The sequence below is a fragment of the Lissotriton vulgaris genome, chromosome 3_1, assembly GCF_964263255.1.
Source record: "Lissotriton vulgaris chromosome 3_1, aLisVul1.2, whole genome shotgun sequence".
NCBI lineage: Eukaryota > Metazoa > Chordata > Amphibia > Caudata > Salamandridae > Lissotriton > Lissotriton vulgaris.
The window spans coordinates 1,257,126,600-1,257,270,778 of record NC_141689.1 but is presented as its reverse complement, the minus strand read 5'-3'; the positions used below and the strand labels follow the sequence as shown (position 1 = coordinate 1,257,270,778).

General features: G+C 46.5%; 1 long non-coding RNA gene across 1 annotated transcript; it reads left to right on the top strand.

Annotated features, from left to right (window-relative positions):
* Positions 1-44,407: 44,407 nt before the first annotated feature.
* LOC147727770 (uncharacterized) lies at positions 44,408-140,014 on the top strand. Its single transcript, XR_015309507.1, has 3 exons — positions 44,408-44,940; positions 119,256-119,352; positions 139,801-140,014. It is a non-coding gene; the product is annotated as an uncharacterized LOC147727770 (long non-coding RNA).
* Positions 140,015-144,179: the final 4,165 nt, after the last annotated feature.

The following is a 144,179-nucleotide window of genomic DNA, read 5'->3' as shown; positions in this document are numbered from 1 at the left end:
TTCACCTCAATGGTTACAGTGTTAAACCTATGTTCCAACAACTCCATCTTTTGTCCAAGGGAGGCTTTAACCCCCTCTATGGCGGCCATCACGTCAATCAATGTAGTTTCCAATACAGGGCCTGAGACCTCCCCGCCTCCGCCCTGCGGCTTTCCAAACGGGGTAGGGGAACCCCTAGGTTGTGTATATCGATCCAGTTTATTCGATTGGACAAGTCAGGATCCCCTTATGGTCTTGGATTGCTGCTACTTAGCCTCCGGCTTAGTCGCCATTTCGCTTTCAGGCTCTGGACGGGCCACTCAACCACGGGAACACGACGCTACCTCGCCCTTCAGGCAGGCTACAACACTTGGGGGGTCATTCTCTGCCTTCTTCATTGGCCGTGTTGTGAAGCGGAAGCACACAGGCCTCCAGGACCCTCATCTGCCCCGGGTCCCGACGCATCTATCGGCCGCTCTTCGATCATCCACCGTGTCTTACTGCGCAGCACTTTTATGTCCTGTCTTTATAGTGACAGTGCGGGCACGGGTCTCTCCCAACCCCCGCAGATGGTACAGACAGTTCTGGTATAGGCACAGGACCGGACCGGTGACTTCCGGTAGCCGACCCCGTTGTTGTCGCACTCACGCCGGGGCCGGAAACCCATTCGAGGCCCTGGCTCTTGAGTCAGCAGGCCGCAAACTTGCACACGGTGTTTCTCCGGTCTTCGGGGGCCAAAACGCACGCAGAAAACAGTCCCCAACGCTACTATTCATCCGCTACAAGCTCCCACCGCTTGGCAACAGGATCGAGTACAGGATATCTCCGGAGGCGGTGGGGGTCACGGGAGACCTAAGCACATATTGGACTCGCGCGAAACTCCTCCCTTTGCCCTACCTCTTTGGTGTGTTAAAGTATGGGATGCCCAATGCCTGTTTTTAGGACTTGCCTGATCCAGCACATGTGCTGATCTGGCCGAGACATTTAGTAGCTGCTAAGTGCTACCGAAGCGGCCACCAGCTTACTGTCACACGCACAAGCGCACGCGCTACTGCACGCGCATCCCTAGCGTGCTTTAGCGCGTCATCGGGATCGCGATCACTTTCACTTTCAGAGTGATCTCGATGACTTTCGCTTTCACAGCCGCGCAGCATTACTTTTACTGCCACGCGGCCAATGCTTGTTTTATTTACCTGGGTGACTTGTCCTCTTTCTTCCCAGTAATGCTTTATAGGGGCCGTAGCACCCTAATTTATACGTAACCACATATTGCAGTCTTTTTTCGCCCAGTCGGCTCATGTGTTAACAATTGCGTACGAGTGGTGGTTGTACGCCAAGTTTAAAGAAGACCGCAACTGTATTAAAGATGCTGTTTTGTGGCACCGTTATGCCCAGTGTGTAATTGCGCTCAGTTTAGGGATATTTTCCACAGTGCCTTGTAAGTATGCAAGTGCGCATGGGTCTGTTTACTTTTTTGTTTTCAGTACACAGAAGCAGGAAGAGGGGCCTCCCCTCTTGCTTTCGCGCCCTTCAGAGCCATCATGCTGCTGTGCACTCGGCTGCTTTAAGTGTCCCAACTTCTTAAGCTGCATATTATGCAACAAGCGCCAAGACCGCAACCTCAGCCATGTTGAAACTATAGTGGCTTCCACTGCCATTCTCTGGTTGCATCCTCAAAGCATGAACGGGAGTTTGGAGGAAAAAGTGCGATATTAAAGCCTAATTTAAAAAAAACACAATTTTAACACACTTTTTCTTTACCTTCTGCTGCAGAAGTCTGCATTTTTGGGCACTATTCACTATTTTTTCTCCTCTGGTGTGAACATCATTTAAATATATGAATAAAGAATTTATAATGAACACACTTTTTCTTCACACAGTATAAATGAGAGTGTAGAAATTAAACAATAAAATATATATATTTGACTGGCTCTAAGTCGTTTACAGTTGGAAACAATAGACTTTCTAGAATGTATGTATATATGTTTGTTTGTTTGATGTCAGGATGGTGGGGTTGAGAGCTGTTGTGATATAAGCCAGGCTCCGTCGGTAACATAAATCAACAGTTCTGTTCCCCTAATGCACAGCGATGGAGTTAATTACTAAAGGCTCATATTTACTGCTGTCCGAGATATGCATACTTTTCACTTCCAGCTGAAATACTAAAGATGTTCTTTATTGCTCAGCTGATGGCTACCTTTTCTTTCTTAAGCGTGCTCACATCCAAGCTTCAAAGTCAGCCGCTTTCATGCTCTATTGCTTTCCACCTTCGGCGTCAATGAACATACGTCTCAGGTAGGGAGCAATCTTATTGGGTCGAAGCTTGTAAAGCTCAATTGGGATCCCGTTAGGCCCCAATGCCTTACCCGAATTCAAAGAGCGCACTGCCTGGGCTACTTCGTCTGTGGTGAGGGCACTATCCATAAAAACACGGTCCTCCCTGGTCAAACACAGAAGCTACAAGTCTCGCAGCATCAAGGAAGATCCGAGACCAAGGTGTTTACCGTGTGAAAATAATCTGGAAAACTATCTACTATATTCTGGGGGTCTGTGAGTTGTGTTCCGCTCTGTGTCACAATCGTGGGACAACACGATCCGCCCTATTCTTCTTGTCCAACCAAGCGATAAGTTTCCCTGCTTTATCTCCGATGTCATACAGCCGACCCTGCTGCTCTCTACTCAGGGCCTTGGCACTATCAGTGACCAGAGATCTATACTCGAGCTGCTTAACTTTCAGGATATGCAGTTTAGCACGAGTCACCTCCTGCTCCAGCTCCAAACGACCTATCTCCGCTTCTACTTCAACAATTTCTTTGTTTTGGTCTCTCCTTGCTCCCACTATCAACGATAGGGCTTGACCCCTAAGGACTGTCTTAAAGGCTTCCCAGAGTGTGATCGAAGAGGACACCGACGCCTCATTTTCTAGGAAATAATGATCTAAAGCCTTAATCAGGTCCCTCCTGATTTTAGGATTACGCAGATGCCAGGGATTAATGGGGGCCACCATACCCTCAGACCTCAAGGCAACACCGAAACGGAACCAGAGCGGTGAATGATCAGATATGCCCCTAACAAGGTGTGTCGCCTCCACAATGTAAGATGCGTGAGCTGCGGGCACAAAACAGTGGTCTAATCGGGAAAGGCTACCATGGGCCCCAGAATGAAAGATGTATTGCTTTTGGTTCAGATGGAGCAGTCTCCAGCCATAAACCAGACCCATGGCCTCGAGGAAATCAGGCAGCCATCTCTGACCCCACCCTATATCCGCGGGGGATGTCTGTCCATAACTCCAGAGGCTACCGCGTTAAAGTCACCCCCCAAAATCAATAGTCCTCGCGGGGGATCTAGAAGAACTTTACCTAAGTCGGCAAAAGTGGTAGCTTGCATGCCTGGGGGTACATAAACCGATAACAAGGAGAGGGTGTGTCCCTCCCAGCGACCTGTCACTCCGACATATCAGCCCCTGTCATCTTCAGAGATAGAGTCAACCACCAATGGAAGCGCCTTTTGGGTCAGGATTCCCACCCCCCTGGAGCCCGAAGTGAAGCCTGCATGGGCCACCAACCTGTATCCCATTCTATGCATCGCATTACATGAATTCCCAACCAAATGCGTTTCCTGTAGAAGAACCACATCAGGAACGTATCTTTTAAGATACTGGAGAGCCACACTACGTTTGATTTTGTCCCCCAACCCATTCACCTTCCAACTCAAAACCTTTAGCTCCCTACCCCCCATCGTCAAAGCTGTAAAGGAAGCGATCACCCTCCGACCTCTGCAAAATAATCATGCTACGTTCCAATTCGATGCCTTGGTAAACAACAACAAACAATACAAAAAAACAACAAAAACCCCAACTCACAAACAATCCCCACTTGCCACCCCAACCCTGCACCCCTGCTCACACTGTTTATCCGCCCCAACTCGCATGTGCCTGTCGCCCCATGATCTAACTACTTCCGACTATCTAAAAATAGACCTGAGGAGGAGTTGGGCACTCCACAGCCTCGCACGCCCCTAGGATGTTAACGCCAGTTTTGACCACTCATTTAACAGCATTTTTGCGGGAACTTCTCATAACTGACCCCCCACCCTGCATTCCCTTGCTGTACAAAAACAATGGTGCTCATCGTTATTGTTCCTGCAAGCCCTCTTCTTCTTCGCCGCTCTGCCTCTGAGGGCCACCCCGGGAGAGAAGGCTTTCCACCCAGTCTGAGGCAATTTCAGGATTGTCAAAAAACCAAACTTTCCCCTCCGTCTCAACACGCAACTTGGCAGGGTACATCATAGCATGTTTGAAACCCTTATGATGGAGCCGCTTCTTGACCCCAAGAAAACTCTGCCGCTGCCGCTGAACTGCCTGCGTAAAGTCCGGGAAAAAATTAAGGGTGGAGTTCTCGTACTTCAGGGGGCCCCGGTTCTGGAGGCTTGCAGGATAGCATCTCTGTCTCTAAAATTGAGCACTCTCGCAATCAGTGGCCGAGGTGGGACCCAGGTCGCGGCCTTCCTCCCGGGATTCTGTGCCCCCACTCTACAGTAAAAAAAGTTCCCAAGCCCCTTCGGTTTCAAGTGGTTGAGTATGATGTCCTCAGCAAAGAGATCAAGAGCCTGACGCTCGGCCCTCTCCGGAACACCAATGATGCGCATGTTGTTGCGCCGGGCCCGTCCTTCATATTCGTCCAGCTTGTGGCTCACCAGTTCACTGGAGGCTTTAAGGTTCCGTACATCCTGCTGCAGTTCTGCCATGTCGTCAGTCAAACTAGCTGTTTTGATGTCCAGAGACTTTACCTTCTCACTAGTTTTAGTGAGATCAGCCCGGATTAAGTTCACCTCAATGGTTACAGTGTTCAACTTATGTTCCAACGATTCCATCTTTTGTCCAAGGGAGGCTTTAACCCCCTCTATGGCGGCCATCACGTCAATCAATGTAGTTTCCAATACAGGGCCTGAGACCTCCACGCCTCCGCCCTGCGGCTTTCCAAACGCGGTAGGGGAACCCCTAGGTTGTGTATATCGATCCAGTTTATTCGATTGGACAAGTCAGGATCCCCTTATGGTCTTGGATTGCTGCTTCTTAGCCTCCGGCTTAGTCGCCATTTCGCTTTCAGGCTCTGGACGGGCCACTCAACCACGGGAACACGACGCTACCTCGCCCTTCAGGCAGGCTACAACACTTGGGGGGTCATTCTCTGCCTTCTTCGGTGGCCGTGTTGTGAAGCGGAAGCACACAGGCCTCCAGGACCCTCATCTGCCCCGGGTCCCGACGCATCTATCGGCCGCTCTTCGATCATCCACCGTGTCTTACTGCGCAGCACTTTTATGTCCTGTCTTTATAGTGACAGTGCGGGCACAGGTCTCTCCCGACCCCCGCAGATGGTACAGACAGTTCTGGTATAGGCACAGGACCGTATCGGTGACTTCCGGTAGCCGACCCCGTTGTTGTCGCACTCACGCCGGGGCCGGAAACCCATTCGAGGCCCTGGCTCTTGAGTCAGCAGGCCGCAAACTTGCACACGGTGTTTCTCCGGTCTTCGGGGGCCAAAACGCACGCAGAAAACAGTCCCCAACGCTACTCTTCATCTGCTACAAGCTCCCACCGCTTGGCAACAGGATCGAGTACAGGATATCTCCGGAGGCGGTGGGGGTCACGGGAGACCTAAGCACATCTTGGACTCGCGCGAAACTCCTCCCTTTGCCCTACCTCTTTGGTGTGTTAAAGTATGGGATGCCCAATACCTGTTTTTAGGACTTGCCTGATCCAGCACATGTGCTGATCTGGCCGAGACATTTAGTAGCTGCTAAGTGCTACCGAAGCGGCCACCAGCTTACTGTCACACGCACAAGCGCGCGCGCTACTGCACGCGCATCCCTAGCGTGCTTTAGCGCGTCATCGGGATCGCGATCACTTTCACTTTCAGAGTGATCTCGATGACTTTCGCTTTCACAGCCGCGCAGCATTACTTTTACTGCCACGCGGCCAATGCTTGTTTTATTTACCTGGGTGACTTGTCCTCTTTCTTCCCAGTAATGCTTTATAGGGGCCGTAGCACCCTAATTTATACGTAACCACATATTGCAGTCTTTTTTCGCCCAGTCGGCTCATGTGTTAACAATTGCGTACGAGTGGTGGTTGTACGCCAAGTTTAAAGAAGACCGCAACTGTATTAAAGATGCTGTTTTGTGGCACCGTTATGCCCAGTGTGTAATTGCGCTCAGTTTAGGGATATTTTCCACAGTGCCTTGTAAGTATGCAAGTGCGCATGGGTCTGTTTACTTTTTTGTTTTCAGTACACAGAAGCAGGAAGAGGGGCCTCCCCTCTTGCTTTCGCGCCCTTCAGAGCCATCATGCTGCTGTGCACTCGGCTGGTTTAAGTGTCCTAACTTCTTAAGCTGCATATTATGCAACAAGCGCCAAGACCGCAACCTCAGCCATGTTGAAACTATAGTGGCTTCCACTGCCATTCTCTGGTTGCATCCTCAAAGCATGAACGGGAGTTTGGAGGAAAAAGTGCGATATTAAAGCCTAATTTAAAAAAAACACAATTTTAACACACTTTTTCTTTACCTTCTGCTGCAGAAGTCTGCATTTTTGGGCACTATTCACTACTCTTTCTCCTCTGGTGTGAACATCATTTAAATATATGAATAAAGAATTTATAATGAACACACTTTTTCTTCACACAGTATAAATGAGAGTGTAGAAATTAAACAATAAAATATATATATTTGGCTGGCTCTGAATCGTTTACAGTTGGAAACAATAGACTTTCTAGAATGTATGTATATATGTTTGTTTGTTTGATGTCAGGATGGTGGGGTTGAGAGCTGTTGTGATATAAGCCAGGCTCCGTCGGTAACATAACTCAACAGTTCTGTTCCCCTAATGCACAGCGATGGAGTTAATTACTAAAGGCTCATATTTACTGCTGTCCGAGATATGCATACTTTTCACTTCCAGCTGAAATACTAAAGATGTTCTTTATTGCTCAGCTGATGGCTACCTTTTGTTTCTTAAGCGTGCTCACATCCAAGCTTCAAAGTCAGCCGCTTTCATGCTCTATTGCTTTCCACCTTCTGGTTCACATTAGAAGCCCCCCTCACCCTCTGAGCACAAAAGCAGTGTTCCCCTCTGTAGAGTCGCGCTCTAGTTTATGGACGCTACGTCACTACGTAGCGCGCGGCGGCCATTTTGTGTGGCTCGCGACGCGAGCGCGAGTCGGGAATAAACCCTGGAGAGCACCGGACGCCTGGCGCTCTCCTGCTGATTGTTTATAATGCAATAAAGAAGTTCCTTACATTTATTGCCCCAAGAGTGGTATTTACAAGTGGTACAGGCCTCATTACAGTGGCGACGAGGCTGGGAAACAAAAAAAACAAGAAAAAAAAATGAACAAAGGCCACCCTGTAGAGCAGAACCCAGCAAAGGAAGGAGAGTAACACACAGATGCCAGAGACCACCACTGGAGCACAGGGGCAAGGAGGAACCCAACACGTGGAGCAGCAGGAGAGCGTGGCAGAGGCACAGGAGTACATAGAAGAGTGGCAGAAGGAACATACCAGTACATGGTACAAGGAGTAGAAGGGGGCAAGAGAGGAGAATCAGGAAGTGACCCCACCAGGAACCCTGCAGCACCAGGAAATAGTCAGAGAAAGGGACACCAAGGGGCAGACAATCCAGGAGAAGCACCCCACTAGATTGAGGCCCTGGCGGAGTCAGCGAGGAGCAGAGAGGGGGGAGCAGAAGGACCCCAGCCGAACCAAGAGCACGGAGAGGGAGCGATAGGCAGCCCGAGAGATCCGGGGTGGAACCAATAAGACGCGCCGAAATGAGTGCGCAGGCATCGTCCCTCACGATGCCGATCCCGTTCTTACCCAAACCAGGAGAGCCATTGATGAAATGGGAGGACTGGAGAGAGTACTTCATGAACTACATAGAAGCTCTGGAAGATGAGAACGGAGAAGAAGAGGATAATTCTGCACAATTTAGGCCCAGAAGGGATTAGGGTATTCCAGAATCTCGTGCCCACACGCAGGCTAGCCGCAGATGACGACGTATTCAGGCACGCAATAGAAGATCTGAACAACCACTACCGACCAGCAGTGTGCTCATCTATTGATAAGTACAATTTCCAGCAGAGGAAACAGGAAGCCGGCGAATCGATAGACGACTATGTCGCCGCGTTAAGGAAGCTGATGATAACGTTTAAATTCGGCGTCTTGCACGATGAATTCATAAAGGACCAGATAGTAATGCACATCACCAATAAGTCCGTCCAAGACAAATTATGGGTGAAAGGAGACGCCATGCTCAAAGAGGTGATAGCCATGGTGAAAAAGGCCGAACTGTCAAAAAGGTGCGCCGACGCAGCAAAGAGAGAACCCGTCCAGAGGCCCATGGTGAACAAAGTAGATGGTGCAGAACCTGCAGGAAGGAAAAAAAACATGACGGCAGAAAGCAAGGGCCCAAACAGAGGGATGGGAAAACCCATACAGCAGAGGAAGCAGAACAGGGACAGCATGAGTGCGTGCTACCGGTGCAGAAGCCTGTCCCAAGCGGCCCACGTCAAAAGATGTCCGGCGTTCCGAGCAAAATGCATGTTCTGCGGCATAATAGGACACTACGAGAAGGTATGCTGCCGTAAAGTGAGAAGACCCACGGTGAAGTACGTGGCGCAAGAACCAGAGGAGGTAGAAGATAGAGAACAAGACGAAGAAGACAACATACTGTGTGTGGACGGTCAAGCACTGGGCATTGATTGAAACGCTCACGCAAGCCACAATGTGACATGGTGATTGGAGGAGTGCAGATTAAAATCGTAGTAGACTCGGGTTCCCCGTACACTATCGTCCAAAGAGCAGTGTGGAATGAGAGTTTCAGACCCAGCCTAGGCCCACGACTAGAACCACCGGATATAAGAACAGTCACGTCTATAGGGGAACCCATCCCGATGGTTGGTTATAGAGTCCTAACCTTTGAGTTCAAAGGACGGAGTGCCAAGTGCAAATTGTATGTAGCAGAAAAGGGGCCATTGGTCCTGGGGTGGATGGACCAAGGTGACTTAGGCATACAGTTGGATTCAGGAGGAGACACGCAAGTGCTATTGACAGCCACAGAGTGTTGGCCGGACTTTGAGAAGACGAAGAGTGAATCCCCCAAGGTATTCGGTGAGAAGGTTGGAAAGTTAGAAAGATTTACGCATCGGATAGACCTCAAGGAGAACTCCAAGCCTATTTCCCACAAGGTAAGGAACGTACCCATAGCGGTAAGAGAAGAGGTGCAGCAGGAGTTGCACAGACTGGAGGAGAACGGAATCATCGAACCAATTAATTGCTGAGAGTGACTGGCATCCCTAGTGGTGGCGATGAAACCATATGGAAAGGTCCGCCTCTGTGTGGATTTAAGAGAACTGAACAAATGTATAGTGGTAGAAAAATTCCCGCTACCATGCATTGAAGAGATGTTGGCAAAGACCAAAGGAGTAAAGTGGTTCTCCACTATTGATCTCACTTCAGCCTATCACAAAATAGCCTTGCACCCCGCGAGCCGGAAACTAACATCGTTCATAACACCCTTCGGATATTACCAATTCCGCCGCATGCACTTTAGTCTCGCGACGGTAGCGGTAGTGTTCCAGAAATTAATGCACCGCCTATTCAAAGACATTGACGATGTCCAGTACTTCCAGGACGATATATTGGTGATGGGAAAAGATTTAAAGGACCATTATAGGAAGCTGGACATGGTGCTTTGAATCCTGGAAGGCAATGGCCTAACGGCGGAGTGGGGGAAATGCCGTCTCGGATTGACCTCTGTCACATACCTGGGACATGAGATTGGAGAACAAGGCATCACGCCGAAAAGGGCCAATGTGAAGGCGATATGTGACGCTTAGGCACCAAACAGCAAAGAAGAGGTGAGATCCTTCTTAGGAATGGCTGAGTACTACAGCAAATTTGTACAAGATTTTGCCACCAAGACTCATAACCTGAGGCAACTCATTAGGGACAAAACAGTATTTATCTGGACAGAGGAGACACAAAAAGAATTTAATGCCCTGAAAAACTACATCAGCCACGCCATACCTCTGCAAGGATATGATCCCCAAAGGAGGTCACTGTTGACAACGGACGCCAGCGAAAAAGGACTGGGAGCAGTCCTCATGCAGGAGAGGAAGGATGGAACAATGGAAACCCTCAGCTTCGCATCAAGGTCTCTATCCCCCACAGAACAAAGGTTTTGCGTAATAGAGAAGGAGATGCTGGCGGTAGTGTGGGCCATGGGGAAGTTCCGCCAGTTCCTATGGGGTACGAGATTCCATTTCAAAACAGACCACAAACCCCCTAGTCAAAGTCCTCACATTGAGCGGACATGCGAGCGCCACACCACGCATTGCCAAGATGACATTGAAACTTCTCGAGTACAGGTACGATGTGGAGTACATTCCGGGAACAAGGAACAAGGTAGCAGACTACCTTAGCAGAGCTTCAGCAACGGAAGAGGCCTCCAGCAGTGTGGAAGAGAGCGAGGAGATGGTGGCCATAACAGAAGACCCGGAGAAAGTGATAAGAAACCAAGAATAGACGGAAGCGTATGGAGAGGACCGGGACATCGAAGAGGTCAAATAATGCATTTTACAAGGATGGCCAGAGAAGAAACATTTATGGACAGCACTGCGGAAGTTCTATGAGGTACGAGAGGAGATGTCTATAGATGATATGGGCTTATTCTTGTACAGAGGAGACAAAGTAGTCCCGCCGACGACACTGGTACCCCACCTGTTAGCAGTACTACACGAGGGGCACCTGGGAATTGTAAAGACTAAGATGAGAACAAAGCAAATGTACTGGTGGCCAGGAATGGACATCCAAGTAGAAAGTCATGTGCGGGACTGTGATCAGTGTCAAAGGGCAGACAAGACCTTGACACTCCTAAGACCAGCTTTAGGGAAGTTTGCTAGCCCGATAAATCCATGGGAGGAGGTGTCTGTAGACATTCTGGGACCTATATTAGACACCCTAGGCATGCCAAAATTCCTATGCGTCCTCGTCAACGGGTACTCAAAGTGGCCGGACGTGCGTATTCAGGAAGAAATGGACACCGAAACAGTGCTCAAATTCCTTACATCTATCTTTCTTAGAGAAGGTATTCCCAGATCCATTCTAAGCGACAACGGACCACAGTTCACCTCGGAAAAGTGGTAAAAGTACATGGAGAGGAACAGGATCAAAACCAAACACTCCTCCATATACCACCCCGATGGGAATGGTCAGGTAGAGCGGTTTAATAGGGTCATAATGAGATCCATCCAAGCTGCCATCACGATGGGCAAAGATTGGGAAAAGGAGGTCCAAAGTATGATGTGGGCTTACCGCATCACCCCCACGAGCACGGGGTATAGCCCCTTCCAGATTTTGAGAGGAAGAGACCCGTTTACTGAGTACAACCTGGCTTGGAAGGAAAAAACAGTAACATGTAAGTGGTCTCCAGCGGTGGTGCAGCATAATCTAGAGAAAGCCCAAAAGATATACGCTGAACATTATAACAGGAGAAGGAACGTGAAAGAAACAGCCCTTGAGAGAGGGGAATGGGTGAGAGTCAAACTGGTAGTGCTGCGGAAAAAAGGGGACAGCAAATGTAGCCAACCTTTACAAGTAAAGGAGGTATAAGACAGAGCGGCGCTACTCAGCGATGGAAATGTTTGCTCCGAAGATCACATGTCCAAATGCAGAAAGATTCTACAATGGTTTCAGGAAGAAAACGGAAGGACATTACAAGACCGGATGTCACAGGAGAATGAAGAAATTACCCTGGAAAATGAAGGAAGTTCTGGAGCAGGTGGAAGCAGCAAAGAGTTGGGAGACAGGGACAGCTCCTTGTCAGGAAAACATCAAAGCGAGGAGAGTGAGACCCCGAGGAGAGAAAGACCCAGTATGCCAGGGGATAAGGTGATGAGCCCAGCAGAGAACAGTCCCAGGGAAGTTCCCAACACTCCAGTAAGACGCACACGAGCAGGTAGAGCGGTGGTGAGGCCTACCCGATTTTGAGACTTTGAACTTGGAGAAGCCAATTAACTCACCACACATTGAGACTGCTTGTTGTTATGCAAAAAGGGGGAGATATGTAGAGTCGCGCTCTAGTTTATGCGCGCTACGTCACTGGCGGCGCGAGTCGGGAATAAACCCTGGAGAGTACCGGACGCCCGGCGCTCTCCTGCTGATTGTTTATAATGCAATAAAGAAGTTCCTTACATTTATTGCCCCAAGAGTGGTATTTACAAGTGGTACTGGCCTCGGTACACCCTCCCCCCTTTCATTGTAAATCTTGTCCATGTTCCCGTTCAGCTAATGGTTACCTTTCCTTTTATTCAGTGTGCACCACTTCATTTAAAAACAAGCACTGGCATAGCCAATAGGTCTCACCTTTGGGATTTTGTAAGTAAAAAAAAAATGAAGTGTAAGACTTCACGTTCTCATTTACTGCATCCTAAATATGAAGTGAATGTAAACGTGAAGTCTTATACTTCTTTTCTTTTTTTTTACTTACAAGGTCCCAAAGGCGAGATCAATTGGCTATGCCAATGCTTGTTTATATATTGTGGTATCCATAGCATATTTTGAGAAAATTGGGTCAATTGCTAGGGAGCAACAGGGTTCAGTGGCTTGGCTCACCCAGAAAGAATGTAATGAGTGCCATTTCAGAGCCTATTTGGTTTTAGCAAAATTGTGTGAAATTTGTGCTTTAAGATGTACTATATGACTACATTCTTTTCAAAATTTCCTTCGGGGGAACCACCTAGGAGAGACCTGGCTTTTTTGCTTTGTTCACTCGCTACAATACAGAGAAAGTATTACGTCCCAGCAATTTCAAAGATCAAGTCAGCACTATAATATAGGTGGTATCTAAAAGAGATATTTGTCTGTTTTTTGTTGTTATATTAACCATGCTGTTATTACGGAATTTCAACAATATTAATTATTGTGATGTCATCACATAGCTGAATCTGGGGGCTTAGTGGACCAAAGCATCCACTATACGGGATGCATAACTGGCGCATCCCTGCTGATATGCAGGGATGCGCCAGTTATTGTAAATCTGCCCCTCTATGACTTATTTTTTAACCAACACTTTATTAGTTTTTCTCTTGCGTCCATATATTACAAAAACATTATTGTCCCGTTTGATTTAAAAATTAAAGTAGATACATAAACTCTCCCATAGCCTCAATAAATCTTACTCTAAAATTGATGCGGTGAATGGTACCATTTTAAATTAAACCCTTGCACATTGATTGCCAGGAAAATAGTCACAGCTAACAAGGACCAGTAGCGTCTTGAAAAAGGTTAAAAACTTCAGATTCTTTTTTTGATTGAGTGATTGATTAATTTTTTGAAACAAAACAATGTTTATGATTTATACGCCGGAAGAATGTGTTGCACTTCACATCTGGATAAAGCAAAAATGCTCTGCCCAGATATATGAAAGTTGGGAACTTTGCCACACTCAAAGATAGTGCCTGGAATATTCTTGCTCCACGTTTGAGATATACATATCACATTTAAAAGTGCCTATTTATGCTTTCTTTTGTTTGGATAAACTGAATGACATTGATATTAAGGATGTGTCACACAATACCTTCATTCAAATGGAAATGTATACTTGATGTTAATACGTGTGTGACCTGTGAATAAAGGTATGAATAAAACAATGTGCTGCTGTCAATTGTTATAGTAACAGTCACTACAGCTAGTTATGTTATTTAGAAGAAACTACGGGTCGTATGTGATACCTCTTTGTTGCTGCTTTCAACCATTGTGGGCTATTTTCAAACACCTATGATGTCTTTTAACTAATCAGACTACTCTTCTTTAAAAGCAAATATATCTTTGTCTTTGGCTAGTTGGGTAATCAGCTTTTTGTGTCTGCTGTAGAACAATGTTTATTATTATGTTGATTCGCTAGTTGTCAGTTAATGGGTATTTTTGGATTCATCACACCACTGCCTGTTTCTCACGTTTGTGAGATAGCATTGGTTCAGGCGAGGACATATTTTAAATCAAATGTTAAATGGACTGTTCGGCCAAACTCTGTTTGTATTTAATGGGACCGTCAAATAGCCGTTTAGAACAAAATAATAATTTTAAAATGTCACGTATTATTTACTGGAAATGTATGTTCTACTTGGCAGTGATGCTTATAAAGAAAGGAAATGTACTCTGAATTTGTGTGGTGAAATATTTTCCATAGGAAATGAGATTTGGATGTACACACCTTTCCAGTAGGGTCTTTTTCAAAGAAATAAGGAACGTAGCCCAAAAGCCTTTTCTCCTTAGGTCAGCATGGGTCAAATTATGGTTGACATAAAGAAACAGAAAAAAAACATTGGCAAAGCCAATAGGTCTCTCCTACACCACCTCTCGGTTTTGTCAATGTTTTAGGTTTGATGCACAGCAGCAGCTTGGCCGAAAGTATTTATTTTCATTTTTTAAAGCTCTATGATGTGATCGTGTCATACCATTTTTTTTATTATTTCAAAACTTTCAGTCATGCTGCACAGCGAAACCTATTGGCTTTACCAGTGTTTATTTAGCAAAAAATCGACCGTAAAGTTTGCTGAAGGTGCAATAGGAAGTGATTTCCAGCAGGTGCTCGAAACTTCCTACTCGTGGCGCAGAGGCCTACTAGCTTTCGGACCCGTGACTTACAGTGTTTTGAACCTGTGACCTGCAAGTGACATCACATACAGATGACAGCAATTGGTGCAGCAAAGCGATACAGACCAGCAGCTTTCACAGCAGCTGTGGGAACCCCAGGAGGAAACAGCACCATATATGGACATGTACGTCACGATGAGTCACCGATTCTAGATTGTACCAACAACAGTTTAGATAGAGGGGAGGTGAATGTCTCTCTCACGGGGAGTTTTCACTCAGGGTATGTTCTTTTTAAGCGATGGGCTTGGCAAGCAGAACTTAAGTTGTCATGCGACTACTTCAGTTAGTCAGGGGTTTAGCGAGGCTTACAGGAAGGATTGAATGAATTTGATCCCTCCCTTCATAAAAATTTTGAATGTTACGCTCCTTCAGCGCCCCATTTACGAAAACAAGCGCGCGCGCGTGCCTAGCGCAAATGAGGGGTGGGGGGGGGGGGAATGAGGCCAAGAGCAGGCAGCATTTCCCTTGCGGGAGTGAGCGCAATAATTGCCAACATATGGCGCTGCGCGCTCCCTCCCACAAGGGAATTGCCAAACATGCACGAGCTGCATTGAAAGCAATGCAGCGCGTGTAAGTTTTTGCCTGGAAAGCTGAATCGATCCCAAGAGGTCTCTTTCCTATGCTGCGCATGCGCACTGTGTAGGCGAGACCTAAAAATATATTACGCTACCACAGGAGCCCACCTGGGATCTTCAGAGTTAGCTGCTCATGAAATATTGCTTTCACCTTCCTGATTCGTATTGAGCCCTCCCACCATCATTCGCACAAATGCAGCGTCTCCCTCCCCCCACCCATATGTGCATCGAGTGAGGCACCATCCCTGGTAAGTCAAAAAGGGGGGAACATTTAGGCCCTTTTTGACAGGCGTATCGCCAGAGTATAACTTTAACAAACTGCATCACATGGTCCGCTCTTTTTGGCAATTTTATCTAAGCATTGGTTCAAACACGGATGGCTGTTAAAAAAAAAAGGCAACCGATGCAAACTGTAAAACAGACAATTAACCCCATCTCTGCCTAACAGCGCCCTCCCCAACTTGTAAAACACTTCACCTAGATTTTGTCAAAAGGGCGCCTCACTGGAGCTGGAAGACAACTCTTCCATACATGGCTTGGAAGTGCTTCTACAACATCACTGGGCATGTTCAAGTTTCAGGGAGAGACACACTAGAGTGGATGAACTTTAAACACCAGCCCTATGGAGATGAGGTTACTCCACAGGGCAAGCGCTAGGTAGGCAAGTCAATGCGGATCCTTCCACAAACCACACTTGCCAATGAAATTCTTTCTAAGGCAAACATGAGAGTCTGCATGAACGTTTTCTTCTTGTGGAGGAGGGAGACAGTAAACTTTTTATCTTCTCCACTTTTGTGTTTTTTAGTTTGGTGCTAGTTATCTCTGCATCCCCCGGATGTCGAGAACATGAGATAGGAAAATGGGCAGATAAACACATTTTCAAAAGCATGACGACCCCTCTTTGGACAGTTTCACATCACTCTTTCACTAAACACTTCAATTTCAAACTGCCAAATCTGCAGAGCTAGGAAGCGTCTGATGCTAATTCCTGATGATCAACAACACTTGAAGTCTGTTCTGTTTAGTTTCAGCACACATGTGATGATGCTGAAAGTGACTCTAAAAACAGAAGAAACAAGCATTGGCATAGCCAATAGGTATCGCTTTTGGGACCTTATAAGTGTTTAGCAATGCAACAGTTGATGTTGTTGCACCAAGGCTATTGTGCTGGATAACTAAACACTTATAAGGTCCCAAAGGCGAGACCCATTGGCTATGCCAATGCTTGTTTTGTAATGGAGTGATCTTTGATGGGACGGTCTGTTTTTAGATGGATAAGCACCCAAAGCCATAAATGCTAATATATTTTGAGCATGTTATTTTCGTGGATAACTGAGCAGTACAGTCTGCCATGGTTAGTACCGCTTGAAGCAATCAGAGAGGCCTGGCACCATCACTACCATCAGGTTTGGGCAGGAGGCAAAATCATGCGGAAATCAAGGCAAAAACACATGCCTCGTGTCTTGCCTTTCTATCATGCAAATAAATTCACATTTGATTATCATGCTGTATAATTTACAGAACTGGGTAAACTTAAAAATGATCAGGGAAGGCACAGATGGTAATAGGTGGCAGGCTTGCATAATGTAATAGTGGCTGGACCACAGATCATAGAATTCTACAGTGAATTGTAAGGCAGTAGAGAAGGTCCTGTTGCTGTTGTTGCATTTAGTGCCAAAGAAACCAGATAAGATTTGTATTGCTAAATATCTGGTTTCTTTTGATCACGGTCAGAGTATTTAGGAGGACACTAATCCCAGGATTTTTCCTTAGTTCATATTCAAAGTTTGACCCCCCCCCCCCCGAAGGCCAGTATCCGAAAAAGAATTGGTAGCAGGTTTTTGGGGACTGTCGAGGGCGCCTTGAAGCCCTGAACCCTTTGGTTAGCACCACTGTGAGTCATATTGAGCTAGCTAATGTCTCGAATTCGACATTTCGCTGCCGGTTCCCTAGTGCCCTGTGGGCGTTCCTGACACGTGTCCAACTTGGCACTTCGAAAAATTGTGGTGGTGGGCTTCAGCAAGGCCTACCAGTGCTAGGGGTTCTCCCTTCTCTGCACAGAGTCCTCAGACCATAGAATAGAGGCTGGCACAGAAACTGGAATAGAAAATACAAGATTTATTAAACCTCATGAGGTGGAACTACATTCACACAGCACCCTTTGGTAATGTTTTGAGTAGCACACTGAATGGAAGGAGCTTGGTCCTTTTATACCCAAACAGGGGCTCAAATGAAGGCGGTACAAGTACAAAATGCTGGTTTTAGGTACAAATAAGGTCATACAGAAAATGCACAGTCAACAAGTGGGAGGAGCCAACAGTTGCTAATTCCGGTGCACACACCCCAACAGTTACAGACTAACAACAGCTGAATGGACAGCTGCAAGCTCAACTGAGCATGTGCGAAGGTGGAAGATGCTAAATATAGTTCGTCACTAGACAGATTTCAAGAGCAGTTAACAGAAAGGTAGGACAGAGCACATGGCGAGCACATGGTAGCACATGGCAAACAAAATGGCTGACAGAAATACAAAATGGATTCCACAAAACATGCAAGCAAGATAGTCTCTAAATGCAGGATGGCTTCTGCTAATGCTAACCTAATCGCTGCCAAATTACAACAACTTGTCCTATTTGGACACCCGTAAAGATGTTCAAGCTGGTCAGGTGCCCACTCTGTCATTTTTTGACAGATTCCTGCATATCCACGCTGGCAGTACAGCTAATGCCTGTTACGGCGGTAACTGCAGTATTGCAGCTGCTATTCATGGCAGGGCCGGGAGTGGGAATAGAAAATAGAGGGTAGGCAGAGGGGTAAAGTGACGAGTGGTGTAGAAAGACCGACTGTTGGCGGCTGGAGAAGGGTCAGGTGTGCGTAAACAAGCCCGCTGTGTGCTTTCTGTGCATTGTCTCCCTTGAAGGCGGGTTGGGCCTTGAAGCAGTTCTCTCATTAATCCCCGAGGGGGGGGGGGGGGGGGGGGGGGAGGCAGTCAGTGTCCAGCTTTAAGAGGCTCTTGTCTCTGTGAATTCCCTAAGGTCTGAGCAGCGGCTCAAGTGCCGGAGGAAGCTAAGACCACCGTGAACACTGCTCAAGGAAGAGTCGGCCACCCACTGCGCTCTATTTCATTCACCTACTCATTCTCGACACCTTGGTAGTGACAGAACTCCCCTGACTTGTGCTGTCCAGCGAATGATGCCCCAGAGATGAAGTTACATTGTGTGCTCGTGAACCGCACGTGACTGCACAGTCGGGTAGGGCACAAGAGGGAAGAGGCGCCTTCAAAGCTTACATGCGGCCCCGGGCCGAAAGATCCTCCGGTGTTTATCAAGCTGGTATGTATGTATGTAGTGTTTGTTTCGTGAACAGGCAGAATTGTCATTAATTAATGCATCTTATTTAAGCAGGGAACATCATAAGCTACAAACAAGCGCACTGAAAGTAAAAAAAAAAAATTTGAGGAGGAGGCAGCAGGGGGAGAGGAGAGAGGAGGGGGCCTGCGCCTGTTTCCCTTGCGGGAGTGAGCAGGAAACAATTACAAACATGGTTTTAAAGCTCACTCCCACAAGGGAATCGCCAAACATGCACGGGTTGCCATTGAAAGCAATGCAATGGGTGCACGTTTCTGGCCGAAAAAGTGAATCAATTACTGAAGGTCTCCTCCTATACAGTGCATGCGCGAGTAGGGGAGACCTAAAAAATGGCCAAATGCTTGTGCCAGCAGGTTGTGATTGGACTGCTTGAGCCTTTCCAACGCATCTTTTTGTAAATGGAAATCCTGGCATGAAAGGATAGAGCCAGACTAAAGTGAGTTGCTCAGTGAGTCGACGGCTGCGAGCATTTCAGAAGATAGAAAGGGGCATATCAATAAAGTAGATACATTAGGGGGCGAACCCTGTTGCAAAATGGAGTATAATTCTACGATAAATACCTCCCAATCCTAGGAAAGATTTCTCTCCTTTATTTGAAGATAGGTTATCTTTAATAGCCTTTGCCTTGCTCATGTGCGGTTTTAGTTGTTGTCTTCCTTCCTTCAGTGTAACCGAGGTACTGGGATTCGTATTGACCAAAGAAGCTTTTCTATTGGTGTTAATGGCTGGTATTTGTTGGAGTGAAGTGGAATGTCTTCTTTTGGTTCCTCGAAAATGCCTACAACTAGTCTGAATCTTTCCTGACTCCGGGAAGGGACAATGAAGGAACAGACTTGAGATCGCAGGCAAGCACACTTGAAACAGTAGGAAAGATTAACAGGGAGCTGGCAAAAACATGATGTTCCAGACTGAGCAACCTTTGAAAAACATTGTGACACACTGAAACACACCCCAAAGCTGCTTAAAGAGGAATGGGTCCAAATAGTGCGGAGTTATGGCAGGGCGTAAAATGTAGCCATGTTGAATTGGAAACGCCATATCATCACAAAAACAACAAGCATTGGCAAAGCCACCCAGGTCTCACCTATTGGAGAGCTATTGGCTTTGACAAAGTCTTTTTTATCCCTGTTGTGCAGCAGTGTTGCTGCTGTTCAGCATGGGTAAAAGTTAGGACAGTGGGGCAGAGTGGCATAGAGTGGAGTGACATAGAATTTGGCCTGGGCGGTAAATTCCGTTCCGCTCACGGAATCTGGGTACTTTTGTGTTCCGCGGGGAGGCGGATTTGCTAAAAATTCCGCATTCCGCGGCTTCACGGAATTGTTTGCTTGTTCGCGCTTTCAAAATGTTTGTTCGCAAGATATTTCTCTCCGAGCATGCAAACATCGTTTGAGAACAGTAAAAAAGCATTGCAAACTGGCGGAACATGCAATTCCGAGTGTTTGCAGAACTTTTGCGTGCTCGCGGAGATTTTTTACCATTTTGCAGAGATTTGCGTAGGGCAACTACGCAAATTCCGCCCACCCCTACATAGAATGGTGTGAAGTGGAGAGGCGTAGCATAGAATTTAGTGAAATGGCATAGAGTAGCGAGGTGTAGAGTAGATTGATGTACAGTGGAGTGGCATTGGATAAAGTGGTGCAGAATAGAGTAGAGTGATGTAGAGTGGAGGGGAGTGGCATACAGTACAGTGACATAGAGCAGAGTGACACTGATTACAGTAGCATAGAGTAGAGTATTGTACCGTAAATTAACATAGCGTAGAGTGGCATTGAGTGGAGTGGTGTAAAGTGGAGTAGAGTAGAGTTTCATAGAGTGGAAAGGAATGGAGTGGAGTAATGTAGCATACAGTAGAGTGTCATGTAGTGGAGTGGCATAGGGTAGACTGGCATACATTAGAGTGGAGTGGCATAGAGTAGTGTAGTGTCGAGAAGAGTAACGTAAAGTATGGTAGGGCAGAGTTAAGTGGGGTAGAGTGCTGTATAGTAGCACTGTATGGAGTGGAGTGACATAGAGTAAAGTGTTGTAGAGTGACATGGAGTGAAGTGGAGTGGAATAGAGTAGAGTGGCCCAGAGTGAAGTGGTGTAGAGTGGCATAGATAGAGTGACATAGAATTGAGTGTCATGGAGTAGCATACAATGGGTTTGTGGAGTAGAGATACATAGAGTGGTGTAAAGTAGAATGGCATAGAGTAAAGTGGCATAGCCTAGAGTGGCAGACAATAGAGTGTTGTGGCGTTGACTGCAGTAGAGTGGAGTGGCGTAGGGTGGAGGGGTGTAGAGTGAGGTAAAGTGGAGTGGTGTGGCATACAGAGGTGTAGAGTAGAGTGCCACAGATTAGAGGGGTGTAGGGAAATGTAATGTAGGGTGGCCTAGAGTTGAGTGGCCCCAGTGTGGCATTGTATGGACTGGAGATGAGTGGAGCTGAGTGGAGGGAAGTGAAGTGGAGTGGAGTGGCATAGAGTGGTGTTGAGTAGAGTGGCATAGAGTAGAGTGGTGGGATATAAAGTAGGGTGGCATAAAGTGGCATTGTGTGAAGTGGAGTGGCCTAGAGCGGAAAGGCATAGACTGGAGTGGGGTAGAGTAGCATATTCTGGATTGGCATAGAGTGGAGTAGAGTGGAGTGGTGTAGAGTAGAGTGGTGCACAGTGATGTAAAGTAGGGTGGAGTAGAGTGAAGTGGCATAGAGTGGCATTATGTGAAGTGGAGAGGTCTAGAGTAGAGTGGCATAGACTGAAGTAGAGTGGCATATCTATCAATCAATCAGTCAGTCAGTGATTTGTTAAGCGCAGCTACTTACCCGGAACGGTCTCAAGGCATTGGGGGGAGTGGGGGTGCACAGCTCCTAAGCACTTTTGGAGCATCATCGAAGGCCAAGTGGGTTCAGAGGTCTACCATGGAACATCAGGGTATGTGTGGTGCCGGACGCTCATGGTGATTTGTCAAAGAGCCAGGTCTTGAAGTCCTTCAGGAACTTGTAGAGAGTTGGTGTCTGGTGGAGGTGGAGAGGGAGGGTTTTCCATGCCTTGGCCGTGAGAAAGGAGAACGAACGACCTCCTGTTGATGCATGGGTCCGTGGCGAGGGAAAGCTGGGCTGAGCAGAGGGATCTTTGGGGAGCCTGGAACGAGAGGCAGTGGTTCATGTAGGCGGGGCCGGTGTTGCGGAGGGCTTTGTGGGCGTTGGTGAGAAGCTTGAAGGTGATTCTCTTCTCAGCGGGGAGCCAGGATAGTGCCCGCAGGTGTTTAGTGATGTAGCTGTGGTGCTGTAGGTTATAGACTAGTCTGGCAGTGGCGTTCTGGATGTTCTGGAGTTTGCGGGTGAGGTTCTTGTTGATCCCGGCGTAGAGTATGTTGCCATAGTCCAGTCTGCAGCTGATGAGGGCGTGTGTGACGGTTTTACTATGTTTGAAGGGGATCCAGTTGAAAGTTTTACGTAGGAGACGGAGGGTGTGAAAACAGGAAGAGGTGACGGCGTTGATCTGGAGGTCCTTTTTGAGTTCAGAGTACAGGATGATTCTGAGGTTGCGTGCGTGGTCCTTGGGTAGGGGTGGGTTCTTGAGGGCGGGGGGCCACCAGGTGTCATTCAAGGCATTGTGATGTGGGCCTTCTGATGAGTCCTTCACTTTTGTCTGTGTTCAGTTGTAGGCAGCTGTTCTTCATCCACCACTCGACTGCTTCCATTCCTTCTTGAAAGTTGTGTTTTGAGATGTTGGGTTCGTTGGATAGTGTGAGGATGAGTTGCTTGTTGTCTGAGTACGATACGATGTTGAGTCTGTGTGATCTAACGATGGAAGCGAGAGGGGCATGTGGACTTTGAACAGGGTGGGTCTGATGGAGGATCCTTAGGGGACTCTGCAGGTGGTGGTGTGGGCTCCAAGATGAACGGAGGGAGTCTGACACGCTGCAGCCTGCCGGAGAGGAATGAGCAGATCCAGTTGAGGGCTTTGTTCCAGATTCCTGTATTGTGGAGTCTGTGGGTTAGGGTGCGGAGTGAGACTGTGTCGAAGGCTGTGGAGAGGTCCAGGAGGATGAGGGCCACAGTCTCTCCTCTGTCGATGAGGGAGCGGATGTCATCCGTCACAGCTATGAGGACGGTCTCTGTGCTATGGTTCTTCCGTAAGCCTGATTGGGACGAGTCAAGGATGTTATTCTCATTGATGAAGGAGGCGAGTTGGCTGTTGACAGCTTTTTCAATGACTTTCCCCAGACAGGGAAGTAGGGAGATCAGTCTGAAGTTCTTGAGGTCAGTGTGGTCCGCCGAGGGTTTCTTTAGGAGATGGTTGATCTCAGCGTGTTTCCAGTCATTTGGGAAGGAAGCAGTCTCAAAGAATCGGTTGATGATTCTTTGTAGCTCGGGGGCGATGATGTCTGTGGCTCTGTGGTAGATGTGGTGGGGGCAGGGGTCCGTGGGGGCTACTCATGTGGATGGTCCTCATGGTCTTTAGGGTGTCTTCAATGCTGAGGGTGGTTCAGCTGTCCAGTGTCGGCTGCGTGGTGCAGGGAGCGGTCAGTGTGGGTTCCTCATTGAGGTTGCTGTTGTCTAAGTTGTCATATATGGTCTTGATTTTGTGATGGAAGAAGGCGCTGAGTTTATCACAGAGGTCCTTGGAGGGTGGAATGTTGGTGGACTTGCTGTTGGGTTGGGTGAACTCTTTGATGATCCTGAAGAATTTCATGCTGTTGTGTGTGTAGGTGGAGATGCTGTCCTTAAGTGCTTTCTTCCTTAACTATCTGATGAGTTTGTGGTGGGCAGTGGTGGCTGTTTTGTAGTTGTCTAGGTTTGTTGGGGTTTTGGAGTTCCTCCATAGTTTTTTGAGACATTTGCAGTTTCATCTGGATTTCCCGAGTTTGGTGGAGAACCAGCTGGCCTTCTCGGTGTGAGGGTTGGAGGAATTCTTGAGGGGGGTGACTGTTGCCGCATTTGTGTAGGGTACGGGTGGCGGTGGTGGGTCATTGTCTGAGGCGGTGGGAGCGGAGCCGCTGAGGGTGGTGGTGAGCTGCTCGTCGGATATCTTGTTCCAGTCACTGTGTTGGAGCTGGGGCGGCTGTCTGCGGGGGATATTCTCTTTGTGGGTCAAGTGGACACAGCGGTGGTCCATCCATGGGAGATCGGAGGTGTGGCTGAAGGAGATGGAGTTTACTGCTGTGAAGATAGGTTGTGTCCTGCTGAGTTTGTTGGTCCTGGTACGATCTGATTGAGTCTGAGGACGTGAAGGTTTTCCAGAAGGGAGAAAGATTTGAGGTCTTGGCGTCTGTTGAAGTGGAGGTTGAGGTCTCCTAGCAAATGTAGTCTGTGGAGGTGATGGGATGCAGGGTGATTATGTCGGTGATGGAGTTGGAGAAAGGTGCACTGGAACGGGAGGTCGGTAGATGAGGGTGGCATGTAGGGTGGTGGTTGGGTTGACCTGTATCTTGAAGTGAAGGTGTTCCATTAGGTCTGTAGGCCCGATGGTGTAGGTGCTCAGGTAAAGGTTGGCCTTGTGGGCGATGACGATGCTGCCTCTGGGATGGTTTGGGCGGTCCTTCCAGTGACTTTGCATCCTTTGCGTTGATGGCGATCACAGTGTCAGGTCCCAAGGTGGCGCTTGTCCAGCTTTCGGTGAGAAAGGCGACATCTGGAGAGGTGCTGTTGAGGAGGTCCTAGATTTCTGTGGCGTGTTTGTGGAGAGTGCGGACGTTGTGTAGGATGCATTGCAGAGTTTGGGCTGCGGTGTGGTGTAGAGTGGCATAGAGTAGACTAGAGTGGCAATGAGTGGTGGTAAGTGGCATAGAGGGGTGTGGCATAGAGTGGAGTGAAGTAGAGTAGAGTGGCATGAAATAGAGACAAACTGAGTAGAATGGAACAGAGTGGAGTGCCAAAGAGTGGGGTGGAGTAGAGTGGCATGGGGCTGAGTGGCATAGATTGGGATAGAATGGCGTTGAATAGATTAGAGTGGTGTAAAGTAGATTGGAATAGAGTGAAAGGGCATAGAGTGTGGATAGACTAGAGTGGCATAGAGTTGGTTGGAGTGCAGTAGAGTGTTGTTGAGTAGAATGGAGTGGCATAGAGTTACATAGAGTGAGTGGCATAAAGTGGAGTGGTGTAGAGAGGTGAAAAGTAGAGAAGCATGGAGTGGCTTAGAGTAGAATGGCATAGAGTAAAGTTGCATGGAGTAATGTATAAAGGCATTATGTGGAATGGAGTAGTGTAGAGAGGCATAAACTAAAGTGGCAAATAATAGAGTTGAATGGAGTAAAGTGGCGAAGAGTGGTGTAAAGTGGAACTGAGTGGAGTGGATGGGTGTACAGTGGAGTGGCAAAGAATGGAGTAAGATAAACTGGAGTGAAGTGGAGTGGCATAGATTGGTGTACAGTAGATTGATATGAAGTGAAGTGGCATATAGTGGAATGGCATAGAGTGGCATGGAGTAGAGTGGGATAGAATAGAGTGCATAAAGTGGTGTAGAGTAAAGTGGCATGAAGTGGGCTCAAGTGGAATAGTGTGCTGTGGAGTATCATGGAATGACGTAGAGTTGGATAAGGTGGTGTACAGTGGAGTGGGGTAGATTGGATTGGTGTAGAGTAGCGAAGACTAGAGTGGCGTGGAGGTGGTATTGAGTTGAATGATCTAGAATAGAGCGGCATAGAGTGGTGTAGAGAAGTGTTGTATAGAGTAGAGTGGCATGGAGTAGCGTAGAGATGCATTGTGTACAATGAAGTGTCAGAGTGGCTCAGAGTTGAGTGACGTAAAGTGGTGTAAAGTAGAGTGTGTGGCATAGAGTGGTATGGAGTGGCGTAGAGTAGAGTGGAGGGGCATAGAGTGGCATACAGTGAAGTTGCACACAGTACCTTGGATGAGAGTGTTGTAGAGTGGAGTGGCATAGAGTTACATAGTGACGAATGGCGTAGAGTAGGCTGGAACAGATAGTAGTGGTGTAGAGTGGTATGGAGTAGAGTGCCATATTGTTGAGAAGCTTAGAGTGGAGTGGCATATGGAGATGTGGAATGGAATGGAGTATATAAGAGTGGCATAGAGCGGAAAGGCATAGTTAGGCCTTCCTGTTTTCAATTTCTATTTTTGGTAAATTCTGGTGGGGTTTTTTCTGTGTTTTCCAATGATTTCGATACCATAAAAAATAGTCAGTCTCAGTGGTTACACATTTTTGCGCCATTAAAAACAACAGAAACAGTTCTGTAAGATAGTGCATTGTATATAGACAGTGTACATACAGTGTTTATGAGGGCCAAATAAATGTTTACAAATCAAACTTATTGTACTACACCATACAATGCTTCTTCAGTGAGTCTTTGGTCATGCGCTCGCCCCTTCCTTCCCAGGTAAACTTGTATCTGTGAAAAGGCCATCTCAACATTGACCATCAAACAAGGTTAACAGTGTCCAGATCATGGCTGAGCCCAGACCAGGGCACATGGGAAGGGCAGTGGTTAACCCACAGCAGAGGCAAGGAGAGGTCCCATACTCTAGCAATGGCTGTTCTGCATAGTTTGCCAAATTTATTTGCTCCTGAATTCTCAATTCACTTCTCGATTGTAGTACTATTAATACTGCATGGGGGTCCTACCCTGTAGAGTAGGGCCTCAGTAGGGTCTGCTTGCAGCAGTGACCTCTACCAACCCTTCCCCTCCTGTAGTGATCCACAACAGAGTAGCTACTCACTCTACCACACAGAAAGCACCTTGAGGGCTCTAAAAGAGCCAGGAGAGTTCTACAGCAGTTCTACAACACAATGCAATGCAAGTGAGGGGCTGAATAAAAGGCTTGGAGGTTACTATTTCCGGCAGCCTGGGTCTCTCAAGTTCTAGGTGTGCAACACCCAGAGGAAGCACAGAGGTCCTGGGTTCTAGGGTGGATCCAGTGTCAAAGCGAGTGTCTGGGGAGAGGGGCATTGGGAAAATAGAAGGGGAATAGAGAAATTCAAAGCTTATTTCAAACAACCCCACAACAACGGCCTTATATCCACTGACACTGTGTTTTAAATATTATAAAATGCTAATACACATTCCGCAGACTTAAAACATTCCTTAATTCTATGCATAGTCAAAACAGCACGCATTTGCCCTCATCGACTCGGCACGGACATAACTTTTTGCGTGCAAGTTTAATCGTTTCCCAGCTGGACATGCAGAACGGGTCCCAAAGAACAATTATCACAAGAAAAAAAGCCACCACACCCTCCGTCTCTTATAAGAAGCTGAATGACTCTGCCTGCCTTCCTCCCGGCCCTTTGCAAAAGGATTTTCTCTTGCCAGTGTGAAATATGTCAACCACTTGATTTAGCTCATTTACTGCATCTTTGTCCTTTTGCAGTAGATACACAGAAGACATACCTTGAACCAAAGTTCTGCAGTTAGTTTGGGGCCTGGTTTCAACCAGAGTATACAAGCAAGGATGCAATGGGCAAGTGGGAGGGAGATTATAATTACGAAAATAATAGTCAACACTGTACAATTGGCTGTCTCTTATTTTAATTTCCAATATTTACAATCATGAATGTATACAACAAAAGTAATATACCCAGGATTATAAAAAAAAATGTAAAGTTCTAAATCTGGGCTCTTGACTGAAAGTATACAGTCAACGTCGTTACATTTTTTATTTTCTTCCAAAGATGTCAAATCAATCCATGTAGGATGTGGGGAGCTCATCCAATTCAGATTATTGATGCTAGAAAATTTACTTTTCTTTGGTCGATGGTTGTATGTTTATTGCTAGGGTTTACTTGTGTGTTGCTTGTGAAACCTCCTGATGTATGCCACAACTGTTTTGTGGGTGGTTTGTCACTCTGCGGACGTTGTGTAGGATGCATTGCAGAGTTTGGGCTGCGGTGTGGTGTAGAGTGGCATAGAGTAGACTAGAGTGGCAATGAGTGGTGGTAAGTGGCATAGAGGGGTGTGGCATAGAGTGGAGTGAAGTAGAGTAGAGTGGCATGAAATAGAGACAAACTGAGTAGAATGGAACAGAGTGGAGTGCCAAAGAGTGGGGTGGAGTAGAGTGGCATGGGGCTGAGTGGCATAGATTGGGATAGAATGGCGTTGAATAGATTAGAGTGGTGTAAAGTAGATTGGAATAGAGTGAAAGGGCATAGAGTGTGGATAGACTAGAGTGGCATAGAGTTGGTTGGAGTGCAGTAGAGTGTTGTTGAGTAGAATGGAGTGGCATAGAGTTACATAGAGTGAGTGGCATAAAGTGGAGTGGTGTAGAGAGGTGAAAAGTAGAGAAGCATGGAGTGGCTAAGAGTAGAATGGCATAGAGTAAAGTTGCATGGAGTAATGTATAAAGGCATTATGTGGAATGGAGTAGTGTAGAGAGGCATAAACTAAAGTGGCAAATAATAGAGTTGAATGGAGTAAAGTGGCGAAGAGTGGTGTAAAGTGGAACTGAGTGGAGTGGATGGGTGTACAGTGGAGTGGCAAAGAATGGAGTAAGATAAACTGGAGTGAAGTGGAGTGGCATAGATTGGTGTACAGTAGATTGATATGAAGTGAAGTGGCATATAGTGGAATGGCATAGAGTGGCATGGAGTAGAGTGGGATAGAATAGAGTGCATAAAGTGGTGTAGAGTAAAGTGGCATGAAGTGGGCTCAAGTGGAATAGTGTGCTGTGGAGTATCATGGAATGACGTAGAGGTGGATAAGGTGGTGTACAGTGGAGTGGGGTAGATTGGATTGGTGTAGAGTAGCGAAGACTAGAGTGGCGTGGAGGTGGTATTGAGTTGAATGATCTAGAATAGAGCGGCATAGAGTGGTGTAGAGAAGTGTTGTATAGAGTAGAGTGGCATGGAGTAGCGTAGAGGTGCATTGTGTACAATGAAGTGTCAGAGTGGCTCAGAGTTGAGTGACGTAAAGTGGTGTAAAGTAGAGTGTGTGGCATAGAGTGGTATGGAGTGGCGTAGAGTAGAGTGGAGGGGCATAGAGTGGCATACAGTGAAGTTGCACACAGTGACTTGGATGAGAGTGTTGTAGAGTGGAGTGGCATAGAGTTACATAGTGACGAGTGGCGTAGAGTAGGCTGGAACAGATAGTAGTGGTGTAGAGTGGTATGGAGTGGAGTGCCATATTGTTGAGAAGCTTAGAGTGGAGTGGCATATGGAGATGTGGAATGGAATGGAGTATATAAGAGTGGCATAGAGCGGAAAGGTATAGTTAGGCCTTCCTGTTTTCAGTTTCTATTTTTGGTAAATTCTGGTGGGGTTTTTTCTGTGTTTTCCAATCATTTCGATACCATAAAAAATAGTCAGTCTCAGTGGTAACACATTTTTGCGCCATTAAAAACAACAGAAACAGTTCTGTAAGATAGTGCATTGTATATAGACAGTGTACATACAGTGTTTATGAGGGCCAAATAAATGTTTACAAATCAAACTTATTGTACTACACCATACAATGCTTCTTCAGTGAGTCTTTGGTCATGCGCTCGCCCCTTCCTTCCCAGGTAAACTTGTATCTGTGAAAAGGCCATCTCAACATTGACCATCAAACAAGGTCAACAGTGTCCAGATCATGGCTGAGCCCAGACCAGGGCACATGGGAAGGGCAGTGGTTAACCCACAGCAGAGGCAAGGAGAGGTCCCATACTCTAGCAATGGCTGTTCTGCATAGTTTGCCAAATTTATTTGCTCCTGAATTCTCAATTCACTTCTCGATTGTAGTACTATTAATACTGCATGGGGGTCCTACCCTGTAGAGTAGGGCCTCAGTAGGGTCTGCTTGCAGCAGTGACCTCTACCAACCCTTCCCCTCCTGTAGTGATCCACAACAGAGTAGCTACTCACTCTACCACACAGAAAGCACCTTGAGGGCTCTAAAAGAGCCAGGAGAGTTCTACAGCAGTTCTACAACACAATGCAATGCAAGTGAGGGGCTGAATAAAAGGCTTGGAGGTTACTATTTCCGGCAGCCTGGGTCTCTCAAGTTCTAGGTGTGCAACACCCAGAGGAAGCACAGAGGTCCTGGGTTCTAGGGTGGATCCAGTGTCAAAGCGAGTGTCTGGGGAGAGGGGCATTGGGAAAATAGAAGGGGAATAGAGAAATTCAAAGCTTATTTCAAACAACCCCACAACAACGGCCTTATATCCACTGACACTGTGTTTTAAATATTATAAAATGCTAATACACATTCCGCAGACTTAAAACATTCCTTAATTCTATGCATAGTCAAAACAGCACGCATTTGCCCTCATCGACTCGGCACGGACATAACTTTTTGCGTGCAAGTTTAATCGTTTCCCAGCTGGACATGCAGAACGGGTCCCAAAGAACAATTATCACAAGAAAAAAAGCCACCACACCCTCCGTCTCTTATAAGAAGCTGAATGACTCTGCCTGCCTTCCTCCCGGCCCTTTGCAAAAGGATTTTCTCTTGCCAGTGTGAAATATGTCAACCACTTGATTTAGCTCATTTACTGCACCTTTGTCCTTTTGCAGTAGATACACAGAAGACATACCTTGAACCAAAGTTCTACAGTTAGTTTGGGGCCTGGTTTCAACCAGAGTATACAAGCAAGGATGTAATGGGGAAGTGGGTGGGAAGATATAATTAAGAAAATAATAGTCAACACTGTACAATTGGTTGTCATTTATTTTAATTTCCTATATGTACAATCAAGAATGTGCACAACAAAAGTGATATACCCAGGATTATAAAAAAAATGTAAAGTTCTAAATCTGGGCTCTTGACTGAAAGTCATACAGTCAACGTCGGTACATTTTTTATTTTCTTCCAAAGATGTCAAATCACTCCATGTAGGATGTGGGCAGCTCATCCAATTCAGATTATTGATGCTAGAAAATTTACTTGGTTGTATGTTTATTGCTAGGGTTTACTTGTGTGTTGCTTGTGAAACCTCCTGATGTATGCCACAACTGTTTTGTGGGTGGTTTGTCACTCTGAAGTCTTTTGTCATCCGGGGCAATTTTAGTTCTGGCTTCATAGGGAACACCATTATGGGACTTGTAGTTTTACTTTAAAGATAAATACAGACTTAGAAAATCTAAGAAACCAAAGTACTGATGATTCAGAAGTCACAGCCGGCTTATGCTTGTGGTACCATATTGTGGAGTCTGTATAGTTTGCAGTACTCCAGCGGGACACAAAGTGACGAGTGACATCTTCAGCCAGTGCTGAATTTTAAGCCAAAAGCAAATCACATTATGGAACATATAGTTTTGTTTGTAACAATATGAGTGTGGGCTTACACATTTTCAGCTTAAAAACTTGTGTTTTTATAAAGTCCTGTGTAGATTTTGACTGTATCTCAGCACTACACATAAACAATGACGCAGTCATCCAACTGAATGTATGTAATGGAATTGTGCTGCTGACCTGCTGGGGTAGGAAAAGAGACGCGCGCAGAAATAAGGGAAATACCTGGAAAGAAAAAAAGCTGCAGAAATGGTAAAGAGTTCTACTTGTGAAGTAAAAAAGAGCTTTACAGTGCAGTAAGGTTCCTGCCCAGGGCACATAACTCTGAAGTAAAAGAACAGCTTTACACAGAATAAATTGACCTGCCTATGGCAGTAAACAAGTGATGGGTGTAGAAATATGGGGACATACCCCGTTAGTAAAAATTGCAACTGTACATATGATTAAAGGGGTCTGCCTTGGAAGTAAAAGAAATGTGCCACAGAAATAAGGGGACTACCTGGGATTTAAAAGAGACTGTACACAGAAATAATGAGAACTGTCCGGGAAGTAAAAGGGGAATTTACCTACATCTGGCCCCTAGTTTGCTAAATAGCAATTAATGAAGAGAAGAATATATTTTCCCATGTCAGAAGAAATATCACTTGTGCATAGGAAATCCTGCCTCATTTACGCATGAGGATTTTCAAGATTTCCTGGAATACAAACAGATGTTTTTATGAATAATGTAAAAGTCTAATACCTCTTCAAATTAAGCTGTTTGTTGAGGATGTGGTTCGAGACTGTGAACTCAAGAACACACAATTTATCAGAAACATGAAAGATCAATACAGACTGCTAACATACTGTTGCCAAAACTTTCTAACACAGATTTCTGAGCAACACCTTCAATCTTAGAGTGGCAAAAGGTAAACCGTAGGCTTCATGCTAATCATGCTGAGCGGGGTCGGTGACTCAAAAAGACGTTGGGACTAAGGCAACGTTAATCACGAGCCAGACTGTGCATGGAGAACACTCACTGACTTGTCAAGAAGTCTCACTGTTCCTCTCTATAGTGAAGTCCTTGTGTATTTACATCAACATTGTTTTCATTGCGAGTATCAAGACACCTCAACGGACAGAGCTGTTGACTTTGAAACAGGGGAACTGGGTTCAGAGGCTCAACTAGAGTGAAATTTCGGGGGTGAGGGGGTCTAATAAATATTTCTAGGGGGGAGGCAGGGGCTAAGCCTTCCAGCAACAGGCAGAGTGGAGCTGCAGGGGCTCTGAGAAGGGGTGAAAACACAATAAAGCCTCGTTAACATGTATATGGTCTTTTGAAGACCTGTGAAGTACTTGGGTGCGGCTGCAATACGACGGTCGCCAACCTGGGAAGCTGTCTAAGCCCGGGCTGACACACACGACGGGGGTATGGCTGAGAAACGATGTGTGTGAGAGAGAGGTGTGTGAGTGAGAGAGCTGTATGTGTGTGAGAAAGAGGTGGGTGCAGAGGAAGCGCTCTGCACTGACAGGATGTCAGACCCCCAATGAGGACAGACACACAGGTTCTGTGCCCTAGCTCTAGGCCTCGTACTTCCGGTGTTGGCCTGCTCAGTTACAAACACCCTGTTTGTGGGTAGGGTAGCAGCCCTGCACTCTCTGAGCCTCAGTCACTGAGCATCAAAGCTGGAAACCCAGCAGGTTACTGAACTTCTGAGGGGGTTTTCACCTCAAGAACACACAGATGGCGCCTGAGATCACATGCATAGCTAATGTCTGAAATGAGTCCCCACACACAGTCAGATACAAGATCTTAAACTACAGCGCTACTTTTTTTTTATTATTATTTTTATTAAGCCAGTAGACAATTACAGAAAGCATCAAAATATAGCAAACATAAGACAGAAAAACACAAGAAAAATAACATTTGTACAATCTGAGATAATAAACATATATACATATATAAGACCCCACCTGGGAATTTAAGCCCCTTACAAATTAATTAAATTCTAGGTACCGATAGACAAGTATCAAAAGGATAGACTAAAGAAAGCAAAGTAAATAGTAATTTGCTACTAGCCTTTAACTGCATTTACAGAGGAAACATGAGACTTTTACAACCAGTCAAACCAGGATCCTTCCAAACCAGCGGGGTATACATATGATCTTACATTGCAGAAATCATAAATTCAGTTAAAGACCCCCAAATTTTCGTGCCCATTCTTCGCTTCTGTAGCCCTTTGATAGCATATAGGTTAGTTTCTAGTTGGCATATAGCAAATAGCCTTCCTCTCCACATCTCAAATGTAGGGGGTTCCTTCTGGCGCCAGAGTGAGGCTATACATAATCTTGCCACGGCAACAGCAATATATAATAAATATCTGAATGTATACATTCACTGTGTAGACATATCATCCTCTAACACCCCCACCAAAATAACTATTGGGGTTATCTCGTTCTGCACCCCTGTGGCTTACGTTAGAAAGAACTGCATCCTATTTATAAATAATTTTAGATCTGGGCATGTGGCAAACGTGAACTATTTCTGCCTGATCCTTCCCGCACCGGGTACATTTATCCCCCCCCCCACAGCGTGCAATTTTCGCCAGTGTATAATACAAATTAAACATAGTTTTATACTGCTGTGTTTTTAGGTTGGAAGATTTTAGAAGTTTGTCAGCTAATGTAATAGATTCTGTAAAATATTGCCCTCTACAGACAGTCTGGCATTCCATTTAGCATTGTGTGCCTCCACATCATCCTTTTGTATTTCCATAAGTGCTTGATATATATTACCACTTTTTCCCCGGCCCTTCACAACTTCTAATAGATTATTTTTCTGTCCTAGGCGTGAGGCATCCCCTCTTTTGCTCAGATAGTCCCGAATCTGTAGATATTTGAAAAAATCTGCTTTAGGAAGATCATAATTAGCCATTAATGAACTATATGTCCTAATACCGCTACTATCTACTAGGTTTCCTAAAGTCGAAATTCCTTTCCTTCTCCATCTGTTCATGATGCCATCCAAAAAATAGCTGGCAATAAAGCTGTGGCATCCGTAGGGGTATAATAATTAATCCTGCCGATCTTCAGATGCCGCCTAATCTGAAGCCAGGCCTTATGGGCGGCCTGAAGCACCTTAAAACTGTTTTTTTACAATAGCTGGCCTCGAGGATTTTAAAGAAAGTTCTCTCTGCCGTAGAGCCTAGTAACAACTGAAAATATGAGGAGTATCCTCTGTTTTCCTCATTTGCCCCAACCAATAAAATTCCCACATACTGCAGTGGGCAAGCCCAATCATAAAACTAGAAGTTAGGAACTGCCCAGCCTCCTCGTTCACGTGGAAGGGTCATACATTTCCATGCTTGATGGGGTTTTCCCTGTGCCCACAGAGAACTTCTGCAGATAGAATGCAGTGTCTGAATCGGCTTTCTTGTGATTTCAAGTGGGACTGCCCTAAAAAAATAAAGATCCTTTGGTAAGATGTTTATTTTTAGAACATTACATCTTCCCAACATTGATAAATGAATACCTTCCATCCTATCCAATTCCTTTTTAATCTTACATAGCAGAGGCTCCCAATTAGACATGACCATCGAGTCAAGGCAAGCATTCAAGCGCACTCCCAAATATGTTGCCTCCTCCATGACTCTTGTGATTGATCAGTGCATATAACCTAAGTCTTTGCTAGGTTTAGCTTGTACACAGAGCTCCTCCCATCAATTGATGCAAGTTGTTCGGTCTCTACCAATGTGGTGGCGGGATCCGGTGAGACTATCGCAATATCAGCTGCGTATGCAAATATTTTAACCCGTTCTTGCCTAGGACCTTGTAGTGGTATATTTAGCCTTTCTTCCAATAGGTTTAAGAACGGATTAAAATATAGCGCGAATAGCAGGGGAGAGCAGGGGCAGCCCTGACGGGTACCTCTTGATATGGACACAGGATTCGATTCTAGCATTAACGCACAAACTCGCGTGCTTGGTGATCTGTACATTGTCACCTGATTGGGGTTACTGCCGCATGCAGCATCACTGCCCAGGAGGTCCACAGAGTCCGCCACCAGCACTGCCTGCCCCCGCCACCGCAATACAATCGCGGCCGCCGAGAGGGGTGGACGGAGAGCGGACTGCGGACTACAGTTCCCAGAGTCCCCTGGGTGACAGGGACCCGGCCTGGCAGCACACACTTCCGCCCGGAGGCGAATAAACATCGGTACACCCTCCGGTGGAGCGGGGGTCAGAGTCACCTGATTGGGGTTACTGCCGCATGCAGCATCACTGCCCAGGAGGTCCACAGAGTCTGCGACCAGCGCTGCCTGCCCCGCCGCCGCAATACACCTGCGGCCGCAGAGAGGGGTGGACGGAGAGCGGACTGCGGACTACAGTTGCCAGCGTCCCCTGGGTGACAGGGACCCGGCCTGGCAGCACACACTTCCGCCCAGAGGCGAATAAACATCGGTACGCCCTCCAGTGGAGCGAGGGTCAGAGTCACCTGATGTGGGTTACTGCCGCATGCAGCATCACTGCCCAGGAGGTCCACAGAGTCCACGACCAGCGCTGCCTGCCCCTGCTGCCGTAATACAACCGCAGCCGCCGAGAGGGGTGGACAGAGAGCGGACTGCGGACTACAGTTCCCAGCGTCCCCTGGGTGACAGGGACCCCGCCTGGCAGCACACACTTCCGCCCGGAGGCAAATAAACATCGGTACGCCCTCATGGGACGCGCGCTGGCAGCGTCGGGCTGAGCCCGGGCAGAGGGCGGGCCATCTGTGGCCATCCGGGGCCGGAGGAGGCCGGGCAGGGCCACCCCCTTGACATCACGCTATGGGTAAGCGAAAGAAAACTTTGTTGACTGATGAGGGTGGAAAGAAGGCTAAGTTACCCAGACACTCGGAGTCTATTATTTCCTACCTGTCATCTGCTGTGGGTGTGCTATCCAAGGAAATTGCCAATGCCGAACTTGAACTGGGCTTATCGGCCACCCTATCTCCAACGCTCCCATCACCTTCTGTCACTAAACATGCCCCTGTCATCCCCCTTGAACCTAGGGTGGTCATATCCAATGAGAATGTGCCATCGATTCAAACCATTTGTTCCTTACAAGCGAACCCTGTGGCCCTGAACTCGCCTTCAACCCAACAATCCACTAACAGTGTGAATACATTGAACCTGGAGAGGAGGGAGTACATCGAGGGCACCCCATCCGTTCCCCCTGGCCCGGACATCAATCTGGGGGACCAGTTGGAGACATTGTTCCTCGCTCGGATTGAGCCTTTGCTAGTGGGGATTGCAAAGGACATAGTGGATACACTGAACACTTGTCTCTCTGGGTTATTGAAGAAATGTACCTTAATCGATAAACTGGTTAACGATCTCACCCCAGTCTTACACCCTGTTAAAGGGGTAGCTCCATTAGATTCTGGCAGAGGCTCAGTGGCCACATTCCAAAAGTCGGTCAGATGTGGCTCTGGCTGCCTGTAACCATGGAGGGTGAAGGAAACGCTCAGAGTGCTAATACAGCCTCAGGCGCAGGATCTCACAGGGCAGGACCCCAAGGGAATGTTGGCCACTCACTCAACCCACTCAATCTAGGTTCAAGCAAGAGGGCCAGGGGTAGCAAATCGATCCTCAATTTACCCCCGGCGGCTGCACCATTGGTGGCTATTTTTGTTGGGGTACCCCCTTTAGCAGAGGGAATGACAGAATCAGTGGGTGATCTAATAATCAAGGCTAAGTCTTGGTGTGCAGATGCAAGTAGCGGTGGGACTCGTGTGGAGGATAGCATTATATTTGCTAATAGGGTGGGTTGGATTGGGAAACGTCCAAAGCTAGTACAGGGGGATTGTGTCGCTATCAATTTTGACAGCCCCGACATGCCCGATAGACTTTTTTGGGACGGCTCCGATGTCAGGGTAGGTGATCAGACGAGACCCATACCCCTGGGATTTTTCTATCCACCTCCCACGTCCCATTTTAGGCCTAATCACTCAGCACAAGCAAGAAGGAGCACAAACAACGAAGGTGGCGGGATAGGGCAATTGGGCTACACACAGAACACACAATCTAATTCTGGGACCATACCCAGACAGTTCCACTCACACAATCCATGCACCAAAGTAAGGAGTCTGATGGGCCACCACTGAGAAATCGTTTTTCACCCCTGTCTGACATTGAGGAAATTGATTGACAGTTAACTATTTCACCGCCTGATAATGTTAGCACCATCACCTCTCCTGATCAAGGGCTTTGTAAACTGGATAGTTGGAACATAGCTGGCTCCAGATCAAAGAGGGATGATCCTGCCTGGACTGGGTATATCAGCAGTCACGATATTATAGCGTGCCAAGAAACCTCGGATATCTCGCCAAACTTTTGGTTGGATGGCTCTACCACATTTGCTATCCCAGCTGTACTGAGTACAGCCGGCAGACCTAAGGGAGGTTTATACCTCCTTTTCGCCCTGAATCTTAAGGGCACTTTTAAGATGATCCCAAGCGGATCACCAAATTTACTAATTGTAGAGTGGGCTGTATCCCAAAATTGCAAGATAGTAAAATTAAATTTTTATAATTCGTGGGACAGGGCGAATGGCAAAGACCACATAGGTGTACTGGACCACGTTCTTTTTCTATTCAGTCAAAATAAAAGTTACACTAACTTCGAGTTTATTTTATTAGGCGATTTTAACGTTCATCCATGTGGTGATCCGTGTCTATTGGGTGAACAGGAAGGCAAGTTAGGCATAGGGATCCCCCATTTTGAACATACTAAGTCAGGGGAGGCCCTGGAGGAGTTGCTTGCCAGTTATAATTTGTATGAAGCCTGTATCTCAGAGGGAGAGATAAGAACTGTTGCGTTCAAGGGCTCTGACCCCGGTACCATTTTGGATTATGCCTTCATGTTACATAGGGCTGTGTTTTATAACGCCATAGTTTCAATATATAGTGACCATAACCCGAGGGCATATTACCAAGCAATAGCGATAATTATCGCTATTGCTTGGATAGCGGGAAAAAAATATCGGCGAGCACCGAGGATTATTACCGCTGAGATACCTTGATATTATCAAGATTTATCTCAAAAGCGGTAAAAATCCTGCGAAATGCATGAATATCGCTGAAAAATCTGCGATATTCATGCATTATCGTGACAATGCTCTTAGCCATGTTATCCACCTTCCATTGGATAACATGGCTAAGAACTGCTTTTAGCAGGCGTTAGCTTTTGGAGATATTCGCGCTTAGCTCGCACTGGGGTGGGCCTTCAGCGCTTATTGACAGCCTTCGGGGCCTTCATGGACCATCTTGATTTAAAAATTAATGCCAAAAAGTCCCACACAATGGTGGTGGGCCATCACAGGTCAAGGGGTAAGCCTATATCCTTTTCCTGTAAGGGTGAGGCAGTGTCTAGGGTGACAGTTTTCCCTTATCTTGGGGTTAGTTTTGATGATAGGGGCTTATGGGGCCCCCAAATTAAGATCAAAAGCTTATCCCTGGCAAGAGCCTCCTCAGCCCTTCTAGGATTTGCAAATAGGTTAGGGGCCAGGCCCATGGAGGCACTTTTAAAAATCTACAATTCCAAGTGCATTTCCGTTGTTATGTATAGGTCTTCATTGTGGGGGTATGTCTCACAGGATATAATACAAATAGTGGAAAATAAATTCCTGAGACGCCTTCTTTCTGTCCCTCAGTCTACCCCTACCTTTTCCATTCATGGGGAGGTGGGCCTTGACTACGTTACCGATAAACTCAGACTGGCTCCTTTATTATTATGGTTAAAGACCTGGCTTAATGATGAATTAACCCTCAACCATGCAATTTTACGTGATGTTATGACACTGGACCACGTAAAGAGAATAGCCTGGCTGGAGTACTTGAGATACACTTTTTTACAGCTAGGGCGCCCGGAACTCTTTACTTCCCCGTCCTGTATTAAGAGGGAGGATATTAAATGGACCAAAGCAACCATTATGGACAGGCCAGATTGGCTCGGGAGGAGCAAGAATTGAATAAACCCGCCGTCAGATCACTTGTTACTGAGTTCCCCTTCCCTTGAGCCTTATCTCAACATTGTAACCAAGCCCTTCCATAGACACCTGTTAATAAAATTCAGATTTAATTTAATCCATTATTCTTTACGCAGTTACCCGTCCTGGAGTAAACCTGAAGAGGGCCCACGGTGTAAATGTAATGATTTTTCCGACCAGGACACTATGCATTTTACTATGTTTTGCAGCTTATATTTGGATGCTAGAAAAAAATACTTGGCCCCAATTTTAAGAGAAGCCGGCTTTGTTCAAGTTAGGCCGGCTCTAGTTTACTTAATGTCCCTGGGCAGCACTACCACCATATTTGGAGTAGCCAGCTTTTTGGTGGCGGCTCATAGAACGAGAACAAATTTGGCGGTATTGGGGGACCCTACCTAGCTCTTTAAACTGAATTCCAATTATTATTCCTTTGCACTGCCTTGTGTTTTAGTGTTGTACAAAATGTTTTGGCCTGCCTCTTGTAAATTTATGAATCCTGTAAATTTTGTAAATTTGTATAATAATGTTTTAAAGTCTTTTATGATTTTTAACGAATCGAATAAAGTGAACTTGACTGACTGACTGACATTGTTTTAATTGCCTGAATAAACCCAGCACCAAACCCATACCACCTCATTGTTACCCATGCAAATTCCCAGGAGACACGGTCAAATGTTTTTTCTGCATCCAATAGTATTACCCCACATGGCAATTTACGTGTGTTGGCGATATCCAGCATTGTCGTAACTCTACTTATATGGTTGACCGCGCCTCTTCCTGGTCTGAATCCATGTTGGTGAGCCAAAACTAAGGGTGTAATCACACAAGAGAGCCGTGATGCTAATATCTTTGCATAGATTTTCCCATTTTCCAAATCTGGGCTCTTGACTGAAAGTCATACAGTCAACGTCGGTACATTTTTTATTTTCTTCCAAAGATGTCAAATCACTCCATGTAGGATGTGGGCAGCTCATCCAATTCAGATTATTGATGCTAGAAAATTTACTTGGTTGTATGTTTATTGCTAGGGTTTACTTGTGTGTTGCTTGTGAAACCTCCTGATGTATGCCACAACTGTTTTGTGGGTGGTTTGTCACTCTGAAGTCTTTTGTCATCCGGGGCAATTTTAGTTCTGGCTTCATAGGGAACACCATTATGGGACTTGTAGTTTTACTTTAAAGATAAATACAGACTTAGAAAATCTAAGAAACCAAAGTACTGATGATTCAGAAGTCACAGCCGGCTTATGCTTGTGGTACCATATTGTGGAGTCTGTATAGTTTGCAGTACTCCAGCGGGACACAAAGTGACGAGTGACATCTTCAGCCAGTGCTGAATTTTAAGCCAAAAGCAAATCACATTATGGAACATATAGTTTTGTTTGTAACAATATGAGTGTGGGCTTACACATTTTCAGCTTAAAAACTTGTGTTTTTATAAAGTCCTGTGTAGATTTTGACTGTATCTCAGCACTACACATAAACAATGACGCAGTCATCCAACTGAATGTATGTAATGGAATTGTGCTGCTGACCTGCTGGGGTAGGAAAAGAGACGCGCGCAGAAATAAGGGAAATACCTGGAAAGAAAAAAAGCTGCAGAAATGGTAAAGAGTTCTACTTGTGAAGTAAAAAAGAGCTTTACAGTGCAGTAAGGTTCCTGCCCAGGGCACATAACTCTGAAGTAAAAGAACAGCTTTACACAGAATAAATTGACCTGCCTATGGCAGTAAACAAGTGATGGGTGTAGAAATATGGGGACATACCCCGTTAGTAAAATTTGCAACTGTACATATGATTAAAGGGGTCTGCCTTGGAAGTAAAAGAAATGTGCCACAGAAATAAGGGGACTACCTGGGATTTAAAAGAGACTGTACACAGAAATAATGAGAACTGTCCGGGAAGTAAAAGGGGAATTTACCTACATCTGGCCCCTAGTTTGCTAAATAGCAATTAATGAAGAGAAGAATATATTTTCCCATGTCAGAAGAAATATCACTTGTGCATAGGAAATCCTGCCTCATTTACGCATGAGGATTTTCAAGATTTCCTGGAATACAAACAGATGTTTTTATGAATAATGTAAAAGTCTAATACCTCTTCAAATTAAGCTGTTTGTTGAGGATGTGGTTCGAGACTGTGAACTCAAGAACACACAATTTATCAGAAACATGAAAGATCAATACAGACTGCTAACATACTGTTGCCAAAACTTTCTAACACAGATTTCTGAGCAACACCTTCAATCTTAGAGTGGCAAAAGGTAAACCGTAGGCTTCATGCTAATCATGCTGAGCGGGGTCGGTGACTCAAAAAGACGTTGGGACTAAGGCAACGTTAATCACGAGCCAGACTGTGCATGGAGAACACTCACTGACTTGTCAAGAAGTCTCACTGTTCCTCTCTATAGTGAAGTCCTTGTGTATTTACATCAACATTGTTTTCATTGCGAGTATCAAGACACCTCAACGGACAGAGCTGTTGACTTTGAAACAGGGGAACTGGGTTCAGAGGCTCAACTAGAGTGAAATTTCGGGGGTGAGGGGGTCTAATAAATATTTCTAGGGGGGAGGCAGGGGCTAAGCCTTCCAGCAACAGGCAGAGTGGAGCTGCAGGGGCTCTGAGAAGGGGTGAAAACACAATAAAGCCTCGTTAACATGTATATGGTCTTTTGAAGACCTGTGAAGTACTTGGGTGCGGCTGCAATACGACGGTCGCCAACCTGGGAAGCTGTCTAAGCCCGGGCTGACACACACGACGGGGGTATGGCTGAGAAACGATGTGTGTGAGAGAGAGGTGTGTGAGTGAGAGAGCTGTATGTGTGTGAGAAAGAGGTGGGTGCAGAGGAAGCGCTCTGCACTGACAGGATGTCAGACCCCCAATGAGGACAGACACACAGGTTCTGTGCCCTAGCTCTAGGCCTCGTACTTCCGGTGTTGGCCTGCTCAGTTACAAACACCCTGTTTGTGGGTAGGGTAGCAGCCCTGCACTCTCTGAGCCTCAGTCACTGAGCATCAAAGCTGGAAACCCAGCAGGTTACTGAACTTCTGAGGGGGTTTTCACCTCAAGAACACACAGATGGCGCCTGAGATCACATGCATAGCTAATGTCTGAAATGAGTCCCCACACACAGTCAGATACAAGATCTTAAACTACAGCGCTACTTTTTTTTTATTATTATTTTTATTAAGCCAGTAGACAATTACAGAAAGCATCAAAATATAGCAAACATAAGACAGAAAAACACAAGAAAAATAACATTTGTACAATCTGAGATAATAAACATATATACATATATAAGACCCCACCTGGGAATTTAAGCCCCTTACAAATTAATTAAATTCTAGGTACCGATAGACAAGTATCAAAAGGATAGACTAAAGAAAGCAAAGTAAATAGTAATTTGCTACTAGCCTTTAACTGCATTTACAGAGGAAACATGAGACTTTTACAACCAGTCAAACCAGGATCCTTCCAAACCAGCGGGGTATACATATGATCTTACATTGCAGAAATCATAAATTCAGTTAAAGACCCCCAAATTTTCGTGCCCATTCTTCGCTTCTGTAGCCCTTTGATAGCATATAGGTTAGTTTCTAGTTGGCATATAGCAAATAGCCTTCCTCTCCACATCTCAAATGTAGGGGGTTCCTTCTGGCGCCAGAGTGAGGCTATACATAATCTTGCCACGGCAACAGCAATATATAATAAATATCTGAATGTATACATTCACTGTGTAGACATATCATCCTCTAACACCCCCACCAAAATAACTATTGGGGTTATCTCGTTCTGCACCCCTGTGGCTTACGTTAGAAAGAACTGCATCCTATTTATAAATAATTTTAGATCTGGGCATGTGGCAAACGTGAACTATTTCTGCCTGATCCTTCCCGCACCGGGTACATTTATCCCCCCCCCCACAGCGTGCAATTTTCGCCAGTGTATAATACAAATTAAACATAGTTTTATACTGCTGTGTTTTTAGGTTGGAAGATTTTAGAAGTTTGTCAGCTAATGTAATAGATTCTGTAAAATATTGCCCTCTACAGACAGTCTGGCATTCCATTTAGCATTGTGTGCCTCCACATCATCCTTTTGTATTTCCATAAGTGCTTGATATATATTACCACTTTTTCCCCGGCCCTTCACAACTTCTAATAGATTATTTTTCTGTCCTAGGCGTGAGGCATCCCCTCTTTTGCTCAGATAGTCCCGAATCTGTAGATATTTGAAAAAATCTGCTTTAGGAAGATCATAATTAGCCATTAATGAACTATATGTCCTAATACCGCTACTATCTACTAGGTTTCCTAAAGTCGAAATTCCTTTCCTTCTCCATCTGTTCATGATGCCATCCAAAAAATAGCTGGCAATAAAGCTGTGGCATCCGTAGGGGTATAATAATTAATCCTGCCGATCTTCAGATGCCGCCTAATCTGAAGCCAGGCCTTATGGGCGGCCTGAAGCACCTTAAAACTGTTTTTTTACAATAGCTGGCCTCGAGGATTTTAAAGAAAGTTCTCTCTGCCGTAGAGCCTAGTAACAACTGAAAATATGAGGAGTATCCTCTGTTTTCCTCATTTGCCCCAACCAATAAAATTCCCACATACTGCAGTGGGCAAGCCCAATCATAAAACTAGAAGTTAGGAACTGCCCAGCCTCCTCGTTCACGTGGAAGGGTCATACATTTCCATGCTTGATGGGGTTTTCCCTGTGCCCACAGAGAACTTCTGCAGATAGAATGCAGTGTCTGAATCGGCTTTCTTGTGATTTCAAGTGGGACTGCCCTAAAAAAATAAAGATCCTTTGGTAAGATGTTTATTTTTAGAACATTACATCTTCCCAACATTGATAAATGAATACCTTCCATCCTATCCAATTCCTTTTTAATCTTACATAGCAGAGGCTCCCAATTAGACATGACCATCGAGTCAAGGCAAGCATTCAAGCGCACTCCCAAATATGTTGCCTCCTCCATGACTCTTGTGATTGATCAGTGCATATAACCTAAGTCTTTGCTAGGTTTAGCTTGTACACAGAGCTCCTCCCATCAATTGATGCAAGTTGTTCGGTCTCTACCAATGTGGTGGCGGGATCCGGTGAGACTATCGCAATATCAGCTGCGTATGCAAATATTTTAACCCGTTCTTGCCTAGGACCTTGTAGTGGTATATTTAGCCTTTCTTCCAATAGGTTTAAGAACGGATTAAAATATAGCGCGAATAGCAGGGGAGAGCAGGGGCAGCCCTGACGGGTACCTCTTGATATGGACACAGGATTCGATTCTAGCATTAACGCACAAACTCGCGTGCTTGGTGATCTGTACATTGTCACCTGATTGGGGTTACTGCCGCATGCAGCATCACTGCCCAGGAGGTCCACAGAGTCCGCCACCAGCACTGCCTGCCCCCGCCACCGCAATACAATCGCGGCCGCCGAGAGGGGTGGACGGAGAGCGGACTGCGGACTACAGTTCCCAGAGTCCCCTGGGTGACAGGGACCCGGCCTGGCAGCACACACTTCCGCCCGGAGGCGAATAAACATCGGTACACCCTCCGGTGGAGCGGGGGTCAGAGTCACCTGATTGGGGTTACTGCCGCATGCAGCATCACTGCCCAGGAGGTCCACAGAGTCTGCGACCAGCGCTGCCTGCCCCGCCGCCGCAATACACCTGCGGCCGCAGAGAGGGGTGGACGGAGAGCGGACTGCGGACTACAGTTGCCAGCGTCCCCTGGGTGACAGGGACCCGGCCTGGCAGCACACACTTCCGCCCAGAGGCGAATAAACATCGGTACGCCCTCCAGTGGAGCGAGGGTCAGAGTCACCTGATGTGGGTTACTGCCGCATGCAGCATCACTGCCCAGGAGGTCCACAGAGTCCACGACCAGCGCTGCCTGCCCCTGCTGCCGTAATACAACCGCAGCCGCCGAGAGGGGTGGACAGAGAGCGGACTGCGGACTACAGTTCCCAGCGTCCCCTGGGTGACAGGGACCCCGCCTGGCAGCACACACTTCCGCCCGGAGGCAAATAAACATCGGTACGCCCTCATGGGACGCGCGCTGGCAGCGTCGGGCTGAGCCCGGGCAGAGGGCGGGCCATCTGTGGCCATCCGGGGCCGGAGGAGGCCGGGCAGGGCCACCCCCTTGACATCACGCTATGGGTAAGCGAAAGAAAACTTTGTTGACTGATGAGGGTGGAAAGAAGGCTAAGTTACCCAGACACTCAGAGTCTATTATTTCCTACCTGTCATCTGCTGTGGGTGTGCTATCCAAGGAAATTGCCAATGCCGAACTTGAACTGGGCTTATCGGCCACCCTATCTCCAACGCTCCCATCACCTTCTGTCACTAAACATGCCCCTGTCATCCCCCTTGAACCTAGGGTGGTCATATCCAATGAGAATGTGCCATCGATTCAAACCATTTGTTCCTTACAAGCGAACCCTGTGGCCCTGAACTCGCCTTCAACCCAACAATCCACTAACAGTGTGAATACATTGAACCTGGAGAGGAGGGAGTACATCGAGGGCACCCCATCCGTTCCCCCTGGCCCGGACATCAATCTGGGGGACCAGTTGGAGACATTGTTCCTCGCTCGGATTGAGCCTTTGCTAGTGGGGATTGCAAAGGACATAGTGGATACACTGAACACTTGTCTCTCTGGGTTATTGAAGAAATGTACCTTAATCGATAAACTGGTTAACGATCTCACCCCAGTCTTACACCCTGTTAAAGGGGTAGCTCCATTAGATTCTGGCAGAGGCTCAGTGGCCACATTCCAAAAGTCGGTCAGATGTGGCTCTGGCTGCCTGTAACCATGGAGGGTGAAGGAAACGCTCAGAGTGCTAATACAGCCTCAGGCGCAGGATCTCACAGGGCAGGACCCCAAGGGAATGTTGGCCACTCACTCAACCCACTCAATCTAGGTTCAAGCAAGAGGGCCAGGGGTAGCAAATCGATCCTCAATTTACCCCCGGCGGCTGCACCATTGGTGGCTATTTTTGTTGGGGTACCCCCTTTAGCAGAGGGAATGACAGAATCAGTGGGTGATCTAATAATCAAGGCTAAGTCTTGGTGTGCAGATGCAAGTAGCGGTGGGACTCGTGTGGAGGATAGCATTATATTTGCTAATAGGGTGGGTTGGATTGGGAAACGTCCAAAGCTAGTACAGGGGGATTGTGTCGCTATCAATTTTGACAGCCCCGACATGCCCGATAGACTTTTTTGGGACGGCTCCGATGTCAGGGTAGGTGATCAGACGAGACCCATACCCCTGGGATTTTTCTATCCACCTCCCACGTCCCATTTTAGGCCTAATCACTCAGCACAAGCAAGAAGGAGCACAAACAACGAAGGTGGCGGGATAGGGCAATTGGGCTACACACAGAACACACAATCTAATTCTGGGACCATACCCAGACAGTTCCACTCACACAATCCATGCACCAAAGTAAGGAGTCTGATGGGCCACCACTGAGAAATCGTTTTTCACCCCTGTCTGACATTGAGGAAATTGATTGACAGTTAACTATTTCACCGCCTGATAATGTTAGCACCATCACCTCTCCTGATCAAGGGCTTTGTAAACTGGATAGTTGGAACATAGCTGGCTCCAGATCAAAGAGGGATGATCCTGCCTGGACTGGGTATATCAGCAGTCACGATATTATAGCGTGCCAAGAAACCTCGGATATCTCGCCAAACTTTTGGTTGGATGGCTCTACCACATTTGCTATCCCAGCTGTACTGAGTACAGCCGGCAGACCTAAGGGAGGTTTATACCTCCTTTTCGCCCTGAATCTTAAGGGCACTTTTAAGATGATCCCAAGCGGATCACCAAATTTACTAATTGTAGAGTGGGCTGTATCCCAAAATTGCAAGATAGTAAAATTAAATTTTTATAATTCGTGGGACAGGGCGAATGGCAAAGACCACATAGGTGTACTGGACCACGTTCTTTTTCTATTCAGTCAAAATAAAAGTTACACTAACTTCGAGTTTATTTTATTAGGCGATTTTAACGTTCATCCATGTGGTGATCCGTGTCTATTGGGTGAACAGGAAGGCAAGTTAGGCATAGGGATCCCCCATTTTGAACATACTAAGTCAGGGGAGGCCCTGGAGGAGTTGCTTGCCAGTTATAATTTGTATGAAGCCTGTATCTCAGAGGGAGAGATAAGAACTGTTGCGTTCAAGGGCTCTGACCCCGGTACCATTTTGGATTATGCCTTCATGTTACATAGGGCTGTGTTTTATAACGCCATAGTTTCAATATATAGTGACCATAACCCGAGGGCATATTACCAAGCAATAGCGATAATTATCGCTATTGCTTGGATAGCGGGAAAAAAATATCGGCGAGCACCGAGGATTATTACCGCTGAGATACCTTGATATTATCAAGATTTATCTCAAAAGCGGTAAAAATCCTGCGAAATGCATGAATATCGCTGAAAAATCTGCGATATTCATGCATTATCGTGACAATGCTCTTAGCCATGTTATCCACCTTCCATTGGATAACATGGCTAAGAACTGCTTTTAGCAGGCGTTAGCTTTTGGAGATATTCGCGCTTAGCTCGCACTGGGGTGGGCCTTCAGCGCTTATTGACAGCCTTCGGGGCCTTCATGGACCATCTTGATTTAAAAATTAATGCCAAAAAGTCCCACACAATGGTGGTGGGCCATCACAGGTCAAGGGGTAAGCCTATATCCTTTTCCTGTAAGGGTGAGGCAGTGTCTAGGGTGACAGTTTTCCCTTATCTTGGGGTTAGTTTTGATGATAGGGGCTTATGGGGCCCCCAAATTAAGATCAAAAGCTTATCCCTGGCAAGAGCCTCCTCAGCCCTTCTAGGATTTGCAAATAGGTTAGGGGCCAGGCCCATGGAGGCACTTTTAAAAATCTACAATTCCAAGTGCATTTCCGTTGTTATGTATAGGTCTTCATTGTGGGGGTATGTCTCACAGGATATAATACAAATAGTGGAAAATAAATTCCTGAGACGCCTTCTTTCTGTCCCTCAGTCTACCCCTACCTTTTCCATTCATGGGGAGGTGGGCCTTGACTACGTTACCGATAAACTCAGACTGGCTCCTTTATTATTATGGTTAAAGACCTGGCTTAATGATGAATTAACCCTCAACCATGCAATTTTACGTGATGTTATGACACTGGACCACGTAAAGAGAATAGCCTGGCTGGAGTACTTGAGATACACTTTTTTACAGCTAGGGCGCCCGGAACTCTTTACTTCCCCGTCCTGTATTAAGAGGGAGGATATTAAATGGACCAAAGCAACCATTATGGACAGGCCAGATTGGCTCGGGAGGAGCAAGAATTGAATAAACCCGCCGTCAGATCACTTGTTACTGAGTTCCCCTTCCCTTGAGCCTTATCTCAACATTGTAACCAAGCCCTTCCATAGACACCTGTTAATAAAATTCAGATTTAATTTAATCCATTATTCTTTACGCAGTTACCCGTCCTGGAGTAAACCTGAAGAGGGCCCACGGTGTAAATGTAATGATTTTTCCGACCAGGACACTATGCATTTTACTATGTTTTGCAGCTTATATTTGGATGCTAGAAAAAAATACTTGGCCCCAATTTTAAGAGAAGCCGGCTTTGTTCAAGTTAGGCCGGCTCTAGTTTACTTAATGTCCCTGGGCAGCACTACCACCATATTTGGAGTAGCCAGCTTTTTGGTGGCGGCTCATAGAACGAGAACAAATTTGGCGGTATTGGGGGACCCTACCTAGCTCTTTAAACTGAATTCCAATTATTATTCCTTTGCACTGCCTTGTGTTTTAGTGTTGTACAAAATGTTTTGGCCTGCCTCTTGTAAATTTATGAATCCTGTAAATTTTGTAAATTTGTATAATAATGTTTTAAAGTCTTTTATGATTTTTAACGAATCGAATAAAGTGAACTTGACTGACTGACTGACATTGTTTTAATTGCCTGAATAAACCCAGCACCAAACCCATACCACCTCATTGTTACCCATGCAAATTCCCAGGAGACACGGTCAAATGTTTTTTCTGCATCCAATAGTATTACCCCACATGGCAATTTACGTGTGTTGGCGATATCCAGCATTGTCGTAACTCTACTTATATGGTTGACCGCGCCTCTTCCTGGTCTGAATCCATGTTGGTGAGCCAAAACTAAGGGTGTAATCACACAAGAGAGCCGTGATGCTAATATCTTTGCATAGATTTTCCCATCGCAATTTATAAGCGATATTGGTCTAAATGACCCTGGAAGTGTGGGAGGTTTATTTTTTTTAAAGAAAAATAATGATACTAGCTTCATCCCAGGATGCAGGGCCGGCACCCTCTTGTGCTTACTGGAAAACAACTAGCATGTCTGATTGTATTTCTGGCCATAGACGTGTTTATAGTTCTAATGGAAGCCTATCAGAGTCCGCAGCGAATAGCACATAAGAACACATGATGAAACCACAGTAACACAGTACAGTAGTATGTATTACTAGTTCGTGGTGTAACAGAGAGAGGGAAAGGAACCCAAGGGTAGGGGAATGCCGATAGAGTCAAGGCAGGCAGAAGGGGGAGAGTCCATCAGGGGGAACCAAGCAGTGCTGCAGTTACTTCTCTGGTCTCACGGGTAATTCATCATTCTAAGTCTTCTACACAGTGCTGCAGCTTCTTCGCCAGTCTCATCAGTAATTCCTTATTCTTAGTCCTCTAGACAGTGCTGCAGTTGCTTTTCTGGTCCAGTTGCTAATTCCTAATTTTAAGTCCTCTTGGCAGTGCTGCATCTGTGTTTCTGGTCACAGTGGTACTTCCTCATTCTAAGTCATCTAGACAGTGCTGCTAGCTGCTTCTCTGTTCTCAGTGGTGATTCCTCATTGTAAGTCCTCTGGGCAGTGCTGCTAGCTGCTACTCTGGTCTCATCGGTAATTCCACTTTCTAATTCCTCTAGACAGTGCTGCAGCTGTGTCTCTGTTCCCAGAGGTAATTTCTCATTCTAAATCCTCTAAGCAGTGGTGCAGCTGTGTCTCTGTTCATACATATAATATACTCAAAACCAAACACATAGATAAAAGATATTGCTGTTTACAAAAGCAATAGCTCTAATTCTGACAAATGTGACACCTGTTGCATTGCCCAAATGCCTGTTTTATTTGGGACCACCAGGGAAAGCCTGGCAGTCCAGAACAGGAAAACAAATTAATGACCCCCACACAAAAGGAGAAAACGTCCTGCTTGTGAGGGGCGTTTGAGTTTTTCCAGTGTGGGCATACTGAATCTGGCACCAGCACATCAAAGCTTCAGTGTCTTCAAAAGATCCACAGTGGTTGAGGGTCCTCTGATTTCACAGAGATCTCTACCTGGTAGGCAGAGAACTCTAAATATGGCAGACTGTAATCCGCCGGAGCTGAGGAGTGCATTCCTCTGCTGCCATGATGGGGCAGAAAATGTTCCCCCATGGATGGTAGCACCAGGCTAATAATCCCCATTGATGGCAACCAAGTTCCTACAACTAAACTGCAAACATTTAGAACGTATGTTTTCACCTTTCACTTTACTTTTCATTGGTGCTGGTCAAATCTTAGTTTTCTTGTTATTTTCTTTGTCCACATATTGGTGCTCTGCACCTTCCTCAGGTGAATTAAATATGTAAATAAATAGATTTGTAGACATTTAAGGAATATTGAGCCACTGTGATTTAAAAAAGGAAATAAACACGTCCACTTCGTAAATATCATCTTGCTTGGGCACGTGGTATTTAAAGTGAATTATATAAAATCAATTAACTGAATTTACACTAAATGAAACTAAAACAAGCATCCATGAACATGCCAGGACCTGCTAGAGAAACATCTACCTTTCGTGGGAGAAGTTAAAACTGGAAGGAGAATATGTCCACCAAATCTTCTTTAATACGCTGAAAATTCAAGAAGTAGAATTTTTCCTCTGATTTAGCACATTCCCCCTCAATCATCGGATTTTCCTTTACTACCCATCTCCGAATTTGGTGCTTGGTCTTTTTTTTCTTAATTTTTTTGTTTGCTTACATGTTCCTTAAACCCCTTTGTGTTTATGTGTATCCGCCTGTGCCTGCATCCGCACACGTGGCGCAAGCATGAATAGTCTCACGACAGTTCAGAAAAGCAAGAAAGAAGAATGAAAATGGAGACATCGCCAAATTGAGTTCCGGGCGGCAGCTAGACAAGATGGCTACTGGCTGAAGTCCCTCCTGGCATAGAGAAACCTTTGCTTGTCAGGGGACACAGTTTCGACACTACACGGCCGCACAGCATTGGACACAATGTGGTAGGCTTCCGGGATCGGCAAGGTAGGTTATTAGAGCTTAATTGGGTCTAATTGATACCTTTTTCATCATTGCCTTGCCGCTCCTAGTAGGCTCCTCTTATCGGCCACCATTTTGGGGGTTCCTGAGCTCGAGTCTCCTCTGGAGACATTGACTAAGAAGCAAAAATAGGAGACCATCAGGCACATGCATCATCGCGAGAGAATGCAATTTCTTATTTGCGATTTTTAGCGAATTGCAAATAAGAAATCGCAATATCGGATGCATCATGAAATTCGCATATTTTTTGCGATTTGGTAAAAATTGCAATTTTTACCGAATTGCCTAAAATATGCGAATTCTAAATTGCGAATTCGCATTTTGCGATATCACAAAATGCGAAATCGCACACATGATGCATCTCAATGAAGCAACTGCCAGTGAGCCAGGAACACAATTAAGTACACCTGATGCACCATTTCAAATGCCTCTGAGTGTACTGGCAGTTGAAGCTGTTGCCATTTGAGGTGGAGGTGCCTGTCTTTGTGTCCCACTGCAATGGATCCTGTGAATGCCTCAGAGGATAGCAACTGTAGGAAAAGAAAGGTCAAATTCAGTGACCTGGAGTTGGAGATCCTAATAGAGGAGGTGACAGCTAGGCAAGATCAACTTTTTGGCAAAATGTCCCTAAAAGTGCGAGAAGGAGTTAAAAGGAAGCTGTGGCTGGCTATCCAAGCCAAAGTCAACGCTGTTGGAGTGGCACATAGGGACATACCAAATCTGCAGAAAAGGTGGTATGATTTGCGCAGTCGCGCAAAAGATAAAATGGCGACGCGAATGAAGATGATTCAGAAAAGGGGGTAGTGATGGACAGAGTATCTGAATTAAACAGAACACTCATACCCAGTCAACAGATCAGGGCTTGATCCATCACCGTTTTTTAGCTCACTGCACCATCCCAGCTCAGAACCTGGCTATATGCAAATTAGTCTGTCCCTGGCCCAGTGCATCATGGGAACAGGGCAGACCAAACTACCAAGCCAATACTTATACTGGGAAGGAAACAAGCTTCCGGGGACCGGTTTCTGGCATTACAGCCGTCTTCGGCCTGGCTTGCTTGAATCCTGATGGTGCAGTGAGCAAGGGACTCACATCTGAGTATACCCTTCCACGCTTATGGTGGACAAAACGATTCAGAAAAGGGGGTGGTGATGGACAGAGTATCTGAATTAAACAGAACACTCATACCCAGTCAACAGATCAGGGCTTGATCCATCACCGTTTTTTAGCTCACTGCACCATCCCAGCTCAGAACCTGGCTATATGCAAATTAGTCTGTCCCTGGCCCAGTGCATCATGGGAACAGGGCAGACCAAACTACCAAGCCAATACTTATACTGGGAAGGAAACAAGCTTCCGGGGACCGGTTTCTGGTATTACAGCCGTCTTCGGCCCGGCTTGCTTGAATCCTGATGGTGCACACTCTGTTCATCACCACCCCCTTTTCTGAATCGTTTTTGGCCACTATAGGTGTGGCAGGGTATACTCAGACATGAGTCCCTTTCTCACTGCATCATCAGGATTCAAGCAAGCCGGGCCGAAGACGGCTGAAATGCCAGAAACCGGTCCCCGGTAGCTTGTCTCCTTTCTGGTGCAGAATTGGCTTGGTAGTTTAGTCTGCCCTGTTCCCATGATGCACTGGGCCAGGGACAGACTGATTTGCATATAGCCAGGTTCTGAGCTGGGATGGTGCAGTGAGATAAATAATGGTGATGGATCAAGCCCTGATCTTTGGACTGGGTAAGAGTGGTCTGCTTAATTCAGACACTCTGTTCATCACCACCCCCTTTTCTGAAGCGAATGAAGATGGCCAAGAAGACTGGTGGGGGACCTCCAAAAGACAAGCCAAACACCCCCCTGGATGATCTTGTGGAAGGGACACTTACTACAGAGGCATTCATTGGCTTATCGGATATTGACACGTCTGACCTACCCGGAACCTCTCAAGGTAAGAGTGACTCATGTCATTTTTATTACCATCTTTGCCCTTGAAAGACAATAGTAAATGATCTACAATTTATCCTTCCCTAAAAATCGTTCAAAGTAAATTAAATCCTGGAGTTTTGTGACAGAAGCAGCAATGCATTGTGGTACTTGTAGTGTTAGTGAGTAGGTTTACCACAAAATTAAAATCTTGCTCCACATACTGAAAGCACCTACTAATACAGTTTTAAAAGACACTTTTAAAAGAAAATGGAAACTTATCTTACTTGTTCAGGAGTGATTTATTTCAGTAATTTAATAAACTGTTCCAAACACATAAAGTACAGTAAATTCTCAAAATTCTTCCCTTATTAGATGCTGATCTGGATACCCATTTTATAGACTTTGCAGAGTCCTTCACAGATGATTTACCTAATGCAATTGATAATAACTCTGAGGCTTCATCACCAATAGTGCAGAGATCCAATGCACGTCAAAGAATACGCCAGCTGCCAGATTCAGACAGTGAAGTTCCTCAAATTGAAAATGTTGTAGTCCAAGAGGCTCCCCAAAACCCAACTCCAGTGCAAACACAAGGTCAAAGACGCCATAGACTGCAGCAGTTTTTCAGGCGCAGGAGACGTCAGGGTCAGCATAGATCCAATAATTAGGAGGACACCAGTGCCAGTGCTGTGGAACTCAAGCTCCTCAAAATTCAACGCCTACAAGGAAAGGATATTCGTGTTATCAAAAGAAAAATAAGTGGCATGACTGATGATCTGAGTGGCATTAACAGAAGTCTAATGGAGATATCTGCGCACATGGATAATGCTAATGAAATGGCTGCTCAGAAGTTAGACAAAATTGCAACATCCTTGGACAAAATGTGCGCAAAAATGCATGCTCAATCTATGATGCACTTAAAAAGGGCTAATCAGACAGTTTTGTCTATTCATACTTGTAGTAGGGTGATGAATAAAATGTGCATGCAGACTGCACAGCTGATTAGAAATACAGTAGCAATGCAGAAGGGCCTTAGACAATGTTGTTCATTAATTTCAAAAGGTATGTCATCATTCATGTCTGCTAAAGAAAAATTGCTTAATGTGTCAACTTTTGACATGTCTGTTGGGGAGGACTGTACTCCAAGTAATGATGATGTACCAATGGAGGGGGCGTGGCTTGGACGCCGATGGCGATGGTCGCCTGAGAGCTCGGCTCCGGGACTGAGCCCGTGATTATCCTGCAGATCGGAGTCCGCGGGGCACCCTAGTCCCCGCAAACCGTTGATCAGACCGACTGGGACCTGCCGAGGCACCCGGTGAAACTCGAACACGGGTTGATCCGACGGAAAATCGAAGTTTGAGGACCCGCGGAGTGCAGCCCAACATGGCGCCCGGACCTCTTTGTCTCCTTGGTTGGGACCCTTAATCTGGAGGAGCGTCGTTGGCTACAGAGCACCCTCCACCTTCTATCTCCCTGTGATGTGATGGTCTGGGTGTCGCTCTGATCGGACTTTGAACGCGGTGATCGCTCCTGGATGGTCGGATGCCCACACTATCGTGGACCTCGATTCACGGACGCGTGGCGGCCCTATCTGCGGTGCCGATCCCCTAAGCCGCACCCGGCTGCATCCCGCCGAGCGACTGACCTCCATGGGCAGCACGGCGCCTTGGTGCCACAAAGTCTCCGGTGGTGTTGGTGACCCTCGTTCCAGATCCTCATCGGCCAAACGAGCCTGCCCAAACTGGCGCCGATTATCCCCGCCTCCTCCTCAGTGCCCTCCGACGACGCGGTGGTGGCGCGGCCCGAGGTTGTGGAGGACCAACAGGCCCTGGAGACGGAGATCGCCGGCCCTCAGCCCGAAGACCACCAGCCGAGAGAGACATAGTTGACACCCGCACTCGGTGGCACCTCTCACTGACTCTCAACCGTGGGACTCCTGCGCCATGGGAAAACCGAGGGGAGCCAAGGGGACCACCCCAGCCGCCTCAGACTCGGACGCCCCGGACAAAGATGAACGTGGGGACCCGGAGAGCTCTGGTGGCGCGCCATTGCAGCAACAATTTGACCGGGTCCTGGAGGCGATCGCGACCGCGCGCTCGGCCCTCCAGCAGGACATTGCTCAGGTTGCGACGAGTCTGGGCCTCCTTAGAGCGGACCACGGCAAGCTTTCGGATAGGGTCAAGGAAGTGGAGGGCTCGGTAAAGACCTTAGAGCCAGCACAGAGAACCCTGGCCGCGACGATGAAGGATGCCCTATCCCGGATTGATGCCCTGGAGCGCCGAGCGGAAGATGCGGAGGGTCGTAATAGGCGGAATAACATTCCAGTGGTGGGCCTTCCGGAGAAGATTGAAGATGGCGACATGGTGGCCTACTTGGAAGCCTGGCTACGGGACACGGTGGCCCCGGAGGGCCTATCCTCCTTCTACACCCTGGAGCGAGCGCACAGAGTCCCAGCGAGGCCGCCGCAGCAGGGCCGTGCCCCGCGACCGGTGGTGGCACGTTTACTGCACTTTCGGGACAGAGACCTCATCCTTAATGCCGCCAGACATAATGGCCCCTACAAGGTGGAGAATAGCCAGGTGAATATCTTCCCGGACTACACATATGAGACCCAGCGCAGGCGGTTCTCTTTCCTGGCGGTCAAGCGCGAGCTCCGGAGCGAGGGCATCCAATACTCGCTCCTGTTTCCTGCAACGCTCCGCATAATCGTTGATGACAAGACTCAGTTCTTTGATTCCCCGGAGGACGTCTGTAGCTGGCTCGAACTCTATAGAGCCGGAAAGGATGGCTTTGGCTCCTCATCTCAACTAGCAGTGGAGCCTGGACAGCGGCGGCGGTCCAAAAGAATTCGGAGTCGCCGTGGCCAGTCAGGCAGACCTTCGACTGTGGAGACGTCGGCGGAGCGGAAGGGAGTGTTGGAGATGTTGTCTACGCTGTCTGGCTCACGAGATGGTCCCATTGAAGAGGAAGCGGACCTTGGTGACGAGGGGGCACCAACGGACTCGGAGGAATCGGTGACCGACAGTGTCCACACGCCGGTGATCACTCCGAACTCGGTTGAGGACCTTTTGGATGGACAGGGATGACGGGGTGAGCTGAGTCCATTTGGGTGGGGGCCCGCAGCACGGGTGGCGGGGATAGGCGATTGCTCATGAACTCCGGTGAAGTGGAGGTGGGGTGCCCTGCTCGTGACATGGGTTTTTTTTAATTGTTTTGGGCTCACTTCAGTCTCGGTAGCCCGAGAATCGAGGGCCCATTGCCGGCGCCCAGCCCGCACCTAGCCCTTAAGGCCTTCCTGCGGTGGCGACTGCAGGATTAGTTGGGGACTGTGGGTTTGTTGGGGGTATGGTTTGGATGGGAACTAGATGGTACTATTTGGGTCCTGTTCTGGGGAGGGTGGGCAAGGGTTTGGATCGAACGGGGGTTGTTGTTTTTTGGTTGGGGAAAATGGCCGCCATCAGTGCTGGGTTGATTATTGCTCTTTCTTTGTTGGGACCCGGGTGGAGAGACTTTGCACAAACGATATGGGACAATGGCTGATGTTGCTAATGTGAAATGCATCACTTGGAATGTACGGGGGCTTCACACTATGTCTAGACGTCACAAAGTCCACGCTTATTTAGTGCGTAGAGGGGTACAAATGGCGCTGCTGCAGGAGACCCATCTTAACAAGGCGGAAGGGGCGGCGCTACAGCGTAGGTGGAGAGGGCAGGTCTTTTGCACTTCGTACTCCGCGTATGCCAGGGGGGCGCTGATTTGGATCAGAGCTGGGGTTCCTTTTCAGGTTACAAAATCAGTGGTGGATCCGGAGGGTCGCTACGTGGCCATTTCGGGCACACTGGGGGGAGGGACCTAAACGTTTGCTGTGTTTATGCGCCTAATGTGGACCAGCTTGCCTTCCTTTCCAGGTTATCGGGCTCGTTGGCCCACTTCTTCTCCGGGCACCTCCTGCTCGGCGGGGATTTCAATTCAATAGTGGATGTGGAGGCTGACCGCTCGCACCCCCCCCTCCCTGACTCTCCGGTTCGCCGTGTGGCTAAAGGTAGGAGGGACTGGCAGACGCACTGGGGTCTTACGGATATCTGGAGGGCACAGCACCCCGACACTAGGTACTATTCCTACTTCTCAGGCCTGCACGAGCTGCACGTCCGACTGGACGGGTTTCTGGGCTCGGCAGAATTGGTTTCAGCAGCGGTCCGGTCTGAATATCTGACCAGGACCATCTGAGATCATAACCCTCTCCTGCTGGACATTCGCTGGTTTCCTGGGGTGCCTGCTGTACCCACCTGGAAAATGCATCCCGAAATCTTGGAGGACATAGTCTTCAAGGCGGACCTAGAAGATAAGATCTCGGAATACTTCGCATCCAATGGGGGCACTGCGGGATCGAGGGCGCTGGAATGGGACGCCTTTAAGGTGGTGGTCAGGGGCTTCTGCATTTCTAAAAAGGTGGGCATGAGGCGAATCATCCGTGATGATTTGGCTGTGGCCGATCGGAAACTCCGTGAGTTGGAACTCCGCCGCCCCGGGCGTCCTGAACTTCAGGAACGCACGGCAGCGGCGAAGGAGGCGGTAGCGGCGGAGGTCGAGCGGTTGCGCTGCTTCGACTATAAGGCCTATACTGTTAGGTCACTCGCGGAGGGGGACAGATCGGGCGCATTGCTGGCGTGGCTAGCCAATCCCACGCGCCAGACCTCTCTAACGACGTCCATGCGTACGGCGGAAGGGGCCGTAGTGCACACTCAGCCTGAGATCTTGAGTTGTTACCTGCGCTCATACCGCAGTCGCTCTGCCAGAGACCCCGACCTGATCGATGACTACCTGCGACCCCTAGAGCTCCCGATGGTGGAGCCTGACGTAGCGAAAGCCCTGGGCTCTGACATTGAACTGGGGGAAATTCGCAGCGCCATTAAAAAGATGGCGAGGAATAAGACCCCGGGACTAGACGGCCTTCCGGTTGAATTTTATGCCACCTATGCTGATCTCCTGGCACCGAGGTTGCTGATAGTTTACAGGGAGGCGAAGCGGCTTGGTCGATGTGCGAGGCCTTAGTGGTTCCCCTCCTCAAACCGGGAAGGGACTCGTCCGATCCGGCGTCCTACCGTCCTTTATCAATGTTGATGGTCGATTATAAGATACTGAGCAGCATCTTAGCATCGAGATTGCTAGGTCACATGAGCTCTCTGGTACACGAGGACCAGGCCGGATTCATTCCCAAGCGAAACACGACCATGAACATCCGTAGGCTGTTCCGCTTGCTGGGAGAACCGCTCGTGGACGCCCCATGCCCGGTAGTCCTTTCGGTAGATTTGGAGAAGGCTTTTGACAGCCTGGAATGGGACTACCTGCGCACTGTATTGCTGCGGTTCGGCCTCGGTGAGGGTTTCGTTAGATGGACCACGGTACTGTATGCCTCGGCGTCGGCCAGGGTACGGGCAGGCCCGCTGATCTCCTCGCAATACCAGGTGGAGAGAGGCACGAGGCAGGGTTGCTCATTATCCCCGCTTCTCTTTGCGCTAGCGGTGGAGCCACTGGCGCTGCTAATCCGGTCGGGGGCCCACTATAATGGTTTATGGACACCTTCGGGCCCACATTATATCTCGTTGTACGCCGATGACCTGTTGCTCTTCCTTGAGGACCCGGTTGCTGCCTTGAATGGGGCTGTGTCGGCGCTCACGGCATTTGGGGAGGTCTCGGGCCTTCGGGTGAATTGGGCTAAGACCTGTCTTTTCCCGGTTCGCAAGGGTACACCCAGCCCTGATATCAGCAGAGAGATTAGGTGGGAACCTGACTGCTTTAAGTACCTGGGGGTGTACGTCTACCATGAACCGTCTGACCTCCTGGATGGGAACATAGCTCGCAGCACTCGCGCGCTGCGTGGTAGCATGGACTTCTGGGCTACTCTACCGCTCTCGGTAGCGGGACGGATCGCTCTGCTTAAAATGGTGGCGCTCCCCCGGCTGCTGTACTATTTCCGGGCGCTGCCGATTTGAGTCCCGCCAGCCACATTTCGACTGTTACGGTCAATGGTGGTGGGATTCCTTTGGGGTTCGGGCCGCCGAAGAGTGGCCCTCAAGACCCTGACGAGACCGAAAGCTGAGGGTGGGCTTGCGGTGCCGGACTTTGAAAAGTATTACTTGGCAGCGCAGCTGCAGACTTTCACCCAGGAGGTCGCCAGAGAATTCCGAGGCCCAGAGGACAGGAGGGGCACAGGGATGGCTAGGCATGTTCTCTCCTTCATAGCGCTGCGACAACGTTTGGCCTTGCAGGACCTGACGCTCGAAGAGAGGACCATTCGATTATGCTGGAACCGAGCCCACGCCCGGGGCCAGTTGCGGATACCATATGCACCCGAAATGCCTCTGGGTATGCTGACGGCTCTGCCTCATGGCGGTGATTGGTCACGACTAGCGGACTGGGAGGACGCGGGTCTACAGTTGGTGGGTGACCTTTACGAGGACGGGGCGCTATTGCCCTTTCAGGAGCTCATTGATCGCTTCGAGGTTCCTCGCGGCGATTTTCTTTTGCACACGGCCCTGGTCCGAGCGATTCAGGCGCAATGGAAGCATGGACTGGAGGAACCTCCTACATCTCCGGTGTGCCAGTATGTCATGATGTCCGCGGGAACGGTTAAGGCGGTTACTTGCCTATACGGCAGACTGATCAATGAGGGGTTGGCCCCCCTCACTACCTTAAGAACCCGTTGGGAGGAGGACATAGGGAAGGAGATCCCGGAGACGACCTGGTCCCAACTCATGAGGCGGGCCTGGAAGGGCACGCGCCACGCCCGCTTTCAATTGGTCCACTACTATGTACTCCACAGGGCATACTTGACTCCGGCGAAGATCCAACAATATTTTGCCACGGACTCTGCGGACTGCCCCAGGTGCCATGCGCCTGATGCAGACCTCCTCCACATGTTGTGGTCTTGCCCGGGGCTGTCCTCCTATTGGCTGGAAGTGGGGGATACCCTGAAGGAGGTAACGGGGAGATCCTTATTGGTTGATGCGGCAGTGGGGCTCCTGCACTGGTTTCCGCATACCCCCAAAAATAAAATCACTAGTAAATTCATCGATCTGGGGCTTCTCCTTGCTAAACGGGAGGTGACCAGGAACTGGAAGGCACGGGTTGGTCCAACGGGGGTCCGATGGCACAGCGAACTCTTGAAATGGGCGGCGGGGGAAAGTACGCTGCGATACCAGTTAGCTAGGAGACAACACAACGAGAAGGCGCAGGAGGCAGCGCTAGAATGGGAGACATTAGTGCAGGCCCTCAGGGATTATTGCGCTCCCAGCGATTCCGAAAGTGAGGATGCAGCTCGCCCCGAGTCCCGATAGATGATTGCACTTTACATGTCTGTTGCTTTCCCCGGGGGTCCTCTCATAGATCCTATTACGGCTGTTACCGTGCACTGATGGCGGGGTTGGGGGGGTTCTGTTTGGTTCATAGTGTTTTGGGGGGGGGTTTCTTTTGGCCTTTTTTGTAGGATGGTTTAGAAAAGCAGATGACGGATAGTGGATCATCCGGACCGGCTTCGACTTCCTGTTGAGTCCCCACTGGTAATCGCCGCCCGACCCTTGGGTTGTGGGCTAAATGGCTGTGTAATGGACCATCCTGCTGAGGGACGATGGGATGTATCCTACTAATTTTGGTTGAACTTATAATGCTGGTCCGCTTTGTAAAAATTTACTGATTCCTGCAATAAAAAAATATAAAAAAATAAATAAAATAATAATGATGTACCAATGGAGGGAAGTTCTGGGAAAAATGTAGAACGCCGTAGTATGAGGAAAAAGGTTAAAGGTACAATAATGCACAAGGCAAATGATAATGTAACAAATGAAACCTTAAGGGTCAGAGGGAGAAAGAAGTAGGTTGCTTAGAAAATTGAGTATTGTCCAATTCATTAAACATGTACTTGAGTTTCTACTTATTATGAAAGTTGCATCCAAAAATACATTGCTTTCACCATGACTTACAATGGTGTTGGCCCAGATGTGAAAATCACTTTTTTTGACAACATTAATAAAAACAATTGCAAACTTATGACATTGTCTTTGGCTTACCTGTATTAAAAGTAATGTTGTGTGATCTCAGCCCGCCTTCTCCTTCCCTCTGCAGCATCAGGACCATGTACTCTGGCTTGGGGTTGTGGGGGTTGATTGTCATTGTTGGGCATTTCTTCTTCAAAATCCAATTCAAGGCCTCTCTTAGTTGCAACGTTGTGCAGCATGGCACAAGCAGCTACAATTTTACAGCACACTTCTGGGCGATATTGTAAGGAGCCTCCTGTTTTGTGAAGTATGCGAAATCTTGATTTCGTCACTCCAAAAGTTCTTTCAATGACATTACGTGTTGATATGTGGGCTTGGTTAAAAAGTTGCTCTTTACGAGTAGTTGGAGTCAGATAGGGAGTGAGTATGAATGATCTAATTCCATTAGCACTGTCACCTATAGGTAATGATGACACAAAGTAGTAATTAGTAGAGTGAATCTAAGATAATTCAGTAACCATTGATAAGTTTAAAGTAAAGTACTTCTTACCTAGCAAATAACCATCACCAAAATCTCATGCCAACAGCCTTCCATGAATGCCACTTTGCTTGAAAATGTAGGAATCATGGGCACTACCAGGAAAGCTCGCTACCAGGTCAGTAATAATAGTTTTGGCATTACATATGGCTTGAATATTTAGGGAATGGTAACATTTTCTGTTGCAAAAAATGTACTCATTGTGTGAAGGAGGACAATTAGGAATATGTGTGCCATCTATGCAGCCAATCACATGTGGAAAATGTGCCAAATTATAGAAATCTAACTGTTTGTAGTAAATCTTGTGCACTACTTGGAAATGTAATGTAATGCCTTATCCTATGAAGCATAGCATCTAGAAAATTGTTAAAAAAATCTAGACAGTGAACTCTGGGACACACCACCAGCAATGGCTATGACACCTTGGAATGAACTTGAGGCAAGAAGGTGAAGTGAGCAAAGCACCTGAACATGTGTGGGAATGGCTTGGGTCCTACGAGTATGCCTTTGTAAATATGGGTCTAAATCAGCTATCAATTCCATGATGGAATCACCATTGAGCCTGTACTTGTCATATATCTCAGGATCACTCTGGCCCAATAAAGTGATGCGCAATCTAAATATCCTATCACTGATCATTCTCCTCCTAGCTGCAGCTCTCAATCTCCGCCTACGTCCAAATATAATGACTGCAGCCATGGCGAATGGTTCTGACATCCATTGGTGTTCCCCTTATATGCCTTTGCTATCACTGTCACCTGTTGTCCATTAGCGAATAAAAATACCACCACCTCAGACCACTTCTTATTTTAAGAAATGCTATTTGCGATTTTGACTAAAAATGCAAATAGCGATTTTTGATGCATGCACAATTTCTTCACAGAAATGCGATTTCCAATTTTTGCGATTTTTTTTGCGATTCACACATGATATAGTGATTCCTAAATTTGCGATTATTGAACGAATTTTGATGCGTCCCAAAACATTGATTTGCATTCGCAAACGGCCAAATTCTGCGATTCGCACCGTTTGCGAATGCAAAAACCAATGATGCATGTGCCCGTATGAATTTATAAGCATATATTGCTAACTCTCTTGTTCTCCTCAAGTATTTGAATGGTTCTGGACATTATTTACGGAAACACCACAACAGTGCTCAGACTCATATTGGTTCCTACTGACTTCACACACACACATGATGACTTTTTCTTTATTAGTATTGACATAAAAAGACTAATTTTAATTGATTATTGAGTCAAAGTCAAAAACAGCTTTATTAGGTGCAAATGAAAAGTTAACACTATAAAAGCATACTAATACATAAAAACTAAAACATTCCTACATTACATCATAATTAGTTTTACAAAAATAACAATTTATATGTCTTCAGGCGACACAATAGCAAAATTAGGCAAACTCCTTGTACAAATAAGTGCTAATATGCCTAACATACAAAATACTGTTTGAAAAAGGAACCTAATAAGTCAGAACTAGATTAATTTGTACATATTGGGCTATTCAGAGACATAGTATCTAATAACAAAGTGCTAATGTATCACAGTGCCAAGGATACAAAGGTGCAATCTGCCACAAATATATACAATAAAGTGCTAGTGCTTATAAGTGTATGAAAGTGCATAAAGTGCACAATTGAACATCTTATCAAGATAAAGATTTAAAAGTATGTGCTAAAATTAATCATCCTGGTTTTCATATAACAATGCATCCAAGTGTGCGTAGTCATTTCTTTTCTTAATTGATAGTAGTACAAATCAAATAACAGTATTTATGATTTTCACATTTTCCAGACTATAGACAAAATGTTAACACATATCACATATTTGTAGTTAAAAAGCATGTTTTTTAAAAAGAGAGGTTGTAAAAATGATTTCCGGATATCCCTATTAAAGGTACAAAAAAGGATAAAATGCAACGTAGATTGTGGGGTTTTACCATTGCACGGACAGGGTGGTAATTTGTAACACCACTTTTCAGGTCTTGGGAATGCAACTAAATAATGTAACGTACCCATCCTTAACCTAGTTAAATAAAATCTGTGCTGAATGTTCCTTACCAGTGTTAAATATAACTGAATACCCTCATGAGCGTGCGTTCACAATGAAAAAACACGCTCTGTTTTTGAGTAGCAGCCATTTCCTTTTCATATTCCATGGCAGTTTTATATCTCAATTTCAGGTCACATTTAATTTGAATTGAATTTAAACGTATTTGTTGAGCGCTCGTATACCTAGCGGTTTCATGGCGCTGTGGGGGTAAGATCCTAAATCAGGTGGAAAAAGTGGTTTAGATGGTAAAAGCCTGTGAGAACAAAAATGTTTTCAAGGTACTGCGAAACTCCAAGTAAGATGCTGCCGTTCTAATGGAGAGAGGTAGAGAGTTCCAGAACAGAGGGGCGAGAACAGAGAACTTAGAGCCTCCCATTCTACTTTTCCTGAACGGAGCACCACCAAGAGGAACAGAGAGGAGGAGCGCAGTTGTCTACTGGGGATATAGGGTTCAATTTTGGACTTAATAAAAGCCGGGGCTGTCCCAGCAAGAGCCTGAAACGTCATGCAGCCCATCTTAAAAAGGGCTCTTTTTCTGATAGGGAGCCAGTGGAGGGATCTAAGGAGAGGAGTGACGTGATGTGATTTGGGTAAGCCGTAGACCAAGCGGGCGGCTTGGTTGTGCACAAGTTGGAGCCGCCGAAGGGCTTAGGCAGGGACACCATTGTACAGTACGTTACCGTAGTAAAAACGGGAAAGAACCATAGCCATAAGAATCAACTTAAGAGCTGAAAAAGAGAAAAACCGTGATATCTTTCGGATGGTGCGCAAAATAAAAAAACAAGAAGAGACCACAATGCTGATCTGAGAGTGTAGAGTGAGGTGTTGATTGAGAGTAATCCCCAGTGTTTTAACAAAGGAGGAAGGGGAGGGAGGAAGGCCAAAAGAAGGGGGCCAAAAGGTAAGAGACCAGGGATTAAGTTTACCAGCAGTGAGGACAAGCTCGGTTTTGTCAGGGTTGAGTTTAAGATTTACTATATTCCTGAATAAGTAAAGGGTTATTTTTTTGTCAATATTTACTTTACATCGTGTTAAAAGATTAAAAATATACTCCAGCTATGGTCATTTCGAGCTTGGGTCAAGCGCTAGGCAATCAGTTATTAGATCCTTTGTGAATTTTGTTTCTTCTTTTGCCCATAGTCCTTGTCAAAAGGTGAGGCCTGCCATATTTATTGTGTTGCTTAAGTATGGTACAGCCAGCTCTTTATGTACTACTAGCAGCCCGTCCCGACATTGTCCAGGTATGAATTGCTGCCGGCCAGTAATATACTGTTTTGTAGGATTTCGTTTTGATAGCATTTCTTACTGTGACGGGCCTGTGAAACGCTCCGATTCACAGTGTACTGCTGATGCACTTAGGAGTGCGAGTTCAGTAGTGTGTGAACTCGAGTTTCCCTACTTTATTTTTCCTTGCAATATTATATAGCACGAACTCGACAACATGGCATGAGCACAATTTACATTACAGAAGAACACATTCATTTGTGGTAGGCACGGGGAGACAAAGCAAATTACCTGGAATCACAGGATGTTGAGCTGCTGCCGAGATTCAAACGTACTTCCCCAGCTCTAAAGTTTGCAATTCTAGAACTTGTGGCGGGAGGTGTGTCTAAAAGTGTATGTCGGTGCTGGCCATCAATGAGAGAGACCTGTGCATTTTTCAAATGGTTGGTGTAAAAATATGAGTATGTTGCTGGAGATGTGGGCCGCTGTGCCACCAATGTACTTACCGGGGGAGGGTAAACACCCATTAATTCGCAACTCTCTTTCCGCATACCATCACTCCGCATACTTTCATTACGAAAGTACCATGACTCCGCAATGCCATTATAACGCATGGCATTACATTTGATATGCTTTTACCACGCATACATTTACAACGAAATTCGCTGTAAATGCATGAATGGTAAAAGCATGTTTTTTTAAATGTTTGGATAAGGTATGTATGGGTATAGGGGTATATGTTTTGGGGTACTGAGGTATATGTTTTGGGGTGTTTGGGTATTTTACGGGTTGAGATATAGTTTTGGGTTATGGGGTACAGGGGTAGTTTTAGGGTTTAGGGATAGGTATGGGTTTTGGGGGACAGGGGTATTTTTAGGGTTCAGGGCTAGGTTTGGGTTTTGGGGTATAGGGGTATTTTTAGGGTTCAGGGGTAGGTTTGGGTTTTGGGGTACAGGGGTATTTTAAGGCTCAGGGGTAGGTTTGGGTTTTGGGGTACAGGGTTATTTTTAGGGTTCAGGGGTAGGTTTGGGTTTTGGGGAACAGTGGTACTTTTAGGGTTCAGGGGTAGGTGTGGATTTTGGGGTACAGGGGTATTTTTAGGGTTCAGGGGTAGGTTTGGGTTTTGAGGTACATGGGTATTTATAGGGTTCAGGGCTAGGTTTGGGTTTTGGGGTACAAGGGTATTTTTAGGGTTTAGGGATAGGTTTGGGTTTTGGGGCACAGGGTGTATTTATAGGGTTTAGATGGGTTAGTGTTTAAGGGTGTTGGGGTATTTTAAGGAGTAAGGGTGGGTTATGATTATGCGTTGCAGGGGTATTTAAAGGGAGCAGGGTGGGATTAGCACATGATATGAGACATGGCATGAAGGCCAGAACGTACCACACGCCCCCAGCGTTTGTCACGCCCCCAGCACAAGTCCACAGCACAACGCAGACACGCCCACAAGGGACTACTTTGCTGGCACGGTTCTTTTACCTTTTAAATGTATATGATGGGCATCTGCATAGCCTATGTCCTTCTGCGGCAACTGCCCTTTCCAACGCTGTATTGGGTGTTGTGATTGGTGCTGTGGTCCCTGAGATTACCCGCCTCAAAGGTTTGGGCTCTCTCTTTATTAAATTAGTATGGATAATGTTCGCAGTTGCTCTTGGGACTGCTAACAATTGTTTTAAAAACTTATTTTCATAGGTTTGTAAGGCGGCCGTATTTGCTCTCCCCCATATCGCTGCTCCATAGCAGACCCCTGAAACACACTTACTCTGGTACAAAGTTAACATTTCTTTTATTTCACAGTTTTGAGGAGAATCTAAAAATACCCTCAATAGTTCTTAAGAATTTCATTTTACATGATTCAATATGCATGTTCCATGTACCGTTCTTACAAAATACGAGAACGATGATGCTCTATTATTAGCAACCCCGCCCACATGATGCTGTCGGATCTTAGTCCTATTGCTCCCGCATGACATGACAAAGGTTTTCTTTAAATTTAGCTGTAAGTCCTTATCAGTCATGTACTCAGCAAAGTTTTCTATTAGGCATTGCAGGCCGTTTGCTGTCCTCGATATTAAGACAGCATCATTTACATATAATAAAACAGGTGTTGGGCATGTTCCAACTTTCGGGCCATCTGCAATAACTTTTTGTAAAAACAGATCTACATTGTTAATGTATAGGGAAAATAAAAGGGGCGCTAATACACATCCTGTCTAATACCACGCATAACCCTAAAATCAGGCGTACACTCCCCCATTTTACCATACTGTACCCCAGAAGTAAAAAAAGCATACTTTTGGGTTAAAAATGAGATTATTTCAATAGGGGCCCCTAGCCCTTTCAGTGCTTGCCATAGTTTTTGGTGGTTGACTGGGTCAAAGGCGCTAGTGAGGTCTACAAAACATAGATGGAGCGCCCCCTCCTTGGCTAATGTATACTTCCCTATTAGTAGTTCTCAATTTAGACATTGCTCTACCGTCCCAATACCCCTTCTGAAGCCATACTGTGCCTTTGTTAAGATTTTATTATCACTGGCCCAGTCTTCAAGCCTTTCCAGCATAATTTGGCCAATAAGCTTAGAGGTGGAATCGAGAAAGGACATTGGGTGGTAGCAATTTGCATTCCCTCTATCCCCTTTTTTAAGAATGGGTACTATAATACTTTCGACCCATGTAGCAGGTAGCACGCTTCCCAGGGTAGCATTAAAAACATTCAATAAAATTGGTATCCAGAAATCCATATTATACTTAAAAATATCAATGGGCACCCCATCCGAGCCCGCAGCTTTACCGTTAGCACATTTTTGAAGAGCTCATTTGATTTCTTCTCACGTTATTGGTGATGATTTAACTAGTTCCATGGATATAGATTTTCCCTTTTTACTATCCGTTAAATGTGCACCATCTGGGTTAAAAATACTCTCAAAGTGTGACACCGAGTCTTCCGGTGGTACTACTATATCAATCTTTATAACATTATCCTCTTTAAAGTACGGATGATTTATTGTCTTCCAGTTGAAAGCTGAGTCTTTCAGCTCTGCTGCCTCGATTAATTTCTCCCATGCCCCCTCGCGGATCTCCCTTTTTTCTTTCTTTCAAAGTATTTTTGTAGTCTCTCCTCGCTGAACTAATCCTATGGGGATCTCTTTTGTTTAAGTGCCTGTTTCAGTTCCCCATTCAACCTTGAACACTCATGGCTAAACCATCTAGGGTTAAGATCACACAATTTCTTCCTCCTTTTAGTTATTAGGTCACCAGCAATTTCATTAGTAATATTACAGAAGACATTTATAATTGCCATTTCTGAGGAGGAACTATCCAAACAAGTTTCTAAATCTTTTTGTGTTTTCCCTTTAAGGTTTTCCATGAATGTGTCTGGATTCATGCCCGTCCATTTTATTGAGACACCATTATTCCCTTGAGTATCTATATCAGCGTCTGTTGTCTTTCCCCGTGATTTAGATGACAAATTTACTTTCAATTACACACTTAAGGGATGATGGTCAATAAACAGACTAATATTTATCAAAACTTTTTCGACCAGATCACTACCATTAGCTGATATAATAAAGTGATCTTTGTTTGAAGATGACCGTTCCTACGAAGGTGTGCGTATTAATCTCACCTTCTGGTGTGGTAGGTTCTAAAACTATTAGGGCGTATTCAGGCACTGCATTATTGATGGCTTCCCCGTACGTATCATGCGAAAAATGTAGAATCCTATCACCAAAATGGTCACAATACCCACAGGGTTCTCCAGCTTCAAACCTCGTTTAGCACAATTAAAATCCCTGCCTAAACTAAGACATAATCTACTGCTACTCACTTTATAAAAAGGTGCAAGTCACTTTCTAGTAGCTCGATGACCTTACCCTTTGTGTAATCAAAAAGATTAATATAAAAATGTATTCCGACGATAGCCTGATTCCCTTTGGAATGAAAATACAAAAGCTTATAATATTGCGATGAAATCAACTTTTTCTTAAGGGTCAAAGTTGAGGTAACTGCAAATAAAGTGGCAAAGCCACATTTCTCTCTTCCTATCCTAGATGGAGTGGCATTAGAGCAGATGGTTTGGTAGCCATTTCTAAAGAAAGGTTCAGTACACCATGTTTCTTGAAGCAGTACTACCCCAAACCCATCCAGCATTTGCAATCAGTTGACGTCACAAATCTTGTTATTTATCCCAGTGATGTTCCACGTAGTAATTTTTAAGAACTCACTAGGATATATACTAGAATCGACTTTCGGCAGGTTACTAATCGGAGAGCTGTCACTAATATTATGGAAGGATGTATCCAAAACCTCTGTAAAGGACATTACATTAAAATTACCATTTTCCTAGTTGGTAGTTGGATTGCGAGTATGAGCATCATCCATAAAACTATGCAAAGGCTCTTCCATAGCAAATTCTTCAATTTGAGCTATGATATCAACATCTGACAAGCCACTATTAATAGTATGATCCTTATTCGTAAATGGGAGATCAGCGATAGTATATCAACCTATTTCGCTGCATCTCCTCACTAGGAGCATACCTATTATACAAGGGCATATTCAAAGGTGAATTAAGTCTTGTATTTACAATAATATTACTGTAACTAGGCCTATAAAATAAACCCAAAGGGACGGCCACTATACAATCAACGTTATCAGAACAATATCCTTTTCCATGATTCAGAAAAACATACAGCAAATCACCCACAAATTTGTTACATCAGAAGTTTTTATTTATAGTAAATGCTCCCTTACATTTGTGTTTACGGAAATCAAGTGGACCACTTGATTCTTCAGAGATTCATACTTTTCCTTTTGGTTCACCGTTAGTTTAGGCACGTTATTTAAGACTATGACATATGAAGTTACCTCAGGTAGTAAGTTTAGTGTCCCCTTGGTGTTATTAACATGATGTGTAGATCTATTTTTCGTGGTTGATAGCGGAGTTTTAGGAACTCTTGTAACATGGTAAATGTCATCTTTATCTACTTTATCTCGGCTTGTATCTGTAATCAGATGTGTTGAAAAGGTATCCTTTGGTGTAGCTGTGGTGATCATTTCGCTTTTTCTTTGCCACGCTAGTTATAATAACAGGGCTTGTTTTTTCTTTTACAGTTCCCATAAGATTTTGACACGGCGAGGTTGCTAGATGTCTTACTTATCATATTAGAGGGTAATGTTTCAACAACCATGTCGGTTAAAAAAGCCATATCTTTCTGTATCAGCTTGAATTACGACATTAAGCGTCTTTCGATACTATCCAATTTGCCATGTAATTTCTTGAAAATAATTTCAAGGTCTTGGAGCTTTTGTTTTATGAGATCATACTCCCCTCTAATCTGCCCAGTATTAGCTCTCCCTTTTTTTGCTTAGCTGTTGTTTTAGCTTTAGTTATAATCTTAGTTGTCTGCTTTACCACTGGGCTATATGCAATTCATCCTGGTTGTTTCATCTTTTTTGCCGGGAGGATATCAAAGAGGTATCATATGTTAGTTCTGAGATTCCCATGGATGAGGTTAGGACACATGGGTTAGAAGGCGTATGGGTGTTTGCATTAATAGATTAATTTGCTACGAGTGTCTCTATCTTCTTGTCCCTACCTCTCATGTTATTCTCTGATACTAAAGGTTCCATTCCTCCTTCTATTAAAGACTCCTTTAAAGTAGCATCAAGGGCAGTTTTGGTTGCTTCCACTTGCTCCTCTACATGAATAATGTTGTTGTTAATAAGACCCACAGCATTTTTTAAGTATTTCGTGATGGGAGCATTCTTCGTGGGCTTCTGCCCCCTTTCTTGTTGTAGCTTCCTTTTGCCCATATCTAGACAATGTTAATTATCAAATTGATGGAAACGGAGTGGTTTTCTCTTACCGTATTTCCTCAGACTCTCAGTCTCTGCACTTCCAAGGGGGGGGTGGCCCTGCCCTGCCTCGGCCGGCCGCGGACAGGCGCATATGGACCCTCTCTTCGCCCAGGCTCGGCCCGGGCACGCCCACGCGCGTCCCCCGCTGCAGGAGCCCTTGCCGGTTTTTGAGCACCTCCTGGCATGTCCGATGCCATCAGCAGCCAGCACGCCGCTTGGAGAACTGGGAAATTGAGTTTCCCCAACTCACTGCGTCTAAGTGTATAAGGCTGTGCAACCCGAGTGTGGCCCACAAACTGTGGGCCACCATTTTCAAACTCGAACAGACCATGAGAAATTATTGCCTACTTTTCTTCAATACTCAGATCTAATGATGATTCTTACTGCAGCTAAACAACGAAAACAAATGCTGTGGTCGGGTCAGAAGATATTTTTCAGTCAAGATGTCTCAAGACCTACGGCAAATCGTCAAGAAGAATTTCTGGATCTCAGACCTACCCTTCGATCCATGAACGCTCCTTATGGTCTGATACATCCCTGCTTCTTCAAAGTGACATATGAAGAAAGGACAATTACTTTTGAGGATCCTACGGAGCTTAAGAAATTTATTCACATGCACAAAGGAGAAGACATGGCACTTACTAAATCTTAATTGTTTCATATCTCTCATTTAACATAAGTTTTTCTCCTTTTCTCATACAGGTCCCTACCCTGCCCTTGTTCTGATGGAATTGTTTCTGTTCAACATTGTTAATTTATCCAAATGTCCACTTTTTGTTCAGCTGCATTGTCGTCCTAATGAATGATAAGTCGTGGGACACCCATTTGAAGTAAGCCATGTCAATCCCTCAGCCAGTGAGCCAGTCCAGTGTGCAGGAGAAAGCGGGAGAAGCGCAGCGGACCGGGAGAGTAACTGGGAGCAGAAACTACACTTCCCAGGGTCCTTCATGCTGAAATCGACGCGTACGTACCAGCATCAGCAGCGCACCAGGAGGTGCTGTTAAAAGACCACAGGGGGGCTCCCGCAGCACGGGACGCCCATTTGAAGAAAGCCTTGCCAATCCCTCAGCCAGTGAGCCAGTCCAGTGTGCAGGAGAAAGCGGGAGAAGCGCAGCTGACCGGGAGAGAAACTGGGAGTAGAAACTACACTTTCCAGGATCCTTCACGCTGAAATCGACGCGCACCTACCAGCATGCCAGGAGGCGCAGTTAAAAGACCACAGGAGGCTCCCGCTGCGCGAGATGCGCGCGGGCGTGCCCGGGCAAATCCCACGCCATGGGCCATACTATTGATCAAGGGCACTGGAGAGACTTGCAGCGAAATTACCCTGAGAAGGTACTGTTGTAAAGCCGTATTGACTTATTTGGGAAAATTGCCGCTTTTTGGGCCTCATAACTCCAATTTTTAACATGAGTAAAAAGTTTACTACAGGGCAGGGTGTTGTCGGGACTCTGGACGCTTTCCTTACAAGTATCTGTCCTAATTCACAAGATTGAATTAACCGAAAGGAGGCTATCCCTGGACCCCAGAGTACACTTATACGAGAGGCCCTTCCCACCACTTTACCCTCTTTCAGTGCGGTGGAAATTGAAGAAGTTTTACTTCCTGTAATTAGTTTAGACGTTATGGCCCCAGCCCCAGCGGTTGTGGCACTACCGTTAATTAGTGATACAGCACATAAGTCCCTAGTCACAACAAGGGAGGTCAGAAGGCTAAGGCCAAGTCTGCGCAGGGTCACTGCCTTGCGCCACCATCAAAGAGAAGGAAAGGACAGAGTAGTTGCAAACCAGCTCAAACAACATTGAAATCCACGCCAAAGCTAGCAGGTTGGAATTTCTGTCAATCTAATAGTGAGCTCACCCATAACAATATATCAGTGCCGAACGAGGGAGCTATCGCGGAAATCTCTAATATTGTAATGCAATGGGATTTCACGTGTAAGCTGGAATCATTCGTATCTACTCTTTTGGGCCCTGTGATTTAAAAACGTAATCACATTGAAGCAAGACTAGTAAACCTTGAAAAAATCATATTGACTCCCTTGCAATTGCCAATCAAGAATAATGGGGGGAGCGTGGGTGCTTTATCTGATAATCAGCCAGGGTGTAGTGGCCCTGATAATATGCCGCAGTAGGTTCTGACCCGGGTAACCTGGAGAAGGGAAGAGTATTGCCTACTCCGTTCATGGGTGGTGCATCACAGAGCCAGGTCATATTGTTACAAGATCCACCTGGCAGCACTATAAGCAGGGATCATTTTCCTCAAAAGGGGAGAGGCTTGCCTTCAAACACAGTGAGGATAAAGTCTTCTGCTTGTTAGGTTGCCCGGAGCTCAGCCACTAATCTACATATACCCCCCGACGTAACACCTTACACTGTGGTGTTCGGCATGTAGTGTAGTTCCTATTTTCCCAATAGGCCCTGCGCATTGGAATAACATGAACAGTAGTATGGACGTAGAAGTGCGGATCTTCCAGGTCTCCACTGACTATGCTAAACTTAATTGGGTTTGTTACCAACTAGCTCAGAGGTCACTGGAAACTTTCTTCTCTGAATAGGAAGTGATCAGCTTCCCTGGTACAGACAAGAAGGGGTTCAGTTTTCCAACAACCGCATAAACATGACAACTTTGCTCCTTAGAATAAGAGTCAATCTCTAGAGTAGTGTGAAACAATAGACAGTTATTTTACTCAGTCAGTTTTGTGCAGATTACTTTCACCAATATGCAGAGAATAGAGAGACGGGCGCTTTCAATAAAAAGGTGTTATTTATTGAACAGTCTTTCTTCTCGTGCAAGAGAAATGAATTGCCACAATTGCAAGACTAGTTATTATAAAAAGTGCGTACAGTAAAATGAGGATTGCTAAATAATACTGTAAAAGCATTGATGTGGTTTCTTAGCTGTACAATGGTTTAAAATGAATAAAACATATATACATTCATATATACATTTAGCTAAAGTACTCAACTGGTGCTTCTAACTACGCCTACACCAGTGTACCTGACCTAAGCCTAATACTTGGGAGGGGAGTAAGTAAGTAGCTTTAGTTAAGTTGGTTTTGCCAAGGTTTGCTTCAAGAATTCTCTCTAAGGGTTTAGTCAACACCATACCTCTGAAATAGAATGTTGGAGGTCTTGTATCTCCTTCCAGGACTCGATATCCCAGTCACTCGCAAGAGTAGGCTGGAAACGCCAGAGCTGGATTTTCTCGGCAAGAGAAAAGACAGCGTCTCTCTCAGCGCGTCGAGGAGGAGGAGGAGGGGCAGCGTCCGTGGGCAGCTTGCATCTGCTAGGCTCATCAGGGGACAGCTGTTCTGCTCCTATGTGCACCACACCATCGCTATCATCGATGTCGTTGAGGCAGCGATAGCATCAGTAAGATCAGCAGCGTTTGCTTAAGGCAACGTTGGTAATATTTATACCTGAAAGGTGCCTTGTTTGACGTAAGTTTTTGGACATAAGACGTCAATAAAGATGTCACTAGGAAGTGATCGTCTCTCAGTGCTCATTAGAGTTCTATTACTAATCAAAACATAGCAAGCGGGGACTTCCCAGATTGCTGAGTTTGATCTTGTTGAAAAACTCGGAGTGTAATCTAGGAATCTTAGATAGTGGCTTCTGCTGTGTCATTTGCTCTAATGAGCTGCAGAGGAAGGTGCAGAGGAAGTCATTCTGAAATGCTGTGGTCGGGTCAGAAGATATTTTTCAGTCAAGATGTCTCAAGACCTACGGCAAATCGTCAAGAAGAATTTCTGGATCTCAGACCTACCCTTCGATCCATGAACGCTCCTTATGGTCTGATACATCCCTGCTTCTTCAAAGTGACATATGAAGAAAGGACAATTACTTTTGAGGATCCTACGGAGCTTAAGAAATTTATTCACATGCACAAAGGAGAAGACATGGCACTTACTAAATCTTAATTGTTTCATATCTCTCATTTAACATAAGTTTTTCTCCTTTTCTCATACAGGTCCCTACCCTGCCCTTGTTCTGATGGAATTGTTTCTGTTCAACATTGTTAATTTATCCAAATGTCCACTTTTTGTTCAGCTGCATTGTCGTCCTAATGAATGATAAGTCGTGGGACACCCATTTGAAGTAAGCCATGTCAATCCCTCAGCCAGTGAGCCAGTCCAGTGTGCAGGAGAAAGCGGGAGAAGCGCAGCGGACCGGGAGAGTAACTGGGAGCAGAAACTATACTTCCCAGGGTCCTTCATGCTGAAATCGACGCGTACGTACCAGCATCAGCAGCGCACCAGGAGGTGCTGTTAAAAGACCACAGGGGGGCTCCCGCAGCACGGGACGCCCATTTGAAGAAAGCCTTGCCAATCCCTCAGCCAGTGAGCCAGTCCAGTGTGCAGGAGAAAGCGGGAGAAGCGCAGCTGACCGGGAGAGAAACTGGGAGTAGAAACTACACTTTCCAGGATCCTTCACGCTGAAATCGACGCGCACCTACCAGCATGCCAGGAGGCGCAGTTAAAAGACCACAGGAGGCTCCCGCTGCGCGAGATGCGCGCGGGCGTGCCCGGGCAAATCCCACGCCAAGGGCCATACTATTGATCAAGGGCACTGGAGAGACTTGCAGCGAAATTACCCTGAGAAGGTACTGTTGTAAAGCCGTATTGACTTATTTGGGAAAATTGCCGCTTTTTGGGCCTCATAACTCCAATTTTTAACATGAGTAAAAAGTTTACTACAGGGCAGGGTGTTGTCGGGACTCTGGACGCTTTCCTTACAAGTATCTGTCCTAATTCACAAGATTGAATTAACCGAAAGGAGGCTATCCCTGGACCCCAGAGTACACTTATACGAGAGGCCCTTCCCACCACTTTACCCTCTTTCAGTGCGGTGGAAATTGAAGAAGTTTTACTTCCTGTAATTAGTTTAGACGTTATGGCCCCAGCCCCAGCGGTTGTGGCACTACCGTTAATTAGTGATACAGCACATAAGTCCCTTGTGAGGAAGTAGCCGGTTTGGACGACAATCGTACCTTAACGTGGAATAATAATGGACTGCAACACCCACGATCCTTTACTGTTTCTCCTCAGGAAAGCGTAAACGCCGAGTACCGTAACCCGGAAGGGGTGGAGAATCAACCCGGAGGTGAAACGGCAGACCCAATAGCAGAACACCATAAAAACGCGAGGGTGGAAACAATCGAGGTCCACGTTGAAGACGGAGAGAGGAACACGGAGACGAAGACTGAAGACGCGGGACCCGAGGAGACCCGGTTCAGCCCCGAACAGGACGTCGAAGACGACAGCTGGTGCGAGGACTGGTGGTGTCCGGTGGATGCTGGAGAGCGGCCGTGACTCTAGGAAGAGTTACGGCAGGGTTGGTGAGTAATACCGACTCGAGGGAGATTGTATTGGGAGTTGGGAGGAGAAAGACTTGGGGAGGGAAATTGAGTGTTTTCTGTTCTCTGCTAAATTAAGGGCATTTTCAACTGCGTAAAGTCAAAACACGAGTATCCGTACAGGGTAGTTTAAAGTGCTTGATAATACGGTTCATCCTGACAAACCCACTTCTTTTGACGTAGTATAACTTTGTCGATTCTTGCCCTAAGCCGTAGGACTGCTCTTGTCTATGTACACTCAGTACCTGCCTTCGCACAATATAACTTCCGCCAATATCCTAAACCTCCCTTATCACTATTTTATTCCATTTCCCCTTTCCCCACACGTTACCCCGTCAGGCTTCTTTTTGTCCCTAGTCACGAAAGGTGTGGTGACGGTATTACTGCTGTCTCATAAACATACTCTAGAGTTCTCACGATACCCTCCTTTATCTCCCTTCTCTTATGAGCCACCGGGGAAAGCCGCCACGTCCTGAAGACCTGACGAACAACATCCGAGCCGTGTCATCGCCGGAGACCTCCCCGGAGCCCTCAGAGGAAGAAGACGACGACAAGTTCGAGGATCCCCTACCTACTCCCGTTGCCACATCCGTTATAGCTAATAAACCTGTTTTCTTTAAACCACCACTACCGCCTCCACGCCTGTTTATCAGACCCGCCCTCTTACAAGTGGTGTCAGAAGTGGGATCTGAAGGCAAGATGGAGGCTGCCATGGCATAGATGGCCGAAAATCAGGAACACCTAGGAAAAATCATGGAACGATTTCTAAATGTTGTTGAAGAGGACCGGGAAAAGATTCAAAAAGTTATTTCGGGTCAAGGACAAACCCACGAAGCTGCCATGGGTAAACTCACCGAAGTACTAGGACAACAAAAAGGCCCTACAACTTTACCTTCGGTTGTTCTACAGAGATATGTAGCAGGAGAAGACCCTGATTTTTTCTTTAATAATTTCGAGAGAATGGCCACGGCTGCATCTTGGCCGGCTGACAAGTGGGGCCAGTATTTGGGACCATTGTTATCAGGTGACCTACAAGCCGCGTATCAGGCAGCAACCTTACAAGGAACAGTCCCTTATGCGGATATAAAAAAATGTATCCTGGAAAGACTAGGTATAGATGAAGAGACTTACCGGGTGAAGTTGAGGCAAATGAAAGAAGGTTCTCAAGAAACCCCTCGTGCTTTATATTTTCGAGTGAAAGATATGACGGATCGTTGGCTTAAGCCTGCAACTACAAACAAGGACGGAATCATGGCCAAGATCTACCTAGAACAATATCTGACATCACTCCACCCCCCAATTCAAAGATGGGTGCGACAGCAGGCGAATCTTACCCTGGAAACTGCTGTTGAAATCGCAAGCGCTTATCATAGAGCATTAGACTTCCAAAAAGGAAAAGATGACAACACCGGGAAAACTGGAAACCATACTGGAATTAGACATCTCCGGCCTACTACCCCCAAGAAACCTGAGACCCTGACTTTCATTCCGAGTCCACCCCCTTTGAGTGCTCCATTTCCTATAAGACCCCCACCTGCAGGACCACAGTGTTTTCAATGCGGAGGAATGGGCCATATAGCAAGGTTTTGTCCACAAAAGGAAGAGCCCATGGAGATAGGAATGGTTCGGAATTACTACTGCTCCCCGAAAGAAAGAACAACACCTCCGTATAGATGTACCGTGGCAGTGAATGGACAGCCTTTAACTGCTTTAGCTGACACGGGGTGTTTACACAGCGTAGTGAGACCTCAGGATTTGGGTAATACGTTAGGACCCATAGAGGGAATGGTGGCTATAAAATGTGTTCACGGTGATATAAAACCCTATCCTACTGCCCAAGTACAAATACAACATTCCCAGGATGAGGGTACTCCCATGACTGTGGGGCTTATACCACGTTTGCCAGAACAAATAATCCTAGGGAATGATTACCCCAAGTTGACGGAACTACTACAAAGTTCTCCTAGGTCCGAAGACAATTGGTTGTCCACGGCACCTTTCTCCTCTGACCCCGAGAAAGAGTGGCCTCTGTCCAAAGAACGGAAAAGTAAAAGGCAAAGACGGGCAGAGAAAGGAAAGGGTCACATAGTCATGCCCGTAATCCCTGAAGAGAATCCATGGGAGGCAGACAGGAATTTTCATGCGGCACAGAGAGAAGATCCAATACTACAAGAAGCATGGAGTAAAGCCCATGACAGTGAAGAGCCACAACACGTATGTCCCTATTTTTTTGTTAAAGGGGGTTTGCTGTATAGAAAAGGGGGTCCCAGTCAAAAAGCACAGTTGTTAGTTCCCAAACTGTTTCAAGAGAAAGTGTTGTATTTAGCACATAGCCATTTGTTGGGGGGACATTTTGGTGTAGAGAAAACGGAGAAAGCCATCCTAGAGCGGTTCTTTTGGCCAGGAATATATCAACAGGTGAAACGGTATTGTAGGGAGTGTCCGATCTGTCAAAAAAATAGTCGATACCAACCTCCCAGAGTTCCTTTGCGTCCCCTTCCTGTTATCGATGAACCATTTAGTCGAGTAGGCATGGACATAATAGGACCTTTGTTGCCTTCCCGTAGTGGTTGTCGTTATGTTTTAGTACTGGTGGATTATGCTACTCGATTCCCCGAAGCAGTACCCCTTAGACGACCAGATACGACTAATATATCCAAAGCCATGATTGGTATTTTTTCCAGGGTGGGGTTTCCAAAAGAAATCCTGACAGACCAAGGAACTCCCTTTGTGTCGAAAATGATGAGAGAAATTTGTGCTCAATTGGGTGTGAAACAAATTAAAACTGCAGCATATCACCCACAAACCGATGGGTTGGTGGAAAGATACAACTCCACCATTAAGACCACACTAAAAAAACTGTTGGCTTTAGAAGCTCGCAAGTGGGAGGACATGCTTCCCTTAGCACTATTTGCCATTAGGTGTAAGGAACAGAGAAGTACAGGGTATTCTCCCTTTGAGCTATTGTACGGACACAAACCTCGGACATTGCTGGACATGGCGGTAGAACAGTGGGAAAAAGAACCGAACAATGTTAAACCCCTTCCAGAGTATGTCTCAAACTTAAAAACACACTTGAGACAAATCCGAGATATTGTCCGTACTAATTTGGAGAACGCCCAAAATGACCAGAAAGGACAGTACGATAAAGGGACTAAGAATAGATCCTTTCAGGTAGGAGACTTGGTGTTACTTATGATGGCTACATCAGACCAAAAATTGCTAGGACAATGGCAGGGTCCTTATAAAGTCATTGCACAGGTTACTCCTGTTACTTATCGTATCGAAACGGATGCTACCAAACATGTATCCCAGATCTACCACATTAACCTCCTTAAGAAATGGGAGGGGCCCGTCCCAGCATCCGTACATCTGATAGAAAGTTCCACACCCTTGTTTCAACAAAGTATTGATACTGAATTAGCCACCACTCAGACAGAAGAGTTGAAGAAACGACTGCATCCTTTGTCCCATGTTTTTTCCAACCAACCGGGGAGGGTTACTTTGATTGAGCATGTCATAAAAACTCCTCCGGGGAAAAAAGTCAAGTTGAGACCGTATCGTATACCTGAAGCCCGTCGGCAGGTTATACGAGACGAGATCCAAAGCATGCTAGAAATGGACATTATTGAACCCTCCAGGAGCGAATGGAATTCGCCCATTGTATTGGTACCAAAACCGGATGGGTCTGTCAGATTTTGCATTGATTTCCGTGAAGTAAACAAAATCTCGGACTTTGATACCTATCCCCTCCCACGGGTAGATGAAATGGTTGAGAGGATAGGGAGGGCCAAATACATTAGCACCTTAGATTTATGTAAGGGCTACTGGCAAATACCTCTCAGAAAGGAAGACAGAGAAAAAACGGCATTTTCCACCCCAGATGGATTATATCAGTTCAAGGTCATGCCTTTTGGACTACATGGGGCACCAGCAACCTTTCAGAGAGCCATGAATATCATATTGAGGCCACATACAAATTTTGCTGGGGCCTATATAGATGACATTGTGATCTATAGTGACAGCTGGGAACAACATCTTTCACATCTATATCAAGTAGTCCAAACCCTGGGGTCTTATGGACTGAGAATAAACCCTGCCAAAAGCCATTTGGCTGCTCAGACGGTAAAATATCTGGGTTATTTGTTAGGGGAAGGAGTAATAAGACCACAGAAATCAAAATTGACAGCCATTTCACAGATTCCTCTTCCCCGAACAAAGAAGGACTTGAGAGCCTTTTTAGGGTTGTTAGGGTATTATAGAAGATTCATCCCTAATTTCTCTCAGATGGCCGCTCCTTTAACGGACCTACTACAGAAAAATAGGCAGACTGAAAAAATTCTAGAATTTCCCCCAACTGAGGTAGTCGGGGCATTCAACGCTTTAAAACTCTCACTGACCTCAGACACAGTGTTGATTAGTCCTGATTATTCTAGACCATTCATTTTGCAGACTGATGCGTCTGATCAAGGCTTGGGAGCAGTTTTATCGCAGGAAACACCTCAAGGGGAGAAACCAATCTTGTATATCAGCCGCAAATTATTCCCGCGGGAGAAAAACTATGCGACTATCGAGAAAGAGGCTCTAGCCATCAAATGGGCCATTGAATCCTTACGGTACTATCTGGAAGGGAGAGAGTTTACGCTTTTTACTGATCATGCCCCTTTAGAGTGGCTGGCCAGAAATAAAGGACATAACGAAAGGGTACTAAGATGGTTTCTCTCTCTCCAACCATACCGCTTCCAAACCAAACACAGGAAGGGAAAGGAACAAGGCAATGCGGACTACTTATCTCGTTATCCCCAATGTACAGACTCTAGTAGAAGGACAGCAAGGGAAAGGGGATGTGAGGAAGTAGCCGGTTTGGACGACAATCGTACCTTAACGTGGAATAATAATGGACTGCAACACCCACGATCCTTTACTGTTTCTCCTCAGGAAAGCGTAAACGCCGAGTACCGTAACCCGGAAGGGGTGGAGAATCAACCCGGAGGTGAAACGGCAGACCCAATAGCAGAACACCATAAAAACGCGAGGGTGGAAACAATCGAGGTCCACGTTGAAGACGGAGAGAGGAACACGGAGACGAAGACTGAAGACGCGGGACCCGAGGAGACCCGGTTCAGCCCCGAACAGGACGTCGAAGACGACAGCTGGTGCGAGGACTGGTGGTGTCCGGTGGATGCTGGAGAGCGGCCGTGACTCTAGGAAGAGTTACGGCAGGGTTGGTGAGTAATACCGACTCGAGGGAGATTGTATTGGGAGTTGGGAGGAGAAAGACTTGGGGAGGGAAATTGAGTGTTTTCTGTTCTCTGCTAAATTAAGGGCATTTTCAACTGCGTAAAGTCAAAACACGAGTATCCGTACAGGGTAGTTTAAAGTGCTTGATAATACGGTTCATCCTGACAAACCCACTTCTTTTGACGTAGTATAACTTTGTCGATTCTTGCCCTAAGCCGTAGGACTGCTCTTGTCTATGTACACTCAGTACCTGCCTTCGCACAATATAACTTCCGCCAATATCCTAAACCTCCCTTATCACTATTTTATTCCATTTCCCCTTTCCCCACACGTTACCCCGTCAGGCTTCTTTTTGTCCCTAGTCACGAAAGGTGTGGTGACGGTATTACTGCTGTCTCATAAACATACTCTAGAGTTCTCACGATACCCTCCTTTATCTCCCTTCTCTTATGAGCCACCGGGGAAAGCCGCATGTCCTGAAGACCTGACGAACAACATCCGAGCCGTGTCATCGCCGGAGACCTCCCCGGAGCCCTCAGAGGAAGAAGACGACGACAAGTTCGAGGATCCCCTACCTACTCCCGTTGCCACATCCGTTATAGCTAATAAACCTGTTTTCTTTAAACCACCACTACCGCCTCCACGCCTGTTTATCAGACCCGCCCTCTTACATCCCTAGTCACAACAAGGGAGGTCAGAAGGCTAAGGCCAAGTCTGCGCAGGGTCACTGCCTTGCGCCACCATCAAAGAGAAGGAAAGGACAGAGTAGTTGCAAACCAGCTCAAACAACATTGAAATCCATGCCAAAGCTAGCAGGTTGGAATTTCTGTCAATCTAATAGTGAGCTCACCCATAACAATATATCAGTGCCGAACGAGGGAGCTATCGCGGAAATCTCTAATATTGTAATGCAATGGGATTTCACGTGTAAGCTGGAATCATTCGTATCTACTCTTTTGGGCCCTGTGATTTAAAAACGTAATCACATTGAAGCAAGACTAGTAAACCTTGAAAAAATCATATTGACTCCCTTGCAATTGCCAATCAAGAATAATGGGGGGAGCGTGGGTGCTTTATCTGATAATCAGCCAGGGTGTAGTGGCCCTGATAATATGCCGCAGTAGGTTCTGACCCGGGTAACCTGGAGAAGGGAAGAGTATTGCCTACTCCGTTCATGGGTGGTGCATCACAGAGCCAGGTCATATTGTTACAAGATCCACCTGGCAGCACTATAAGCAGGGATCATTTTCCTCAAAAGGGGAGAGGCTTGCCTTCAAACACAGTGAGGATAAAGTCTTCTGCTTGTTAGGTTGCCCGGAGCTCAGCCACTAATCTACATATACCCCCCGACGTAACACCTTACACTGTGGTGTTCGGCATGTAGTGTAGTTCCTATTTTCCCAATAGGCCCTGCGCATTGGAATAACATGAACAGTAGTATGGACGTAGAAGTGCGGATCTTCCAGGTCTCCACTGACTATGCTAAACTTAATTGGGTTTGTTACCAACTAGCTCAGAGGTCACTGGAAACTTTCTTCTCTGAATAGGAAGTGATCAGCTTCCCTGGTACAGACAAGAAGGGGTTCAGTTTTCCAACAACCGCATAAACATGACAACTTTGCTCCTTAGAATAAGAGTCAATCTCTAGAGTAGTGTGAAACAATAGACAGTTATTTTACTCAGTCAGTTTTGTGCAGATTACTTTCACCAATATGCAGAGAATAGAGAGACGGGCGCTTTCAATAAAAAGGTGTTATTTATTGAACAGTCTTTCTTCTCGTGCAAGAGAAATGAATTGCCACAATTGCAAGACTAGTTATTATAAAAAGTGCGTACAGTAAAATGAGGATTGCTAAATAATACTGTAAAAGCATTGATGTGGTTTCTTAGCTGTACAATGGTTTAAAATGAATAAAACATATATACATTCATATATACATTTAGCTAAAGTACTCAACTGGTGCTTCTAACTACGCCTACACCAGTGTACCTGACCTAAGCCTAATACTTGGGAGGGGAGTAAGTAAGTAGCTTTAGTTAAGTTGGTTTTGCCAAGGTTTGCTTCAAGAATTCTCTCTAAGGGTTTAGTCAACACCATACCTCTGAAATAGAATGTTGGAGGTCTTGTATCTCCTTCCAGGACTCGATATCCCAGTCACTCGCAAGAGTAGGCTGGAAACGCCAGAGCTGGATTTTCTCGGCAAGAGAAAAGACAGCGTCTCTCTCAGCGCGTCGAGGAGGAGGAGGAGGGGCAGCGTCCGTGGGCAGCTTGCATCTGCTAGGCTCATCAGGGGACAGCTGTTCTGCTCCTATGTGCACCACACCATCGCTATCATCGATGTCGTTGAGGCAGCGATAGCATCAGTAAGATCAGCAGCGTTTGCTTAAGGCAACGTTGGTAATATTTATACCTGAAAGGTGCCTTGTTTGACGTAAGTTTTTGGACATAAGACGTCAATAAAGATGTCACTAGGAAGTGATCGTCTCTCAGTGCTCATTAGAGTTCTATTACTAATCAAAACATAGCAAGCGGGGACTTCCCAGATTGCTGAGTTTGATCTTGTTGAAAAACTCGGAGTGTAATCTAGGAATCTTAGATAGTGGCTTCTGCTGTGTCATTTGCTCTAATGAGCTGCAGAGGAAGGTGCAGAGGAAGTCATTCTGAAATGCGGCTCTGAACGTGTGAGGCCAGAGACGAGTTTCTGAATATTGCTCTTGATCGCTTATGCCATTATAGGGGAATAAATGATTTATAGCCGTATAGGGGCATAAGGTCACAGTATTGATCGGGGTCCTAGATTAGAACGTGAAACCCACTCCACGAATTTATGTCCATCAAATTACTAAAACTATAGCAAAAGATGCGTGTGTAACATTACCCACCCCAAAATACATATTTGCATTTGAAATGGCGTATTCGAAATACATGGATGGTACTGTACGTCTTTAAGCATAGAAATCTTTCAAAATTATAGCACATGTAATAAATGAACGATTTTGCGAAAAAATTACACATGAAATATCTCTTTATACAGAAAAGAAGGGCGAGGCTGATGTAAAGTTATTTTGTCTCTAGATTTATCTAAAAATAGAAGCTTCTGTTCTTTATGAATAGGTCTACTTTAAGCAAAGAATTTCTTGTGCCAGAAAAAGGTAAATATTTTTAAAAAGTGTTCAATTAAAAAAAATTATTGTTGAATGGGGGAATAGAGTTCCAACGCTTTTCAGCAGTTTTTGTTGATCAAAACTGAAGGCCGAATTCAGAGTTCATGGGAACGCTGTGTGTCGGAATGCTTTTCAAAATTATTATTTCTGTTCGGGGGAGAACATCATATCAGACAGGCTCTCAAAGAATTGGTCTACAAAATCAGGTGACAGTTCAACCAAGTTTGATAGTGCTGTAACTCGGCAGGTGTGAGAATGATTGCTATCATCAAAGTCTGGATCAGCAATGCTCACAGAAGGTCGTACCTGGGTGATGTCGCTTTTATTTCTCGCTCCACTGTTACCACCTAGTCGTAGCACAGGAGTTTCATCGAATGCCATCATCAGGATTGGTAGCCGCTGGGGACAACACAATGCGTGAGCCGTTATCGGACTTAGCAAAGTATCGATATCCATTGGTACTGCTGATGGAAGTGCAAGACAGATGTCCAACACGCACTCATCTCCGCATAGCATACATCGAAGCACAGGTAAGATGCAGGTCTGCCATATCGGTCTGAATGAAAGAAACCAGGTCATGTTTAGATCTCTCAGCCTGGCCAATCCAAGGACTTTAGTTATTCTGTCCCGGTAGCGTATAGCTAGGATTGTTTCTTCCATCCTTGTAGGAGTCATGTCTGAGTTTTGGCTTGCCATATCGGAGCAGGGGGGTCAAAAATAAAATCCCTGCTACAAGTCCCAAAATAAGGGGTATGCCGCCAAAGACTGAATGGACAAAATTAGGAATGCTTCCTAGAATTGCTTCGAAAGGTGTTAGCAATCCCGTAAAAATGGTCTTAAATATGCCTGGGATGCCTATGGCACTAGACATGTTAAGAATTTGGCTAAGCATTTCTGTGAAATGCACGGGGCAATTTGTTGATAAAAGGTCATGAATCTCTGATGTTGTCCTTGCAACTAGGAGATCATACGTCTCTTTTGATGACGTGATGGGCACTGTTGTCTGTAAAAGCACAGACTTCATTCTGCTTAAAGTATCAATTCGTATAGAAGAGAAATTCAGACGAGGCCAAATGGGAGTCTCTGTGCCTCCAGGGCCGTTTGGAAACAATGCTTGCATACAGCATTTGACCATGGAAGTTACGCTTACGAGATATGCTTTGCCTGGCAAAAGGCCACAACAGCTGTGATCCATTCTTAGAATGTAACTCCCATTCGCGAGTTGCATAAAGAAAGGCTCTATCTGCGTTGCAGGTGTGACATATTGGTGGCATGAAAGGTTGTTTGAATTACCTTCACAGGCTCTGTGTAAATTAATACCCTGGCACAAAAGTATACCGCTTAGTGAATGTTTACAGTTTTCACCACTAAGAAATACATTTTTGTTGCTGTCACTATAGCATGTGTGTGTGTATGGTAATTTCCATGTTGACTTAATGTATCCTTTACCTAATCGTTCATACTGGCCAGTAGGTATGTATTCAAGGCACTTTTTAAATCGGAAAGTTGTTATCAGAATTGTGATAATCCTGTGTATTATCCATTCAATGACAGGACTTTCTGACATTGTCAAAGGTAATCTCTCAAGTTTTTTGATGCTCAGGATTGTATAGTCTGCTCCTTTCTGTGCCAAGCTGATTTGTTTATCAGTAAGGTTAAAGATGGAAAACAATGACGTTGTGTTGATTAAACGCCAAGGCACATAGCCTGAACGAAGATTTTGCAGCGTCCAGCCTAACTGTACAATAGAACCCAATTGCGACTGGCCATGCTGTAACAATAGCAAGTCTTTGTCTATTATATCTATGGCAGATGATACAATACTGTCCAGTGAATATATTCTGGAGGACAGAGTCATTAACCCATTGTCCACTACAGAAAGTGACTTTTCCAAATCAATACGATCAATTTCTCGTATTTTTTCAGCAGTTTCAATTTGTGTGACTTTCCAAGCCTCGTTGTATACCGCATAGATACTGGTCGCTATGAAACGCTTTTGACGCTGTTTGCATGGTCCCAGAATGAAATCTCGCAAATCAGCACCATCTTTAAGTAAAGACAAGTGTTGCTTAATTTCAGCCAGTGTGGGTGATTCTAGCCATTCAAGGCACATCTTCCCTACACTGTATGTTGTTACTATCCCTGGATGTTGTCTCTGGAAGTATCTAGGGTCTTGTCTGGTCATTGTTAACCCCTGTGTTTTATTCAGGAATCTATCTTGACAGTTGTTTGTGTCAGTAGGCCAGATTAACCACTTTTTCCAATCAGGATGTGTTCTGTTTAGATGTAAAATTTTAGATACGTCTATCTCAATATCTGTTGTTGCATTATCAGGTATTGGCTTCGGAATAGACGGTTTGTTAAGGTCTTTGATCTTAGCTAGGCCAAGACAGGATGTTTGTTGAATTGTTTCATTTAAAAACATTATTTGTTCTGGGATCATGCAGGCTCAAAATAGTGCTTCTAGACCTTGTACCTGCCAATCTTTTGTACCCCAGATGGTTTTTGTTTCAATGTTATTTTTCCAATAATCAAAACCAAATGTCATCATTTTTTTCATAAAATTCCTCTGAATATATCAATTTAGTATTTGTCAGCATTGTTTTCAATCCTGTTTTATCTAACAGTTTGAAATAAAACGTTTCTGCATCACTGGTGTTAAACCCTGAGAAGTACTTGAATTTCTCATAGAATGTTTTAGAACTGCTTTTAGGTGGTGTAGCACAATGTTCCCATTGATTATACTTAAAAACATTTCTAGGTTATGCAGATTTATGCAAGTAATGGTCACCATAGTGTGTGTAGCAGAACATCTGTTCATAACTAGACGAACCTTGTAAATAATCATGATCTGTGAATCTAGCTGACATTACTAAATCAGACATCATATTGTTAATACTTTCAAAGTCCCAATCATCAGAGAATGTACTAGGTTTTACAAAATATTAACAACAAGGGGTGGTGATGGACAGAGTTTCTGAATTAAGCAGAATACTCTCACCCAGTCAAGAGATCAGGGCTAGATCCAACACCGTTTTTTAGCTCACTGCACCATCCCAGCTCAGAACCTGGCTATATGCAAATTAGTCTGTTCCTGTCCCAGTGCATGATGGGAACAGGGCTAACCAAACTACCAAGCCAATTCTTACACTGGGAAGGAAACAAGCTTCCGGGGACCGGTTTCTGGCATTTCAGCCGTCGTCGGCCCGGCTTGCTTGAATCCTGATGGTGCAATGAGCAAGGGACTCACATCTGAGTATACCCTTCCACGCTTAGGGTGGACAAAATATTAACAACAAGGGGTGGTGATGGACAGAGTTTCTGAATTAAGCAGAATACTCTCACCCAGTCAAGAGATCAGGGCTAGATCCAACACCATTTTTTAGCTCACTGCACCATCCCAGCTCAGAACCTGGCTATATGCAAATTAGTCTGTTCCTGTCCCAGTGCATGATGGGAACAGGGCAAACCAAACTACCAAGCCAATTCTTACACTGGGAAGGAAACAAGCTTCCGGGGACCGGTTTCTGGCATTTCAGCCGTCGTCGGCCCAGCTTGCTTGAATCCTGATGGTGCAATGAGCAAGGGACTCACATCTGAGTATACCCTTCCATGCTTAGGGTGGACAAAATATTAACAACAAGGGGTGGTGATGGACAGAGTTTCTGAATTAAGCAGAATACTCTCACCCAGTCAAGAGATCAGGGCTAGATCCAACACCGTTTTTTAGCTCACTGCACCATCCCAGCTCAGAACCTGGCTATATGCAAATTAGTCTGTTCCTGTCCCAGTGCATGATGGGAACAGGGCTAACCAAACTACCAAGCCAATTCTTACACTGGGAAGGAAACAAGCTTCCGGGGACCGGTTTCTGGCATTTCGCCGTCGTCGGCCCGGCTTGCTTGAATCCTGATGGTGCAATGAGCAAGGGACTCACATCTGAGTATACCCTTCCACGCTTAGGGTGGACAAAATATTAACAACAAGGGGTGGTGATGGACAGAGTTTCTGAATTATGCAGAATACTCTCACCCAGTCAAGAGATCAGGGCTAGATCCAACACCGTTTTTTAGCTCACTGCACCATCCCAGCTCAGAACCTGGCTATATGCAAATTAGTCTGTTCCTGTCCCAGTGCATTCCAATGGCTGCTGGACGCTAAACACCCACGTTGAAGGTGCCGCCCGCAGGTTGATGTTACCGCTGGTTCACAACTGATCTTGTTCGAAAACCTTTGTTAGAAGGGTGACAAGCAGCTATCTGATCTGCGGCTCCCGTATTCTGATCAAGCTTTAAAACAAAGGTACTGAAAGCGATTAACTAGACGCCCATGGAAGTCCGGTTGTCAGCGCAATTGTTTACATAGATGCAATAAATCTTTTGCATACTATTGCCTTAAAGATTCTTCATTTTACGCAGGCGCAACCACACTTGTTGCTTTAACACGTGCACTAAAATTCAGACAGCCTGCCGAAAAAAATCAAACATCCGAGCCATATGCCAAAATTAAGGAATATCTTGAACGTACCAATAAATTTAGATTAAAACTTTATTGGAACAAGAAGTGACTGCGCCTACTTGATAACAAGAAATACATCCCTATGTGATACTTTTTTAAGGAATACAGAGTGAAGACTGTCACCCATGTTCTCCTGGGTCAGATTTTAATGTGCTCCTGAAGAAGGCATTCTTGTTAAAACGCCGAAACGCGCGTCGATGATTATTTCTGCCACTATTTTATGGATTTTTTGTGTAACTACAGTAGAAAAATAATTTTTCTTATATTGAATTAACTGTTTTCGCAATTTGTTTTTATGTCTATGGTGTTTGAGTTTAAAATGTTTTTATCTTAATTATGTACACTCATTAATAAATTCGATTTTGTACTTTTTAATTGGTTGCTGTGCTTCCTACATATTGTTTCTCCGTGGTTTGTGCTATCTACCTGTTTGCTATTATTACATGGCCAGTGCATGATGGGAACAGGGCAAACCAAACTACCAAGCCAATTGTTTTTGGCCACTATAGGTGTGGCAGGGTATAATCAGACATGAGTCTGAGGTTCCGTGACAATTGTAAGTGGTGTTTTCGACTCGCACGAATATGGTCGAGTCTGGTATCTATGAACCGCAAATGACGAGTTTAGTGGGAGTACGCAGTTTCGCTGTGCTAACCTAAACCGTTCGTCTGTTACGTGGGTTTTTCTATCTGTACCCACGGGTTCCATCTTAGATATGGCATCCATTTTGTCTCTTGCCCTCAAGTAGCCAGCGAACGGACGTTGTCCGCTTCGCGACCCTGGGACTCCCAAGATATTTGCGGAAGACACATGTCCTTTGTAAGTGTCTTTATGATGAGGGGGATGATACTGTAAGGCAGATGGCCCCGCTCGAGGCTCATCTCGCCGTGCCGGTTTATTGTCTCAGCCGTGCATCTCATTAGGCACGTCCCTTTGATGCCTGTAGCTCGTGTTTCCCGATACCTCCCCTTTTACACCCTTTCCAATCTCTCCACTGTTTCCATCTTCCTCTGCACCTGTCCTTGTTCCTTCTTCGGCTAGGCCCGATTACCTTTAATGATTATTGGATTCGCTATACTAAGAAGGACGGTGTCCTTAGTTGGCCACCTCATGGTAGTTTTGAGACCCCGATCTTAGATAACCTAGAGGCTAAATTGTTCGAGAGAAAGTCAAGGCCGGCCATGTTTGATGCCTTTCGGTTGTGGCGTAAAGAAGCCCGACAGAAAGAGATCAGACAGACTAAACGTAATCAGAGAGATGGTGTTGCTACCATTGTAAAGAAAGCAGAGCAGTTTCAGCATGATAAGGAGGTTAAGGAAAAGGAAGTGTTTGATAGGCTGCAGCGTATGTCCATAGATAAGTGCTATCCTGTTTTGCCAATGGAGTCGGATAAGAAGGAAGAGTCAGTTGAGGATCCTTTAATGTCTTATCTTATGAAGTCACCACCTCCGTACGTACAGGGTACCGCAGCTCCTGTGGTCCCCCCTGTACCTGTTCCTCAGCCTGTTCCTCAACCTGCACCCGTTCTTCCGACTGTTCCCGCTCCTTTGCCCATTTCTATTCCTACTGCTCCTCCGCTTCCACATACTCCTGCTCCCGCTACTGCTCCTGCTCTACTTACTCCTGTTGCTTCTTCTGTTTCTACCCCTTCTCTTGTTAGTCCCTTGTGCTATACTTCTCCATCTACTCGTAGTCGTACTTCTCCTGTTGCGGCTAGTTTTTTCCATTCTCTCGGACCTGTTTTCGGGTCCGCTGGTTCAGATGGTCCTCAGAGACGTAGTCAGCTTCCCGGTAACCGGGAGCGTGCTTCGCTATACAATATGGCGATGGGTTGGATGACACATCCTCTTAGAAATCCACCACGTGTTGTACTTGATACGTTCTGTCAATTCAATATACCAACCCAAAGATTCGTGTTCGAAGAAATGTGTAAGGTCCTTCGCGATCAGATATCGGCCGATGCACCTGACGAGGTGCTGACCGCTTTGTCTGATTTGCAACTTCAGTTCTCGACTGGACTGATAGTGGATACCAACGTTCGACGTGCTGTTGAGCGGTTGCTATCTTTCCGTCCCACTCCTATACCTCAAGCCCTTTTTGTTGAAGATGTTGAAAGACAGCCAGATGAGTCTGGTCAGTTTCCCATGCGTGAAGTTCCACCAGTTTGGATGCCAGGCGATGCTGGTGCTGTTCCACCGATCCCGGCACATTTCCAGAGAGTATGGATACATCTCCCATGGAAACGCTCTGAAGTTTTACAGGTGAAGCAATCTTTGCCTGACCCTCGCAAAAATCCTGCAGGGTATTATAAAGAATTATCGCAGCTTGTAGACGCTACGATAATGAATCTTGCCGATATCGACATGCTGTTCGGCAATGTCGTACCTCAACCGGTATGGGCTAAGATTCGTCAGGAGAATCACCCAAACGAATTAGGTGGTGATTGGGCTGCCCTTGTAGCGGCGGATGGGTTGCAAACTGGTGGTGCTAAACCCGAGCAGTTGATTGTTGCTCTCCCTCAGAGAATAATTGCGCTAATGAAAACACTTATGCCAGCTATGAGGGTGAATTGGGACAAATTGTCAGCTTGCAAACAGAAAAAGGACGAGAGTGTCTCTGATTTCTTCACGAGATTTGAGGAGGCATTCATTGATCACAGTGGTCAGGATATGAGCACTGAGGGTGGTCAACGGTTGTTTGTGGACAAATTTGTCTCTAACTTATTGCCCGATTTGAGCAATAAATTGAAGAATTCAGAAAGTGCGTGGGCCGTTTCTACCTCAGCTCAGATACTGGCCACGGCACAATATTACGAGAATAGAGAGAAAGAAGAGAACGACCGTGCTGATAAAAAGACGAAAGAACTCAAAACTAAAGTGTTGTTACAGCAGGCCTATCCCCCGCGCTCGAATCAGAATACTTCGCAACAAAATAGACCGCAGTCGCAATCAAATAGGTCACAACCCCGAAATGACTCCTCTTCCCAAAGATCTTCGTTAGGGTACAATCAATGTGCCTATTGTAGACAGGAGGGTCATTTAAAATTTAACTGTCCCGTTTTAAACGATCGTAACAGTGGTAACTCATCTAGAGGAGGTCGTGGTGGTTCTCAGCAGGCACCACGTGGTAGAGGTCGTGGTGCTCAAAATGATCGTTCAGATAACTCATCAAATTCCGATAATTGTTTTGACCAACGTGGATCATCGCAAGGACGATCTGCGCAGTACAATGTAGACGATTATTACGTCAATCAGGGAACTGACGACAGTAATTACTAGGACAGCCATAGACAAGGAGAGGGAGTGGTATCAGTTCCGGTTGATCAGAGAGGGCCTTACGTCGCAGTTGCTACATCGGGCGTTGTTGAGCCTTTTCTGTTGGACACTGGTGCAGCGAAAAGCTCCATTAAGCATTCGAAACTCCCTGGCGCACCTTTGTCTGGCTTAACAAATGTTTCCGTTGGATTCTCTGGCGCCCCCGTTAGCAATCCGGTTTCGCGCCCTCTGCCCCTTACAATTGGGCCTCGTGAATTAGAAGCTCCGTTGATTTTGACCACGGGTTGTGGTGAAAATCTTTTGGGCCTGGATTTGCTAAAACGCTTGTATGCAACTCTGTATTGTTCTCCTGCGGGTGTAAAGCTTACTTTAGGAGAGAGGGTTGTCTCTCCTATGTACTTGTCTCTCGATAAGCTTCCACCGGAATTGAGTTCTCTTACTGCATCTTTGTGGGCAACAGGTCCCAATGATGTGGGCCTGCTTGACATTTCCCCTTATGTTGTTCAGTTGAAATCTAATGTGCGGTTGCCACGTATTCCCCAGTATCGTATCTCTCTTGATGGTGAACGAGCATTGTTAGCGATCATTTATGATCTGATCGAGAAAGACGTTATCGAGGAAACGCGGGGAAACGTGTGCAACAGCCCTGTACTGCCCATTCTTAAACGTACTGATCCTTCAAAACCACCTGTTTATCGTTTTGTTATCGATTTACGGGAGGTAAATAAAATTGTGATTCCTCAGTTTCCTGTTGTGCCTGACATCACGGCGCTACTGACTCTGATTCCAGCTTCTGCATCGTGGTTTTCGGTGATTGATTTGAAGAATGCGTTCTTCAGCATTCCCATTGCAGAAGAGAGCAGAGACCTTTTCGGTTTCTCTCTTGGTGGACGCAGCTTCCGGTTCAAACGCGCTCCTCAGGGCTACTGTGAAAGTCCATCGATTTACAGTCAAGCCTTGAAGGGTCAACTGGATGCGTTTTCGTTGCCGGCTGGTGCGGCCTTAATCCAATATGTCGATGACTTATTGGTAGCCGCAGATACTCAGGACATTTGCAAAATTGCTACGGTGTCGTTGCTGCAACATCTCTGCGATTTACATCACAAGGTGTCTTCTAAACTCCAATATTGTTGTCAAGAAGTAACCTATCTAGGTCACTTATTGTCAAAGGAGGGAAGGCGGTTGACCCCAGAGAGAATTGCAGCGATTGCGCGAATGGCTGTGCCAACAACCCAAAGAGATGTGCGTGCCTTTCTAGGTATCACGTCGTATTGCAGGCAATGGATTCCGAATTTTTCATTGCTAGCGAAACCATTGGTGGCTCTTACGTGTAAGGATGTTTCAACTCCTTTACCATGGACGGAAGAATGTCAGAAAAGTTTTTCTGAATTACGTGATTCATTGTGTTCGGCCCCTGTGTTAGGTACTCCTGATTACAGTAAGCCGTTCACGTTATATGTTCACGAGAGGGAAGGTTGTGCGTTAAGTGTTTTGACGCAACCTTTTGGTGGTAAGCAACGTCCATGTGCATATTTTTCCTCGACCTTGGACCCGGTAGCTAGAGCATTGCCGAGTTGTTTGAGAGCAACAGCGGCAGCTGCGGTGTCCATCCGACAATCAGCAGGACTGGTCATGGATAATATGCTTACGGTGATGGTTCCGCATGCAGTCGATACTCTTTTGAATCGAACGAAAACCCAGCATTTGACGAGTGCGAGATTGTCTGGGTACGAGCTGACGCTGTTGGCAAGCCACATTCAGATAAAACGTTGTAATGTCCTGAATCCGGCGACCTTGCTACCAATTAGTTCAGAGTCAGATGAAATAACAGAACACGACTGTTATTTGAGGACAGAAGAGGAAACAAAAGGTCGAGTGGACCTTAAAAACACTCCTTTGGAAGATCCAGACGGAACGCTGTATGTGGATGGTTCATGTTTTAAATTGCCAAATGGCGATGTGACTACTGCGTATGCTGTTGTAACGTTGAATACTGTTGTTGAGGCTGCAAGATTGAGTCAGAATTCTGCCCAAGCTGCAGAACTGATCGCTCTCACTAGAGCGTGTGTGTTAGCAAAAGGGAAACGTGTGAATGTGTTTACCGACAGCCAATACGCTTTTGGCGTCGCCCATAGTTTTGGACGGTTGTGGAGAGAGAGAGGTTTTCTGACATCGCATGGTACGAAGATTCAGCATGGCCAGCTTGTGAATGATCTTCTGGATGCACTTACGTTGCCTAAGCAAGTAGCGATTGTTAAATGTAGTGCGCATCGTAAGGTGACGGATGATGTTGGTCGTGGTAATGCGTTTGCGGATGAGACTGCTAAGGAGACTGCCCAGAACCTTAGCACTCAAATGTATGTGACGAGTTCGGTTAGGTGGCCTGTAGAGTCGAGTATGTGTGAAGACACTATCGAGAGTGTGAAAGCAATTCAGAATGAGGCCACCGAGACTGAAAAGACGAAGTGGAAAGAAAGTACGGGAAAGTTGGATGCGAATGGTTGTTGGATTCATTTGTCGGAACAGAAAAGATGGATGTTGCCGGATGCGTATGTGCTGGCTGTTGTGACAATGGCACATGGGTTAGCACATATTAGCGTGAAAGGTATTTGTAAGTTGTTGTCTCCTGTGTGGAAGAATGATGGTATCACGAAATGTGCTGAACGCTTGGTTAAGAACTGTATGGTATGTATGTTGTACAATCCTGGTAAGGGAACCCCAACTCCTCCTGGTAGTTTTGCTCCCCCTTCATGTCCCTTTGAGGTGATTCAATTAGACTTCATCCATATGGAGAGATGCAATAACCTGAAATACTTTTTAGTTGTGGTTTGCGCATTCTCCCGATGGATCGAAGCCTACCCTCTTAAGGACAACACTGCTTTGTCAACTGCGAAAATCCTACTGAAGGAATACTTTCCTCGGTACGGAATGCCTCGGATTGTATGGTCGGATAATGGAAGTGAGTTTGTGGGGAGTGTGATGAAGAGTGTGTGTAAGGGCCTTGGAATTAATCAAAAATTCCACAGCGCCAATCATCCCCAGTCAGCTGGTTTGGTTGAAGGGTACAATGGCACCCTTAAACTGAAGCTAGCAAAGATTCAGGCTACGACTGGTCTCTCGTGGCCTGACGCTTTACCCTTAGCATTACTGTCAACAAGGGCAACTGTACACTCCCGAGTAGGGCTCAGCCCCTATGAAATAGTGTTCGGTCGTCCTGCAAATGTTTGGGGGGTCCCTAGACCGGGTGTGTTCTGTGATCTTGAGTACCCAATGTTGATTGATTATCTTCATGACTTGACTGCTAAACTGAGGTTAATTCACCAACAGGTTTACGAAGCATTGCCGACGCAGACGGAGGGTCCAGGCCACCAGCTCCAGCCCGGAGACTGGGTGGTGACGCGCAATTTTACGCGCAAGAAGAATTTGGAGCCCCGATTCACTGGACCCTACCAGGTCCTCCTTGCCACGAGAACTGCTGTTCGTCTAGAGGGTCGGAAAAACTGGGTGCACGCCACCCATACGAAGAAAGTTCCTATTCCGTTGCCGGCAGACTCGTGGGTGAGGAGAGGCATTGCTTCATCTGAATCCGAAGGATTGCCGGCGTTTGTACCTTTTAGCGACGCACAACCTGTCGAAGAATCCTCAGTGCAGCAGAAAGACACTGTTGAACATTTGTCATCAAAAGACTCAAGACCAGAACATTCAACTGATCAACAGGACGCTGTTTCTTCAACGGATCCTTTGTTTGACGAACAGACACGTCCTGGGAAAACCCGATACTTTTTGCGATCCAGCACTAAAGACTAATAAAAGATCCTGTTTTGTCCCTTGACAATTGCATATCCCGTTTTCCACGATCAGTTTGAACACTCGTATCATTGTAATTATTCTTGTATATATACATTGAGTCTCGTTCCTCATATTTTTGCTTCCACAGCTGATTGCATATACATAATTGTGAATAAAGGCCGTAGGGCCGCGCGTGTACTTCCTTCTGGTTAGTAGGTCTTGACACTAGGTTAAAGACCGTCGGTTCCTGGGAACTCCTAGGGATTGACTACTGCTACACAGAACGGAGTGCGTCAAGAAACGTTGCGGACGGTCGTAGGGGATGGCATTTTCAAAGCTGATGGACTTGGAAGAAGCTCAGGCGCAAAGGTTCAAGCTACAACAACTTAGTCGTACCAAATGTTTTATGTTTCAAATTTTCGTATTGCTTTTGACTGTTTCTGCATTATTAGCGGGTGGGGTGTATTACATGATGTCCTGTTTCTTGTCTCCTGCCATACCTATTCCTACGCCTGACCCTAAACTTACCACTGTTGCATCTCCCCATTCTTTTCATATCTTACCTGAACACGAGCAGGCTAGACGTGCAGAATTCCGCAATAATTCCTTTATTCAGCTCCTTCACCAGCACCAGTTAGTGGTTAATACTACTAATTGTTGGGTGTGTGGGTTGATGCCACATACCACGGATAAGGGAATTCCATATCTGGTGTTACCGTATAGTTCCCAAGGGTCTGCTCGAGCATTCCAGACAATGTTTCGAAGCGCACTAGATTCTCACCCCAGTCGAGAGCCACGTTCCCCCTACCTTGGCCTTGGCTTGTACTATAAGCCTTTGTCCATAGCGATAGAAGATTTAGATAGAGATATCTACGAGCCGTCGCTCATCCCAGAGGAAGAGGTACAAGCCTATAGGGTCTTGAGTAAGGTTGAGTATAGTGCGCTCACGAGTGATAAACAGCTTAAGAGCTCGCCTCCGATATGGATCGTACCCCACATTGGTAATTTTTGTCTAATGGGTCGTGGCCGAAGATCGAAAGCCCGACTTGGAGAGAGTGCTTGCTCCGAGAATTACATTCTGCCTATGGTCTCGTCCCCTGTGTTTCTGGCTGCCAAGGGTACGTACTTTGTCTGCCATGATCGTGCGTATGCATGGTTGCCCTCTGACTTCATGGGCTCATGTTTTATCGCAAACTTGTTGCCTCCGACGTTCACTGTAGATGCAGATTATCACAAGACAAGAGTTGTGAGAGGCGTAATTAGCGAAGAGGATACTGCCGGTCAAGAGGCAGGAGACTTCTTCAAGGGTTTCCTCCCGTTTTGGGGGCCTATGGTTAATAGTAGGAACTTGAGACAGTTGACTCGAGTGGTAGAATCGACAGCTAATATTACTGCCAGTGCCCTTGGTAATAATACCACAGAACTTCAGGCGGATAGACTCATGACGTTACAAAACCGTATGGTTTTAGACGTGATCTTAGCAGATCGAGGTGGGGTATGTAAGGTGATCCATTCGAGCTGCTGTATTTTCATTCCTGATAACGCTCCGACTGTCTATCAAGCCAACTCAAAGTTGCATAAGATCTCTGAATCCATACACGTGGATGTAGGGGATTGGACGCTACTTGGGTGGTTTTGGGGCCTGATGTCGACCTGGGGTTGGAAGATTCTGATGATTATCGGAGTTGTTGTGGCGTTCCTGTTCACGTGTTGCCTTTGTGTGCAGTGCGGTCTTGCCTTATGTGGCCTCTGTGCTACAACGTGTATGAGACAGCCGCCTGTTACCAATGGAACTCGGTTGGACAGAGCTATGTTACAGCAACATCTAGATGGTCTGATGAATATCGAGTATGATTCCGACTAGTGCTTGCCTACATGAGGGCAAAAGGAGCGTCTGAGGTTCCGTGACAATTGTAAGTGGTGTTTTCGACTCGCACGAATATGGTCGAGTCTGGTATCTATGAACCGCAAATGACGAGTTTAGTGGGAGTACGCAGTTTCGCTGTGCTAACCTAAACCGTTCGTCTGTTACGTGGGTTTTTCTATCTGTACCCACGGGTTCCATCTTAGATATGGCATCCATTTTGTCTCTTGCCCTCAAGTAGCCAGCGAACGGACGTTGTCCGCTTCGCGACCCTGGGACTCCCAAGATATTTGCTGAAGACACATGTCCTTTGTAAGTGTCTTTATGATGAGGGGGATGATACTGTAAGGCAGATGGCCCCGCTCGAGGCTCATCTCGCCGTGCCGGTTTATTGTCTCAGCCGTGCATCTCATTAGGCACGTCCCTTTGATGCCTGTAGCTCGTGTTTCCCGATACCTCCCCTTTTACACCCTTTCCAATCTCTCCACTGTTTCCATCTTCCTCTGCACCTGTCCTTGTTCCTTCTTCGATCTGTTTTACTGCTGATTGGAATGTACTAATGGTGGGAAGATGGGTTTTTACAGTTGGGAACCGCCAAATGTTTCCGCACTTATGTTCCGGACCTTGTATGTATCAAAGTGACCAAAGCGACCCCTCTGGGGGTTGATTATGGGAACCGGGTTGTAAACCTTTGTCTGCTATGCAAACCTATGGGAGAATTCTGTATAAAAGGAGCAATCCACAGAACCAATTTGAAGCAGTCTCCCCGAACTACACTCGTTGTACTTCCTGTGACTTCTGTGTTTCCCTGCAGCAAATAAACCTTGAATCTTTGACGCCGAAGGAAGTGTCCCGTGTCTCTGTCATTCGTACGCAGGAGCAGGTTACCCATGAAGGTTTCAGGTGTTGTCCCCTGGCACCGCTGGGTCTTAAAGAACCCAGTCCTTCAAGTCCCTTTCTCACTGCATCATCAGGATTCAAGCAAGCCGGGCCGAAGACGGCTGTAATGCCAGAAACCGGTCCCCGGTAGCTTGTCTCCTTTCTGGTGAAGAATTGGCTTGGTAGTTTAGTCTGCCCTGTTCCCATGATGCACTGGGCCAGGGACAGACTGATTTGCTTATAGCCAGGTTCTGAGCTGGGATGGTGCAGTGAGATTAATAACGGTGATGGATCAAGCCCTGATCTTTGGACTGGGTAAGAGTGGTCTGCTTAATTCAGACACTCTGTTCATCACCACCCCCTTTTCTGAATCGTTTTTGGCCACTATAGGTGTGGCAGGGTATACTCAGACATGAGTCCCTTTCTCACTGCATCATCAGGATTCAAGCAAGCCGGGCCGAAGACGGCTGAAATGCCAGAAACCGGTCCCCGGTAGCTTGTCTCCTTTCTGGTGAAGAATTGGCTTGGTAGTTTAGTCTGCCCTGTTCCCATGATGCACTGGGCCAGGGACAGACTGATTTGCATATAGCCAGGTTCTGAGCTGGGATGGTGCAGTGAGATAAATAACGGTGATGGATCAAGCCCTGATCTTTGGACTGGGTAAGAGTGGTCTGCTTAATTCAGACACTCTGTTCATCACCACCCCCCTTTTCTGAATCGACCTAGGTTTTACAAAGTCACTTAAGGAAACCTTGAATTGATGAGGATACTTCAGGATTTCGACCGGACCATATATTTAATAGTCAGTTTTCTCCCATACTACCCCACCGGGTATTGGAATAGCTGTGGCATTTACTGTTGACAGTTCTCTTTTCTTCACGTGGGATGATCTGTGTGGTTTGAGGACTAAGTTGATGTTCTGACTTGCTGTGTCCATTGTACTGTATTTTCCCTCAATGAATTTTCCCAAACAAAGTACCATGATGGGCCAAAGCAGGAGGAAAAATATACCTAGACCAAACCAGAACTCTAACCATGGAGAAACAAGGTACATTTTCTTGAGTTGATGAAAGAGTTCTGTTGCTTTTTCTTTAAAAGTCTTTTTTGTTTCTGGCATCACTTCAGGGTTGCTTTGATCCTCAGAAAAGTTATCGAAGTTGATGAAGTAGCCAGAGGCAGTTCTGTCAATTGTTGGAATTTTTCTTTCAATTTGTCTTTCGGTAGCACATTCTGATGCCACATCATTGTAGACTGGTGTTTCTTGACGAACTGTTTCAATCTGTGTCTCAAGAGGCACGAGTTCTATGGCATTATTGCATAGTCCTTCTCTGTGCACTGCAGGCTGGTCGAATGTGATTAGTCTTTCAGTTTGAACCTCTTGGATTGTTGCAAGTTTGGGTATTCTGTTGTTTCTTGAGAGTCCACTGGGCCTACTGTTGATTATAGGCCACATGCTTGCGGTTTTACCAGGTCGATTGATACAACTCTGTTCTCCTTTTTACCAGCAAGGGGCGGTAGTACTACTGATCTTGTTCCGTTGATTGCTAAGACAGGTACTGCTTTTCTGTAAGAAGGCCCAAATTCCTTCTTTACCGCTATTTTTTCTCTGACTAGATCCCCAATCTATGGAACCCAGACAGGCCTTGCTGGGGCTGGTGGTGCCTCGTCAGTGGTAGCTGGCTGTTGCTTTAACTTTATGTTGCTTAAGGATTTTCTTGTTTCATTCAAGTCCTGTAAAACAGCCAAACGATCTTTGATGTCAAAGTCTGTTTTCTTATCTTCTACCACTGATACCTGACTATCTAAGCCCTGAACTCGCATTCTAGTTCCGAACAATAGTTCGTATGGGCTGAAACCTTTTAGAGAATTTCTTAGCAAATTGTTTAGGCTTAACTGGACACTTATTAAATGTTTGACCCACCCAGCACCCAAACCTAATACCTTCGCTGTTATAGATTGCTTTATGTCCCGGTTTTTTCTTTCTACCACACCGTTCCCTTCGGGGTGTGATGGACAAGAATACCGCAAGCCAACGCCCATGCTGGCCATGGCCTCCTTATAAGCTCGAGAGCTGAAAGCAGGACCCTGGTCAGAATGGAACATGGAAATTGCGTATGTGCCGATAAAGACTCGCAGATCTTTTATAACCGTTCTGGCGTCAGCCGAGCGCTGGGGCCACATTTTTTAAGTGTGTTTAGCCTTAATGAGGTACAATGGGACGCGTTTCTATTGTTTGATTGCGCGGATAGATTGCCTTATGCTTTCTATTAGGGTTTCTGACACTACACTGGCCGGTTCTCCACTGCGATCTCTGTTGCAGTCTTCACAGTTTTTTGCAAAATCATGAATTCCTTCACTCATTTCCGGCCACCAGTACTCTGATTGCAATTCTCTCAGAGAGTCCCTGATTGTTTGGTGTCTCTGACCCAACCCCATATGTGCTTCCTGTAATAGGAATCTTCTCCTGTTCATGTTTGGAATTACCCTATCCCCCACTCCAGGGATTCGAGCAAAAGGAACGGAGTTTGCATCAATTACGTATGCATAATTGAGTGGATAGTTCACGGGTAGTGCTGCACAGTCGCCTTTTACGGACGTTTTGACTGCCAGCATGGTTTCCCCGTCTATGTGTTTTTCTGAACGCTTTTTTGTGGCTGTGGAAGCTGGTTTAGTTGCTTCCGCTGTGGCTGTAATAGCCAATGAATTCCCTGCAACGTGAACGCCATCACGTTGAAGACTCTGTGCGTGTATCACGTGAGTCTTTTGTAGTTCTTTCTGTAAAAGAGCTACCTGTTTCTAAAGCAGTTTATGCTTTATTGTGGCACCTGTGTCATCTTTGTAATCATTTTGAATCCAGCTCTGCAACTTATTATTGTAAGAGTTGACGCAAAAATGCGAATCGCACACGATTAGTGTCGGGAATTCACGTTCTGCATTTTCAAGCGCCATCTTTAAACATCTGATTTCAGCTCGCTGAGCCGAACAGTACCTCACTGATTCAGTTTTTGTTATTTTCGGCCTGAATTTACCGCACAGCCAACGACCTTTAACAATCGCACAGGCTGTATCGTAGGATTTGTTCTCTACGTTGAAATGCTGTACAAATCTATCTGTATAGATTATATAGGCGTACTGTGGGAGAGGCAGAAGTTCGATTGGCAGAGGATATTCTTTTTCATAAGTCAAATCATTCAGTTTTTCGAATTGCGGGGCGAAATAGTATTTCACATCTTCCGCTCCAAGAGAATCTATACACTGTATCCATTTCGGATCCAGTGACACTGTACGCTGGTTTACTGGGCTGAATAGCGCCTCGAAGGCGGATTCCGCTGTAAGGATATTAATCCTTTTACCATGTGCTAGTTCTCGTTCATTTGCTAATGCAGTTCCGACTGCTTTCACAGTATTTTCTGTTGGACTGAATGTTTTTTCTGCTTGTGTGTACAAGTGAGATTTAATTGAAATTGGTACCTTTTCTCCCTCATTAGAGGTCAGGTACGTGAATCCGCATCTTCCTGGGATGATTCGGATTACAAGATTGCATGTGTTGTCACGTGTATCTAATTTTGTTTTTGCTAACATGTCTGTTTGCAGTGATCTCAAAATTTCTGTGTGTTTTTGAGTCCAAGTGATTGGTTTAAAATCAGGTTTAATTAGTTCGTAGAGAGGTTTAACCCTCTCTGCGTAATTTAGAATGTAAGTTCTTCCGAAATTCAGAAAACCTAGAATCGATTGTAAGTTCTTTTGCGTTTTTGGTGCTTGGAGTACAGCGCACTTCTCTAAGAAGTTGTCCGCTAGGCTTTTTCCTTCACTTGATAATTCGTATCCTAAAAATAATACTGTCAGATGGGCAATTCGGGACTTTTTAAAGTTGAATTTGTAACCCTCTGCTGCGAACCCAAGTATAATGGTGTTCACTCTTTTCAAGTGAGTCTCCAAGTCTTCGTCTGTGAGATAGATATCATCTACGTAAGATAATGCCTCATCATCATATATTTGCTGTAACTCTGTTACTCTGGCTGAAAATAGTCCTGGGCTGTTCTTGAATCCCTGTGGGAGCCTACAGAAATTTTTCTGAGACCCCATTACTGAGAAAGTGGTTAAGTATCTGCTTTCTGGTGCAATGTTTTGACAAAAGAAACCATTAGATATGTCTAATGTCGTTTTATATTTTTTCCTAACTATGTTATTTATTAGTGCAGCACTATGCGAATTTTGTACTGCAAAAGTTTTGCACATGTATTAAGGTGTCTGTAATCCAAAACTAGACGATATGAATTGTCTGGCTTGGAGACAGGAAACAAAGGATTGTTCATTTGAGAGGTGCATGTTTCAATCACCCCTTGGTATTCAAGTTGATCTAAAATCTCCCTGACTTGTTTTTTAGCTTCTTGCTTAATGGGATACTGCCTTTGGGCAGTCGGTTGACTTTTTATTGGATTTTGTGAGGAGGAGAGTCCTCATCCCATCCTACATGATTTTTATATAATGCTGGTGCCTGGGCTACTTCCCATTTCCTTGCATAAGTATATTTTTTGTGAATCGGAATGTGATTCGAGGAAGGCAGGCATAATCATTTCTTCGCCATGAGGGCACTCCCTGAGGCGTGGCTTGGGCGCCGATGGCGATGGTCGCCTGAGAGCTCGGCTCCGGGACTGAGCCTGTGATTATCCTTTAAATCGGAGGCTGCGGGGCACCCCAGCCCCCGCATTCTGCTGATCGGCCCGACGGAGACCTGCCGGGGCCCTTGGCGAGGTCTGAACGAGTGGTGACCCGGCGAAAAATCGAAGTTTGCGGAGTTGCGGAGTGCGACCCAACATGGCGCCCGGACTTCATTGTCCCCCTGGCCGGATCCATTAGGCTGGAGGAGCATCGCCAGCGGCGGCACACCCCCGGCTCTGCCATCTCCCAGTGATCTGTGTTCTGGATATCGGTCAGATCGGACTTTTTCAACGAGGATTGCACTCGGATGGGTGACTGAGCGGATGCCCACGCTATAGTGGATCCCGCACGCGGACGTCTGGAGTTCCCGGTGGTGGCCCCACTCACGACACCGCACTTAGCTACCTTTTCCTGGCCGACCCACTTCCATGGGAGGCGCAACCCTCTGGCGCCGCAAATCGTCCGGTGGAGTTGGTGACCCTCACCCCGGGACTTTATCGGCCGTGCGGGCCTGCCCGACCTGGCGGCGATTGTCTCCGCCTCCTCCTCGGTGCCCTCGGACGACGTGGTGGTGGCGCGAGCCGAAGCGGAGAAGATCCAACAGGCCCTGGAGACGGAGATCTCCGGCACTCGACTTGAGGCCCAGCAACCGGGAGAGTCATAGCCGGAGCCTGCACTCGGAGACGCCTGCTCCTGGACCCGCACGGAGTGCTCCCGGCGACATGGGGAAACCTAGAGGAGCCAAGGGGACTACCCCAGCCGCCTCAGACTCGGAGACCCAGGACAAAGAGGAACGTGGGGACCCAGAGAGTTCTGGTGGTGCATCGATGCAACAGCAATTTGACCGCGTCTTGGAGGCGATAGCGACCACGCGCTCGGCCCTCCAGCAGGACATTGCCCAGGTAGCGACGAGCCTAGGTCTCCTTAGAGCGGACCACGGCAAACTTTCGGACCGGGTCAAGGAAGTGGAGGGCTCGGTGAAAACCTTGGAGCCGGCGCAGCGAACCTTGGCTGCGACTATGAAGGATGCTTTATCCCGGATTACGGCCCTGGAGCAGAGAGCGGAGGATGCGGAAGGCCGCAACAGGAGGAACAACATCCGTGTGGTGGGCCTGCCGGAAAAGATTGAGGATGGCGACATGGTGGCATACTTGGAGGCCTGGCTCCGTGACACGGTGGCCCCGGAGGGTCTATCCTCCTTCTACACCCTGGAGCGTGCCCATAGAGTCCCGGCGAGGCCACCGCAGCAGGGACGTGCCCCGAGACCAGTGGTGGCGCGGTTATTGCACTTTAGGGACAGAGACTTCATCCTCAATGCCGCCAGACATAATGGTCCATTCAAAGTGGCGAACAGCCAGGTGAACATCTTCCCGGATTACACCTACGAAACTCAACGCAGACGGTTTTCCTTCCTGGCGGTCAAGCGCGAGCTCAGGAGCGAGGGCATCCAGTACTCGCTCCTCTATCCTGCAAGGCTCCGCATAATTGTCGATGACAAAACTCAATTCTTTGATACCCCGGAGGATGTCTGTGCCTGGCTCGAACTCTATAGAGCAGGGAAAGATGGCTAGGGCTCCTCATCCCAGCAGGCGGCGGAACCGGAGCAGAGACGGAGATCCAGGAGGATTCGGAGTCGCCGTGGCCGCTCGGGGGGGCCCTCAACTGCAGAGACATCGACGGAGCGGAGGGGAGTGCTGGAGGTGTTATCTGCGCTATCTGGCTCACGGGACGATGCCATTGAGGAGGAAGCAGACCCTGGTGACGAGGGGGCACCAACGGACTCCGAGGAATCGGTGACTGATAGCGTCCATACACCGGTGATCACACCAAAATCGGTGGAAGACCTTCTGGATGGACAGGGGTAATGGGGTGAGCTACTTCATTTTGAGAGGGGGCCCGGCAGGGGGGTGGCGGGTGCCGACGATTGATGCTGACTCCCGGGGCAGGGAGGGTGGGGTGCCCTGTTTTTGCCCCGAGGGTTTTTGGCACTGTTTTGGGCTTGCTTTAGTCCTGGTAGCCTGAGCGTCGAGGGCCCACTGCCTCCGCCCGGCCCGCACCTGGCCCTTAAGGCCTTCCTACGGTGGCGACCGCAGGATTAGTAGGGGTTAGTGGGTTGTTGGAGGGTATGGTTTGGATGGGAACTAGATTGTGCTATTTGGGTCCTGTTCTGGGGAGGGTGGATGGGGGTTTGGTTCATTCTTGGGTTGTTCAGTTTTGGTTGGGGAAAATGGCCGCCATCAGTGCTGGGATGATTGATATCCTTTCTTTGTTGGGGCCCAGATGGGGAGACTTTGTGAGAACGATATGGGACAATGGCTGATGTTGCTAATCTGAAATGTGTTACTTGGAACGTGCGGGGGCTTCATACTATGTCCAGGCGCCACAAAGTCCACGCTTATTTAGTGCGTAGGGGGGTACAAATGGCGCTGCTGCAGGAGACTCATCTGAACAAGGCGGAAGGGGCGGCGCTACAGCGTAGATGGAGGGGGCAGGTCTTTTGCACTTCGTACTCCGCGTATGCCAGAGGGGCGCTGATTTGGGTTAGAGCTGGGGTTCCCTTCCAGGTCACGAAAACAGTGATAGATCCAGAGGGGCGTTATGTGGCTATCTCGGGCACTTTGGGAGGGAGGGACTTAAACGTTTGCTGTGTGTACGCTCCTAATATAGACCAGACTGCCTTCCTTTCCAGGTTATCGGGCTCGTTGGCCCACTTCTTCTCCGGGCCCCTTCTGCTCGGTGGAAATTTCAACTCAGTAGTGGATGTAGACACTGACCGCTCGCATCCACCCCTTCCCGATTCTCCGGTTCATCGCATGGCTAAGGGTCGTAGGGACTGGCAGACCCACTGGGGTCTAACGGATATCTGGAGGGCGCAACACCCCACATCTAGGGACTATTCCTACTTTTCGAGCCTCCATGAGTTGCACGTTAGACTGGACGGATTTCTTGGCTCGCCCGAACTGGTTTCGGCAGCGGTCCGGTCTGAATATTTGACCAGAACCATATCAGACCATAACCCCCTCCTGCTGGACCTTCGTTGGTTCCCCGGGGCGCCTGCGGTGCCCACCTGGAAATTACGGCCCAAGATCCTTGAGGACAGTGTTTTCAGGGCGGACCTAGGTGATAAGGTCTCAGAGTACTTTGCGTCCAACGGCGGCACCGCGAGCACGAGAGCGTTAGAGTGGGACGCTTTTAAGGTGGTGGTGAGGGGTTACTGTATTTCTAAAAAGGTAGGCATGAGGCGAGTTATCCTCGCCGACCTAGATGCAGCGGACCGGAAACTCCGCGAGCTGGAAATTCGCCGCCCCGGGCGCCCTGAATTACAGGTACGCACGGCGGAGGCGAAGGAGGCGGTGGCGGCGGAGGTCGAACGGCTTCGCTGTTTTGACTACAAGGCCTATACGGTTCGGTCCATCGCAGAGGGGGATAGATCGAGCGCGTTGCTGGCATGGCTGGCCAACCCTACGCGTCAGTCCTCATTGACGACATCTATGCGCAAGGCAGACGGAACCGAGGTGTACACTCAGCCTGGGATTCTGAGCTGCTACCGGCAATATCACGAACGTTTGTACCGCAGTCGCTCAGCCCGAAACCCTGACCTGCTCGATAATTATTTACGGCCACTGGAGCTCCGAACAGTGGAGCAGGATGTGGCGAAAGCCCTGGGGTCCGACATAGAACTGGGAGAGATCCGTAGCGCCATTAAAAGGATGGCGAGGAATAAGACCCCGGGCCTGGACGGCCTTCCTGTGGAGTTTTATGCAGCTTATGCTGACCTCCTAGCCCCTAGGTTATTGGTAGTCTACAGAGAGGCGAAGAGGCTCGGGCGACTCCCGAGCTCGATGTGCAAGGCGTTGGTGGTTCCACTCCTCAAGCCCGGAAGGGACTCGTCCGACCCGGGGTCTTACCGTCCCTTATCAATGCTGACGGTTGACTATAAAATACTGAGCAGTATCTTGGCCTCGAGGCTGCTGGGACACATGGGCTCCCTGGTGCATGAGGACCAAGCTGGCTTTATCCCTAGGCGTAACACGACCATGAACATTCGCAGGTTGTTCCGCTTGCTAGGGGAGCCGCTTGTGGATGCCCCGTGCCCGGTTGTCTTATCGGTGGACCTAGAGAAGGCTTTTGATAGCCTGGAATGGGACTACCTTTGCACTGTGCTACGGAGGTTCGGCCTCGGTGAGGGCTTCATCAGATGGACCACGGTTCTCTATGCCTCTGCATCGGCCAGGGTTCGGGCGGGACCACTGATTTCCTCACAATATCCGGTCCTCTTTGCGCTGGCGGTGGAGCCACTCGCGCTGCATCTCCGGTCGGGAACCCATTATACGGGCCTATGGACTCCTTCGGGCCCGCACCACATTTCGCTGTATGCAGACGACCTGCTGCTCTTCCTAGAGGACCCGCTCGCCGCCCTACATGGAGCTGCGACGGCGCTCATGGAGTTTGGGGAGGTCTCGGGCCTCCGGGTGAATTGGACTAAAACCTGTCTTTTCCCGGTTCGCAAGGGCACCCCCGCCCCTACTCTAAGTAGGGAGATTAGATGGGAACCCGACTGCTTTAAGTACCTGGGGGTGTACGTCTATCACGAACCATCCGACCTTCTAGATGGGAACATTGCCCGCAGCACTCGAGCACTTCGAGGCTGTATGGACTTCTGGGCCACGCTACCGCTCTCGGTGGCAGGGCGGATCACTTTGCTTAAAATGGTGGCGCTTCCCCGGTTGTTATATTATTTCCGGACACTACCGATTTGGGTCCCACCGGCCACGTTTCGACTACTACGATCAATGATAGTCGGATTCCTCTGGGGCTCGGGCCGCCGACGGGTAGCCCTCAAGACCCTGATGAGGCCGAAGGATGAGGGTGGGCTTGCGGTGCCGGACTTTGAAAAGTATCATTTAGCGGCGCAGCTCCAGACCTTCACCCAGGAGATCGCCCGGGAATTCCGGGGCCCAGAAGACAGAAGGGGGACGGGTATGGCCAGGCATGTTCTCTCCTTCATAGCGCTGCGACAACGTTTGGCCCTACGGGACTTGTCGCTGGAGGAGCGGACCGTTCGCCTGTGTTGGAACCGAGCTCACGCCCGGGGCCATCTGAGAACACCGTATGCGCCCGAAATACCTTTGGGGATGCTGACGGCCTTGCCCCATGGCGGCGATTGGTCACGATTGGCGAACTGGGAGGACACCGGCTTACAGCTAATGGGGGACCTGTATGAGGACGGGGCGCTCTTGCCCTTTCGGGAGCTCATTGATCGCTTCGAGATCCCCCGTGGCGACTTTCTGCTGCACTCAGCCCTTGTCCGAGCGATCCAGGCGCACTGGAAAAGCGGGCAGGAGGAACCCACTTTATCTCCGGTGTGCCAATACGTGATGATGTCTGCGGGCACGGTGAAGGCGGTCACTTGCCTTTACGGCAGACTGATCAACGAGGGGCTGGCTCCCCTCACTACTTTGAGAAACCGCTGGGAGGAGGACATTGGCAAGGAGATCCCGGAGACGACCTGGTCCCAGCTGGTGCGGCGAGCCTGGAAGGGCACACGCCACGCCCGCTTTCAACTGGTCCACTATTACGTGCTCCATAGAGCATATCTGACCCCGGTGAAAATCAGGCGATATTTTGCTACGAATTCGGCGGACTGCCCCAGGTGCCCGGCCCAGGAGGCGGACCTTCTCCACATGCTGTGGGCCTGCCCGGGATTGTCATCCTACTGGGTAGAAGTGGGGAAGACCCTGGAGGAGGTGACGGGGAGGTCCTTATCGTTTGACGCGGCGGTGGGACTCCTGCACTGGTTCCCTCATACCCCCAAGAATAAAATATCCAGCAAATTCATCGACTTAGGGCTACTCCTGGCTAAACGAGAGGTGACCAGGAACTGGAAGGCACGAGTTGGTCCGACAGGAAGCCGATGGCACAGCGAACTCTTGAAGTGGGCGGCGGGGGAGAGCACGCTAAGATACCAGCTAGCTTGGAGGCAGCGTAATGAGAAGGCGCAGGAGGCAGCGTTGGAGTGGGAGACGTTAGTACAGGCCCTTAGGGATTATTGTGCCCCCAGCGACTCTGAAGGTGAGGAAGCGGCTCGCCCCATGTCCCGATAAACGATTACACTTTCAGACCTGTTGCTTTCCCCATGGGTCCCTTAGCAGATCCTGTTGCGGTTGTTACCGGGCGCTGATGGCGGGGTTGGGTAGGGTTTTCTTTGGTTTGTAGCGTTTTGAGGGTGGGGTTTTTCTTTCTGGGTTTATAGGCTTGTTTGGAAAAGCAGATGACGGACAGTGGATCATCCGGACCAGCTTCGACATCCTTCTGAGCCCCCATTGAATTTCGCCGCCCGACCCCAGGGTTGTGGGCCGACTGGCTGTGTAAGAAACTTACGGTGGGGGGACGGAGGGTTGTATCTCATTGATTTTGCTTGTGCTATAATGCTGGTCGATTATGTAACGATTTACTGATTCCTGCAATAAAAATATATTTAAAAAAAAAAAAAAAATGAGGGCACTCCCTGACAAACTCTGGGGGCCAATCCTTTTCAGCTAACAGAATTTCATAGCCTTTTGAGAGTTTATCCCAAAATAGACCCCTTATTTTCCTAGTCTTATCACCCTCTATACGCAATGTTATTTCGTATATCTTATGGGGCTCGCTAAGTCTGGTGTCGGCAGTTTCTACCTGAATGTATTCATTCGTGCCCACTGTCTCCTGATGACTCATCAGGATCTTGCGGGCTATGGTGATTTCTGCTGCACTGTCTAGCATTGTCTGTGCCCACTCCCCGTTTTTCAACTGTGTCCTCAGTATTCTCGGCATGTTCGATTACTCTAATACTGGCTACCTTCTTTTTTGGAAATTGAGATTTTTTACTTTGAGCAGGTTCCTTGTCTTTTGACTTGGTGTGCTCTCCTGGGTCTGACCGTCCTCTTCTTTCCGATTTCTGCAAAAAAGATCGAGAGGGACGTGTATCAATACTTTTATATCTATCAGGCTTCTTCAAATTATCCCTATTTCTAAGGTTGTATCTTTTCTCAGAGGGCTCCCTCTGGGGAGACTAGTGTTCTCGAGTCGGAGTTCTTTCCCTCCGTCGAGGAGACCTTCCTCTGGACTGGAAAACTTTTTCCTTGGGAGTGGATTGTTTATTTCCATCCCAACTCTTTTTAGGAGTGTTTGAATTATTTTTAATAAATAATTTTACTAACTCTCTATATGCCTTTGTTAATTCTCTTATTTTAACTAAGAGTTCTTCACTTGACATTTTATCAATGTCCGGATGTGGTGTGTAGCTGGCTAGAACCGGCCACGTTGTTCCTGGTCTACCTAGTGGACCGAGCCTGGTAATATGATCATTGTGTTTTAGGGCACCTTTAAACCAGAGCAGATGCTCTTGGTATTTTAATGGGATTTCAGTCTCCTTGAAAGGAGCGTACTCTTCCGGTGGATCCCCTATTTTGTAATAGTGGAACTCGTGTGTTGCAGCGTTTGCCGCTGGAAATTTTATCCATGAATAGAATACCTCTGTCTGCCAATATTCGTGTGCCTCTATCACGAAGACGACTGTGCCACCTTGTGTGGTCAGTCCATTTTCTATATGTTTTGACATTATAGATTTTCTTAAATGTGCCGGGATGATTATCGCACCCGGTTCAGTAGTCCCTGTATTATCAGGACCCTGCTGAGTCGCATTTACTGCGGCATCATCGTCTGACATTTTATTGTCAGGTAGGTTTTTGCAGAGCAGGTCTCCAAGGAGACAAAGATTAGGTGCACAATATTTTGGAACACTGTATCCTTCAACGTTGAATAAACCAGAGCTTTACATAGGAATCTCTTCCTACTAAGGTCGGGCGGATTTTAACCTTTCACCCACTCCAGACGTCTATTGGAGTATTTACGGGAGAAAGGGGTCTGTGTGAAAAATGCACAACTGAGTTACTCTAACGTCTTGCGTTAGTTTTATCGCCTTACCAAACGTTGGGCGCCATGTAGTGTAGTTCCTATTTTCCCAATAGGCCCTGCGCATTGGAATAACATAAACAGTAGTATGGACGTAGAAGTGCGGATCTTCCAGGTCTCCACTGACTATGCTAAACTTAATTGGGTTTGTTACCAACTAGCTCAGAGGTCACTGGAAAGTTTCTTCTCTGAATAGGAAGTGATCAGCTTCCCTGGTACAGACAAGAAGGGATTCAGTTTTCCAACAACCGCATAAACATGACAACTTTGCTCCTTAGAATAAGAGTCAATCTCTAGAGTCGTGTGAAACAAGAGACAGTTATTTTACTCAGTCAGTTTTGTGCAGATTACTTTCACCAATATGCAGGGAATAGAGAGACGGGGCGCTTTCAATAAAAAGGTGTTATTTATTGAACAGTCTTTCTTCTCGTGCAAGAGAAATGAATTGCCACAATTGCAAGACTAGTTATTATAAAAAGTGCGTGCAGTAAAATGAGGATTGCAAAATAATACTGTAAAAGCATTGATATGGTTTCTTAGCCATACAATGGTTTAAAATGAATAAAACATATATACATTCATATATACATTTAGCTAACGTACTCAACTGGTGCTTCTAACTACGCCTACCCCAGTGTACCTGACCTAAGCCTAATACTTGGGAGGGGAGTAAGTAAGTAGCTTTAGTTAAGTTGGTTCTGCCAAGGTTTGCTTCAGGAATTCTCTCTAAGGGTTTAGTCAACACCATACCTCTGAAATAGAATGTTGGAGGTCTTGTATCTTCTTCCAGGACTCGATATCCCAGTCACTCGCAAGAGTAGGCTGGAAACGCCGGAGCTGGATTTTCTCAGCAAGAGAAAAGACAGCGTCTCTCTCAGCGCGTCGAGGAAGAGGAGGAGGGGCAGCGTCCGTGGGCAGCTTGCATCTGCTAGGCTCTTCAGGGGACAGCTGTTCTGCTCCTATGTGCACCACACCATCGCTATCATCGATGTCATTGAGGCAGCGATAGCATCAGTAAGATCAGCAGTGTTTGCTTAAGGCAACGTTGGTAATATTTATACCTGAAAGGTGCCTTGTTTGATGTAAGTTTATGGACATAAGACGTCAATAAAGATGTCACTAGGAAGTGATCGTCTCTCAGTGCTCATTAGAGTTCTATTACTAATCAAAACATAGCAAGCGGGGACTTCCCAGGTTGCTGAGTTTTATCTTGTTGAAGAACTCGGAGTGTAATCTAGGAATCTTAGATAGTGGCTTCTGCTGTGTCATTTGCTCTAATGAGCTGCAGAGGAAGCTGCAGAGGAATTGATTCTGAAATGCGGCTCTGAACGTGTGAGGCCAGAGACGGGTTTCTGAATATTGCTCTTGATCGTTTATGCCATTATAGGGGAATAAATGAATTATAGCCGTATAGGGGCATAAGGTCACAGTATTGATCGGGGTCCTAGATTAGAACCCGAAGTTGCCGGCTGGTAACACTGAGCACAGGTCAACTTTGCGGAACACTAAAAGGGGATTTTATTGTCTTATCCTTCAGGACTTCAGAATTTGCCCGCTTAATACTGGACAGCGCGGGCAAAGCACCAGCTAGACTAGATGAGGCGGTTCTATTACCCTTGGGGTATTTTTACCCGCTATCACATTGTCGCCCATTTATTCATCCATGGCATATGTCTAGGGGGATGGAGTATACTCATGGAGGCCAGCCAGCGTACACAGTCCCAATCAGTAATTGTTACAACATTTTCAACATGATGGAAGATACTGATTGACTACGAAATGAGAGGAATTACAGTTGCCCTATTAAGGGACAAAAAGTCAGTGGATAGATAGGGTGCGGATGAGAACACAAGTGAATAGACCCCGCACTCTACTAGAGGAGCCAACTCTTAAACCCCCTATGAAGCCCAGGGTATGGGCAATGGGCTCCTTTCTGGGGACCAACACATAGTTAGCTCAGATCAGCAGCAAGGGGCTCAGACTTCCTTACAAGCATTGCTTAACATACGGCCAGAATCAAAGCAGTAGAGAAGATGTGAAGCTGATAGTCTTACAGTTATAGGGGCAGCCAGTATCCCTGCCACTAGCAAAATCACTGGCTGTATTCTTGTATCATGGAACATTGCAGGTTTACGAGCTGAGTTTAGTAATCCCTTGTGGTTAGAATATATTACAAAATATGACATTATCTGTCTTCAAGAAACATGGTTGAAGGACCCCATTCATATGAATGGATACAGAACATTTAACACCCAAGTAATAGGGGGTCTGCATGGCAGGGCCAAAGAGGGGCTCTGTATATATGTTTCCACGAGTTAAACTTTGTTAAAACCGAATCTAAGCTTGAGTCCCCTTATTATCAAGTACTAACGTTGTATTTAACTGCTTCTCATTCTATGACTCTGGGTAACCTTTATAATAACATTCCACCTGATAGCGCCTCTAGGATGGTTGATTCATTGCATAAAGAATTAAGAATTATGCGTAATGCAAAGGGTACTGAAAATATGCTCATTATGTGTGAGGATTTTAATTTTGCCTTGTGCTCTTATTAGGATGAAAGGATATGTGGCTTTAATGAGGAAGAAGGCACACATGGTACTCATTTGTGTCACTCTAGTGCAGGGGAATTTTTTAATGAATTGGTATTTAACTTAGATTTAGGTTTTGCCAACTGCCAACGCATCAAACCTATTCGGATGCCGCACTTTTAATGATCGAGGCCTTAGCTCAACAATAGATTACATTTTGGTGTCAAATATGTGTGCCTCTAGACTACTCACCTTTTTAGTGGATACGAACCCAGTGAGTGATCATTACCCTTTATGTATTACGGTCAAACTACCCGCGAGTAGTCTGAGAAGTGATAATCAGGTGGTAGTTGAGGCCTTAGCTAACTTAAAACTTGACAAAATTAATGGGTATACCCTTCGATGGAATATGATGGACCCTGAGATAGTCAATACATTATTAATCACAAGGTGCAGATCTGCTTTCAACACCAGTCTGAATGAACTAGCTTCCCCTGAGAGCATTCTATCCTCTTTCCAAGTTGTAGCAGCCGCGGTTAGGGATATAAGGTTCAAACAAGGTGGTAAAAAGCAAGTCCCCAAGTGATGGTTTGACTCAAAGTGCACTCGTGCACATTCTCACCTGAAACAGGAGCTCCGTAATATCCTAAGGAATAGTACTAAAATCAAAGAAGCCAGAAGGAATTATAAATCAGCACTTTTAGCAGTCCTCCCGAAGTGTTCTTTACAAACAATAAAAAGACCTAAAGTCGCTCCATGGTACTCTCCTGCCCTCAGGTTGTTGAAACAAGCCTGTCGGAAAGCAGAGAGAGCATGGAGGAAAGATCGCTCTCAACTTAAGAGTTCAGAGTACAGATCAGCTATAAGGCACTATAGGAGCCAGATAAAACTCGCCCAGGCTGACTTTTATGAAACCAAAATTAGCTTGGCAGCCAACTCCCCGAGGGAAATTTTTAAAATCGCAAAATCTTTGATATCCCCTCCACCTGAAAGACCACCTTCAGAGGGTTCACAGGCTCGCTGTGAGGATCTCGCCACCTTCTTCTCTCAGAAGATTCAGGCAATTTACTCCCAACTTGCGACAAATGGCAATGGCATATTCTCCCCCTCCATCTCGGACCCAGACGCGCATGTACCATGCTCTCTGGTCATGTTTCCGCTCCTGGATTCTAATGCCTTAGATACTCTGGTCCAGAAAGTCACCTCAGGCTCACCTAATGACCCAGCCCCACCCCAGACCCTAGTGAAAGTAATGGACGCCATTCGCTCATCCATGTTGGAGGTTCTGAATACCTCCATTACCTCCAACTCTATCCCTTCTACGTGGAAATGTGCGTTGGTTAGGACTTTGCTGAAAAAGCCGAACTTGGATTCCAGCAATCTATCCAACTTCCGCCCTATCTCGCTACTCCCGTGGATGAGTAAGTTGTTGGAGAAGCATATCAATAAAACATTAGGGGACTATCTGGAGTCCAATAAACTTCTACAGGTCTCCCAAACAGGGTTTCGTCCTCAGCATGGCACTGAGACCGCACTCCAGGCGGTCACAGAGGCTGCAAGAACAATAATGGACCAAGGTGGAAAAACTGCCATCATACTGCTGGACCTGAGTGCCGCGTTCAACACCGTTAACTATGCCACATTACTACACCGTTTGAAGGGCATGGGGGTGTCGGGCGCGGCCCTGAAGTGGCTGACTTCTTTTTTAGAGGAACGCTTTTTTCAAGTATTTGAAGGCGAGGTGGTTTCATCTAAGCATCCGCTCAGCTGTGGGGTTCCTCAGGGCTCCTCCCTGAGCCCCACACTATTTAATGTTTATATGCAGCCTCTAGAGAAGATAGTCCTCCCTTTCGGTGTGCGGATTGTCACCTACGCTGACGACACCCAACTTGTGGTCTCTTTAGACCACAAGGAGGGCTCGTCCAACACCCTGGGTCCGTGTCTAGAGGCTGTTGCTGAGTGGATGCAACTCTCCCATCTCAAACTTAATGGGGAGAAGACCGAGATCATGTTACTAGGCAATCCCTCTCCTACTTCCTTGCCGCTGAATTGGCCTTCATGTCTCGGTGCTCCTCCTCCTCCAAAAGACCAGATAAAGAGCTTAGGAATCTGGCTGGATAGAGCACTGGATTTCTCTGTCCAAGCCACAAAAACAGCCTCAGTTTGCGTGGGGTTGATGAAAATGCTCAGGAAAGTGCTCCCCCTACTTCCATTCCAGGCGAGAAGGGTCATGGTTCAGGCCCTGATACTCTCTCGCCTGGATTATGGAAATGTTTTATATCTAGGTGCTCCGTCAACAGTGACAAAAAAACTCCAAGTCACTCAAAACTGTGCCGCGCGCTTACTGTTTAACATCCCTCGTTGGCAGTCAGCGAGAACTGCCCTAAAAGAGCTCCATTGGCTCCCAGTGTCTGCCAGAACACTGTTTAAGGCCATGTGAATTCTGCACAAATCTTTTCATCAAACTGGCCCGGCAGTGCTGCACCCCTTAGTATCGCCCTATGTGCCACATAGAACTCTACGCTCGGCCTCTTTGCACCTGGCAACTACGACAAAAATCAAGAAAGCCCGTTGGGGTGGCCGTTCATTCACCTGTTTAGCGGCAAATGCATGGAATTCACTGCCTCTACCCCTTAGACAGAACGACAACCTGATGTCATTTAGGAAAGACTTAAAAACTTACCTTTTCTCAAAAGCGCACTAACTCTGCCCGCAGCCTTATACAGTAATCAATCATAAGCGCTGTGAGGCCTCCGGGTAGTTATGCGCTATATAAGTGGAATTTTTCATTTCATTTCATTTCATTTTAGAGAGGAAGGACGCTCTCAGAAAAGAAACCTGGAAGCTGCTTACCTCTGCCGTACAAATGAAAGATAGCGCCGCCTTCTGAAAAATATATAACGGTCCTTGTTCCATTAACAATCATGATACTGATAGTGTAAGCCCTTCTTGTCAACCACTGGACCTATACTTTAGTATTAGCGAAGTAAACAGGACACTCGCGCTAAGTGCAGGTGGGAAAGCTTCTGGTCCCGATGGGATACCGGTGGACTTGTACAAGTCCAATGTCACCTTATGGGCCCCTATCATCACACAAATAATCAACACTAGTTATAAGGCTACTTTCCCATTAACCTGGGTGGAATCCACCATTGTTCCCATATTTAAGAAGGGAGACCGCCAGGACCCGACCTGCTACAGGCCCATTTCCCTATTGGACTCCATAGCCAAGGTTGCAGGACGCATCGTCTTGGAACGCCTGCAGCTCTGGGCAGAGGAAAACGTAATCCTATCTGACATCCAATATGGTTTCCGTGAAGGACTAGGGTCTGTGGAGCAGAGTTTAAACCTAGCGATCCTTATGGGAATGTATGTCAGGGCCAAAAAGGGAAACCTGTACTTAGTTTTCGTTGATCTCACAGTGGCCTTTCTCTGCGTGAGGCACGCAAAGCTTTGGGAGACTCTGGAATCACTTGGGATCGCCAAAAATATTATTTATTTTATTCGCCGCCTTTACAATGGAGCTAAAACACGTGTGCGATTTGGTGTAGGTGGTGAGCGTACTGCCTATTTTCCAATTGGAAGGGGAGTTAGGCAAGGCTGTGTCCTAGCCCCCTTCCTTTTTAATCTTTAAACCAATGGGTTAGGTCAGGCCCTCCTTAAAGACATTAATGATTTTCCCCAAGTAGGTAATCGCCCCATCCCAGCATTACTCTATGCGGATGATGCTGTAATCATGTCCTGTACCCAAATTGGCCTACAAAAGACCCTAAATACCTTTTTTAACTTCATGGAGGAGCTGGATCTTAAGATTAACATCTCTAAAACTTTTGTAATGAGATGTGGTAAGAAATGCAGGGACATTTTTGTGGAGGGAAAACCAATAGCGTCAACTAATAGTTTTTCTTATCTAAGCATTTTGTTTTAGTCACAATGACACCTGGGCCCAAGCCGTGGTAGCAAAAAAGCTGGCCTTAATAAGATCAAAAACTGCTTTAGCCAGTTTCACAAAAAAACTTGGGACGTAAACCGCCTTTGGAACTTTAAAAAATTTACAAAGCAAAATGTGTTCAAATCATTACCTATGGAGCTCGGATCTGGGGTTTTGTTAACACAAACTCAATACAATAAGTGGAGAATTATTTAATTAAATACATTTTGTCAGCATCCTCTAGTACCTCAACCTATATCTGGCATGCCGAGTTGGGTCTCTCACACATATCAGACCTCATTAAAATGGAACCAATCCTTCTTTGGCAGAGGATTTGGTTAAGGGGTGAGACCAAACTTAATAGGGACCTACAACAGGACAGCTTGAGGCTGGAGGGTGCACTAAGGATACCGTGGATCAAGTTTATCCAAGACTTTACAAAAGACATGGGTAACCCGGAATACTTCACTAATCCCAGCACTATCGCCCTGGTTTCAAGGAAAAATCTTAGAAAGGAGGTTCTCTATTTCCTGGAAAGTAAAAGACTATCTGGAGAAGTTTGTAAACCTAGTGTTTTGAACCACCAGATGGTCCTTACAACTTTTAGTTTGCAGCCATATTTAGCTTTCGTGCCAGCTGGCTTTGATAGGTTCTTACTATTTAGATTCAGATTGGGGAGAATACATAGAATCGTCTCTTTCCCCAAGATGAATGATTGGGCAAGTGAGTTACAATTCTGCCCATGTAATAACCTGTCGCCTCAATTATCTATGCACTTAGTCCTATTTTGTAAATTTTACACGGAGGCAAGAAAGTTTTGGATAATCCCGATTTTGCATAACTGGAACTTGAGACAATGTTGACCTGCTTTTATTAAGCTCCAGTTTTTAGAAAACGAACATGTTGCTTGGAGATTATCCATGTTTTTAAAAAATATTCTCCACCATAGAACTAGCATTGTTATTTAGGATTGTGGAGGAGGCCCTTTGCAAACATGTTCTTGATAAATTTTCATCTGTTTTAATTTGTGTAAATATTTATGTAATGTACTTCAATATGGATTTACTACATATGCAAATTATTATTTTTTTACTACACAGATGATCATTTTTTTACTATGTTTATCTCTCTGCTACATGTACTTTTTTATGATTGTTATACCACAATCAATATAAAGCTTTGTTCTGATTCTGAAGTAGTGGAGGTGCTGTGTTGGTTACGTTTTCTTCACTCTCATATCGTTCTTCCAATGTTGGTTGTTACCAAATGTATTTTTTCTCTGATCCTTCCAGAGCCCGGTCTACTCCACTTGTTCCCCTCTTCTCATATCTCTCAGTAAACATGCGTTTTTCTCCTTTTCTCATGCAGGTCCCTCCCCTCCCCTGATGGATTTGTCTCTGTTCAACATTGTTCATTTATCCAAATGTCCATGTTTTGCTTGGTTGCGCTGTCGTCTTAATGTATGGTAAGTCCTGGTTGTGCCGTGTTGGTTACGTTTTCTTCATTCTCACATTCTTCCTATGTTTGTTGTTATCAAATGTATTTTTTCTCTGTGTTTCTTCCAGAGTGATGTCTACTCCTCTCGTTATCCCCCTCTCATTATTATTGTCTTTTTTTACTTGATACTCATGGCGAAAGCCCTTTGGCTATTTGTCATAGTTATAGTTAGTTATAGATATATATAGCGCTGAATCACCCATGAGGGTATCTCGGCGCTTAGGCTGTGGAACCCTTCCTGGTTCTCCCTGTGAGGGGCAGAGTCAGGCATCCCAGCGCTGGTGGGGCCGTTGTGGAGATTAAGCAAGCTATTGCCCAGAGTTGCAGCGTGGGGCCCATGATTAGAGAAGGCGCCGAAGCGAGAATTATCGAGTCCGCGGACATTGATCCTAGACCCGGCCGCGTCGGGAATTGAACCCTGGTCCCGGGCCTGATCTCTGCTTCAGGGTCTGCCGCCTCTAACCAGTGAACCACAATTCTCCACACTTCTCCTCATCCCTCTACTCTGTATACACCAGAGGCTGTGTTCTCTTGCTCTTCTCCTTTCATTCATCTTTTTCTTGACTTTCTTTTCCACTTTTATTCGATTCTATATTCCAATACTATTCAGCAAACCTTTTTTTTCTTCAAAAAAGCTCTTTTAGTTCTTCCTGTTGTCCACTCAGTCCAAGTGATGTGGATGATTATGTTGACCTTTTCCACTTCTTTCTATTTTTTCATCTGCATTTCTCTTCTTCTTTTTGTCCTATTCTGATGTATATTGGTAGTCATGCGTGCTCAAACTTCTACCGCTTTTTTGTCATATTTGTTATGGTGGGTTGTGACATCTACTTTTTACAGTTTCATAATGAACTTCTTCTTATTACATTATTATATATTGCTTCAATGAATGGTTTGCATATTGTCTCATGGATTGTTAAGGGTCTTTGTAACCCAGTCAAGAAGCAAAAAGTGTCACATTTATCAACGTTAAAATGTCATGTGGCCTTTTTACAGGAGACACACCTTAGGGAGCAAGATATATTCTCTTTATGCAGACACTGGGTTGGGAGTGTTTTCGCCTCTCCAGCCATGAATAATCACAATGGTGTTATAATATTATTTCATAAATCTTTATGTACACAATTGTTACCAGAAGTTAAGGATGATAACAGGAGATGGCTTCTGTTGAACCTTAAGATTCATGATACCCAATTGTCGATATGCAATGTTTATGGTCCTAATGGTACAGATTTAAAATGTTGGAATGAATTTTCAATTATCCTTTCGTCCCATGCAACAGAAAATCTTATAGTGGGTTGTGACTGTAATCAACTGATGAACCCTTTTCTCGATCGTAAATCTCAAACTAGGTTTGTTCAAAATAAAATTCACAGGGCCTTTCATAAAGCTATATCTTCTAAGGGGGTGGTGTACATATGGAGAATATCACACCCAGATGTTTTAGAGTTCTCCTTTTTCTCCTCGGTACATAATTCTCACTCTAGGTTAGATTACATATATATAACACAACCCACTCTTCAATTCTTGACACATGCCGAGATAGGTTCCATCCTTATTTCTGACCACGCCCCTGTAATAATAGATTTGGACTATCCCACTCCTATATCACCTTCACCCAGATGGAGATTTAATAATGCTCTTCTACTTGACAACCAATTCACTGAGCAATTTGCATTGTTTTTACAGGAGTTTTTCGAGAACAATCTTCCCTCGGACTCGTAGATTAATTTTATTTGGGATGCATTTAAGGCCATCGGCTAAGAGGGTTTGTAATAAACTTTGTTGCGAATGATAAGAGGAAGGCACTTGGAGATTTAACGCTACTCTTAAAACAAATTAAGAACCTAGAACATGAATATTTCTCATCAAATCACTCAGATGCCCTTTCTAAGCTCATTGAAGCGAAACTGCAATATAATACACAGTCACTGAAAGATTCCGCTATCATAAGATCAAACACATCCTAGAGGCAACAATAAAATTGTTGTTTTTGCATTTGTCACCCCGAGTGGGATGGGTATGCTCAGACGTGAGGCCCATGCTCTCCACACCACTGGAGTCAAGCTATCCTGGCATATGGCCATGCCTGAACTGGGGTGGTGTGGATTGCAAAAAAAATGGATTTAGGCCCAGATCTCTGTACTGGGGTGAATGTATGACATTGTATTGCATTCTGTCCATCAATTGTTATTTTTGCATTTGTCACCCAGAGTATGATGGGTATGCTCAGACGTGAGTCCAATGCTCTCCACACCACTGGAGTCAAGCTATCCTGGCTGAAGATGGCTGATAGCCAGAAACCGGTGCTAGGATGCTTGATTCCGGTCCAGGAAAGACATGGCTTGGCAGTTCGGGCTGGACTGTTCCTATGAGGCACAGGGTCAAGGCTGATTTGCATATGGCCATGTCTGAACTGGGGTGCTGTGGAGTGCAAAAAAACAATGGATTTAGGCACAGATCTTTGTACTGGGGTGAATGTATAACATTGTTCTGCATTACGTCCATCAATTGTTGTTTTTGCATTCGTCACCCCGAGTGGGATGGGTATGCTCAGACGTGAGTCCCACGCTCTCCACACCACTGGAGTCAATCTATCCTGACTGAAGACGGCTGATAGCCAGAAACCGGTCCTAGGATGCTTGATTCCGGTCCAGGAAAGACATGGCTTGGCAGTTCGGGCTAGACTGTTCCCATGAGGCACAGGGTCAAGGCTGATTTGCATATGGCCATGTCTGAACTGGGGTGGTGTGGAGTGCAAAAAAACGATGGATTTAGGCCCAGATCTCTGTACCGGGGTGAATGTATGACATTGTTCTGCATTCTGTCCATCAATTGTTGTTTTTGCATTTGTCACCCCGAGTGGGATGGGTATGCTCAGACGTGAGTCCCATGCTCTCCACACCACTGGAGTCAAACTATCCTGGCTGAAGGCGGCTGATAGCCAGAAACCGGTCCTAGGATGCTTGATTCCCGTCCAGGAAAGACATGGCTTGGCAGTTCGGGCTGGACTGTTTCCATGAGGCCCAGGGTCAAGGCTTATTAGCACATGACCATGTCTGAACTGGGGTGGCGTGGAGTGCAAAAAAATAATGGGTTTAGGCCCAGATCTCTGTACTGGGGTGAATGTATGACATTGTATTGCATTCTGTCCATCAATTGTTGTTTTTGCACTCTCCACCACCAAGGCTTCCGAATGTTGTAAAGATATGGATATGGCTATGGTGCGGAAAAACAGTATTTGTCCACAGAGGTTGCCCCAAAAAATGGATGCGATTGTGGGGCGGCTGGAACACTTATAGGGGGGATATATGTACGATGCCAGTAATAAATCAAAAAATAGAAACCGAGCAGTGAGATCTGGATACAACTGTATATACTTATGTGGACTTGAGAACTGTGAACATATTATGTACTCTAACATTGATGTAAATGGAAGTGTTTTATACTGTTAAATCAATACTGGGATATATGGAAATTGGAGGTCTAATTGGGCCACCGAATTTTGATAAACCAAAAATATATGCATATACATATATATATGCAGGTAAGTCTCTCCCCCAAAAAGAAAAGAGAAGCGGCAACCACGAGGGGAAATGTAAGGAGGGGCTTTATTAAAAAAGAAAACAGCAGTCTGGTGGCGGCGAATGCATTTCGGCGCATTTGCCTTCCTCAGCGCCCAACACCTGACAAAGTCTCGAACAGCCAGCCAGCCGCTCGTTGATAAAGGCGCCATTCCGCTCCTCCCCGGGTGTTGGCAATCATTAACGCTCACAGGAAAGGAGGGTGCCTGAGCCACAGGCTTATACTGGGAAACTGAGTATCATGCCCAATCACCTTCTGCCCAACCGGGATGATTATTTTAAATGATGGAATGTCAGCGCACTTGCTTTAATGAATTGCCGAGTTTTCAGGCATACCAGGACTACCGTTACCAGCATGCCCGTGGTAACGCCCACATGGGCGGGACTCTTGAATAATAAATTGCTGTTCACAACGTTCAAAGCTTACCTCTCATCATTTGCAGGTGAACAAGAGCTTTATTAACTCGAAACGCGTATGGCTGTTGTGAAGGATTTCGACATGGTGACCCTTCCTTGTGTGGTGGCTTCACAAGGGCAACCTTGGTGGATGAAATTTTAAGCGGAGCCGCGTTGAGGGAAGGCAGGCGAATGGCCAGTGCAGTAACCGTCTTTTATGAGCAGGAAGGAAGGATCCCCAATATACGCTTAGGCTCATGAGGTCTTACACTTTAGAACTCTAAGTTCTTTCGCCAACTGGGCGCAATTGCATTCGCTAACACTAAAAACATTGTTAGGAACATTACACATTGTGGTAATTTTGTAAATTTTTTAATAATACACTTTTACATTCTGCATGTGAGTAAGTGGAGGGTAAGTGCATAACCCTTGTCCTGAAGAAGGAGGCTGTGACCTCCGAAACATGTTGACACTTTTACAGTGGTTTTCGATACCTTAACTCGTATCTACTTAACCACGCCCTGCACTTCTTTTAATAATACCAGCCGGGGATTAAATTTAAATCTTTTTTCCTCCCACGTGCCAGGTATTTTTTAACCTTTCACTTTTTTCACCTCACCTCACTCACACCTTGGTTCTATATACACACACCCCCCCACACATAGTTCACTTCAAAGTGCTCCTGCGTATCCGCGAGTCGTAGCACGCCGCATCCCGTAGAGGGGTGCGAAGGCCCCGATGATGAAGCATGACACCAAGGGGCCTGTTGGTGTGTGAGGGGCATTTAAACAACACTGTGTGTCTCCCCATCACTTCAGGGATCACTACCACCTTGAGTGGATTCCACTTTGTTTATTTATACATTTAGGGAGACTGAATCCACTGACTCTCTCTCTCCCCCCTTCTGTTAAAGCCCTGGACTTTGAGACATCGGTGGATGGGGGTTGGCTGCCAGCTAGGGCGAACGGCATCGAGGGGGGGGGGGGGGCGACTCCCTCAGAAACGGGCCGTATACACTCGACGGTCGAGTCGGACTGCGGGAGCCCAGTGGACCGGGAGAACTAGGGGGCTCCCGTCCTCCCCCCCCCCCCCTTCCAAGGCCTCCGGCTTCCCCCCCCCCTGGCGGATGCGTGTGTTGCTGCCGAGGGTGGTGACTTGGCCAATGCAGTGCCCCTCACTCGGGGCGGAACTGAAGCCTGGGCCCCGCTGGTGGACTGGGCGACGACGGTTTAAACAGCTGAGGGGAGCTCAGCTTATCTCCCACCGGCCTTGGAGCTGGAAGGGTGCGCGAGCCTCTATGACCTCGTGATGAAGGCCCTTACCAGGGGACACTCAACTTCTAAGACTGTGGCCGGGTGTTTGTCCAGCACTGGGGGACATACTATTGCAACTGGTGCTGATGGATGGGGGTGTTGCAACGCGCATAGCCACACTGATATCCTTGCAATTGAGACTGATCTTGAAAGAGCAGGAATGATTCTATCGGAGGTCCCCGACCGGAGTGGAGAAGGCGACTGCCAGGCGCCCCGGCGGCCAGTTGGGTCCCTATACTCGAGCCCGTAGATCAACATGACGAGGGGCGGCAATAGTTGAGGCACTACGAAACAGGGCCCCATAGACAAATTTACAGGGCCGAGCGGCGGGGCGGGGGCTTCCGGAGGCCAGCAAGGACGGGGACCAGAGAATGCGGCCCTTATGGCAGCTATAACGCAATCTAGAGACATGCTAGATGCAAAGATTGGGGCAGTTGGGGCCAATGTCACATTGCTCCGTCAGGATTTGCGTAATGCTGTGGCCCGCATAACTGAAACTGAGACCAGAATCACGGGAGTGGAGGATGATGTGGCGAATCTCAAGAAGAAAGTGGCAGCTATGGAAGGGATTCAGAAGGGCCTTGCGCTCCGGGCCGAGGATGCAGAAGGGCGTGCCCGGAGAAACAACCTGCGGTTTGTGGGATTTCCGGAGGGCAGCGAGAAGGGCAACATGGAGGCATTCCTGACACAGTGGCTGGAGGGGTGGCTCCCCCCGGAGTCCCTCTCGCGCTGCTTTGTAATTGAGCGGGCACATCGAGCACTTCTCCCAAAGCCACCGGTGGGGGCTCGTCCCCGACCAGTAATTGCCAAACTCCTCAATTATCATGACCGCGACACTATCCTGAGACAGGCGCGAGCAAAGGAGCCCCTAATGTATGAGAATCACAAAATACTGATATTCCCAAACTACACTAAGCTGTTGCAGCAACGACAATCCTTTACTGCAGCAAAGGCGCGACTACGAGGCCTCACAATCCAATACGCCCTGCTCTACCCAGCCCGCTTGCGAGTGCTATTCCAGTCCCGGACCCAGTTCTTCAACACTCTGGAGGAGGTTTTTGCTTGGACAGATGAGACGGTCCGAGTCAGGGTGCATACCCCTCCGGGCCGCGATTCGACTCGTCCTCCACGACGGGACCCCCGAAGACCCCCCGGAGGTCGCGAAGCAGGAGCAACTGGAGAGCGAGTTCTCAGAAGAGCCAGCCTCCCCGGGATGGGGCGACGGGGGACACCAATACAGATGACACTCCGGCTCAGGAGCCATGAGGCCCAGTGCTACTCTAAAACTTTCTAGTGCGAATCCCAGATGGATGCAGACGGATCATGATCCTACCGGGAGCGACGATAGCTCTTGAAACTCACCACCAGACTATTTGCTTAACATTTAATGCATTGAGGTGGGACGTGGGTTGGGGGATGCCTGAGGTTGGGCGGATATCACCCCTGAGGTTAGCAAAGTTAGTTGGGTAAGGGGTAAGTTGGGTCTGGGTGGGTAGTTTGTGGGGATCCATTGGAATAGTGCTTCTTTAGCCTCACATTGGGGGCTGGAGATGATCTATACCACGACAGATACTTCAATGTTTCTGAGGTATGGGGGGGTGGGGGAGTTGTGGGCAGGGCTGGAGGTGTTCAAAGGGTAGGGGGGCTGTTGGGGGGTGCGAGTCTGGGTGGAGGGGGTTGGAGGGGGGGCTGGGAGGGATGGGGCAGTTTGTACCGACACAGTGTCCATTCAAGTCCGGTTGCAATTCTATGTGTGTGTGTGGTCCCATGTACCCAGGGCCCTGATTTATCTGCCCATCGATGGCGGTTGACACCCACGGGGCAGGCCTTCCATGGGTGTCACTGCGTGTAGTGAGTTGGAATGTACGGGGAATGCTCGACAAAATAAAGAGAGGTGCAGTATTGCAATTGGGGAAGAGAGAAAAAGCGGATGTGCTGCTCTTACAAGAGACTCACCTCCTAGGCACCAAAACCCTTAGCTTACAACGGTACGGCCACAGCAGGTGTTCCACGCAGGCTTTGTGAGAGGGTCACGAGGTGTCGCAGGTCTAATATATCGCAGGCTGCCCCATGTACATGAGACACAATGGGTTGACACCCATGGCAGATTTGTTTTCATCAAAGGAATGGTGGGTGATGAGCCATTGGTCTTTGGTAGTGTGTATGCCCCGCCCCCACTGCAAGAGGCCCTCATTGAAAAACTGTTTGACGTGTGGGCCGAAATCCCGAATGTGATGGCAATAGTGGGTGGCGATTGGAATGATGTAATGAATGGACGTATGGACCGTTATAGGCCCGGAGGGGGTCTTATAGCAGATGTCCCACTAAATTGAGTAGCATGGTGCAGGGGATGGGCTGGATAGATGCATGGCGGTACCAGCATACTCACAACCGCGAATATACATATGTCTCAGCTGTACATAAGTCCTTTTCCAGACTCGATTATCTGTTTATTCCTCATAGCTGGATAGGGAGGGTGGCCGCCATGTCCATGTTCCCGCGAGGCCTGTCAGATCATTCCCCACTAGCGATGGACCTACATCTAGATAGGAGGTGGCAGCCCTTTAGGTGGCGCTTGTCCACATGGCATCTGCAACAAGACGGCTATCAGTCGCATATGCGGGAGGCCATATCTCAGTATTGGGACAGCAATGACAGGCCTGAAACGGGTGACTTGACCCTTTGGGAAGCTTTGAAGCCCGTGCTCCGTGGTGTGGATATTGCCTGGGGTGGGGCAGCCCGCAGGACCCGTAGGGAAGAAATAGAGGAGGCGGCGAAGCAGGTCTGAGATCTGGAAGAGGAATGCAATACAGGGGGGAATGTAGATGCCGTTGGGCAGCTGCTACTTGTCACGATTCTCGTCGCCTCAGGGTCAGGGTGATGCTGAAAGGGGTCCACCTCCTGATTTCCCCACACTCTGACTGTACAGAAAACACAGAGCGTAGAGGTAATTAAGCGAGGGATAAATCAGGGAAGGTAAGGAAAGGGACTGGAACGGATGGGACAGCTGAAATGACAAGAAGAGAGAATTATCACAACAGTTCTAACTACTCTCATTCAATTCTCGCTATTGAAACAATACATACCAAATAAATCAGGAGGGGACCTCTGCCTCTCTATACCATAGATACTTCTCTATAGACCAGTGCCGCCTGCAAGAAAACCACTGATTACCAATAGTTCGAACACACATCAGTATACATCAATAATGTTGTCATACCACACACATACCCATCTTAATCTTCCCTTTGATTGATAAAAGTTCTCTCCAGTAACCCAGCAAAGTAAATGTGTAGGAAGGAAAACTTCAGTCCCAAAGCAATAAAGGGAAATGGCTTCTAGATAGTCTTGCAATGAACCAAGTTCCGTACGAACAAAAATGTAGCACACGAAAAAGTATTCCTAGTTGGGCCCAACTATATAGGGAACACTAACAAAAATAGAAACGAACAAAAAGATTCCTCCGTAGAGGCCTACCAGTTCGTAACCGATAGAGACACCAGTCAGGGTTCTTTGGTTGATAATCCTCAAATGGCCGCTCTTCCTCGCGATGATTGCTCGTGGAAAGAAACAAACCCTAACCAGTTTCTTCTGTTCAAATCCCCCGGTACTCAGATCCAATCGGTTCCTGGAAACAAAGCTCCAACCACGATACACCTTCCCTCGCGGCAGCCGCACGCGAACGGGTAAGGCTGGACAAGGAAACGCCCTCCGTAGTCCTCGCTTGCAAAACCAAGTTCTTTGCCGCTCCTCGATTCCTTTTCCGCGGCAGCCGCTCGCGGAAAAGATAACGGCAAACTCCAAATGTTCCAAAGTCTTTGATCCTGGATAGTAGTTCCCAAAACGTAGAACTCGACACAAACTCTCACAGGTTCAAAAGAGTAATCACTTACGAAGCCCCCTAGTGGACATCCTGAATATATAGAATCAGTTCTCCACCCATTTACCATTATGGGAGTTGTAGTTCTGTAGGCGCAAATACGCAAATCCTGACAGTATGCCCTCCTTAGCGGCGCCTTCTAGCCCCAGGCTTCCCCGGATTCTGGGCATGGAACCGTCAAACCGCAAGAGGGGCATGCACTTCCGTACACGGTTCCCAGGAGTCATCCTCCGAAGTGTATCCCTTCCACGAGATTAAATACCACAGCTTCCCTTTTTGGTATTTGGAATCCAGGATACGACGCACCTCAAACTCCAGCTGGCCATCTCTCATCACTGGAGGGACCTCTTGACATCGTCCCGTTTTGGCTGGTTTCAGTAAACTGCAATGAAATACCGAATGTATCCGTAAGGAGGCTGGCAGCTTCAGCTTGTATGCCACAGGATTCACCACCCGCAGTATTTCATATGGTCCGATGAATCGAGGGTGGAATTTGCTGCGGTAGCGAAAACGAATGTTTTTTGTCGACAGCCACACCTTATCCCCCACCTGGTATACTGGACCCTCTTGACGACGCCGATCTTCCCACTTTTGTACGAGTCTTTCGCCCTTTCCAAGTGCAGTTGTACCCGGCGATGGATCTTCAACAATGCCTTCATCCGGGCAGCAACGGCAGGATGGTTTCGCACATCGCTAGGGATAGTAACAGGCAAGGGGTCAGCATGATAACCCGTGTTGGCCCGAAACGGAGATTCTCCCGTAGAACTATGCCAGGCATTGTTGTAGGACAATTCGGCCAGCCACAACAAGGAGACCCATGAGTCCTTAGCCTCTTCTGCGTAGCATCTCAGGTATTTTTTAAGAGTTTGGTTCAGCCTCTCCATTTGGCCATCGGACTGGGGATGGAAACTCGTAGACAAGGCATCCGTCACTTGTAGCGCCTTACACCATGTATGCCAGAACCTTGCGACAAACTGCGGCCCACGACCCGAAATGATGACTTTGGGGATTCCGTGCAACCGTACCACTTGGGTCAACAACAACTGCGCTGTTTGAGCAGCTGTAGGGAGATTTCGACATGGAATGAAATGTCCCATTTTGGTCAGGCTATCCACCACTACCAAGATGGCATCACAACCTTTATCCATCGGTAGTCCCAGCACGAAATCCATGCTTAACACTTGCCAGGGCCTAGAGGTGGTAGGTAGTGGCATCAGCAACCCCTTACTCCTGGTTTGTTCGCTCTTAGCTCTTGCACATGTCTCACACTGATCAATCCAAGTTTTTACGTCTTTCATCATTCCCTTCCACCAGAACTGTCTTTGTAATGCCTGGATGGCCTTCTGATGTTCCCGATGACCAGCAACCATGGCGTTATGACACCAATTAAAGGCCATCAAACGCAATTCATGCGTGGGAAGAAACAAGGCGTTATTCCGCATTGGCAATCCATGTTTCAGAGTGCGTGGCTTTTCTTTCCCAGCCCACACCTGCCATTGAGATACAAAGCATTGTTTCCGTACTGCTTCAATAAACAGCTCAACTGTAGTGGCACACACCACCCTCTCAGGAGGTAGAATCGACAACTGCTCTCCCTTTGACGATGCTTCGGAATCCATTTGACGGGACAACGAGTCCGCTTTCTTGTTGTCTGCCCCGGGACGAAAAGTAATAGTAAAATCGTACTCCGCGAAGAACAACATCCAACGCATTTGCCGTTGCGAAAGATGCCTAGCAGTCTTCATAAATTGCAGGTTTCGGTGGTCAGAGAACACTGTGACAGGATGTTGTCCCCACCACAAGTAAGGCCTCCACTCCTGAAAGGCCCTCTTCACAGCCAGTAGTTCTTTTTCCGCCACTGTATAATTCACCTCTGCAGGATTCAGTTTTTTAGACAAAAAGGCAACAGGGTGCAGCTGACCGGTGTGTTTGTCTCTTTGCGACAGAACCACACCTACGGCGATGTCCGAAGCATCAGCTTCCACTACAAATGGAACATCAGATTGTGGGTGTCTCAAAATAGGTGCAGAACAGAAGGCCTTGTTGAGCTGTTCAAATGCTTCTCCTGCTTCCGAGGTCCAGCAGAAGGTAACACCCTTTCTCAACAACCGGGTTACTGGAGAGGCTAGCTGCGAGAAATGGGCAATAAATCTCCGATAGTAATTGGAGAACCCTAGGAAGCATTGCACATCCTTCACACACCTCGGAATGGGCCATTCCTGCACTGCCTTTACTTTCCTATCTGCCATCCGAAAACCCTGGGGATTCAAGATCACACCCAAAAACTCCACTTCAGTCACTCCGAACTCACACTTGCTGAGTTTACAATACAAGCAGTGTTCCTGTAGTCTTTGGAGGATCAACATGACCTGACTAACGTGCTGAGATGGGGTTTCTGAATAAATCAGGATATCATCAATATAGATGACAACAAAGCGGTCGATGTACTCCTTCATGATGTCATTAAGAAAGAATTGGAACGCCGCAAGGGCGTTGCAAAGCCCGAACGGCATCACCAAATACTCAAACAACCCAAAGCGCGTCTTAAACGCCGTCTTCCACTCATCTCCGGCCTGAATCCGTACCAAGTGATAAGCCCCTTGCAGGTCCAACCGGGTGTATATGTTGGCCTCTTTCACCTGGTCTAGCAGGACGAGTATGAGTGGAAGAGGATAACGGTTTTTAATTGTGATCTTATTCAGCTGCCTGAAATCAATGCAAGCGCGCAGCTCACCGTTGGCTTTGGAGATAAAGAAAAGAGGTGATGCCGCTGGGGAACGCGATGGTCTTATGAACCCCAACGAGCACAGATGTTCTAGATACTCTTTTAAATATCTCGTCTCAGAATCAGACAGCGCATAAACCCTGCAAGTAGGTATCTTGGAGCCTTCCACCAAATCTATCCGACAGTCATAGTCGCGATGAGGTGGAAGCTTTTCAGCCTCCACTTTACTGAAAACCGCTCGATACTGATGGTATTCAACAGGCAACGCCACCTCTTTCTCTGCTGCAGTCGCCACCTGAAACACCTGTGCCAATGATAACGTATGTGATGCCCCGTCCTCCTGCAAACATTCGGACACACAATGCTCCGATGTGAACTGGATTCTAATTCTAATTTCTAATTTCTAATTTAAAATATTTCTAGAGCGCAGCGTACACCTTGCGGTTTCTTGGCGCTAGGGGGATCGGCAACTGAGGAAAAAAAAGACCAGGAAAAGATAAAGGGGGTATTGAGAGAGTTTAAGTGGGGAAGGCCTGGCTGAAGAGGAACGTTTTCAGATTTCTACGAAAGGGGAGATACTGGGTGGCAGAGCGGAGGTGATCAGGTAGTGAGTTCCAGAAAGTTGGAGCCAGGGTGGAGAAATTGGCTCCGCCCCACTTTTTACGAGTGAAGCGAGGGATCTGAAGGAGGGACTTGGAGGAAGACCGAAGTTCTCTTGCAGGTACATAGGGATTGATTAATGAGGAGATGAAAGCGGGGGCAGTGCCCTGGCGGGCCTGGAAGACCATGCAGCCTATCTTAAAGAGGGAACGTTCTTTTACAGGGAGCCAGTGAAGCTCCCTGAGAAGAGGGGTGGAATGGTGATAACGAGGGAGGCCGTACACCAGCCGGGCTGCCTGGTTCTGGATAGTCTGAAGTCTACGCAAACTGTACGCGGGGATGCCATGGTAGAGAGCGTTAGCGTAGTCCAGTCGCGATATTACTAGTGCGGCCATGATGATCTTAAGTGCCTGGGGGGAAAAGAAACGGGAAACAGTGCGGATGGTGCGGAGAGTGAGGAATCAGGAGGATACCACAGAACTAATTTGTGAATGGAGGGTGAGCTGGTTGATTATTTTGACACCGAGTGTTTTGACCGTGGTGGAGGGGGTCGGTGCGGGACCAAGAGAGGGGGGCCAGAAGAGAGAGTTCCAGAGGCTGGACGAACCACCAGTGAGAACCAGCTCGGTTTTATCCGGGTTCAGCTTGAGGTGGTTGTGGTTCATCCAGTCCCTGATGAATGTCATAGTTGACTGGAAGTTAGAGACAGAGAGAGGAGAAAGGGACAGATCAAAGATGAGCTGGAGGTCATCCGCGTAATTATAGACGGTGACCTCCAGCTGCTGGAGTGCGAAGATGAGAGGAAAGATATAAAGATTGAAAAGTAAGGGGGAGAGAGAGGATCCCTGGGGAACACCGAAGGTGACAGGGAGAGGAGTGGCCGTGAAGTCGCCTAGCCGGACCGCCTGAGTGCGGTCCCTCAGAAAGGAGGAGAGCCAGATCAAAGCTGATCCCCCGATGCCGGCCGCCTTGACACGGGTAAGTAAGATGGTATGGTCCACCGTGTCAAAGGCGGCGGAGAGATCAAGGAGGACCAGTGCCTGGTGTTTGTTCTCATCCATGCCCTTTCTGAGTTTGTCCAAGACTGAGACCACGACTGATTCGGTCGAATGCCTGGGACGGAACCCGGCTTGGCGGGATGCCAGTCCCCCATTTGCCTCAACATGGGCGCTGAGTGCCGCGGTAACGTGGCGTTTCATCACCTTGCCCAGAAAGGGTAGCAGGGAGATGGGGCGGTAGTTGGCCGAGATGGAAGGGTCAGCGCCAGGTTTTTTCAGGATGGGCACTATGGTAGCTGCCTTTAGCGCAGAGGGCACTACGCCCTGTGTCAGGGAGCTGTTGAGGAAGGCAATGGATGGTTTTAAACTTCCAATCCATCAAAGGATTGTGATGCCACAACCACGGCATCCCTAGAATAATTTCGTACTGTGGAGCCTCAATCATATTCAGCACGATGTATTCTACATGATCCCATGGCTGTCCACAAAGAGTCAATTCTAACACTTCTGTGTGTTCTACAATGGGGCCTGATTTTAGTGGAGTACCATCCACCGCCAAAACCAGCTCTGGTAGGTGAGTGGGAACTTTCTTTAATCCTAGCTTCTTCACCAAACCATAGTCGATAAAGTTCCCCGTAGCCCCGGAATCCACCATAGTTTTCACGGGAACCTTGTGTTGTCCTGAACCTAGATACATGGGCAAAATTACATGAGACACTGCTTCCATACTATCCACTACTCCCAAGGACGGTATCCTCCACTCCTTAGGGGGTGTTGGCATACTCTCAGCCCCCTCGCCTGCCTCCTGTATTTCATAATTATCTTCCGCTACCACTGCCACCATCTTCTTAGCAGGAAAAAACAAACTCCTTTTCTGGGGTTTCATAGTACAGTCCCGCACATAGTGCCCTTTTTTACCGCAATATGCATAAACCTTAGGCACGTCTGCTCTCTCGTTCGGCTTTGGTTAAAGGAGGACGAACAGCCCCTATTTCCATAGCCTCAGGTCCTGAATCTTTCTTTTGGGGGGCGCTCTCCACCTCATACCCACTCCCTGATCGACCACCTCGTTTACGCTCGCCTCCCCTCTCAGAGAGACGGTGGTCCAACCGCAAGGTAAGATTGATCAACCCTAAACAACTCGTGGGTTGGGGGTCGATTTGTGCCAGGATGTCTTTCATGTCATCATTCAACCCCTGATAGTATTGTGCCATTCTTTTCTCTTCAGGCCAGGCAGTTTCCCCTACCAATCTGTTGAATGTCGTCATATAAGTTATCAAATCCTTTCTCCCTTGGCGTAGCCCCAGTAAATCGCGGTCTGCACTAAGGGTGGTAGCCCTTCTATCAAATACTCTCTCAAATTCCCTTCGGAAGGCCGCCCAATCTGTTAACAAAGGATCATCTTTGCGCACTAAAGGGACTGCCCAGTCTGCTGCCTCTCCCGTCAAATATGATATCGCAAACGCCACCCTAGAGTGATTGGTAGGGAAGGGAGCTGGCCTACACGAAAAATACAAGGTGATCTGAGTCAAAAACGTCTGTATTTTAAGAGGGTCCCCTGCATATCTCTCAGGACTAGCCAGTGGGATCGGCGGGGGCACAGTGACCTGTATCTGGGGGACTCCTGCCGAAGCATCAAAAGGGTTTCTGGCTTGCCTATCAAATCTTTCTTTAAGAGCAGCGGTTTCGGCACGAGAATTCACTAACTCCTGCTGTACAATAACTAAGGCCTGCATCACTTCTTCAAGTGTAGTCATCTTTCAGCACACCCTGACCGGGAGGTTCTATATTTTCTTGGGTAAGTGATTCTGTCACGATTCTCGTCGCCTCAGGATCAGGGTGATGCTGAAAGGGGTCCACCTCCTGATTTCCCCACACTCTGACTGTACAGAAAACACAGAGCGTAGAGGTAATCAAGTGAGGGATAAATCAGGGAAGGTAAGGAAAGGGACTGGAACGGATGGGACAGCTGAAATGACAAGAAGAGAGAATTATGACAACAGTTCTAACTACTCTCATTCAATTCTCGCTATTGAAACAATACATACCAAATAAATCAGGAGGGGACCTCTGCCTCTCTATACCATAGATACTTCTCTATAGACCAGTGCCGCCTGCAAGAAAACCACTGATTACCAATAGTTCGAACACACATCAGTATACATCAATAATGTTGTCATACCACACAAATACCCATCTTAATCTTCACTTTGATTGATAAAAGTTCTCTCCAGTAACCCAGCAAAGTAAATGTGTAGGAAGGAAAACTTCAGTCCCAAAACAATAAAGGGAAATGGCTTCTAGATAGTCTTGCAACAAACCAAGTTCCGTACGAACAAAAATGTAGCACACGAAAAAGTATTCCTAGGTGGGCCCAACTATATAGGGAACACTAACAAAAATAGAAACGAACAAAAAGATTCCTCCGTAGAGGCCTACCAGTTCGTAACCGATAGAGACACCAGTCAGGGTTCTTTGGTTGATAATCCTCAAATGGCCGTTCTTCCTCGCGATGATTGCTCGTGGAAAGAAACAAACCCTAACCAGTTTCTTCTGTTCAAATCCCCCGGTACTCAGATCCAATCGGTTCCTGGAAACAAAGCTCCAACCACGATACACCTTCCCTCGCGGCAGCCGCACGCGAACGGGTAAGGCTGAACAAGGAAACGCCCTCCGTAGTCCTCGCTCGCAAAACCAAGTTCTTTGCCGCTCCTCGATTCCTTTTCCGCCGCAGCCGCTCGCGGAAAAGATAACGGCAAACTCCAAATGTTCCAAAGTCTTTGATCCTGGATAGTAGTTCCCAAAACGTAGAACTCGACACCAACTCTCACAGGTTCAAAAGAGTAATCACTTGCGAAGCCCCCTAGTGGACATCCTGAATATATAGAATCAGTTCTCCACCCATTTAGCATTATGGGAGTTGTAGTTCTGTAGGGGCAAATACGCAAATCCTGACACTACTGATGCAGCAGTCATATTCTTCTCTGCTAATGGACGAGGCTCGTCAGCTGTGGTTGGCTACATAAAGTAGAATATATCAGTGGGGTGATAAATCCAGCACCATGTTCTAGAGGCTTTGCCAGGGTACCTTCCAGGCGCAGTCCCTGCCGGGACTTCGTGACGAGTTGGGGGATCCTGTGACGGCCCCGGCGGAACTGGCTGCCAGCTTTGCACAATACTATGCAGCCCAATATGCCCCTCGGGAGTCTCTCCCAGCGGAGGATGTAGACAAATTCCTGGCGGACCTCCCGCCGCAGGTGCTTTCAGATGAGGGGCGTTATCGGCTGGAGCTCCCGCTATCGATGGAGGAGCTGGACGCAGCTCTCGGGGAACTGAACACGGGTAAGGCCCCCGGGCCTAACACATTCCCATGTGAATTCATGAAGACGTTTCATCTCCAGCTGGGGATGCGCTACAGAAGGGCACTGGAGGCGGCCAGGGAGTGTGGTCGCCTTCCGGCGGACTGGCGACACACTGAAATTGTGGTCTTCTGTAAGCCTGGGAGGCCTCCTGAACACCATGCCTCATATAGGCCAATATCGCTCCTAAATGTTGAAGCGAAAATATTGGCGAAAGCCCTGGCCAATCGCCTCCTCCCATGCATTACAGATCTGGTACACCCAGACCAGGCCGGGTTTATGCCCCATAGGGCGACGAGGCACAATATCCGTCGCGCGCAGGTGGTGATGGAGGCAGCCCGGGCTGCCAGGATCCCGGCGGCGCTCCTCCTGGCTGACATTAATAGAGCCTTCGATTCGTTAAGTTGGGTCTATCTCCGTGCGCTCTTATCTCGTCTGAACCTTGGACCCCATTTCCTTTCGTACCTGCAGTTGCTGTACACGGATCTGACGTCGTCGGTGAGAGTGGCGGGAGCGGTGTCCAGCCCCTTCCCTATCGGCCGAGGCACCCGGCAGGGCTGCCCTCTCTCACCTTATTTATTCACCCTGGCAATGGAGCAGCTGGCGACGTGGGTGCGAGTGGACGCACAGATGAGAGGAGTTGAGTGGGAGTCGGGACCGTCCGATCGAATTGCACTCTACACTGACGACGTCCTTTTCTTCCTTACGGATTTGAATACGTCCGGGCCCAGAGTCCTTGAGATAATGCGGATATTCGGGGAGGTATCAGCCATATTTCAGATGGTGGCTCTCCGCGTCTCCTTTGTCAGCTACAAAATTATCCGTATCCCATTGCGCCACAGTGGTTCAGACAGGTGAATTCGGCTTTGAGTCAGTTTCTTTGGGCCGGAGGGGTGGCGACAGTGCCACTCCGCACCTGCTTCCTCTCCACGTATTGTGGGGGCCTGGCAACATCAGACATCTTATCCTATTCTCAAGCGTCCCACCTACTGGTACTGAACGAAGGGTGGTACGGGGACCGGGGATACCCAGCCCATGCCCTTGAGAGATACATGATGGACCCGTACACGCTGCACACCATTTTATATTCGGCGGCTATAAGGAAGAGGCTCCCAGTGGTTACCCAGGTGATTTTCCAGGTGTGGCGTGGAGCTCTACGCCGTATGGGGTGGTGGAATACATTAACGAGAGAAACCCCAATGTGGCAAAATGGGCGGTTACCGGCACAGGCGTCCTTACAGGGATTCCATGGCTGGGATGCAATCGGTATATCGGCGTTGGGCCACGTCATGAAAGGCATGACCCTCAAATCGTTCCAAGCATTGAGAGAAGAATACGATATGCCTCGAACCCAATTTTTTAAATACCTACAAATCCGCCACGCCTTATCCCCCTCCTTGGTTGGCTTAGACTCGTTGCCTAAATTTAGTCCCCTAGAGGCTAAGGTATTTATGGGGGAATTGGATAATAAGAAAATATCTAATATATATTAGACACTGGTTAGACATTGTTCTTCTCCACTTGACAAGCTACGATCGTTGTGGGAGGGAGACATAGGTGCCTCGGAGGAGGAAGACTGGAGGGAGGCCCCGGAGGCTCCGAGAGGGGCGGCAATTGCAGTGCACCTGCGTTTTATTCAATTTAAGTATCTGAACAGAGCCTACTATACTAGGGATCGATTGTGGAGAGCTGGTCTGATTGCCTCCCCTGAGTGTCTGCGGTGTGAGCGTGCGGTAGGCACATTCATACATACGGTGTGGTCGTGTGAGAAACTGACGAGGTTCTGGACTGGTGTGTGGAATTGCTTGTCTGAGGTGTTGGGCTGGGACCTCCCCCGCTCACTACAGCTGGGCCTTCTTCATGGTATCGAACAGGTTGGAGGAAAAATTTATAAAAGCCATCTGCTGCTTCTGGGCCTCACGGTGGCCAAAAGAGATGTAGCTCGGGCATGGAAGGACCCTAGGGCTCCTTTAACATAAAGGTGTGGAAGAGGGGTTTGGACTTTTGTATGGGGCTGGAGCGCCCGATCTTCGAGGCCAGGGGCTGCCCCCAGAAACATTTTAAAATATGGAAGCGATGGGCAGACTATAGAGGGCTGTAGCTAGAACTACCAGTGCAAAGGGACGCTGATGCAGAACAATTGCTTGTTGACCCTGGGTAAAAAGGGGTACACACTGACTGTGAATTTGATACATTTTTACTTTTGGACCATGTAGACACTGTGTGGGGATGGGGGTGGGATCCGGGAGGGAAGGCAAGGGGAGGGCATTGGGGGGAAGGGAGTTTGGGAATGTTCATTTCTCTCAAAATGCTGATTGAACAGCTGGTATGTGATGGCTATTTATCTGCTCACTGGCCCCCCGGTTCATGGGGAGCAGTGTCCTCTTTGTAAATCATCAACAACATAATAAATTTGTTCTGAAAAAAAAAATCCAAGGTAGAACTCCTATGGGAAAGGGACCTTCACCAGGAGTTTCCCTTCGAGACCTGTGAAGAGCCACACTTCCTCTCGTTCTGCAAGCACAACACAAACATTGTAATATTTTTATAACAGGCGCTTCTTGACCCCTGAGGACCTCCATTAGTTCCAAATAACAATGCAAATTGCTGGTCTTGTTCTCACGACAAAAGTGATTTTTTATTCATGTTTTTTTTTTGTCCTTTGGTTAATAGGCTCTCGCGGCTCATTTGGAAGAAACTTAATGAAATTCTGTCCACGTCATTCCTTTTGATATTTCACATATTTTTTTAGGCAGCTCTTCCTCCCTGTGGCGTTCTCAAGGGAATATAGGAAAGTTTATTGATTTGGCTATAGCTATTGCCCTGCTATCACCACGAATTGGAAAGATACCACTAAAATAAATTGTATTGCCTGGTGGAATCTTTTATGTCATCATCACCGATTGGATCGCGCATATGCCACTTCCACTCCTTTACTGATTCAAAAAGATTTATTATGGTTGCAATTCACAACATTCCTATCCAGACAAGCTGTTCTATCCAAATCTACAGTCACTAGTTATAAACCTCTATAAATGTTGATAAATCCTCATTAAGTTAAAATGGTTATTATTGTAATGCTGTTATTACTTATCATTTCCTTTTCCACTTTTCCTCTCTTCTCCTTTTCTTTTTCTTTTTCCTTCTCCCTTTTTTCTTCTCTTACATAATCTTTAAAAAATGCATATTGTTTTGAAAATAGTTTATATTTTTCAATTCGAGCTCTGGTGTATTGAACTGTTAAGCTTGCATATATTTCTTTTATTTGCTGTGCTTGAATTGTACTGTTTTGAATATTGTTTTTACTTTATATTTGTCTCACCAAATAAGTTCAATAAAGCATTTTAAACTCCAGAAAATGGAGACATCGCCAGTCTGTGATGATAAACATCTTTCACTGACATGCATTGCTATTCAAACAGAATATTTTCTAATGTTATTTTTAAAATGGTGTTACATTCAAACAATGTATATGCTCTGCTGTGCTGAGAAGTAGTTAATATGTTGTGAAGCATGTTTGAATAAAAAGTACTCAAGTGTAATTGATTCTTCCCATGACAGAGAAACAAACTGTCAAATTACTGCTGAAGACCAAGAGAGATACTGCAGCTGCATGTTTTGTGTGACACCGCCAACTATAATCATGAATGCATCTGTTGTGCTGTACCAGAGTCACAAAGCACATGCAAATTTCCCTCATGTACCGTATACATTTCTCAGAAATCTCAGCAAGAGGAAGATACGTCAATGAGGACGAAAGGAAAGGTACCATTGCGTTCTGGTAAGTAGAGATGGGCACTCTTACTGGTACAGATACACAGTGGCCATATTGAAATAGCAATAAATGTAATGCTCCTAGATCTCCATAAGTTTAGATGTCCTGGATTCAAGAAGAGAAGGTACTGTTTTTGGTTTTGAAGGCACTATATCCACTTTGGGAGTCTACATTATGGTACAGATATGTGGGTATGGTTGATATTTCGACCGTGAAGATGCAAAACATCTGAGAGGAGCTCTTACAACAGGCTTAAAGAGAACTCGCACATCCCTGTGTGAGAGAAACTGGCAGACTGTTGTTGATAGTTCTCTATTTTTTTTATTTTAAGTATATTTTTATTGGGATTGAAGTACAATAAAAGGACATATAAAATTCATACAAAAGTACAGAATGTTCCTAGCTCACACCACAGGTTCATATAATTACAAGTAATCTGCAATAAATAATCAGGAATAAAAGTTCTGATCGGGGGGAGAATAAAAGGGGGCATTACATCACCACGACTGGGTGGCCAGAAGTACTATAATTAAATTCAAAACAAATCATACACATCATAATCTAGCCAACCTCCAGTTTGTTACCGTGGCCCGGAGACGTTCACCCATCTCACGTTTCCTGATTCCTTTGAATTCATAAAGACATGATTCAATATTATGAATCCCCAGCAATCTAGAGAGCCACATCTGGAACATCCTTCCACCCTGCAGAAATCAAGATCCGGAGTATAGCAACTGATATGAAAACTAATGCCTCTTCATCTTTCCCCAGACTTAGCTTTGAATCTGTACCGAACAACATCAAAGTTGGGGATAGATCGATGACAAGACCTAGCAGCCCCACCCAAAATGTTGTTATCTCTCTCTTAATAGGATCCAGCTGATTACATTGAGAGAACATATGCACGATATCTGCTTGACCTTCGTTGCATCTGGGGCAGTTATCATTTTCAATTAGTCCCCAGGCACATAGCGTTGCCGGTGTATGGTACAGATTCAATATTGTTTTATAATGTTGTGCCCGAAGGTTAGAAGCTCTAAAAACCTGTTTATTCAAAAAGAGGCCAGGTCTAGATCAATATCAGGGTCACCCAATTTTAAGGCCCAATTAGATTCCGTTTTCTCAATGTCATCCTGGATTCTCTCAACTAAGCAATTATATACAATCTAGATCTTCTTACAACCTCTTGTTAATATCGGAACCAAGGGGAAGTCGACTGATGACGACACTCTAGGTCTTAGAGCCGCAATAGTGCGAGATTTTTCACCATATAGGAGCCAATGGCTCCCAGGGATGCCAAATCTATCGTGCAATATCTCGAACCCCAATATCTTATCGTCCTCCAAGATATCTCCCAAGGTATTAATCCCCAATCCTTTCCAAGCCTGAAAGTTTCCATCTGTTCTCAGTTGGGGAAACATTTTGGAGTTACACAAGAGTAAGTAAGGGTCTAATTTAGGGACATTAAAAAATCTCAAGATCGATTTCCAGACTAGCCAAGCGGCGGATAGAGTCTTTAAACGTGCTTTTTTTGTAAAATCGCCGCTCAGTTTCACACGCAAAAGACCAGGTGCCTTGCCACCCAACAGCATTCTAAAAATCGGTGGCAGGCCCTGTCCGTCTTGAGCCTCAAACCCATTATCAAAATCCGGTTGAATCAGAAAAGACATTTGAATCAAAAGGCAAGTCCAATGATATAATCTTAGGTTCGGGAGGGCTAGCCTACCCTTTTCCCTGGGAAGGGACATAGGGTTAGTAGATCGTCTTATCCTGCTATATTGCCACACAAACCTTATAAAAGTGGATTCTATATTTTTCATTATTTAATCTTCTATTATGAGTGGGATGGCACGGAACAGATACAGCACTTTGGGAAACATTAACATTTTTAAGGCGCTCACCCTTCCTATTAAGGAAATATGCAGCACATCAATTCTCTTAAGTTCTTTTTCTATATCTTTTATAAGTGGGAGGTAATTCTCCTCAACTATTTTTTCCACCGAGGCGTTGATCTTGACCCCTAAATACGTGGCAGAATCCACAAATCGGTAATCAGATTTAACAATATTCTTAGAGCAGATGATCTGCGTTTTAGTTTCTTTTAGTAAGTAGCCCGATTCTGAGCCAAAAACTTTAGCCATCTGCCCCAAGATTGGAAGAGCCTGTTGTGGATTGGTGGTAATCACTGCAAGATCATCGGCATAGGCCAGAATTTTATTAGAGTAGCCATTGCAGATCACTGGAGTTATCTCAGTACTTGCCAATATCTCCTGAATGAGGGGGTCAATATAAAGGGCAAAAAGAATAGGGGAGCAAGGACAGTCCTGGCGTGTCCCTCTCTTGATATTAATTACCCCGGATTTCTCACCCATGACCATTACCCTTGCTACAGGATCGACGTACATTGCCCTGAGAGCTCCAATAATTCTAGGGCCAAAGCCTCTCCCGAAGAGATCCCAGAGAAAGCTCCAGGCGACGCGGTCAAAGGCTTTTTCTGCATCGAGCAGGATCATGGCAATCTCACCCCCGCGGCAGCCTGGGCTTCAAACAATGCTATTGCCCTATTTATATGGTCCGTAGTACCACGGCCAGGGACAAACCCATGCTTGCAAGGGGATACGAGACCGCCAATGACCCTGCTCAATCTTTTAGCCCAAATTTTTGAGTATAGTTTTGTATCTGAGTTTATCAGGTTTATAGGGCGGTAGGAACCTGGTTTTTCCTTCGGTTTCCCTTTCTTATGAAAAATATAATATTTGTTTTGTTCCATAGATCTACTAAAAGTGGTAGAATTTCAGCTTTGATAGCCTTGTAGACTTCAAGGGGAATCCCGTCTGGGCCTGACGCCTTTCCCGAGGCTAATTCCTGCAAAGCTTCTTTGACCTCTTTAGATGAAATGTCTTGTTCTAGGTCTTCTTTAGTTAATTCATCCAATCGGGGGCCCCTATCACGCCATTTCTCCCCCGTTTTTCTACCTGGAATTTCGTATTCATATAGCCTTTGATAAAAGCTCTCAAAAACCCTAGTTATTTCTTTAACTTCAGTATACTCATTCCGATCTTCTTCGATACAAGCAATTACGTTCTTAGCCTTTACCTGCCTTACCCGGAGGGCGAGGGCTCTCCCTGCTTGCTCCCCGGTTTCGTATCTCTTGGCCCTAGCTGACTGGAACTCCCCTATAGCTTTGTAGGTTACCTCCTTTTGGAGTGCTGCTTTAACTGCTAAAAAATATTTTGACTTTCCTCACTCTCCCCTCCAGTGGCTATATCTCTTATGTGCTGCTCTTCCGCTTTTCCAAGTTTCACCAATAAGGCATCCACCTGTTCCCGGTCTTCCCTTCTAAGCCTTGCTGAGTAGCTAATAGTCTCTCCTCTCAAGGCCGCCTTAAATGTTTCCCACACCATGTTTCGAGAAGTGCTGTATCTGTTTACTGCAAAGAATTAAGTAGTCCATTTTTTGAGGTGATCTGTAAACCTTTTATCAGTAAGTAACTTCTTCTCAAAGGACCAAGGATTTCTTTTCCTTTCCATACTACCGCAATCATAAGATAATATTAGAGGATTGTGATCTGAAACTAATCTGGGGAGTTTTATAATTCCAACCTTTGATAGTCAGGATGAGGAAATAGAGAAATAATCCAATTTAGTATATCTCTGGGCAGAATTAGAAAAATATGCATAGCCGTCATTGAAAGGTAATTTGCTCCCCCAGACGTCATGCAAACCATGAGAACACATAAAGGCTTGTACAGATCGAAACACCTTAGGTTTCCGCCCAGTATTCGATGCTGAATTACCCCAGTCGGCCGAGATATTAAGGTCCCCTATATCTATTAAGGGAACTGGCCACCCGACCAATTCTACTTCAAGAAAGTCGATTATTCGGGATCATCCTGGATTTGACCCATAAATTAAACAAAGTGTAAAGCCCGGTTCTAGTTCAACTATTGCCCATCTTCCATTGCTATCTGCTTTGACTTTCTTTGCCTTTCCCAATGATGTTCGAATTGGAATTGCAACTCCACAAATAGTTGAGGTCTGAGTCGAGCAGGCAACTAATTCAAAGCCCCTAAAGAGAAGTTGATTCCGTTTTGCCCATGGAAGATGTGTCTCCTGTATACACAGGTTATCAATTCTCTCATGCTTCACTAGATAAGCCAATCTCT